The 100,947-nt window shown below is 41.9% G+C and overlaps 1 protein-coding gene across 3 annotated transcripts; it reads left to right on the forward strand.

Annotated features, from left to right (window-relative positions):
• The first annotated feature begins 964 nt into the window (after positions 1-964).
• On the forward strand, positions 965-94,303 carry NMNAT3 (nicotinamide nucleotide adenylyltransferase 3). 3 transcript variants are annotated; one of them, XM_016141909.2, is made up of 5 exons: positions 965-1,186; positions 44,599-44,744; positions 81,210-81,393; positions 86,905-86,987; positions 93,113-94,303. In XM_016141909.2, the coding sequence occupies exons 2-5, from the start codon at positions 44,636-44,638 to the stop codon at positions 93,493-93,495; spliced, it is 759 nt and encodes a 252-aa protein (XP_015997395.1). In that variant the 5' UTR covers positions 965-1,186; positions 44,599-44,635; the 3' UTR covers positions 93,496-94,303. The 3 variants fall into 3 exon arrangements, with proteins under 3 accessions (XP_015997395.1, XP_015997394.1, XP_015997397.1); XM_016141908.2 differs by having other exon boundaries at positions 1,053-1,186; positions 44,595-44,744; XM_016141911.2 differs by lacking the exons at positions 81,210-81,393; positions 86,905-86,987 and having other exon boundaries at positions 1,053-1,186; positions 44,595-44,744.
• Positions 94,304-100,947: the final 6,644 nt, after the last annotated feature.

The following is a 100,947-nucleotide window of genomic DNA, read 5'->3' on the forward strand; positions in this document are numbered from 1 at the left end:
CGGCCCAGAGTCAGCTTTATAAAAAACATTCTACATACTTAGCATTTATTAATAGGAAAAGCTGCGAATTAAGTGTGCAGCAATCACAAAACCTTTACATCACCTTTGACGTCTCTCTTATTTGCACACTCCAATACACTCCATTAGAAAATCCTATTTGCAGAAACTGATGAATCTTGACCTTCACCCTACTGTCCCTGGCAGGTCTGAGATTTATGGAGGGCTCTGGGTGAACAGAGGAAGCCAGGCCACATCGGGGAAGCAAATTTGGGAAGTAAATTACCTAAGAAGATCTCAGGGGATAGGGACCTGAATTTCTAAGACCCCAGAATTTTGTCATGATTGTTTTTCTCGTTCTAAATAAATGCTTATTTATAAGCCTTAATTCTAAAGGGCTTTCTTTCCCGCCTCCCTACAATTTTTTAAGCTTCAGATCCCTAAGAACCTTCATCCACTCCAGGTTTGAGGTTTCAGAGCTCACCAGGGCAGGACTTGAGATGCGTAAATTTGTCACGAGAAGGATGGCAGGGGCACAGGAAGAGAGTAAATCCTCATCTAACATGGCAGAAAGTCAATAGATAAATCCAGAAATTGCTATATAAGCTTATTTTTTTAGCGACAAGAGGTGACCACCAGAAGACCTAAATGGAGAAACTGATATAAAGGGCTGTGTGTGGACAAGAGAGCCCTGTTGCTTTCTTTATAGGAACATCTAGATAATTGTACTTCGTAAAAAGTATTCGCGTGTTATATTTTTAGTTTGATAATTAAAAAAAGAAATTAAAAAAAGATAAATAAAACGGAATACAAAACACAGGAAAATAAAAACCAAACATGCATGCTACACAAAAGGGCCAGTGGGTGGTAGCAGGGGTGGGGGTGGAGCAAAGGGGCAGGGCACAGGGCTAAGTTTCCCTGGGACTCCGCCCACAGCCGGGAGCCAGGGGAGCGTGGGGGTCAAATTCGCTTTAGACCCGCCCCCCAGCGCGTGGTTGGAGAGGGTTTGTCCCGGGGCTGCCCCTCTGCAGAGGTCCCTGTGTCCCCAGACCAGGCGCTGTCCCCGTCCGGCCCTCGTGTGCAGGACTGCGCGCGGGCTGAGAGCCCCGGTTCCGCGCGGCCGATGTCCCAGCCCCCGGAAGTTCCCCGAGGCTCGCCGAGCGCCTCTGAGGAGCCCAGTGTCGCGCAGGTAAGCGCAGCCGGGGCAGGCCCGGATCAGCCCGCCTCTGCCCCCGCCGGCACTCGCTGAAACCTAGGCGCCGGGGCGACAGGTGGCGGCGGGGTGCGGAGCCAGACTTTGAGTCCCGAGTCAGATGGACTCAGAGCGCCGCCGTCCTTTTACCGCAGCGCGCCGCCCATTCTCCCTTCAGCGTTATAACCTAACCCCATTACTGCTGTGCGGGCGTGAGTTCAGATGCCACCTTCAGCAGTTGTGCACTTCACAGATATGAATAAATATCCTACAAATTTTTATCGCGTGCCACTGACGTAAGTGCCGGGCGTATAGTGGTGGTTAAACGAACGTTGCGCGCGTCCCCGTGGAGCACACAGTCTAGTGGGAAAGGCCCACACTTAAATGTAAACGTTAAAACTATAGAGCTCTGAGGATAGAAAGTGTAAACGTTAAAACTATTAGAGCTCTGAAGATAGAAAGTGCAAGCTTCTAGGAAAGCATTTAACCGGTGGTCCCGATCTGTAAAGAATGCCGGACCTCGAACTTGAATGTGAGTCGAAGAATTTCAGGGTGGAGAAAACAGCAAACACATTTTATTGGGAGAGAATGTGACTTGTTTGAGTAAAGGAAAGTCAGTGGGGCTGGCCTGCAGAGAGCTGGGGGCAGCAAGTTCCTTAACTTCCTCCTCTGTAAAATGGGACCATTCCTACCCATTGACCATTGAGACTTTGACTGTAAATGACTTCATAGTGTTCAGATGGGTAGTAAGTGAAGTAAAGGTGAAGACCTTTTTGGATGGAGCAGGATGTTGACCTGGACTAAACAATGTCCTGCCTCTGGGCAAACTCACTTCCCCTCTCCTCAGAGTCCTGTTTCCTTATCTGAATAGAGTGTCAAACAACCTGGTCTCTAAAATGATGACTGGTTTAGTCATTCATTCTGGAAACATTAACTGGCTCCCACCTTACATGGGCTCTGAGGATTCAAAGAGAAATCAGACAGGCCCTGCCCTCCTGGAGCTTATCTGGGGCAGGCTGGGTGAAGTATACTGAGTTCCAGCCTGCTGGGCTTGGTGCTATTGAAGCCCAGAGGAGGGAGTCTTTATCCTCTGGCCTTGCCCCAGAAAGCCCCTCTGCTTCTGGCTAGTTAATCATTTTCCAGGAAGCCTCACTTGTTACTGACAGCTCAATGAGACCCCCAGAACATAAGGCTCACATTCTTCCTCTGAGCATCAGTTGCTTCCTTTCATTGGTGGCATTACCCCCTAAAATTGACCAGAAATCTCCCCAGAGGCAGCAGCCCTGATGGTCCCTCGCTGAGGACCCCTCAGATCTCAAAACTCCAGGGATTTAGGAGAGGGTCATGGACTTCAGGAAATACCTGTCAACTGCTTGGTGTATTTGATTGTCTCAAACAACCCCAATTCCTTCTTTGGCTCTGTTTACATTGTTGGCGTAAACAGATTTTCTCCATGAAAAGTGGCTGGGAGGTCTAGAGAGTGGGAGAGCACAGTCGAGAGAAGTCTGGCACCATTTGTAAGTGGTGGTAAAGGAAAAAAAAAAAAAAAGACAGAGGACAGATGCTAACAGAAGGGTGCTAGAGAGGAGGGTAGAGAGGGCAGTCTTTCTGCTCACTCACAGACCACCAGGGCAGTCCCAGACTTGGAGAGAAGGAGAGCACTAGGCTAGGCATTTGCAGATTCTTATTCATTACTTCCCAGCTCTGTGACTGACCCTGAATAGCTCACTTGTGATCTCTTTGTATAAGCTGAACACAGTGCTTGGCATATAGTTCACCCTGAAGAAATATTAACTTCCTCTTCCCCTAAATGAACTAAAATACGAATAATAATAGTGCCTACCTCAAAAGGTTATTATGAGGATTTAATAAGTTAATAATGTACCACAAATACACAGAGCAGTGCCTCATGTAGGAAATTACTACTACTGCTGCTGCTATTATTATTCCATTTTCTGGGCAAAAACTGGTGAATTAAGGTAGGCGGAGGGCCAAAGGTGGGGGCCTGAGGATGGCTCTGAGGGACTGTACTGGGTGATTAGCAGGGTAGCTGGGTTATCTGTTGCCAGGGTTTTACCAGAAAACATCAACCCTGACAGGAGAAAAGGGGTGTTCTGCATGATAAAGGGCCGCCTGAACAGCCACACTCACTGTCTGAAAGCCCAAAGACTCAGGCCAAAAACACAGCAAAAGTCATGGGGGAAAACAAAGGTTGAAAAGATTTTAAAATGTCTTGTTTTTATTAGTCTCCAACCCACAGCTGGGTGTGGTGGTCCGGTGAGGGGCTGCTCTTGCCCACCCCATGCTGACCCTGCCTTCATATGGTAATTGCCTGAGACTTGTCTAGGAGATGTGGAATCCAATTCTTAAGTCCTGTGTGTACAGCAGAGTACTGAGCCCATAATGAATGAATAAATGAACGAACGAATGAACATAAACCTATTAGGCAAACATCCCTGTGTTGAAGTGTGATGTTGAAAGAAAGGAGTATGAAAATGCTAAGGACCAAGGATTTTTATGTTGCAGCTTCATGGTGAACAGATAAAATTTCCTACATGACCTCGCATGTGCTCAGTTTTTGCATCTGTAAAATGGAGATCATTGTTCCTAACTGATAGGGCTGTTATGAGTATTAAGTAATGCTCATATATGTGAATTGCTATCCATAGTGTACAGCACATGATATTAGTGCTCAGTCAATACTAGCTGCTGCTGTTATATTTATTCATCTTCCCCATGATCTCTACTGTGGTGAGGAACGGAAGGCCACAGACACAGATAGGTGATGTTTCTGAACTCTCTCCCATCTGGAAGCAAAGACTATCTGCAGATGCTAAACAGACAGGTTGTGTGAAATGAAGTCAACTTTATGTGCATTTCATTCATTACTTAACATACTTGAGTATGTGAAATCGTGAAAGGAAAAAAACCTGCAAAATTATAATTTATGTGCCTTTCAAGTTCAGGTATTTTATCATCTAGATAAATCTTCCATGCATCTGTGTTAAACCACTTTAGGCTGTCGAAGCTCTTAAATAAAGTGGCTTGTCCTGACCAGTGTCTGTCTTTGCTCGTTTATCATGGTTCCCTGGTGAAGACAGACAGATCGCATTTTGCAGGGCAGCTCTCAGGATGGCAGTTCCTGCCCCCCTGTTTTAACCATGCAGTTCTGCATGGTGGTGTTTAACAAACCACAGTGGACTCATGATTCCCTCATTATTGTCTCTCACATGCACATAGACCCACAGCACCGATCTAGGAACTAGGAACAGAAAGGCATTCTGTCACTACTATGAATCTGGGGAAATTAGCTCCAGGGAAATCTAAGGTTCTCAGAGATGGGTTATTGGGTGAAAGTGCCTTGGATGAGGTTGGCAGTGTCTTCTGGAAATGAGAACCGCCTGCTCTTTCTACCCAGTAGTACCTTCTCTAGGCCAGGCCTCCTGCCCAGTAATAATCTGATCTGCCTCCCTATTGTCCCTGCCTCTGGACCTAGAGCCAGAATCCCTGGACCACCTGCCTTCCCATAGTCCCAGTGGCCACCTCGCCAGGCATGCCCTTCTCCAGCTTCCCTGGAATGACATCCTCTGCTGGGCTGTGAGCACGTCTGCAGCTATTGGATTACGTGTTCCTGGTACCCAGCACCATGCCTGGCTCGCTGTCTTCCCTCCCTACCCCCTTTCTTCCTTCTATAAATCGTTCAGACAGTGTCCTGGGGATTAGACTGCTGAGCCCAAACAACAGTTTTAACCCTCCCCTGGCACACAGACATGTAAGACAGATTAATAACAAAGACAGAATTAACCACATATATACAAACGCGATGTCAAATGATAAACTGGATTAACTGCCATGAGACATAAGCCTGGTGTGCCAAGAGAATCTGTAAAGGTGGGAAAGATATAGAAATATAGTCAGTTTTAATATCGAGTATATCCATAAATGGGTTTTTTTTGTTTTTATTGAGGTAATATTGGTTAATAACATAAATTTCAGCTATACATTATAATTCCATGTTTGTGTATACTACATAGCGTGCTGACCACCAACATAAATACTGATTGAAGACTTTTACTCATATATTTATATACCTTTGAAGACTGTTGAATGGTCTTTTTCTATAAATTCTGGTAAACAATGTTTTATGCTACTAAGTTGTTTTACAAGGATGTCTATATATTTCCAAAAGTAATTGTGCTTTGCCTTCAAAATAGGAAAATAATGCCGATGCTCCAATTTACTTACCCCTTTAGGGTTTACAAAGCCTCTCCTTGGATGTCGTCTCGCTGGGCTCTAGTGCTCAGCAGTATGCAGCTCAGGGTAGATCTAGTGCAGTGGGCGCTGGAGCCCTCTCCCATCTAAGGGACAGGGTCCACTTGAGAGCTTGTTTTCTCCTTCTTCAATAATCCTGGGCACACCAGGCTGAGGTTCCAGTGTAGATTTTATCATGCTATAGTTTGTGACCTGCCATCTGAGAGGGAAAAAAAGGTCAAAGCTGACTGCTGTTGTCCAGAGGGCAGGACTACCTGTCTGCATGCAGATCCGTACCATCCCAGCACAGTACCTCTTGAGGAACCGATGGTCTTTGAAAGGGACACCACACCTGCCTTTAAGCCCATTCAGTTCCACTGAGACCAAGTAGAAAACACTAAAAGGCCAATTTTTAATAAGATATGCTCCAGATAGCCTCAGGAAATATTCTTTTTCCATAACTGAATATTATTGTATAGTTATTTTATTTGTTTGGCCAGTGCTATTGACAAAATACATCTTTGATCTTCACCAGTCTCAGATGTAGACCTTATTATTACAAGAGATGAGTTGCCACTTTCCCCGAAGCAAAGGAAGAGGACTGACATCGCTGTGCAAAAATTAACAAGGCCTTGTGCCACTCTCGGTGGGCTGGATTTGACTGCCGCATTCTCAGGGTACAGCTGTAATAGGATTGTAATCGTGCAGTCTGAGCCATGGGGAAAAGAAGTGGCGGTAGAAATCACCCTTCCATCAGGCTGACACACAGTGACGGTATTTATGCCTCTTGAAAGTGCATGTTAAGTGGTGGGTATTTATAAAAAGGGTTCTGAGGAGTAAATGTGTCCATCACTCAACCTAGAACATTTTAGAGCTCCTAAGATGGTTTTAAATTAGAGCCAATCTTCCTTCCTGCCTTCCCTCTTCCATCAGCACCACCTCTCCTTGCTTCCTCTTATAAAATGAACTGTCAAGGCAGGACACAACCAAGGTAGGAGTGTTGGAACTGACTTGCAGAAGTGGAGTTAACATATTAAAGGCACACACGTGAGGTTTAGTGCCTTGATTCCAGTCCCTCCCACCCAGTCACAGTGTTCAGAACACAGGAGAATGTGGAGCAAAGCTGACCAGCGTTCAGCCTAATCACATGCTAGCCACAGACAGCAGCAGCTCTGCTGTTAGCCAGTCTGCTCAATGAAAAGTGTTTGCAGCAGGGAGTGAAAGAATGATGAAAACAAGTGATACAAACAAAACCAAATTTGGGCCTGATTAGTTGCATATTGGAAAGAATGTATGTCAGTGTCAACAAGGGAATCAACACCAGGCCAGTCAAGAGCAGGCTTTAAAAGGCTCGATGTTTTCTGTGAGCAGGTGATCATTAGGACAGAATGTCTATTACATGAATTAGTGTGTATGAGTCTAAACTGAAATTGTTATTGACTTTTAAATGTTCATTTTAAAGATCAGAATTGATGTTTATGGCATGAACCTATACTTAGTATCAAAGACGGCTTTGCTTTTTAATTCTCCCATTTGGCCTTTTATGTAACTTTTATGATGCTTTGGTCATTCTTGCCTTAATCTGTTTTTGTGAGAAAAGGAGACCAGTGTCTCTTACCTACTTTATATTTTGTGAGTAATCAAAGGTCTGCAAATGATAAAGGAAAAAGCTGCCTGTTTCAGGTGTCACTGAAATGCCACTACCCTTTGGCTTCTTCAGGGATTCTGTCTTAATAATTTGAAAAGTGAAAAGAGCTACTGTATAAAGATGCATTGTTATTTATAATGGGGAAAATTTAGCAGTGACCTGAATATACAGTATAGGAAGATAGTCAAATTACGGAATACTAGGTTGATGCAATATTATGCAATATTTAAAAATATGAAGGTTAGCAATGTGAGAAGCTGTTACATGCTCGATGAGCAGAATGCCACTACATTAAGATGTATGCAGGAAAACAGTCTTCGAGGGAAGCCTCAAAGGGGACAAGAATTGCATATGAACAGTGGAACTATGAATAACATTTTTGCGTATTTCAAACTTTCTGTATTGTTTTATTACTCCTGTAACTTTTAAAAAATCCTCAAATAAGCCAAGTTAAATTGCGATCTTTTTGCCGTTTGCAGTTTTAAGGGCATGACATTTGTGGCCTTATCCTGATTAAATCTTTGAATCAACGATTTCGAAAGATTAGCTATCTGCCTCCATGTCTCTGATGAAGAGACATATTCCGGGCCACTGGCTGAATGTCCTGCAGATATGCTTTCTCTGGCCTTGTAGACTCAGATTCTCACGGTTTTTAAGGCAAAGAAGGCAACTCAACTGCTCCTTCCTGCCCTGTAGTTTCATATCCCTCTGCCAGCCTCTCTTCTCCTTGTTCCTCACCTGGTCCTCAAGGGTGAGGTTGGGGTGGGAGGGTTGGGTTTGCAACCCTTGGGAGCCTCTTTAGTGAAATTTCAGCATCCTTTGCCCCCCAACACACACACACTCTAAGTGAGCAATTGAGCGATTGCCTGTGGCAGCCCTATGTTGCTTGGTACTTCGGTACCTCAGGGATTGCACTGCCCTGAGGTACTATGGTACCTCTTAATGCCAATTTTCTCTGTGTTGGCCCAATACCTGTGTATCCTCTTCTGCCTAGTGCTGGCAATGGCCTAGTGTTTAGTCAAGGGCATCCTAAAACAGCAGCTCTCAAATGCACTCATTTGGCCAAACATTAAGAAATCATGACATGTGTCTTCATTTGAAACAAGGATTTAAGTCTGCACAGTTTATTTGGGAGGACATCCCAGAAGCACTAGTAAGTGGGGAAATGAGCCAGAGGAACACACCATCAGGCAGGTCACCAGTGTGGACCACTGGAGTTCCAACCTGCTGGGAGTTCAGCAGCCAGTGTAGAACACCCATCCCAAAGTCAGCCTCTTGTGGGGCTGGGTATGTATACATCACTACTGTCCCTCACTGGTTGAGCATTTGAGCATTGCTCCTAGGGGGAGTGAATTCTCCCCGGCAGCTTTCCAGCTTTCGGTCACCAGGTGAAGCACCAGGGCAAAGAGATGCAGATGCTGGAATGCGAAAGTCAAGCTGGGTTCTCTAAAATAGTGAGGTCCGTATCACTGACAGCATCACTGACAGCGTTGACTGGGACACTCCCTAAACACTGTGATGAATGTTATAAGTATACTAAACTGAAAATAACCAGTTCCATAATTCTGTGCTGAACCAGAGATCTGCTTATACTAATTGAAGACTGCATTAAGTAGTAACCAACTGCAAAAGGTTATGAAAAATCGTGGGAAGAAACTTTAAATAAGAAAAAATATTACCATATTATTTTGCCTGTGAATTGGGATGGACGACCAATAATTGATTTAAGTGGCAGAATACTTGTGTTCTGCAGCTATGTAGTGAGACCCAACACTTTAAAGAGGGCCTGAGTGTTTTTATAAGATATATCTTTATCATGGCAATGTTTTCCTCTTTCTTGTAGCTCAATTTTTTTCTGTTAATTTCTCAAGTACATCGAGATGATCTTAAAAGAAAAATTCATTGGAAGAACACATTTAACCTCATTTCTATCAATCCATGATTATATCTCTAGTGCCATGTTTTAATATTAATGCTGGATTTACCATACTGACACTAATATCAAAGGATGAGAGAGAATTTCTTTAGTTATGGCTTTAGGCACTGTGATAAATGTTTTGTAGTCATTGCCTTTATATAGAAACACTCCATCTCCAATTAAAGATTTAGTAAGCTCTTTATCAAAATATCTTTTCACAATTGAGGCGTACAAGATGGTTGTACTGACATTTCAACTTAATTCACTCTATAGTTTTGTGGTTCCCAATCCTTTTTATATCCTTGTTTTTTTCTATGCATGGAAGAGGAATAATGACAGAAGTTTTGGGGCATAATGTAGAGAAACATTCTCCATATGTTTATTATTATCACGTCAATTATAGTATTTGTCACTACAAACGAAGGCCTTACTCCAAGAAATGATTTAAAATTATTCATGTAGCGCTCTCAATAGGGTTTAATGGCTAAAGCACATGTGCATTTTCGAATTTGTATAGAAAAGATTCATGATCCTGATGTGTTAGAGAAATGAGGCCATTTCCCTTTAACCTGTTATTCGGCATCTATTCCATAAAGAACGAGATAGCGTAAACCTGGTGTTCAGGCCCGGTTTCCGTGTCCTCTGTGCATGGCAAACGTCACTCACCGACTCCGAGCCTGCTTCCTCTGCAGGGTGCTCTCTGCAGCCACTGCTGTTCATCAGCAGTGGCTCACCAGATGAAGCCTGTGGGCACCCTGTGCTCTCGCACACCTTCTTACCCTACTTGTCAGTGCTGTGAATGGTCCACAAAAGAATCTTTCCTAGTCTCTCTACAAAAAAAAGGATGAATTCAGGAGGTAGTTGAATTGATTACCTGGTGCCTTTTTAGTCACCTCTCTGTCATGCAGACAGTATTTAATTTGTCCTTTCTTTTTTTCCTTCTATGTTGTGATTTTATCTTTTCCTTTCTTCCTTTTTCCCTCTAATGTTGCTTAGAATATGAAGCAGAGAGCCCCAAATTATTTGCTATTTGGTCTCATAAACTTTGGTTGAAGCAGTTTGTATTAATGGGAACGCATTGAGATTTTTAAATTTTTTTCCTGCATGTCCTGCCACTCTACTATAGATCACCAGTGACTTCTACATCGCCAAATCTTCTGGGCTTTCTCCATCCATATTTTCTGTGCAACATGTGATACTTCCGGCCATGCCGGCCCTTCTTTCTTGGATTTTCCTTCTTCCTGTTTCTTTGATTTCTCCACCTGCTGCCCTTTTCTCTGCTGGCTTTTTCAGTGGGGCATCCCCAGGGTCCTAACCTTGGCCTCCCCTTGTTTGTACGCCCACCTGGACGACTTCATCCACGTTCCCCATTTTTAACTATCACCTTTATATAGACACCTCCTGCATCCTCATCTTCATCACACACCCTCTCTGGAGTCCAGACCTTTGTATCCAGCAGCCTACTGAATAGCCCCTCTCGTTATTCACATATAGGTATCTAGAGTCAGCATGTTTCACTTGTTCTAGACTATACCTCTTCTCATACAGTCAGCTAAATACTTGTCCCTCTTAGGTTGTATCTCCTACCTCCTTGTAGTCATAGGTAAACTATTCTAAGCTTGTCAGAAAGCTTCCATCTTGGAAAACCAAGTGTAAGACAAGGGCACAAACCAAGAACTACCCCTCAAAGCTTAAGGGCTTTAAAAGACAACAATCATTTAATTATTTTCTCTCACAGTTCTGGGAGATGACTGGGCTCGTCAAGGCAGGGCTCCCTCTGGGTCTCTCATTCAGGGGCAGTCAGGTGGTGCTGGGGCTAGAACTGTCTCGGAGGCTTCCTCACTCCAGCCATTGGCTGGAATGCCTTGTTCTGTGGCCTGGGTTCCTCATAGCATGGCAGCTGGGTTCTAAGAACAAGTATCTCAAAAGTACCAGGTAGAAACTGCATCACCCCTCAAAACCCACCCCCAGAAGTCTCAAGAGCATCACTTTTGTCATATTTACCAGCCTGCCCAGCTTTTAAGGTGACAGAACATAGACCCATCTCTCAATGGAAGGCACATCACACTTCAGCTATATTGGAAAATACATTCTGCCATAGTCCCCAAACATGCCTAAGTATTTCTTTGAGAACCACCTGAAATGCCACAGAAGCTTTGTTTTATTTAATTTTTTGAATAGGTAACATATTTACATGATTGGAAATTTCAGAAAAAATATAAATGTAAACATGTACAGTGAAAAACTAAGGTTGCTAATCAGCTGACCTTAAAATAATCTTGGATCATTCAGATGTGATTGATGTAATCACAAAAGTTCTTATAAGTGAAAGAGGAAAGATGGAGAGTAAGTCAGAGTGACACAATGTAAGAAAGACTGGGCTGGCTGTGACTGGTTTAGGAGACTGAAGAGGGCATAAGCCAAGGATTGTGGCAGCCTCTGGAAGCTGGTAAAGGCAAGGAATGGATTCTCCCCTAGAGCCTCCGGAAAGGAACACAGCCTTGCTAACATCTTGATTTTAGCCCAATGAGACTCACTTCGGACTTCTGACTTGCAGAATTATGATTTAAAATGTATGTATTTTTTTAAGCCACTAAGTTTGGGATCATTTGTTATAGCAGCAACAGGAAACTAATACATCTGTAAAGGGGGATAATCATTCCTTTCTCAAAATATTGGAGTGTGGAATCAGGGAGATAATGTCTGAAAATTACCCTGCAAATCTCCTAGAATGCAGCAGATGCGCAATAAATACTAATGTTGCTGGTGGACGGTCATGGCGGTGGTGATGGTGGTGATGGTGGTAGGCAGTAGTGATTATTAACACAGAGTAAAGGGAGAGCAACTGATGGCAGGTGTCTGAAGAATCAAGGTTGGTACCTCTGAGGTGCGGTTCAGGGCTAGTAGGAAGCCAGTAAGAGATACCAGATGGCGTAGGAGGGTGGCCAAAGGGAACCCTTCTGCTGTGATAGTCTACAAGGCCTTCCTTCTCCAGTTCTTCAGCACTTCATCTGGCAGCACCATCCTACATCAAGGAAGCAGGAGTTAGGGAAGGGCTGACCCCGTGATCTCTTCCATTAGGCTGAACCATGCCTGAGAGATCTGGTAGGATGCAGGCCTCTGTCTGCTTGGCCCTCACTCATCTAATACCTTTGGCTGCCTTTAGGGCCTTAAAGATTATTTCCATCACCCCCAGTGTCAGCAGCTGAACTTTAGTGAGCTCGTTACAGCCCAGGCAGTATGCTGGGTGCTCTGTGACACAGCCTGTATCACTGTCTCATTCAGTCTTCATGACAGCCCTCTGAGGCTGGCCTTATTACACAAATTAGAAGCAAGAGGTTAGGCAGCTTGCTCAAGGTCAAACAGCTTGTCAGTGGCAGAACTGGTCTTCTGACTCCGGATCCAGCCTCCTGGACAAGACTGATCACCGAGTAGGAGAAGAGAGATGACCCACCCACAGGCTGACCAGAAGGGGCTGAATTAGACACATCTCTGTACTGTGGAGACCCACAGATGAATGACCACATGGTGGAGCCAAGTTTGGGAGGAGAGGTGGAGGGGTGTGATGGGGCCAGGTGGGACAGTCCTTGGAGGGGCAGGCTCCGAGGGGAAGGCATGTTGTCAGACCTGAGTCTGGCTCCCCCAAGTGTACACTTGCTTTTGTTGAGCTGTTTATAGACAGTCCTGAGGCAAGTCACTAAGAGACAACTGGCTGGGTCTTTTTGGATGCCTGATCACTGGTTCCCTGCAGTGTGCCACTGTCCTTCCACAGGCGGGCTGACTCTTCTGTCGTGGCGGCATCCTTCCTCTGTTGTGTTATGATACAAGAAAAGGCCCGTGGTGTTTTGTGACATGTAGTCTCATGGTACTTAATAGGAATTCCGTCTATTGTGCAGATTCCCCCAGCAGATTTTCTTTGGCAAATTCTGTAATCTTTGGGGTTTTACATGAAAATTCAGTTTTCCAGCTTAACATTGGAATAGATAAACAGATTCTTTGATCTCCCACTCCCATTAGCCTCCTCTTTCTTTGCATTTTTCCTTATCAAAATAGCCAACCAGTGAAAAGGGGCAGCCTTCAGAGTGTTTGTTCTTCCCTTGTTTTCTTAATATTTCCAAGGACTTTGCCAAATCTGTACACCGTGTTGAGCATCTTTTAAAACAGACATCACTGCTAACCAAAAAGCCAGACTTCGCCAAGTACTGGTTTAGCTCTCTAAATACAATGTTATTCTTCAACTAAAACTCTATTTCTTTCCTATTAGCCTTTAGACATATGAATGCATAATAGGTGACCTCTGAGTGGTAATTTCATATATTCTTGGTGAAATGAATTGTATCAGATCAATATATCCGTAGGCTCATCACAGTTTTTGAGCTACAAGGGACTTTAAGATGAATCTGGTACAGCTCTGTTAGCGGAGGAAACATTCATTTTAACTGCATAGTCAATTCTCAATTAACAAGGGTAATGGAGTGGAAGGAGGTCAGTGATAATCAAAAATCGTGGTGAAAATGAAATTACAGTCAACACTGGAGTTTCTGGGAGCTGATTAACTGGTTTGTGGATTAATCGAGGTTAAGACACAGTGGACCTAGGATGTCATTGCCTTGGTAATTGGTCGGCAGCTGCTTACTACCTGGCTTCCACTTACCCTCTCTGTTCCAGGAAGGAGAAGGGCCTCTTGGGGGCTGGATCAGGCAAAGCTGGATGAAGGCTGCTTTTAGGGCTGTTACAGCTGCCCCCCGAGTACTGGTTCTCAAACTTGAGCTGCACCAGACCCACCTGGAGATCTTGTGAAGACCCGGATTGCTGGGCCCCAGCCCCAATTTCTGAATCAGTAGGTTGGGAGTGGGGCCTAAGAATTTGCATTTCTAACAAGTGCCCAGGTGATGTTAATATTGCCAGCTCAGGGACCACAGAGAATTGACTTTCTAAACCATTCCTTTCATCCCAGCTGCACATTATAATCACCTGGGGAGCTTTTTAAATCTTTTGATGCCTAGATAACACCTTGGCCAATTATATGAGAGGCTCTGGAGGTGGGAGCCAGGCACAGGTGTTTTTAAAGCTCCCAGGTGATTTTAATGTGCATCTGGGATTCATGACCACTACTCTATGTACCACACCTTAGTAATCTGCATACAAGTCTCCTGATTTTCTCCATATCTTTACCACCCCCGGTATTTGTTGAATATTTTTTAAATAAAGATTTTTCATGTAAACAAATTTATTTAAAAAGCAAACAATATTATCCCTTTCATGTAAGAAAACTAGTTTCATGGGCCAGATGTGGGACATACCTATAATACGAACATATTAAAGTTCTTGCCTAGAATCATCTTGCATCCCATCACACTTTGGGAATCTCTGCTCTAGGACTGCGCTTCTCTCCCACCTCTCCCCCCGCCCCAAAAGTGATGGACTATACTATTTCTGTTCTTCATTTCCCCTGTGGGTTGGGCAGGTTTGCGCTAAGTGAGCATGCCTGATCTTCTCCCCACAAAAGAAGTAGGTTGGAATGCAAACGAGAGCGACTTCATTACACATACTTCAATTAGGAGATAATCTTCACTTTTAGAAAAAGAATTCATCAGTGAGAGAGTAGATAAACTGTAGTATAGCCAAAGAATGGAATATTACTCAGCAATGAAAAAGAACAAACTACTGATATACTTGGATGAATCTCACAGACATTATGCTGAGTGAAAGCCAGATGGAGAAGATTATCACTGTATCATTCCATTTCTATTTAGAGTTCTAAACCAGGCAAAACTAGTCTATGGTGGAAACATTTAGAACAGTGGTTGCCTGAGAGAAGGGGAACAGAGAGATGGAGTGGAAAGGACACGAGGGGACTTTCTAGGGTGATGGGATTTTCCCTATCTAACAGAGGTTACAGTCGCATGGGTGCATGCATTTGTCAAAATTTAATAAACGGTGTCCTTAAGATTTCTGCATTTGATTATATGTTGAAAAAGGAAGGGAAATAAATACTAAACAAATACTGAAATCCAGTTAGTGATATGCATACTGAAGTGTTTAGGGAGAGTGTACTGCTGTCTGCAACTTACTTTGAAAGACATCAAAAAATAAGCTGGATTAATGGATGAATAGACGGATAGATATATGCCAAAATAAGCATAATAAAATATTAATGGTTGAATCTAATTAGGAGGTATCCAAGTGTTCATTTTAAAATTCTTCCAAATTTGCTGTGTGTTTGAAAATCTTTCATTGTAAATATTGGGGTGGAAATGACATATACATTCAAAGCAACAAACAAGTGCTTCGCCCGCATGCCTGAGCTCCCCAGCATTTGCCACGCCAGTGGGTCTTGCCAGGGACAGCTCCTGCAGAAGACGGATAGACTGGAGGATCAGAGGGGTGAGCAGGGGTGGAAAGGCGGGGTTCTTAAGAGAGGCTGCTGTGCTGGGCCCAGTTGCTAGAGGAGAAAGCCAAGGGCGCTTCCTTTCTTTACTTGTGTCCTGGAGGTTCCCCAGGAGGGTCACCTTGGCAGCAAGCCCTGGAAGGAGCTATGCAGAGGCTATGTTAGACATGACCTTCAAATACCACCTGGACCCCACCACAGAAAGACGGGTATGACTGTGTGAGGAAGAAAGGGGGTTTCCCAGACTCTTCCATCCAGCAGAACTCCAGAACATGCTGCCCCAATGTCTCACCGGATACCCTAAGCTTAGGGATGTGGCTGGAGGAAAAGTAGGGGTGCTAGGGCATGAATTACCATCATAGGGATCAGGCAGGTACAGTGGGCAAGAGCGGCCTTCTCAGGCCTGGTGGTGGGCTCTAGGGTGCCCTGTAGCACTGACCAGAGACCTGAGATACCTCTCTGGGCAGTAGGGTCCTCCCTCACTGCACACCCATGACACATCTCCACAGTGCCACCATACAACTGCTCCCACCACATATGCCTGCAGCACCCCCATGATATATCCCACAGCACAACCCCACACCATATACCCTCATGGCCTACCCCATGGTATACCCCCATAGCATCCCCCCGTGAAACATCCCGGGCATGATTTCCACCACAGTGTAGCATAGCCCTTCTGTCACTTACCCTTAACCCCCTACATCCACAGTACACTTCCCCATGAGGCATCCCATAGACTGTCCTCCATCAAACCCCTTCATGGCTGACTACCCCCCACAGAAGCCCCCACAACACATCCTATAAAATGTACTCTTGTATGACACCCCCTGCAATACACTCCTCCAACACAGCCCCAGCACAGTCTCCACTGGGCATGCACGTGCACACACACACACACACACACACACCTCGGACACTTCTGCTAAACTCTTAAATGGAGGACCCCTTCCCTGTACCACTGAGGGAAGAAGACTTCCACATTAGCCTGCTCTCGGCTTTCCTTGCTTGGGCAAGGATCTTGAGATACTCAGGGGGAAGAACAATTCACTCTTGAGGAAAGACTTTGTGATTGATGTCTAAAGGATGGTTAATATGCTGATTACATCTGTGTTTCCTGCAAAAGTGAATGAGCCCATCTGGAATACCAAAGAGCCTGGGGCTGGGGTGGAGGGGCCCTCTTGGTTTCTGCATCTTCATAACAGTGGAAAAGGAAATGCCTGCCCTTCGTGATCAGACAGGAGCATGTCCTTGCTCTGTGTTTCCCAGTACCGCATCCCTGCATGGGCCCTAAGCTTCAGACCCCCAATATCATCCAGTATTCTTGTCAGAAAAAGGATGATAATGCTTTTCTGCACAGTGTTTGCAAAGATTAAAGATAAAAAAGACAGTATAGTAACGGGCACAGTATAGATGCTGCCAAAATATGAGTTAGTAGACCTACAAAGTGCTTAGTCCGTACTATACTAAATAACTCTTAGCTATTGTCATTGTTACTATTTATTGATTTATTATGATTGTGATTTATTACTGTCATCCTGAGGGTTTGAAATGTGAGAAGAGATCAATATTTAGAACTTCCAAAGCTACAGTGATAAGAGTTTTGGCTTTGACCACAAATGGCATTTTGAACTATTAAGTAGCTACTTGGTTTTTTTTATATTCTTTTTTTTTAATTTAATTTTATTAATTTCAAGTATTCAGTACATTGGCTAGACATTTATATAGTTTATAAAACGATCCCCCTAATTGCTCTTTCTCTCCTCTGGCCCTCCACTTAGCCATTACATTAATGCTAACTGCATTCCCTATGCCGTGCTCCCCATCACCACGACCATCTATCAACTACTAGTTTGTACTTCTTTAACCCTTCACCCCACTTGTTTTTTCCATGTCTGTCCACTCCCACCCCCCACCCCTGGTAGAGGGAGAGCCTTGAGAGCAGGGACTGTGTCCTCCTTACCTGGTCCTCAGGACTGAACACACTCACACACGGAAAATGTTAAGAATTTGCATGGTTGGTATGGTACCTTGATGAGCAAATCATCCCCAAAATAAAACTCTTTAGTTCGTCCAAACTGCACTTTCAAAACAAAGCAGCCAACAGCACTGTCAGAGCCACAAAGCCGTGGTCCTGTTCTCATTTACATGCTACTCTGTCAATTAAAGTTACATGCAAATTAAATGGGACATTAAGCTGCCAGTAGGCATGCATCTCTGCCTGCTAGCATCCTCTTCACTTCAGTTAGTGACCTGGATTCATTGTCTCCCATCCATTCCCAAGGCTCTTCCTCACCTCCATCCCAGCCAGGACAGCAAGACAGCCAGATGTGACCCTGTGTCTGGTCTCATTTAGGAGAGGGGTCCGTGATGGCAGTTAGCGTGGCCGGATCCTCGTGGAGTTCCAATCATAATATGACCAAACATTTCAGATGCTTGGATGCATCTGAGTTAGTGAACATACCATCTTTAAATATTCTGCCTAGAAACAGGAAAAGCAAGAGTTAGTTCTCAAGAGCACAAGCATGTCACCTAAAGCAGCCCAGTTTTCAAGGAGTCATTCTTGAGAACCTTCGGAGCAGCAGTTCTGCTCTGGCTTGCTGCAGCCTGGGCTGTGGTTTAGCTAAACCGATGGCAGTGAGAAAGTGCACCTATCCAGGAGGCCTGGTCCAACACAGCCCATGAGGCTTGCATTTCATTTTGCAAACTCTTGCTATTATAGTGGCATCGGCGGAAGATGCGACAGTGCTTAATTCTTCCCTGCCTCTGTGGCTCAGGCTCTTTAGTAATTTTAAAGTGCTTCTTTTCCTTCTTCATCTAGAGAAGTAAAAATAATTATAATAGAAAATGGGTAATTTGCAGCTACAATGCCAAGCTGATAATCAAAAACTTGTAAATGGAAACATGAGCATATGTTTATCACTTCTTAAAATTAGAATGCAATTGAAAGTAGCTGTGGCCTCAAAGAGAGGGCATTGTGGAAGGGAAGGCAGGCTTAGTTTATTGGAGACCTGCCTGCTAATGAAGCTTTTAAGTTCTTGCCTCAGGAGTAGCTAATAAAGGAAGGTGTCCCTGGGTACTGCTCAGCTGTTCAAGGGACCCTCAGGTGATCACTTTCTGATTGATCACTTCCCTGCATTAAACCATGCACGGGCTCACCAACCACCACCATCAGGATCAAGTTCGACCTTACCATAGGACACAAGGCCCTTGGCAACCTGGCCCTGGAGAACCTTGCCATCCTCCTCATAACCTCAGTATTTTGTTTACCCTCTTGCAGCCCTGATGCCACATGGCCTCTTACATTCCCAGGCTTTGCAAGCACTGTTTCATCTTCCCACCTCGTTTATCTGCCTAACTCCTATTGTGCTTCAAAACCCAAAACTTGTGTTACTTCCTCCTGGAACCCTTCTGCACTCCTTTTGCACTTCTCTGTCAGCCTGGCTGGGCTGGGCGCCCTCCTTTGTGCACTCAGGCTCCCTGTTTCCATTTACGCCAGTTCTTACCACCCTGGGCTGTGAATATCATTAGCTTGTCTGTTCCCCACCAGCACAAACAGGTGGACCCTCTAGGCAGGAATGTGGCTGACACTTCTCTCTCCCTGGTTCCTGGCCTATTCCCTGACACTTAGTAGGTGTTGATTGATGTTTGCAGAATGAAGGGATTATTAAATGGCAGTGAAGGAGTTTGAAACACTTTTAAAGTTTGTCTTAAAAAAAACAACAACAACAGTTATCACAGTCATCATAATGCATTCCCAGCCACCTGGGCTATTTGGTTCCTCTGTGTCCTTGTTGATTTTTGTGATGAACAAAAGGGGGTGGATCGTGAGGGCTACCCTCCCAGTTTTCAATTCAAAAGCGAAATGTGCCTGAGATATGGTTTTGCTTATGTCTTAAATTCTGTGTGCCTCCGGACCATGATCAGGACAACAACGTGTTTACTGCTTTGCATCTTATTTTTGTGACATTATCACAAGTGTTAAAAGGCACATGGATGCTTTCCATATGAAAAGTAGGTTGGTCTTATTAATAAAGCCTTCGTGAGGCCCGGAAGTGAGCTTATCTGTTTGTTTCCTTGCTCTCTAACCCAGAGCCCCGCTCTCTCAGCCTGCCAGCGAGTGAGCGCAGCTGCCAGCCACTGTGTTTCTCCTCGCCGCCCTTATTTTGAGGCAGTTCCAGGCTCATGGGTCAGTAGGAGTGCAGTGTTTACATTAAATCAGCCTCGTTGTTTGAAGTTGACTTTAGTTTTATCTGTAGGTGAACTCACTAAATGCTCACTTTTCAGCTAATTGTGTAGTTCTCATGCCCCAAGCTATGGGAAGAAGGGAGTAAGGTTCCTGCCTAAAGAGTCTCACCTGTGAGACACTCATGTGGAGTGAGGATGTTCCAGAGCCATCTTCGGCCTGGGGATGTGCCGTGACGGGACTCTGTGTGCTCTGTCAGCTCCTGGGACCCAGGGACAAGAGAGGAAAGGAATCTGAGCTGGGAGGTAGAGAAGGACTGGTCACAAGGCACTACGTGCCCCTGACTGGCTCTCTGAGCTTGTCTCCATCCTCCTGACCTGTGAACCACAAGGCTGGACTAGAGAGGGTCTCTGGTCCCTTGTGTGTGGTTCTGAAATGCACTCACGCTCTGGGTCTGAGTTAGAATGTGTTGCCGACTGTGTAACTGGGCCATGAGTGTGGGGTAGGAGTGGTGTGTGGGGAGGCTCGTTTCTCTATCCCATCAGCATTTCCTGAGCCCAGATTATGTTCTAGTCTTGTGCTGGATGCAGAGATCCTGAGGACAAGTAGCTACACCAGACTCTTCTGGTCCAGAGCTCCTAATCTAGTGGGAGAGACAGGCCACACTGAGTACAGTCCTATGAGACCCACTGGCCGGCCACTCCTCACCCCCACCCCTGGATCCCCTACCCTCAGGCCTTCGCTGATCCCTCTGCCAGAATTCTCCTGCCCCTACTGTATGCATTTAACACCTACCAGTCAGTTATATTTATTTCCAAATTGTTAGATGCCAGTTGTACTTGTTAATAAGCCACATAACTTTATTAATATTCCATAAAGCGATGGATTTTGAGTATAAAAGAGTAGGGTGTTTTGTTTGTTTTTGTTTTTTGAGAAATGAATTAGATGCTTTGAAAAGACTCAAAAAAATGAGAGTGGCTGCCCTCCCTTTTCCCCCCACGAGGCACTGGTAAAGGAACTGAACTATAAAAAATTGGTGGTGGTAGAGGCAGAGGGATCAGAAAATCAAGACAGATGCTGCCCTCATGTTGCTTCTTGTGCATCTGTAGATACCCTTTCTACCTAGAAGAAACTGAAGTGGGGAATGTTGCTGATGAATGTGGTTTGTGAAAGCTCTAATCGCAGCTCCAAAAACAAAGCTTGGCCCTGCATCAAATCACCTACTTGTGTAGGTTTAATTTAAAGCTAGAATTCACTGAGATGTTTTTTGAGTGATTCCCTGCTTTAATCATTTATTTCTGCTTTACCAGCCAGCCAAGGTTGGGTAAGAGGATTTCTGAGGCACTGGGTATCAAGTGACTGCTGGGGTGGGACCAGGGACTGACTGCTAGGAGCTGAGACTTATGGAGCTAGCAAAAACCTCATTACAGACCACCTGCCTGCCTTGTCAACAAGCTTGGGCTCCATCCTGAGACAGGGGAGCAGGGGAGGGATGAGCTCAGGGAGAGGATGGACAGGGGAGTGGGGAGCTGAACAGCCCATGTGGTACCCCCATAAATGCGAGGAAGATTACGTAGGTGGCCCAGTATTACAGAGGGAGTGGAGAGGAAGGGAAGTCAGAGAGATGTAGGAAGAGGAGTGTATGGGATTCAGTGGTGGATAAATTGAGATGGGGGTGGTGGTGAGAGGCAAATATAGGGGGCCTGAATCACTCCCACACAACCGACTGGATGATGGTGCTGTTCTGTTCATTTATGGAAGATTGGAGAGCAGGTGGTGTGGATAAACCGAGTGGGTGGGGGCATTCCAGATGGAGAGAAAAGCTCTGAGGAAAAGATGGAAGCAAGTGGCTCCTGGCCAGGTGCCTGTGTCGTTTATTCATCAAGCATTTATTAAGCCCCTTCTGTGTGCCAGGTTGAAGGCCAGGACTAATGCTGGTCTCATGCACAGAGGAGGAAGGACGGACGTGTGAGGCGGCTGGGTGCTGGGAGGCCAGTGAGGCGCGGGTTTCCGCCCCCCAGAACCATCAACAGGGTTGATAACGTGGGGTGAGGAGCCACTCTCACAGAGAAACTACGTCATGGCAGGCTGAGTTCCAGGAGGTGCCAGTGAAACTCACCTTAGGAAGTGGAAGCGAGGAAAGGAATGGAGGGAGAGGTCAGGTGAAAGGAGGACTCTCACAGGGGTATGTATGGATAAGGAAGGAAAAAGTGTTTGGGGTCTCAGGTGCAGCCTTTTACTGCACACAGGATTCCGATTTGGGAAGATGGTAACTGAGAACCTGCTGATCAGTGATATATTTGATTGTTCAGAAAATAATAGCTTCAACATGAATAAACATTTTATAGTTTCTCAGCATTTTATAATTTTTAATTAATTTTTAATTAAAGATTTTTTAAATTATGAAGATTTTAATAATATCGCTTACCTTTGGCATTATTCAGTGACACTTGAGAGATAGGAGGTCTTTTGCATTGGAATTTTTTTTAAACCATCTGTGAGTCTCATTTTATTTGCAGAATGACCTTTGGAACCTTTTAATTCAACCGTAAAGATTTTTATAAAATAGAGTAGACACCGAAAATGACACAATAACACCAATAAGGTGACATTTATGAAGCATCGATTCCTTAAACTGAAATATCTGGCATTTTTTCCTCTCTGTATCCATCCACTCCTTTAATATTTTAACTCCATTGTTTCAGTAAAATGGGGGTGAGATGCTTATCATGAAACTCATTTTGTATTTTGAATTTGTTTTTAATCCTCTCCAGTGAATATGCATCTCCCTGGTTAAGTGCCTCAAGCTCAAGTTTCTCTTCTCTTACGTTTCCTTTTAGACTTCTAGAGTTTCAGCCAGGGCTCTTTGCTCTCTGAGAACAGCTGCATTTGGTTCTACAAGACACCACCCCCCTCTCCACCCCCCGCCTCTCTTGAGGGAGGGAAGGGAAGGCAGTTTATTGCATCTCCATCCCCTCTCCTAGGGAAAGAGGCTGCGGGGCATCTGTTTACTTTTGCTTTCAAAATTAAAGTGAATTTAATTGAGTTTTGAGAATTTTGCAGTGCTACTTAAACAGTGTACTGTTGGAGACCTGGGAAGCCAGGCTGTGAATCTCCTCCAAGTAAACTTGCAGAACTGAGAAATGCTGTTGTTCCCTTATTTGTGGCCAGACCTTGAGTGAGAGTCAGCCTCAGAGAAAGCCAGGGTTCTGAGTCCAGTGCCAGCTCACTCTTTGCTATGTAACCTTGAATAAATTAGTTCACTTCTCTGAGCCCCAATTTTCTCATCTGCAAAGAGGGAATAATAGCATCTAATTGAAATATGTGTAAATTAACTAGCAATGGTGTCCCATAAATAGTAATGATATTATCCCATTTAAATGCTACTTCTACAGCTTTTTTCAGCTTGTCCACTCAGAGCCATTCTGCCTCATTTCTGAGCCCCCTTGCATTTCGTGGATACCCACACCTAATTGGATTGTGGGCTCTTGATTCATGTGGCTCCATACCAGCCCTGGGTGGCTTCTAGGCTGAGATGCTGCTGAGTCTCCTCAGGAACCCCACACCTGGGCTGGGCACCGGCTGGCTCAGGGCAGAACCCAGGGTGCAAGAGTCTTCCCCAGACAGTGTATCCTCCCAGCATCACCTCCAGCCTGGGCTTTCAGGGTTGCAGATGAGGACGTAGGTAGACCGCACCCTCTCAAGCCTGAAGATGAGGGCTGGGCACAGATCGAGAAGTGGGCCCCAGGCATACCATCAGCCAGTGGATGGGGGATTTCTGAACACCTGGATGGCGGGTATTCGGAGGACCACTTGTTTGGTACAGCAGAGGAGAAACGGCTAGAACAGGAACACTGAGTCATGGCTGCAGAAGCTTTGACAGGCCATTAGGGGAATGTTTAGGCGAAGGACAAAAGAAGGTCATTTTGCACCTTTCCCCAAGACCCTGAGCCAAGATGGTAGTGTTCACTCTGTCCTCAGACCTGCTAGCTCTCCACTCTCCACACGGGCAGCCTGCACTGTGCCACCCTAACTCCAGCAGCTGCCTTTGAGATATACCACTTGATTCTCAGGCACCTGGAATCTCATCATCACTGATGGAAAAGCAGTTCACAGCTGTTGGGTCAGCAGTATTATCTTCAGATAAAGTGCCACACGTTATTAGCTTTCCTTCTCTTAATATCATGGATGTTAGGCAGACTTCCTCCTCTCAGAGTAATCTCTAGCTTTTGAATCATTTGGCATGAATATATGTGGAATCATTGATAGAGTTTTTAATCTATTTTGGGTTTTCCCCCCCTTCAGATTACTTAGAAATGTACTTCTTAAGCTTAGGCCTACTACAGAAACTGCTTTGCAAAAAAACAGAGCCTTTTACAAAATTTAGAGATGAAAATCGTACAGCGGGAGCCATTATATAGTTTCTAACTCAGGAGTTATATGTTATAATGTTTTATGCTTTGCAGGTCTCTAAATATTATTGTTTCTGTCAAAGCTCTTCATATAGCCAGGCCTGAGTGAGTCTACATTCTTAACAAATTCTTACAAAAATCATAGTTAAGATTTCATGACAATTTCATATTTTTATTTTCCAAAATGTTTTTCTTTTACAGTAAAAATGTCCATGTTGGACTAAGTTAGGAAATGGTTTTAATTAATCACATCAGAGGTATTAGGATGAGGGAAATTTAATATTTTCATGTAAAAGACTGTGGCGTTTTTTTTTTTTTAATGGTTATTTCCTGGATCTTACTGTTGAGAAATAATCAGATATTCTTTTTTGTAAGTGAAATTATGAAATCTTCCCTGAAGGGTTATAGAAATAAGATAAAACTTCTCCCCTGGAATGATGTCAGTGACTTCTGCCTCAAGGAAAGGAAATGGAGTAGAGAATCGCTCCAGGTCCTTTGCAACCTTATGTTTCTCTGAATTTATTACCTGCAGGAAAGGTATCTTCTCCATCCCCTGTGTTTGCCCCAGGGTGTCATTCTCATTAGGCCTGGGGATGAAGGTTATGTGTCACGATGCATTCCTTGGATAAAACTTAAAAATCTCCATAACCAAAGAGCTTGGTTTATAAGGCAGTGTCACAGTGTGATAGAAGTCTCAGCCTAAGTTCCGATTCTAGCTCTGTTGTTACTTTCCTTCGTAACTTTGGATAAGCAACTTCACCTCTCTGGTCCTCAGTTTCCTCAACTGAGGGGTTTGGACTGGATGTTAACATTCTACAAATGGGAGTACAAAACCAAAAGGGTTCAATACTTTGCTTAAGCATAAGCTGTCTAGATACAGCAGTCTCTCTGCTTAAGGAAAAGTCCAGCTCCCCCAATCTTTGCTTCTGTGACAATTTCTTTTAAACACAGGAGATGAAAGCCTTTCCTGGAATTTGTAATAAGGAATCACAAAATGTCATAACTTTTAAAGATTTTCAGCAGATCTTGGAGAAACATGCTTTGAAAAAGAAACACTTCACATTGTATAAGGGAGAGAGAGGATTGGTCCCTTTCATTTTGCAAAAAGCAGTAATTTCACTAAGAGCCATCACTTAAAAAGTGTTTGTAGAGACCTGTCGCCTTCAAAGTAATGCATTTATGTAGCACGTGTTTTGAGATGGAAGTGACGCACAGCCCTGCTTTTATCCAAAAGGAAATTGTGTTTATGGTTTCTCGTCCAGAAATCTCATCTTTGCTTTGGGGTCCCGAGATACACTCCCATTCATCTCTTCAGTGCCTCTGAATTGAACAGTGTGAGGTCAATGGATCTTTCCCCTAGATGTAATAATGCTTTACTGGTGCACAATTGATCAGCCTGGCTATACGCTAATCCAAAACAACATTTCCAGTGGACAAATAACTGGGAGACTTTTTTCATCCAAGAAGCACTGCCTTCCTCTGTGCTGGAGCATAGTTGGGGTATGCTTTAGGGTGTACTCCAAGGAGGAAGGCCAGGAGGGGCCTTTTCCAAGGCATAGGGCCTCTCGTTCTGCCGGGCGGCTCACCAACACAAGGAGGGCTGTGCCCAGTAGCCAGCACAGGAACTGTCTGCTCACCCGGTGAGAAAACCACCCTTCCAGGGGGCAAAACAACCATTAGAAACATCCTCATGTAGAATTTCTTGGAGAAAGTGTTCAAAACACGGATTCCTCTTGGCTTTGGTGTAAATCACTGAGCTGGTGGCAGAGACCAGACACACTTGCCTGGGACTTTAGTCTACTGATTGTGCTTTTTCTCTTTTTTTGAAATAAAAACATGGCAGCACCACTGTGGAGCTTGGTGTAAAAGCCAAGAGATTTTGGCCTCTAGCCCTGTGACCTCAGCTGCCTTACAAGTAACATCAGGAGGCCACAGCCAGTCTCAAAAGAAACACCTGCTACACAGTCCTTCATCAGGCACATAGTTGTTGAGGGTCTCCAGGCACCTTACCAGACAGGGTTTTCATGGTGCACCTTTATTGCATGTTCTTCCCTTCTTTTTTAAAGCTACAAAAAGAGAATACACTTAGAGAAAAAGTACATTTGTATAAAGGAGTCCGAGTCTGCCCATTCCTCCTGCTTTCCCCCCAGCAGCCCTCGCCTTTCATTAGAGGTAATGACTTACTCTTTGACATATACCCATCCAATAGATCTACACATATGTAAGTGCATACATTATATATTGTTTCTGTATATTACAACACAGCTTTTTTTTAACCAAAATGAGATAATACTATACTACTGTCTGCAACTTGCCTTTTTTTAAACGCAGTACTTATTCATTAATAACCTCACATGTCAGTATATGTAGCAATAAGTTACTTTTCAATAGCTGCATAGTATTATATAGAATTTAACCATTGGTACTAGGCATTTGGGTCTCTAAATTTTTTGCTATTATAAACCTTCAGAGAACAGCCTGGTATGATATGCTTGCAGGCATCTGGCCATGTGTATTAATAATTACACTGCATTTGTTTAAAGATGTGCTCTCGCAACACACACACACAAACCTACACAGCCCTGTCTGAACTAGGAGGTTAATTTATAGGAAGTTTCTTATCTATTCAGATGTTTGCTTTAAGAACTAGCCATGTTTTCTTCATGCACTCAGCCCCTTGCTTCAGTAGGGGACATTGCTCGGAGCTGTCCTCAAGGACCTGGGAGTGTAGCAGCCTGCTTTCCTTAACCTGTGCTTCATGGACTGACTGTGCTATGTTCAACTCTCTCATGTCCCACTGGCTGAAGCCAGAAAGTTGAATTCTGCCAAATACCACCAAAAGAACTGTAGAGTGTTTGGGATGGGTTCTGTACAAATAGAAACTCTCCCCTCCATCCCCTCTATCCCCTCTAGGCATGTGTTAGTTTCCTAGGGCTGTTGTAATGATATATCACAAACTCGTGGTCATCTAAAGCAACAGAAATTTATTGTCTCAGGGTTCTGGAGGCCAAAGGTCTGAGATGAGTATCACTGGGCCAAAATCAAGTTAGCAGCAGGGCTGCCTTTCTTTTGGAGGCTCTGCAGAAGATCTGTTCCTTGCCTCTTCCAGTTTCTGGGAGCTGCTGGCATTCCTTGGTTTGTGGCCCTATCATGCCAGTCTTCAAGGACAGCATTTCCAAATTTCTCTTTGTTCCATCTTCAAGTAGCCTCTGTGCGTGTGTGTGTGTGTGTGTGTGTGTGTGTGTGTGATCTCCCTTTCCCTCCCTCCTCTGGGGACACATGTGATTGCATTTAGCGCCCTCTAGGTTATCCAGGATAATCTCCTCATCTCAGGATCCTTAACTGAATCACATCTGTAAAGACCCTTTTCCCAAATAAGTTAACATCTATGGGTTCCAAGAATTAGGACCTAATATCTTTGGGGAACATTATTCAGCTTACTCCAATGGGATTTCCAACCTCTTTTCCAATATACTTTAACTTATTGATGGGGCACCCTTAATACTTCCTTTGAATTCTTTGGAAGAATTATTTTTATTCATAAGGAAGGCAAAATAGATGTTATTTTACTCTGTACATTTAAAAGTGGACTATAAAGACAAGATCAGACAGAAAATCTCTGGCTGACGAGCTCCTTAAACTGGAGATTACATGGCATGAACCACACGTGCAACTGCTACCAGTTAAATTACAAATGTGCCTGCCTTCCCTTTTAATTTGGAAATATTTAACTGTATAATAGTTTGTATGCCCTAACTAGAAGGAAGTTGACAAAACCATCTGTTTTGTCTTCCCTCCTGCGGATCAAACCACATCCAAACCATGAAATTAATTTTAGATGTGGATACAAATGTTCTACTTCTAAAAACAATGGAGGGTGTTGGGCAACGTAAAGTCATAACGCCAAAGGAAACACCTCTCAGGTGGTTGGCAGCATCAGAATACAAGGATGAGGTTCGTGAGCACCTCATCCATATAACTGATAGAGTATGTCTGCTCCTTCCGACTTTCCAGTCCTCCCTGTGAAAGGCCTATTACAGTGTTGGATGTGGCCCTGCCCTTGCCATGTGAATGCTAATGTCTTATACTTCCATTTCCCAATTTTACAGCAGACCTGCATGCTCATAAATTAAACTGCATCGCTCAGCATTATTGTGTGCATTCTAGGATTTAGTCCAAAATGGCCCAAACTACTGCCTATTTCAGCAGAACTCCCTTTGACCACCACCTGTTAATATATTGTAGACATCAGGGCAATGATTTGAGAGTGCACACCAGGCAGGTAGAGAACATATTTTCCTGCACAGAGGTCTGAGGACAGATGGGAGTGGCCCAGGGGAATGTGCACAGGGACCTGTCAGCCCCTTATTTCAGACAGGGGGCGGGGCATAGTTGAACCTGCCCCACCAGAAACAGAAGAAGCATGTGTGTCTGCCAGTCTGTCTTATAAAGAAGCTTGAATGTGAATGGCTAGAGTTAAAAAAAAATAACAAGTCAGTTGAAAGAAGTAAAATAAAGAAAGCCCTGACTACGGCTGGTTTTTGTCTCTTTCTAAGTCAGAGGGGAGTTAAAAATTATACAAAAACCTCACCACTTACACAGGTTGCCAATGGTAAAGGAAGTAGAGGGATGCTTTGCTTCCCAATGTAGTAAACACTGTTTCTTTTGTAATCAAAATAACGTGTGCACATGATTTTTTAAAATTCTAACTCAGAACGTTAGAGTTCCATCCCTACCCCCTTCCCTACCTCCTAAAGGGAACCTCTGTAGTCTTTTTAAGTTATTTTGGGGGATTAAATGCACAACTCGAAATTGTATCCTGATAAGATAGCCATTGAGTCTGTTATAAAAGATTGGTTTAACTCACTTATACTCTACACCCTGCTCTTCCTCTTTCCTCTTATTTTTGATGGTTCTTTTTATTATTATTATTATTATTATTATTATTATTATTATTTTATTGGTTACCCTTTTACTTCAAATAATATGCTTCCATGTCTTGAGTCACAGATGATGAATTGCTTATTCAATATCCATGCCACCCTTCTTCCTCACAAACAAACCCGGTTTTGTTAGAGCAGCATTGTGCCATTTAAAAAAAAACTATGCTTCTCAGTTTTCCTTATGATAGGGTTGGTCATGTCACTATGTTCTGGCCTTTCTAAGCAGAGGTAGTTGTGTGGGACTTCAGACAAGCTCTTTAAAGGGGGCTAACTCAGCAGGTAGTCCTCTTTTGCCCTTTCCCCCTCTTCCTCCTTCTTCCTGGAACACAAATACAATGGCTAGAGCTACAGCAGCCACCATGTGACCATGAGATGATCTTGAGGGTAGATGAAAGGCGTGTTCTAAGAATGAGAGATAAATCTAGAGGGATACTGGTATATCAGAGCTGCTGGATTATCTCTGAATGACATTTCCAGCTTTATTTTATGAGAGAGAAGTTAATGCCCTGCTTTGTTTAAAGCACTATTTCCTCATATCTATTACAAGCAAATCTCTGTTTTTTGTTCATAAACTGTAATCGGTATCCAGTCTCTTCATGGAAAATATTGATGTCTCTTCCCTCCTTCCCATCATTTTTTCCCCAATCACTTTCCTTCTGGTAGCTCTATTCTTACATTATCTTTTTATTCTATATTTACAATTAAGCCTTCTGTGCCTTTCACTGGGTTGACTATAAAAGTTGAGCATCAGTTAAATAGAATGTAAATCATTTTAATCATATAAATATTCACTCCAGGGTCAAGTAGCCCTGGACAACTCAAAGGGAAATTCCTAATATCAGGAACAAATAAATTTTCCTCTCTCGTATTCCATCAAGGTCATAAAATTAGGTCATATTTTAATTTACACTATTTTTTTTAACCATGTTTCATACCTCATTTTTGGTTATAGTTGAAAGAGAAATGTTTTCACTGCAGCCCCAGCTTACCCAACCTCTCAGCATTCCCTTTTTTTCTTGAAGGCCCGTCTTTCCTCGTCTGCACTGGGCTATTGTTCTGCAGCCTGTACAACCATCATCCTAAGTTGGATCCCTTGTCTTCTACTTTGCCAGGTTTTCTTCCTGAAACACACCCTCTAAGAACTTATTAAGGAAGATAGACTGAGAGGCAAACTTTGAGTCCATTCATGTATAAAAATATATTTATTCTGTCCCCATACTTAAATGCGCACATATTGCTCATTGTCTTTTGTATCTAATGTTATAAATAAGAGATCAGTTGCCAGTCTTATTTTCATTCTTTTGTCTTTGAACTTTCTTTTTCTTATTTCCTAGAAGACTTTAGCATCTTTTCTTTATTCTTAGTGTTCTGATATTTCAGATCAAGTGTATTATCAGGTAGGTTGATTTTGGTTGCAAGTAATAGTACACCAACTCACACTGGCTTAATGTCAAAAAGGGGATTTGGTTCATGGTCACTGATATGCCCTAGGTAGAATTGACTTTAAGACGATTCAGTCAGGGCTCTGGCTTTGTTTCTCTGTGATTCTTTTGGTTTAGGCAACTAGGTATGTCTCAGAACAATCCTGAAAGAACAGAAACCAAGGAATCAAGGCAGAGGTTGATGAGCAGTAAAGTGCAGTTGGAGCCTGCCATTGGAGAAGGTTTACCAAAGAAAACTTTTATTTTAAAATTTTAATTGTGGTAAAGTACACATAACATGAAGTTTACCATCATAACCATTTTTAAGTATACAATTCAGTAGTGTTAAGTACATTCATAATGTTATACAACCATGTCCAAAACTATTTCATCTTGCAAAACTGAAACCATATCCACCGCACTGCAACTCCCCATTCCCGCCTCCATCTGGCCCCTGGCAACCACTGGTCTTTCTGTCTCTATGAATTTGATTGTTCTAGGTCCCTCATTTAAGTGGGATTATCTAGTATTTACATTTTTATGACTGGCTTATTTTACTTAGCATAATATCCTCAAGTTTCATCCATGTTGTAGCATATATCAGAATATTTTCTTTTGATGACTGAGTAATAGTGCATTGTATGTACATACCACATTTTGCTTTTCTCTTCATCAGTGGACCGTTGGGTTGCTTCCACATTTTAGCTATCATGAATAATGCTGCTGTGAACACGGGTATACAAATATCTCTTTGAGACTTTGTCTTCAATACTTTTAGGTATATATCTGGAAGTGGAATTTCTGGGTCATATGATAATTCTATTTTTAAATTTTTGAGGAACTATACCATACTGTTTTCCATACCAGTGTAGCATTTTACATCTCCACCAGTAGTGCACACAGACTCCAGTTTCTCCACATGCTTTCCAACATTTGTTTTCTGTATTTTTGATAGTAGCCATCATAACAGGTGTGAGGTGACATCTCTTTATCATTTTGATTTACCTTTCCCTAATGATTAGTGATGTTGAGCAACTTTTCATGTGTTTATTGGCCATTTATATATCTTCTTTGGAGAAATGTCTCTTCAAGTCCTTTGCCTGCTTTTTAATCCAGTTATTTATTTTTGTTATTAAATTAAGGATCACTTTGGCCTAATATGTACTGAGTATCAGAGGAACAAAGTTTAATAGGTAGAAATGGGTACAAAGGGCAATGTAAGCAGAGGAACCAGCAGGAGCAAAGGCATGGAGATGCCCATGCTGATGTGTTAAGGCTTCCTTGAGTCACCAGGCACAGATAGGCAAGCAGCCATTACTGAAGCAGGAAAAGCACAGCAGTCCCCTCCTGTGGTGAGCTGGAGCAAGGAGGATGTCCTCCTGGGGAGCCATCAGGGTGTGAAGAGAGCCCCACCAGATACAGAGCTGCCTTCAGAAAGGTCCCTGTGGTGCCCAAGGGGACAGCGATGCAGTTGAAAGGGGTCTGTTAAGAGGCTCAGAAGGCAGCTTTACCCAAGATTAGGTTTTGAGGTCACAGTGTCAGCTAGGAATCATGTTTGTTCAAAATAGTCCCTGAAAAACTCCTAGTAAAATGCCATGTTGGAGTTCAACATACCAACTCACCCTAGATCCCACACAGCAAGATTTCCTCAAGCACGGGCACAGTTGCTCTTCAGCGGCAACCCAGAGGAAGTAGCTGCCTTGACTTTAGGGATCACGTTATGCAGAAAGTACCTGACTTTACACACTGGAATCACATGTGGGCCACGAAAGGGCACACACTGTCAGGGGAAGGCAAAAACAAAAGCCTCCTGAGGTATATCTGTTTGGATATTTCAGGCCACAAGTAACCAGATACCTGATCAGGAGTAGTTGTAGCAATAAAGATATTTTAGCAGCTTACATAAGAAAGTACAGAGAGAGGTAGTATTAAGTTAATGCAGTGACTTAATGAGACTAAGTCTTTGGGTTGCCCTTCATCTCTGTAGTTCTTTAGGCCTTCCCTTTATGGAAACAGGAGGGCTATGGCAGCCCCATGTGTCACACCTATATACCAGTGTATAAGGCAGGAAGGAGTAGAAAGAAGGCCTTCGTATCACTGCTGCTTCGTCAGGTGGGAAAATCTTTCCCAGAAGCCACCAGGGACTTTCTCTTACACCTTATTGGCTAAGTCTCGGTCACATGCCCACCCCTGACCAATCATAACAAAGGGGATGGACTGCCATATTGGACATCATGATACTATAGTTCCTACATGGATCTGTGCTTCTTGTCCCTGAAGCTGAACGAAATCCGCTTTCGTTAGCAAGGAGAAAGGAGAATCCCTATGTTACAGGAAGGACCAGCAGATTCTCTGCCACATCACACTCCCTCTGGACCATCTGCTTGAAGAAGACAGTGAGCTTAAATAATTTCATTGTGGTTCATTTTCTTTTTACACTTAAATTATTAGTTTGTAGATTTAGTGAGCATAGAATATGCAGGAGAGATAATTCACATGTGCTAGAGGCCTGTGGGATGAAGCTTCACTGTCTCCATTTTGGAGCTGATACCTCCAGCTGTCTGCATCTGGCTTTACCCCAAACTTGGGCACAAGGTGCTCTTTAGTTCTTCTGACCTAACAGGATTCTAGCTCTGCTCATTAGCTTTGAGGCCCCAGGATCTGCCTGTTCCCCTGGAGCCAGGACCGTTCTTGACTAGACCTCTGGGCAGCCTCTCTGCTCCAGCTCCTGGGAACAATGGCTTGTAAAAAGAGCCATCAGAAATTACAGATGCAAATTAACCTCTCTGCTGGTTTTTAAATTCATACATGGTAAAGAAAATCCACAACTCCTAACTCTGTGGGAGGGAGTCTGGTACAGGATGGCTGGAGTGTTGTATATGACCTACTCATAGATATGTTGGGCTTCTTATACTGCCCCAGACCAGGCCCAAGTCAGCTGGAACACTGCCTCCATTATATCCCTAATTCTATACTGTGCAGGGCCCGAGCGAACACCTATTTTTGAGCAGCAAGACTCTTGCCTGCCTCTCCGCTGCTGTGGTTCACTGGGATTCCACAGGTCAGTTCTGCCTCATGGAGAGCCTGGCCAGATTCCCACCTTTCCAGTTATTTTGGGTTCTCCCTGTCATCTTCCTGTTCCCTCAGGGAACTTGACAGCAGCAGCAACTTTGTTTTCTTTTTTAGCGAAGAATGAATAGGCAGGTTTCCTTCTTTGTTAGAATTTTTGTATTTGTTTTTAGAGCTGGTCCTAACATTCAGTCAAAGGAAGATTAGGATAGAATGGAAAGCAGTTTAATGGAGTAGACACAGGAAAGGAGTTGGAAAGTAAGTGACAAGGCTTGTGAAACAGGTCACGACCAGATTAAACGGGGCCATGGATGTCATGCTGAGTTTCAGTATTATCCAGAATGTGATTGGGTGGTGGAAGATTAAGCAGGGAATCCAGTGTATATGTTAAAGATACCTTGAGCAGCTGAGCAGAGGATGAATCAGAGTATGTGAGACTGGAAACAGGAGACTGGTTAAGAGTGCACTCGGATCCAATTGAGAAATAATGAGCCCCAATACAAGGCAGTGACTGGAGTTAGAGAGTTGGATAATAAAGATATTGCAGAGGTGGGACTGACAGGCTGTCAAGGCAAGGAAGAAGGAGAGCTCAGATGGCTGTAAATTTTGTGATTTGGGTACCTGAAGAGCCATCATGCCATCCCATCCCCTGCCATCATTATGAACAGGTCTACATTTTGCTGCCATATAGGGAAGCCCTCAGGGCTTTCAAGGGTATAGAACTACTTTCCCAACACTAAATGTGGCTCGTTGCCCACTGCTGAACTGTAGCATGGCCCTGGGCACAGACCCTGGATTAGGCTTGGGAAGAGGCAGGGAGAGGGCAGAGGATGGTGCCTCTGATATGGGAGTCAAGAATAAGGATCCTGAGCCAGCCAAGGTGGCAGACACAATTTATGGTGTGAAAGTGAATTCAAGTCCAGAAGGAAGCTGATATGCCAGATAGGGAGACAGAAACTCATATGGGGTAAAGCAAACTGGACAGATTAGGAAGTGTCAGTTTGGAAGCAAGAAGGGGTTGGGAAGGCAGAGAAACCTGGAGCTCTGTTGTTTTGATTTGTGGAATAATTCCTCCTCAGCTGCTAATACCTGCTTCAGCCTAGACCATGCTGGAAAGTGGCTGGTGCTCTCTGGTTCTCATTTTGATCCATTTTTCACTTTTTCTTTGTCCCCTAATGAATAACATGAATATTCCTTATGTACCTTACACTCTTCATTAGATCCCTTGGGATCCCTGCCCTCGGGTTTACAGTCCGATAGGCAAGAAGTGCAGGAGCTTAACAATATAGACAGAGGTCAGAAGGGGGAGCACTGACATCCAGATGGGCCACCAGAGGAAGCTGCATGGGAGGGCTGCCCTGAAAGAGACTGTTCTAGCTCCAGGAAATGGCATAAATGGAGACCCAAGGCAAGAAGACTCAGAAGACACATCAGAGAATGGCAGGTGGTGAGAATATGGATCACATGAGGGAAGAAAGGGTGGTCAGGAGACAATTAGGAGAGGTAGAGTGAGGCTAAAATCTCCCTGATGCCAGATGAAGGACGTGACCTAGCAATTAGATGCCAGTGGAGAACAAAATACTGAAGACTTTATCATTGGGTTGGTATACAGGCCTGGATTTTATAGCGCTCAGTACAAGATAAGCACTCAATAGTTTGAGTGATTGAACCCAAACTTTCGAACTGGTTAATCTGTTTAGCATATTGAGAAAGGATTGGATTGGGGCGAGATTGGTAGTGGAAAGGTGAATCCAGAGTTTCTCGCACCTTATCAAATGTAGAAGCCATCACTGGGGGTGGGATGGGTGCTTATCCTACCTACATCCATTTCCCCTATCTGGGAACAGCAGTGTGCACTGGTGTGAGCTCCAGTGACCATGTCTATACCACAGGACTGTGTCCAGGCTGAGACCATGGTACTGCCTTACCCATGTCCACCCTGAAATCTCATGTGAAATTCTATAGTAGAGTGGGTCTCAATAGTGGCGAAAGGTAAAGACCTTATGTAGAGAATATGGGCCATACTTGGAGGCTAACTACGTTGGGTGGACATGATGAAGGATAAAGAGAGGTTACAGCTAACTGGTAGGTTTTGATCATGGGTGACTAGAAAAACAATGGAATCTTTTTCAGACAGGTATGGGCAGCTAGAAGCAACTGTGGGAGATGGTGAATTTTTTTGAACACAAGGAAGGGAAAGGAGCTTATATTTCTGGAGACCCTTCTATCTGCCAGGCGCTGTTCTAAGTGCTCTATGTGGGCCAAATCTGATAACCTTCATGACAATCCGAGAAGATATGTGTGTAATTAGAGCAGATCCTTGAGTAATGTTATTTCATTGTAACCGTGATGGAATGCCGTAGGAGCTTAACTCTTGCTTACATCAGTCAGCCTATGGTAAAATTGGTTTCATTATAGTTTCACTTAAAGTTGTAGAACCTGTCAACGTTAAGTGAAGACTTACTATATTTCTGTTTTCCATATGGATCGTCACTGATGCTCCAAGTAGTTGATTAACTCATTGCAATGGCCACATGGCTATTCACCAAATATTTCTCACTTTCCAGCTTTTGAATGGAGTCAGATTGTATTTTCTGACTCAACTGAAGTTCAGTGGGGTTGTTGGAAGTGACATGTGTCAATTTAAGGCCAATCATATAGTCCTAAGGAGGGACTCTCCAGAGCCCTCTTTTTCTCTGCTATAGTCACTCTATATTCCAGGTAGTAACCGCTCCAGCAGCTTGAGTACTGGATTGAAGGACAAAGATGACACAGAGCCCCCAACCAGCATGGAATAGGCTGTGTAACAGGAACATGTAATAAACCTTTATCGTTTCAAGCTACTAAGATTTGGGGGTTGTTTGTTAATGCATCTCATTTGGCCTCTCCTGACTGATACACTTACTCAAGGTCACTCTGTTAGGAAATATTAATTGGATTTGAATCCATATTTGTCTGGCTATTATCAAGCTAATGCCAAGTAGCCATCCATAGAGCTGTAGAGGCCCATAAGCAAGTTCAGGACCAGAGCTGTAGATTTGGATGTTGGCCACATAAATGTGGAAGGGAGTGAAGAGAAAGGCATAGGGATTTAGTCTGTGGACTTCAGGGTGTGCCTTATTTCTCTCCTGAGGATTTACGGTCGCCTCTACATGGCCTGCCACTAAGTAGGACATCATTGTTGCATGCTGGGTCTGGTGGTTTAGAGACAATGGCTTGAGCTTGTTGACAGCTGCACAGTTATAACATTACTAAAAACTTCATACACTCTGAAGGCTGGAAATAGCCCCAGTGATTTGAGGTTTTGCTCACTTGTAAATGTTTTAGTATTGTGTCTACAAATTGCAAATTGAATAACTCAATTTTGAGACACAGCTGTTATTTGGAAAAGACCCATCTAGGAACTCAAACTCCTTGCAAAATGATTGTGCTTTATTTTTGTCAAGTATCAGAAAACCATTAAACTGCCAAGCCATATGGCAAATGCCCACTCAAAGCAGAGTGCGACAGCACACCATAATGAATCTGTTTTTTAGGGAAGGAGATAGGGCAGAGTCTGGTTTTTGTGATCTACAGAAAAGCAGATTTGCTGCTGCACATTTCAGCCTTCTAGAGTCCTGAGTAAGGATTTTTCCTCCCATGAAAAATTCATATAAAAAATTAAGTTATGGTAGTTTTTTCCCTTAGGTGTATTTTCCCTTTCAAACAATATCCATTTGAGTTTCTACATATAAAATAGGTTTAACTGGGGCAAGAGAAAAGTTTACACACTTTTTCATTCTTTATGTACTAATTCAATAAACATTCATTAGATCTTGGTATGCCAGTTAGAATTAGGTTTAGCTGCACATAACATAAAAATTAAAAATAATGGTGCTTTAGAAGATTATTTCTCTCTCAGGTAAAGGAAACCCAGAGGTAGGCAGCCTGGGGCTGGTATGGCAGCTTCAGGGTTGTCAGGGTCCTGGCTTTCTTTTAGCTTATTATCTCTGAAATCTGGAGTTGGTCCTCCTCCTCAGTATCTGAGATGCCATACAACAGTCACACTCTAGAAAAGCAGGAGTGGAGAAGAGGAGAAAGGCATGCCTTCCCCTTTTAAAGAGAGTTTCTGGGACCATCACCCAACACTTCTATTTGTAGATTACTGGCCAAACCTTAATCAAATGGTCTCACCCTACTGCAGAGACTGGGGGATGTAGCAATATGCACAGCTAAAGACAGATTCTGTTACCAAAGAGGAAGGGAAAATGGATATTGGTAAGTTACCAGCAAACTCTGCCCTACCAGAGGTCCCAGACCTTTGTTCTTCCTGCTAGATTGTAATCATCTTGAAGACAGGGGCCAGATTTTATTTATCCCGGTCCCTCTAAGGCTAATTAGCACAGTGGCTAGTTTGTGATTTTAATTGTCTGCCACTTTGCACTCCTCACAGCAGACCCCAGGCACTTCTCACCTTCTACCCGCTCTTCTATCTTCTTTGTTTTAAGTTGGCAAGTTGGCTGTGATTTGGGGCATAGTTATTCTTCATTATCAGAAGATGTTATTTCTACCAGAATGACATTCCTCTGTTTCTGAATATTGACTCTTCACTCAGTTCCAGGGACAAGTGATGGTTAGAGCTGAGTTGTTAGGGTTGGAGCTGGATGGAAGGCTACAGCAGCGGGATGTGGGAGGGGCCTTTCTCTGGACCACTCTTGCATAACATCTCCCAGACCTAGCTGGTCAGAGGGAGCTGCCGAACAGGCAAGTGGGTGCAGACAGATTCCCAAAGGCTGCTAGGTTTTGATAATGGGTAAATATAAAAATGGTGGGGCCTTTTTCAGACAAGGTGAACAAGCATATGGAAGCAGATGTGGGGACAGCAAATTCTGTTGTAAGCATAATGAAAGGAAAGAGAAAGGAGCTAAAATTTCTGGGGAACCCCACCTATGGGCCAGGTACGGTGCTAGGTGGGTCAATTTCAATAACTCCATGGCAACCCTAGGAGGCATGTGATTTATCTCCATTTTTCATGTGGCTCACTGAAACTGAGGAGGTATCAGTTAGGGCAAGCACAAACCATTCCTTCCAGGCATGTTGAAAGAATCAGCATCAATGTGTACTGCTTTTAGCACAGTGCCCATCCTGTCACTCAATAAACCAGGTAGCTGTTACTCAGTTTCACCTTCTTGCAGCTCTCAAAATTAGTCCCAGCTCCTGCGGGTAGGGTTGCAAGAGTCCTCGTTCCATTTTTTGCGCTCCTTGAAATCTTTTGAAAGTTCTCAAAACTGAAGAGCCAGGCTCCCTGCTTTCTTGGGAGTTTCATAATTAGGACAAGGGCTTAATTGGCAGGTTTGTTTCCTCCAAGGGGTGGTTGACAGAGGATCCTCACACCAACAAAGAAGGCTTGCTTTGCTTTTGTTCTTAGCAGCACTGTGTGCCCATAGCAACAGCGGGTGAATCCAACAGTTTAAAAGAAAAAACACCTGGAGTTCACGTGAAGGTTGATTGCCCTAGAGAAGTTGACACACTCGCACAGATGGAAATGATTTTGCCGGGTCCTGAAAAATGTTCTCGTCACCCCCACAAAATACATACCGCATCTCTTGTTTTCTTTAAGATGAGGAGAGCGGTCAAGAGGTCTGTGTAATGAAAGATGTTTGTAGAATCCATTTCCATTCTGCCTGAAGCCATCTGCTTTATGTCTATAATAAACAGGGATGTTTTCAACCAGTTTCCTGGGCTGGGTCCTGTTAGAAGCGCTCACTGCAGGGAAAGGTAAATTGACCACCTCCCAAGCGGTGAGTGTTAGCACATTACATCTGCAGTGATGGGCACTTAACCTTCTCGGCTTGCCTTTTCTCTGTGTGTCTCTACAACAGCCTGTGACAAATGGGCTGAGGGGCACATACTTAGTTAGAATTTAGTACATGCAAGGCATTGGCCAGCATCGCATTACCTGGTGATTGAGGTGGAATGTAGGCAGCAAGGAAGGCGCTTCCCCTGGGAAGCTGGAGACCCACTGACCTTCTCTTGGAGGTAGCCATCCTGGGGCTTCCTGATACGCCATCATGGGGGCACTTAGGAGCGCTTTCCAAAACAGAAATATGAGTAAGTCACACCCCTGTTTAAAATCCTTCAGAGGCTCCTCATTGTCCGTAGGATAAAATCTGTACTCCACAGACCCTTGGCGGCCTGTGTGACCCTTGCGCCCTCTGCAGCCCCATCTTGGGCCACCTACACACCAGCTCACGTGGCCACATAGACATGCTTTTAGTTGAAGACACACCTTAAGTGGTAGTTTCTAGACTTTCGCAGTGTTGGTCCCTGTGTCTGACACACCCTTCTATATCCTCCTCATCAGCTTAATCTCTGTGACTTTCCTGCCCTAGCTTGAAGGCTACTTCAGAGAACCAGCCCCTAAATAGGTGAGCATGTTAGTTTCCTATGGCTACTGTAACAAATCACCACAAATTATTGGCTTAAACCAACACAATTTTATTTTATAGTTGTAGAGGTCAGAGGTATGAAATCTAGGAGTCAGCAGGGCTGTGTTCCAATTGAAGGTTCTAGGGGAGGATCTGTTTCCTTGCCAACTCCAGCATCTAGAGGCCACTTGCATTGCTTGGTTCATGGCCCTTTCCTCCATCTTCAAAGCCAGGCACATAGCATCTTCTGTCTTTTCTGATATCTGCTTGGTTCTTACATCTGTATATACCTGACCCTTCTGCCTCCTTCTTCTTAGCATCCTTATGGTAAAATTGGGCTACCTGGATAAGATAGGATAACCTCCCCATTTCAAGATCCTCAATTTAATCACATCTACAAAGTCCCTTTGCCCGGCAGAGTGGCAGTTTTCCGGGGCAGAGGGATGACCTTGGTGTCAGTATGCAGGTGGATGGTATGTCCCCTGTAACAGTTATAGTAGCATGATGGAGGAGGGGAGCACTGGGTAAAGCTCCAAAAAGAAAACCTTAACAATAGGAGTGAGGAGGGCATTTCAAATTATCAGAATAACACTCGCAGAAACGTGGAAAAAGGAAGCAGCATGTTGTATTTGAGGAGCGGGGTGAAATGCTATCTGGATGGCTGTAAAGCGGGAGGCGGTACACTGGAGTGGGAACAGGGCCAGAAGTAGAATCTGTTTGCCTCGTCTCCAATTTAATGATAAATTCCAAGAAGTCCGTATGCTGCCTTCTCAACTCGTTAAATCCTTCAGCAGCAATTATTGCTCACTCTGTGGACCTCCGTTAAATACTTATTGATGAGAAGCCTTTCCCAATAGCAAAAGTCTCTTACACTTGCTTCATCTCACTAGATATTATTAGATGATAGGGCAGATGAGTCACTTTTATGGCATGCATCTGGCCTTGTGTCTGATGAGACTTGCTTTCACACTGGAGCCCAGTTTATTCTCCCGGTTGACCCCTGGAGTGAGTTCTTTTCAACCCTTTTTCTCTGGGTTTGAGCTTAGGAGGGTGTTCACTCAGAGCAAGTTATTGTATACAAGTGATGCGGGTGCACTGATTGCGTTCCTGAGCCTGGGACTGTGCTCACTGGCTGCTCCCGCCTGACATGCTGCTCAGACAGGGTAAGTTACCGTTAGAGCACTATGGCTCAGTGTGGCCCACGACAAGACCAGAAAAGAAAGACACTATTAAATGTAATTTATTCTTCTTCCCCACACCAAACTCCATTGTCATTGATGCCACCATTCAAACAAATGTTCTAATTTACAGTTTCTGAGAACTTTTGGAAAAATGGATCAAAACCCCAGGTTACCTGAAATACTGCAGTTACATGTTTTAATGGCCTTAAAAATTATATTTTGTCAAAATGGAATAGAATTTTGAAAGGCTTCATAATAGTTGTGAAAAACAGCTAGCTTCTTCATATACACTCATCACAGGGCTGCTCTTTTGAATAGCTCAGCACACTCTGCAAATAATATCTCATTAAATCTTCCTACCTTCCTGGAAAGAAGCGAACAGCAATAGCTTTCAGACTGCTTTCTTCTCATACAATGGGGGATGTTCCTGCTGCCTCAAAAGAAGCTCGAAGTAACCACAGCCTTCCTAGGTTGAGAGTTTTTTATCTTCACGCTATAACTCAGAATACATCCCAACAACTCCTCTGCTTTATGAGGTACATTGGGCCTTCCCACCACCAGGATGCAGGTGCCCTGAGTCTTGGCTCTGTGCTTGAAGCTGAGATCCAGAGGTGAAGAAAACACCATACCTACTTTTAAGGGGCTTACTGTCTGGTAAGCAGGAAAGCACAATAGCAGGTTTTTACAACAGAATGGTGTGTGATTTGCTAAAGTAGGTCAGAGATCAGCTAACCCAAGCTAGGTGAGAGAAAAACCAATCTGGCATCCTTCTACACTGTCAACTCCCTGACAGCTGTGTCCCCAGTTCTGTGGCAGACACCGTGGATTAGCTAATCCTATTCCCAACTCCTTTTTCTTGCTGGTTCCCACAGGAACGGCTGCAAAACTAAATGCTTGCTTTTCCAGACTCCCTTGTAGCTAGAGTAGCCACATGACCTACTTCTGGCCAGTGAGACAGAAGCAAAATCCACACGAAGGTTCTGAAAAAGCCTTGTGTTCTTGGCTAAGAGGGACAACCAATCTAGTATAGCACCTTGCTCCTTCTTCTTGCCTTGATTGTATTCATGATGACTGTAGCTACAGCAGCAATCTTGTGTTCAGGAGGGGAAAGCTGAGAGAATTGAAGGTCATTAGTGAGCTCATGATCCAATGCCATCGGTTGTCAACTTCTAGACTTTTTGTTATATGAGAAACAACCTCGAGTTATTCAAGCCACTGAGGTTAAGCTTCTAGGACTTGCAGCTAAATGCATCCCTAACTAATAACAGTCACCTACAGATGAATACTAGGAGGTGAGCATCATTAGGAGCCATTTTGGAAGCTGCCAACTACAAGCACATTGCTACCTCCTTTCTCCTCCTCTCTTGTCATGGTCAGCAGCAACAGCAGTCAAGAAATAGTGATCAAAGTCATAAATAATGTGCACCTGAGTTGGGTCTTGACCGATTAGGGTTTGCTAGGGGTATTTCAGTTGTAGGAAACCGAAATAGCATATACAAAAACTTGAAGCAGGAAGCCATGAGGAGCACAAAGAAACTACTGACAAGTAGTTCATCATTGCTAGAGTATAAATTATAAGGCAGGCAGCGGTTGGATACAAGCCTGGAGAAGGAGACAACAAGAGCCAAATTAAAACTGTTTCCTTAGATGCAAAGAAGGTCCCAGGTCCAAGTGACCGAGAACTCTCCATGTTACCCCTGGAACTGCAGAATTACAGCCAAGGCCCCCATAGCAAGAGGAGTAAGAAAGGAAGTGAATGCATTCCTCTAGTTAGTCACTGTATTAGTTACCTGTTGCTACATAACACATTACCCCCAAAAGTAACAGGTTAAAACAATACACATTTATGATTTTGCCATTTCTGTGGGTCAGGAATATGGGTGTGGCTTAACTGGGTCTTCTGACTCAGAGTCTCTTACAAAACTACAGTCAAGGCGTTCACGGGGCTGCAGTTTCATCTGAAAGCTTGGCTAGGGAAGGATCCACTCCACTTTTACTCACATGGTTATTGGCAGGATTTAGTTCCTCATGGGCTGCTGGCACCAAAGGTATCCTTTAGTTCCTTGCACCATGGTTCTCTCCATGAGGAAACTTACAACAGAGCAGCTGACTTCATCAGAATGAGCAAGTGAAAGAGCAGAAGAGGGAAGCCTGAGTCTTTTTGTAACTTTTTTCTGAAGTTACTCCCTTGCTCTATTTTATTCATTAGAAGGAAGTGCTAGGGCCAGCCTATACTCAATGTGAGGGTACTACAGATGAATACTAGGAGGTGAGCATCATTAGGAGCCATTTTGGAAGCTGCCAACTACAAGCACATTGCTACCTCCTTTCTCCTCCTCTCTTGTCATGGTCAGCAGCAACAGCATCTTCATCATTATCATCATTGTCACCAGATCCACAGTGACTATTTACTAAACACTCCTCGTGTACCATACTTCCATATATAGCTTATTGATCCTCATGACAGCTGTATAAGAGTAAGTAATATTAGCCCCATCTCAAATATTAGGAAACAAGCTCAGAGAGGGACTTTGATTTGCTTTATATCACAAAGCTACCAAGAGGTAGAACTAGGAGTCATACCAAGCCCTAACTCCAGTGGAGCTCTTTACCACCCCTCCAGGAGGCAGCATCTCAGAGACAGGAGAGCCAGCCTTCCCTGGAACCCAGGCTGTCCTCTGCTTTACTTTAATCTCACCCATACTAAAAGGCAGAATGTAGAGACAAGAGGGTGAACTAGGCCCTCTCAAAATGCGTGGGCCCCAGATAAAGGACAATGGGTGGGATCAGAAAATATCTGTAGATTAGAGAATAGTCCTATAACAATATTAATTTTCTGATTTTAATCATTGCTCTGCAGTTATATAAGAAAATGTCTTTGTTCTTAGAAAACACATACTGAAGTACTTAGAGATAAAGAGATATTATATCTATAAATCTCAAATGTTTCAGAAAAAAATTATTTGTAGGAGTGTGTGTGTATGTAGAGAGAGAGAATGAATGATAAAGCAAGTGATAAAGCAAGATGTTAACATTTGGGAAATCTAAGTAAAGGGTATATAGGGGTCCTTTGCATAAATTCTGCAACTTTTCTTGTGTTAGAAAATTTTTTTTAAATAAGTTTTTATTTTTTTAAGTAATGGTCTACTCTGTGACCTGAGTTCCACCTGAACTATAAAAGATGACATTGTGGGGGTCTTACATGCCTCCTTTTGACCCCAAGGAGGTGGAGACCCATCAGAACACAGGGAGGGTATAGAGTTTACAAGCAGAATATGGTCTCTGAGGTCAGGCTGCCTGGGTTTCACTCCTGGCCCTGCAGCATCTAAGGTTCCTGAGCCATATAAGTAACTATTCAGGGTCATCGAAAGGATTTGGTGAGACAAGGGAAATACTTAGACATAGTGCTTAGCATATTTCTGGCCCATGGTAAGCCCTCCATAAATGTTGTTATTGTTGTTAATGCCTCCTCAGTCATCTTACAAGTGAGAAATAATGTCTTGGGTGTGGTTTAGAAACACTGATCTGGACAGTGTCTTGGTGCCAACTCCCTGATATGAGTTTTTGTCTCCTTGAAGGCAGGGTGGCCACTGCAGTGGGTGTAGATGTGCCTGACGAGATGAAGAGCCGAATCCCTGTGGTGCTTTTGGCCTGTGGCTCCTTCAACCCCATCACTAACATGCACCTGCGCTTGTTCGAGGTGGCCAGAGACCACCTACACCAAACAGGTAAGTCAGGGGCCTGGTCCAATGGAAGAACTGACCGGTTGTGCCACATGGGGCTCTGATGGCTACTGTCATCATTACCATTATTAAAACTGCTTGGTTTATTCATTCGCAGCATAACTGGTGGCATACATTTCTTCTATCATCTTCCAAGGGGTAACACCCCTTAGCCATGTGATAAGAACATCCGTGGCCATAAAGTTGAACCCTTCTCAGGGTGTCCTCACCGCTTGCCTACCTCATGTTGCCCATGAGTGCTAATGACACTGGGCACTTTATAGAACCTGTGGCTCTCTCAGAGCATCCTTCCTGGAGTAGGTAAATGAAAGCATTTACCTATACAGCCAGAACAGGTAGCATGTGCCTTTGAGAACTGCTACTCTTCAGTGGGTAAGCAACTGTTCTAGAATTGACTCTTGAACAATGTAGAGAATAGGGGTATTAAATCCCACACAGTTGAAAATCCACATATACCCCTGACCCCTCAAAAAGTTAGTTGTCCCTCAGTATTCATGAGGGATTGGTTTCAGGACCCCACGTGGATACCAAAATCTGTATATGCTCAAATTCCTTATATAAAATGGTATAGAAAAAGGCAGAAAATTCTGTCTTCAATCCATGATTGGTTGTATCCATGGATGTGAAATCCACAGATACGGTGAAGTGGGCTCTATATTTACTCATATATAAACGGACCTGCATAGTTCAAACCCATATTGTCTAAGAGTCAGATGTATAATAGGAATTTGACATTTTCACTTTTGAAAGAGTAGATCTTAGGTGATTACAAATGAACACTTGTATATAGGGTATTTCCAACACAGATGGCATGGCTTAGCCAGAAATATTTAATCTGGGAATGTTTCATTTCCTTGACTTTTCATTTCATTATTAAGAGAGTAACATGGCATTTAGAATCTACATAATTATTTCTAAAGAATGTAAGTCATTTATATATTGGTGTCAGATATATGTGAAAGTATTTATTATGTACTTATGAATTTTATATATTCATATATGTATTTTGTTTTTATATTGTTCAGAGGCGTTTGCCTTTAAGGCATTGTTTTTACACCAGAATCAATTCTTATTTACTTTTAATATAAAAAATTATTTGAGTAACATGTAAATCATTTCTTCAAAGAAATTATATACAACTATAATTTGTTTAAAGGATATATGTCTTTGTTTATAAACATTTTTTTTGTTATTCAAAAAATAAGAGTTTGTCTATCCTTAGTAAATAAATAGCTCTTATAAAGGAATAAAAAAAAAAAATCCAAATAATTCCTCTAAAACTGGTCAGTGAACATTAGTAGGCAATATACCAAAGAAGAAATATAAATGGCCAGTAAACTTGGGAGAAGATGCTTAGCATCACTAATAATCAATGAAAATGCAAATAAAAACATGATAAACACCATAAGGATATAAGCACCATGAGGGCAGCTCCTGTGACTGCTTGAGCACCACAGAATTGCCACCACTGAGCTTATAGTTTGTGCTCAGTAAATATGTTGTTGGCATAAATAGTTTTAGCCAATGAGATTTGCAAAGACTAAAAATTGACAAAATTCAGTGTTGGCAGGATGAGGAAGGAAATAAATACTCTCATATATTGATAGTGATAGGATAAGTGCTAAAACATTTTTGGAGGGTAATTTGCTATTCTGTGACAAAAAGAAAAATTTTTTTGAACTCTATACCGATACCCGTAATGAGGAGAAAATCAATCAATTAAAACTGAACAAGAGCTGACACAGATGTTAGAACTAGCAGATAGGGAGATTGAAACAGTTACTATAATTAGGCACCATATGTTTAAAAAATTAAGACATCGAAAATATAAAAAGGACTCAAATATCTCGAAATGAAAACTACAATACATAAGATGAACAATACACTGGGTAAGATTAACAATAGATTAGACATTACAAGAAAAAAAGCTTAGTGAACTTGAAGATATAACAATAGAAACTATCTAAAATGAAACAGACGGAAAAAAAGAATTTTAAAAAAGAAAGAAAAGAATATCAGTGAGTTGTGGGATAACCTAAAATATATTTATTATACTTGGAATCCCAGAAGGAAAAAAAAAGGAAGAACAGAAAAAGATGTTTGAAGAAATAATCACTATAATTTTTTTCAAATTGAATGAAAATAGATTTCATCAAGTAGCTCAACAAACATATCTAAGTAGCTCAACAAACCGCGAGCATGAGAATGATGAAGAAAACAACACTAAGATATATGATAACCAAATTTCTCAAAACCAATAATAAAGAGAACATTTTAAAGGCAGCTACAGAATAACAAAGATAAGGAGGGCAGCAGATTTCTCGTCACTGAATTCAGCAGAAGGAATTCAGTGGAACAAATCTTTAAGGTACTGAAAGAAAAAAAACTATCAACCTAGGATTCTATATTCAGCAAAAATAGCTTTCAAAAAACCAAAGGCAAAATAAGGACATTTTCCGATATGCAAAAGGTGAGTTTACCATCAGCAAACCTGCCCTACAAGAAATGCCGAAGTCCTTCAGACAGAGGGAAAATGATACCAAATGGAAATATGAATCTATACAAAGGAATACAGAGCACTAATAACCACATGGGCAATTATTTAAGTTTTTTCTCATTATTTAAATTTCTTTAAAAGATAATTGACTGTTTAAATAAAAAAGATGATAATATATTGTGGGGCCTAAAACATACTTAGAAGCAAAATATATGACAAAAGTATCATAAAGACTCGAGGGGCGAATGGAAGAATACTATTGTAAGGTTCTTACACTATAAATGAAGTGGTATACTATCACTTAAAAGTAGACTGTGATACATTAAAGATATAGTGTAAACCAGAATGCAACCATTAAAATAAAAAGAGTAAACAGTCATAGCTAATAAGCATACAAAGTAGATAAAATAGAATCACAATATGCTCAGTTAATACAAAAGAAGAAAGAAAAAACAGAAAGGGGGACCAGAGAATAGACACAACACATAGAAAGCAAATAACAGAATGACAGAAGTAAACCTAACCGAATCAATAATCACATTAAATATAAATAGTCTAACAACTTCCACTAAAAGGCAGGCATTATCAGATTGGATAAAATAATCGAGACCCATCTACAACTCTGTGATGCCTATACGTTGTCTGCCGTGACGTTTATCAGGACTGGACCTGTACTCTGCTTTCTAGAATGTGCTGCTTCACAGACAGCTACATCTACACACTGTATTGGGGACTTCAGTGGTATACTTGCAGACTCTCTTTATCCACATGGTAAGGTTCTGGCATGGCCCGGTGAGGTGTCAGAGTGTATTCCTGGTCCCCAAAGGTCATGGTGACCACAGAATGCATGGGTAAAAATTAACCACATGGATACATTATATATCATTTCTACCATTCGGTGTATTAATAAGTAAAAGGCTTCGGTCACAAATGATCTGTAGCACCTTCTTGCCTTTATTCTTAGTCATTTCTTTATGGAAAGTACTTGGTCATTTTGAAAGTCCAGAATGGATTCTGCTGTGTCTTTGAATGTTATACATTAGGTTGACACATTTCAACATCTCACAGATATTTACTGTATCTTCCCCAGGCCAGGCACTATGCAGGGAAATAGAGTTGATTAAATTGCATTCCCTGCCCAAAAGGAATGCACAGTGTAGGTGACTAAAGACACATAAGAACAGGTGATTGTGTCGCTAGGTGCAAAGGAGCGATGACTCCCAATTAGAGCTGGGGGAAGGTTCTTGAAGGAGGTGACACCCAAGTCTTGAAGAATGTGAAAGACAGGTAGGCACAGTTTAGTTCACAAGTAACATGAAGGTAGAAGAGAATCATTCTAGCACTTAGGAGAGAAACAAAGCTGATAAGGCAGGGGGGACCAGGTCATGGAGAAGGGGACTTTCTTGCCACCATGAGGGGTATGTGGTGTGAACTGGCCTTCTCTGCACAGTCAGACATCATCTCCCCCCACTCTGCCCAGTCATTGATTGCAGCCTCCCATAGCTAGCAGATCTGAGCACCAAGCAGTAACTCAACCCGTCGTCTCTCCAGGGACAAATATTTAAACAGGGCCTTTTCTCTAAATCAGAATCAGCTCACGAGTAAGACTGGATGAAAATCTGACCCCACAGGTGACTTTCTTTTTTCATGAAGAAAACTTAATCTTCCTTCTGTTGGTGTGTTTTCACTCGAACAACCCGCAATTTAAATTTGATCTTGTAAGCATATAAATTGAATCAAACAAGCTACAGCAATTCATTTCATACCTTTAAATAGAAATTAATAGGGTTTCCTAGTTTGCTTCAATAGCTCTAATTTTGAACTCTTTCCCCTTTCACAAGCATCCCTTCTTCAAACTAGTCTTTCCTTCCCTTGTTTGCTTCTTCCTTTTTCTCCTGAAATAAACCAAAACATTAAAAAATGACAGAGGCACTATGATATATCGGAACTTTTAACTATCTTTATTCCTGTGATGACATACCCCTTTGTAATGAAAAAATTATATAGTAGATGAAAACTTAGATTCATAAGATTTTCATTGATACACTGACAAAGTCATACATGCTCAAAGAATAAAATGTTGAACCAGCTATTTTTTTTTTTTTTACCCTCCTTTACTTGAAAGAATGTTTGGGAATAAGATACGGGCTTGTAGGAATGTGTGGTATCTGTGGATTTCCTGTATTTTATAGTGTTTCCTTTAATCAGAGGTACTTGCTTGCCTTGCGCTGCATGCTGTGTGGGTCATTCATAGGGAGGATTTGCCAAGGCTTGATGGATGAATATGTGTAATGGGCATGGGTGGTTCTGAAAAGTTCATTTAGGATTTTTATTCTTGGTTTGCTGAATTTTGACAGAAATGATTTGGCCCAACATATGACTAATCAATAGCATCAGACATACCTAAAGTATTCATGGACTATACTAAGAATTTGAGCCCACACTTCTCTTAAGATATTGGATATATTCCCAGTTGTAGGTACTTGTTTTCCAAATTTGTAGTCACTAACTTACTAATGGAGGTCGAATTCAATTTGAATCATGTTTTCTGTTATTTCAGCGGCTTATTGTTTCTAGTCAGTATAATTTAGCCATTGCCCTATATTTCAACAACAGTCTACTTGTATTTTATTTTTAGAATCAAACTTTGTTACTTTAATTAATACTTATTTGTTAACGAATATATAGCACTTGTTCATTTTATGTATCTAACAAACTCATATCATTTTTACTATTTGCCAGGTAGTGTTCTATGTGCATTTAATCTTCATAACAACCCTCTGATAGGTACCTGTCACTCTCCCATTTTTCAGATGGGTAAGCTGAGGCTCAGAAAGATTGAATAACTTTTCTGAGGTCACACAGCCAGTAAGCAGTAGACACAGTTTGCCCTAGAGTCTGTGCTCATAACCGCCACACCATGCTGCTTCCATTCATTCACCAAGTTTCTTTTTGAGCACCTGTCTGTGCTGGGAGCTGTGCTAGCTGCAGACATTATATGGGAGCAAAGTGGTCCCTGTGCTCCTGGGGGAATGCCTTAGTCACTTCAGACTGCTGTAACAAAAATATCATAGACTGGGTGGCTTACACACAACAGAAGTTTATTTCTATAGTTCTGAAGACTGGCAGTCCAAAGTCAGGGTACCAGCATGATCAGGTTCTGGTGAGAGCTCTCTTCTGGGTTGTAGACTGCCGGCTTCTCATTGTATCTTCACATGTGGAATGCAGAGGTGGGAAGCAGGCTCTCTCATGACTCTTATAAGGGCACTGATCCCATTCATGAGAACTCCATCCTGGTGACGTCATCTAATCCTAATTATCTCCTAAAGGCCCTGTCTCCTAAGACTATCCCATTAGGAGCGGACTATACTCAACATATGAATTTTGGGAAAACAAAAACATTCAGTCTATAACAGGGAGATAGGCATTAATCAAATCCCACAGAGAGAAGATTACTCAGGTGACATATGCTACTATCAGTGTGAACAGTAGGCAGTTTGGCATAGGCAGAAAGTCCAAAGAAAGTGTTTCTGAAAATGTAAAGATTGAGATGGAGAACAATAGTCAGATACTTTTTAGGTTAAAATGAGTTTAGCTAAGGTCAGGGGATGCAGAGGAAGAGCATTCTCGGCATAGGAAAATGATGCGCAAAGACCCTCTAGGGGAAAAGAGCATGGCCACCGAGGAATGAACAGCTTGCCATGACTATGAAGCTGGGAGCAAAGGGGAATGTTGCAGGAGGTGAGGCAAAATAGAGAAAAGAGGAAAACTGGGAAGGCCTTGCAGGCTATTATTAAGGATTCTGCTTTTAATCTTAACCAGGTGAGATCTCAGGTGAAATCTGTATATCCCTCCCTCCCTCCTTTACCCCTTGCCCCACCTCCACACACACACGCACACGCGCACGCACGCACACTAAAAAGTGGATAGAGGGAAGCCTAAGGAGGCAGTTGAAGCAATACTTTTGATAAGAAGGCTGATTATGGCAATAAAGAGAAGTTTACAGCTGTGGAAGGTAATTAGAAAGTAAAGTTGACCTGATAATGAATTAGATCTGAGGGGGAGAGAGAATACCATCCACTGGGAAAGAGAGAGTCCTTGAGGTAGACCAGAATTGAGCAAGGGACACGTTCAGCTTCAGACATGTTAAGTTTGAGAGACCTGTGAAACATCTAAGAAAATATAGTGATTAGAGGTCAGAGAAGACAAGGGATTTCTCAAAAGAAGCTACAAATATGAATTTTCATGTTTAAAAGATTATTGATTTCTGCATTGTTTGCAAATGCAGAATATGGGAAACAAAATCTTTAGTTGAAATACTCAACTTTAATAAATAAGTTTCTTTTGCCCAGAGTCATGGGCTTACAATTCTGAAACTACTTTTTATATATCCTAGGATTAAGCAATAAATAACTATCTTGTGGATACTGGAAGTTGGATTTCTCACTGTTGGACAGTAGAATTACAAACATGGACAGAGGGAACATAGAAATATCCTAGAAATGTGAGATCGGAATTGAAGGTATTAGAGTGCACTCATGGACAGATAACATACAAAGATTAGGTAGGTAGGTAGTAAGTAGGAAGGTAGATAGATAGGCCAGCAGACAGACATATAGATATGTCTGTGTCAGTATGTATACAGACACACATACGTCTATATCATATTCCTATCTACGGAGGGGGTCTACAAGTAACTATACCCCAGTAGCAGTAGTACAACCTAGCATTCTAATCTTGGTTTCTAAATACCATTCTGTACAAAAAGAGATCCTTGGAAAAATGGTGGATTCTGGGGCTGGGGCAGGGAAAGTATACCATGAACTTGGAACATCTTGTGGTGTTCCAAGAAAGTACTCAAATAATGGGAACATATTGAAAGCACATAGGAGCCAGCTTGAAAGGATTCCCACCGGTAAAATCTGGGACAATTTGAGCATAAAAATAAATAATGAAATAAAGGATTATAACTCATTAAAGTAACAGCCCAGTAGTCTAAACTGATATAAATTAATTTTTTAGTCAATTATGTGAACAAACTGATAAATGGGAGAGAAGGGGAAACTGTTTCTTGTGCTAGAATGCCAATTAATGAATGTAGAAGGAATAGTGGAGTTAGAAAATCACCACTGGGCAACCATATAATTGATTTATGCAATAATCATTAATAGATTCTAAAAGTGGAAGATTGAAATAAGATATTTACATAGTTGCAAAATAACTCCTGACAATAGACTTAGAAGAAAGGAAAAAAATAATAACAGCAGAGAAATCTGGCAGACACTGCCTTAACCAAATGACCAAAGCTAACACCACCAGAATGGGACACATGACATCATGTGTTTCCGGACCTGATACACCCGGAAGGGCACACCGTAACTTCTGTGCCATTCCTGCTGGAAGTACAAACCCCAAGTCTCCTCCTGAGGAAACATCAGGCAAACCTCAAGCAGGGACAGTCAACAAAATAACTGGCGTGAACAAAATGGCTATGTCGTGAAAGGCAGACTGAAGAGCTATTCCATATGAAAAAAGCTAAAGAGAGATGACAGCTGGATGCAATCCATGATCGTGGATTTATTTATTTATTATTGCTATAATAAACATTTTTGGAAAAATTGGTGGAATATTAATTAGGTCTATAAGTTAGATAATAGTATTATATCAATATTAATTTCCTGATTTGGAACATTTCCTTATTGTCATTAAAAGAATCTTTTGTTTTTACCACCTGGACCAAGAAAGACAGGCCTGCCGTAGGGAGTTCACGCTGCAGTCGACTGGTTTTCAGCCTTCAGGGTGTCATGCCTGTGGGGGCAGGAGGGACTGGCTTCAGGCTGCCTCCCTGTTGTAACTGGAGGTCAGACAGGCAGGACAGAGGTGGATGTTGGTAAGTAGTATTTGGTAGCATGGTGTTGGGGACACTACTTCATAAGGCTTTTCTTGTCCACCGAGGTAGGCGGCATAGTCCCCAGCTGAGAGTAAGGGTTGCTGGAAGCTCAGAAACTTAAGGAGAGAAGATGCCGGATGTGCTATGGGAGACCACATGGTCTAGAACCTCAGGAAGAACTACAGGGCAGTATGGCTAGTCCATCTGAGGTCAGTGCTGCAAGAGGCCCCATGGGGTGGCTCTTCGCAGCAGCTTTTGGCTGTTCAGGGGCAACCACAGAGAAAAAAAGGTAGCTTGGTTCAACCAGGGAAATTTTCTAGCTGGATGGGATGGAAGTACGGAGGGGCATGGTGCTCTGGGTATTGCCATGAACATCCTTGAAAGGACTGACCTGGTATCTCAGGTGGATCAAAAGTAAAGTGAAGAAGGCGAGGGTAGATGGGCTGGGTAGAAGAATGAGCTGGAGACCCTAGCGAGGTAAAAGCATAGTCTTATCAGAAGTGGTGGAATAAGTGACTGAAGAGCTGGAGGGACAAGGATCAGGGAACTGCAGCAGTGTTGGGGCTAACGCATAAAGGCACCCTCGGGTGGCTTTAGGGCACCCAGGAGAAACCTTTGGTGATGAGGAGGCAAAGAACTAATGTGTTAGGTTGTCCTTGTGCCCTTGGAAACTGTGGCCAGATTGGGGGTGGAAAGAATCACGCTGTACCAAGTGCTAAGGCCTAAGTGTGACCATGGTTTTATAGATTAGGAGACAGAGGCTGAGGGGGTGAGCAGGAACTCTCAGTAAAGGACACACAGGGAATGAGCCAGTATGCAGAGCCGAGTGGAAGAGTTGGGAGTGGTGAGCAAGTAAGTCAGGACAGGGAAGTACAGAACCCTGTGAAAGTGACCATGAAAATAAGAGCCTCATAATGCATACATCTCCACGTACGGAACAATTTTACAAAGACGAAGGTACTTCTAGTCCTACTCTTAATAACTTGTGAATCAGATGGGACAAGGGAGAAGGTTTAGATGAGAAGGAATACTTGGTTGCTCCTGGGTCCCGGTATTCTCTATTTCTGTTCTCCCTTGGATGCCACAACCACAAGAGAAAGGATTGCAGAATAGCGACCTTAGAGGAGACACATTCCCCTCCCAGTGACCATGTGGTCACAAAAATCTGTGCCTTTGAAATCAACCTTTTGTCAAACCTACTCACTAGTTCTTGACCTTGAGCAATTTACTTCGTCCCTCCAACCTGTGTTTCCTCAATTGCAACGTGGGAATAATGTCTCCTAACCTTACGAGGTTATTTATTATAAGACTTAAATGAGATGATGTACATAAAGTGTATATCCCATGACACATCCACTTCGTGTTTGGTCAGTCCATTTGTATCCTGATCAGGCCTAACCCAGTGCTGGCTTAAAGCAGCAGCTCCTGTGGCCATGACCAGACAGGTTTACATGATAATAATCTATCAATGCATGAAGTAAGAAAACCACAAAACAGTTTCTCCTGTTTTCTTTAGCCCTTTCTTGATACTTTATGATGTTATTTCCTAACAATCTTGCCCCACCTATTTGTGGCATCCCAGATTAAATTGCATCGTAAAGATAACAACCCAGTCAAAAGCTTTGCCCTTTTTTCCCTTTGGACAACCTTGAGGAGGGAGAGGTATTTTATGGCTCCCAGGTTTTCCTCTCAACGACTTGCATTTTTAAATTGAAGCATATTTATTACAACATCATTTATATCAGCAGTTTTCCGCATTAAATAAAAATGTCTGATTAGTGACCAGTGTGTTGCACATGACTTTTGCTACCCTTGTGGTTTTAATTTTGATTTTTCTATTATACAGTAAATACAGAGAAAATTCAGTGCATCACAATCAGGTGGTGCTGTATAATCTGAGATAAGGAGGAAAATTAAGCTGTAATAATTTTATTTAAGGTAGTGACAGCCCCAGTTCTGGGTCTTCTGGGCTTTAGGAGATACCGTGAGAGCATGAGTAAATATTATATAAGCCCAGCATGCTACTTAGTCTTGGGCTCACATGGACGTTTATTAATCAAATAGAGTTATTTTATTATATATTCATGAGCAATTCTCTATTCTGGTCTGGAAAACTGTCCATTTTCACATTTCTAATTTAAAACTTTTTTTCTGGAGGAGATAGATTTAAGGATGTTAGATTACTCTAGTAATTGTTTGGAACCAAGATAATTTTTCCTTATCATGTGAGTCTTCAAGGGTCTGTATCTACACAAGTATTAACATTCCATATTCTTTCAAAAGGCAGCACTGTTCCAATTTAATAACAAATCAGCATTTTTCTTATCCTTATATGTCTACCGTAGGATATGGCTTAAATTAAATAGATCCTGGACAAGTATCTGAGGAGGCCAGTTTCCATGTCATTACTCTTGCACCAGACGCAGCTATACCAGGTTAGGAGTGAACAGCACTTCCCGATGAGTGACCTTATCAAGACCCTCAGACACTTCAAGAGCCCCCTGCATTCTGGTTTCCATTCCACCTCACTATGGCTCATATATACAATGCTATGAAAAATGGAAACCATTACTCATGTCCCCGTAAACTGTAAGATGCCTCCTACCTCTTCTCTATTTTCCTATCCTTTTCTTCTTTCCCCCAGCCAAGTATAAAAATAAAACAATCAAGGGTTGTTGTTTAATTTGTGTTTATTTAGTTTTACTTTGTCTTATTCCTCAGAAAGAGTTGAATTTGCAAGCCACATATCTAACAAAGGACTAGCATCCAAAATGTATAAAGAATTCTCAAAACTTAATTAAAAAACACAAACAGTCCAATTAGGAAATGGACAAAAGATGCCAAGAGACATTTCACTGAAGAGGATGTACAGATGGCAAAGAAGTACGTGAAAAGACATTTACCAACATCTGCCATTAGGGAAATGGAACTTTAAAACCATAAGAAGGTATTACTACATACCTACTTAAATGGCTAAAATAAAAAATAATAACACTAAACGCTAGAAAGGGTGCAGAGAAACTAGACCATAATTGCTTGTGGGAACATAAAATGTCCCAACCATTCTGGAAATCAGTTTGGCAGTTTCTTATAAAACTAAATATGCAACTACCACATGACCCAGATTTACGTTCATACGAAAACCTGTACACAGTGTTCATTACCTCTTTATTTATAATGAATAAAAACTGAAAACAATCCAGGTGTCCTCCAAGGGGTGAGTAAACTGATATTTCCATACTATAGAACCTGACTTTGTTATAAAGAGAAACAAATTATACTCATGACAATTTTGATGAATCTCCAGGGAATAATGCTGAGTGGAAAAAAGTCAATCCTAAAAGGTTCCATATTATATGATTCCATTTATATAACATTCTTGAAATGATAAAATCATTCTTGAAATGATAAAATTATATGAATGAGAATAGATTAGTGGTTGTCAGTGGTTAGAGATGGGGCTTGGGAACGATGGGAGAGAAGTAAGCTATGGTTATGTAAGGACAGCATGAGGGATCTTTGGGGTGAGGGAACTGTTATGTAACTGCTGTGGTGGCGGATACATGAGACTTATAGATGTGACAGAATTTCACAGAACTACATATACACATGCACACACGCGACACACTCAGATGAGTGTATGTAAAACTGGTGAAATCTGAATAAGATTGGTGGTTTATATCAATCTCGCAGTCCTGGTTGTACTATCGTAGTATAATACTGCAAGATGTCACCGTTGCGGGAAACTAGGTAAAGGGCACAAGGGATCACTCTGTATTATTTTTTACTACTGCATGTAAATCTATAATTATCTCAAAATAAAAAGTTTAATTAAAAATAAAAAAAAAATTGTAACAACACAGTTGATCAATGTAAAGATGAAAGGGCGACGTGAGGAAGTGACATTGTCCTTCACTGGACCACTTCCATGCCAGGGATTTTCAAACAGAGTCATGCCAAGTATCAATATCCTCATTTCACAGATATAAGGAACTTGAGGACTAGAGAGGTGCTATGTTTTGCATGAGACTTTCCCAGCAAGTAAAAGACAAAGCCCCAGTTTCTTAGAATGTAAAGCCAGTGCTCTTATCATCACGCCATGGGGAGCCCCATCTTCTGAGCAAACTGTTGTCTCTGCCTGATGCTGCTGCTGCAACACCAGCCAGTCAAGTTGAACTACCTGAGGAGACAGCTTCAGAGTTCATGAGCCAGGACCTGCAACCATCTCTGTCTTCAAAATGGGAAGCAAAGATCATTCAGAGTCAGGCACCCGCATTTGGTGTCTTTGCTAAGCAGATCATAAAGAGAACTCATGCAAGGAGCATTCAGAAAACCCAGGCCAACATCAGATAAAACAGTCAGTGAAGTAACATTCCCAGCAGCACAAGGGCATTGATTTAATGAATTGAAAAGATGCACTGGCATAAATATTTCTGAAGATGAGGTTGTCGAGAAAGAGACCCTGGGGAGATTTATAAGTTACTGATAATTATAGGGAAAATAAATCTTTAGAGGAAAAAATCATTTAAGAATAGATTTTATAAACTAATGAGATTGCTTACTTCCAGGGGGTGGATGGGAATGTGGCTAAAAGAATAGAGGAATGAGGACAGGGTGGAAGCTAGGGTGAGGGAGGAGAGACCCTGCTCTGAATGTACCTCTTTTTTATAGCCTGACTCTTAGAACCATGGAATCACATGTCCAAAAAAACTAAATATGTAAAGTCAACCAGGATGTGAGGAGAACCAAAGAGAAATACAAAAGAACCTAACTGTATTACAAATGAATACATAATACACTGAAGGCAAATGAGAAAGAAAAGAACTAACCTCACTAGCTTGGAAAACAGCATTATGACTGAATGCTGCAAGGCTAAAAACAAAAAGTTTAAGTCCTGTTCTCTAGTTAGAAAATTTGTTTTCCACAGGAGTATGGGTAAGCAATTTGAAAGTACTTTATAAAAATCCAAGGAGCAAGCAAATGAGTAAATTTTTGTGGGTGAGAGGGCCAGGTTTCTCACTGTTGAAGAAAGGAGTTACAAATAAGGAGAGAAGAGGAGGCTGGAGTGAACTCTGTGGTATTGGATTGGAATTGAAGGTTTCAGTAGGAACTCATGGTTTTTAATACATATATTTTAATACTACATGGATAGTTATAGAAATAAATACAGAGCGGTGTATTTATACCTCTGTGAGTATATACATGTAATTATGTATATAATTCCCTAGGTCTGCTAAGAGGTGCCTGGAAACCACAAAACCCCAGTAGAAACAAGCACAACTAGCCCTCTTGGTTTCTAAATGCCACTCTCCAGTAAAAGAAACCAGGGCTCCTTAGAGAAATGGTTGATTCCAGAGGGAGTTAATAGAGAACAAGGGCAGTACAAGATGAGCCTGAATATCTTGTAGTGCCCAAAAGCAAGGAAGAGCTTAATACATGATAGGAGCATGTCAAAAAGACATAGGAGCCAATTTTTTAAAATTTATGTATTTAAATTAGTTTCAAGTATATAATACATTGGTTAGTTAGACACCTATATAGTTTATAAAGTGATCCCTCTAATTGCTCCCTCCCTCCCCTGGCCCTCCACCTAGCCATCATATTAATGCTAACTGCATTCCCTATGCCGTGCTCCCCATCCCCATGCCAACTATCAACTACTAATTTGTACTTTTTAACCCTTCACCTCATTCTCCCGGCCCCCTAACTCCCCTTCCCTCTGTCCATCACCAAATTATCCACTATATTTGTGAGTCTGTTTTTGATTAGTTTGTTCTTTTTGTTCCTTAGATTCCTCATATAAGTGAAATTATATGGTATTTATCTTTCTCTCACTGACTTATTTCACTCAGCATAATAACCTCTAGGTCCATCCATGTCATTGCAAATGGTAGGATTTCACTTTTTTTAATAGCTGAGTAATATTTCATTGTATGTGTGAACCATAGGAGCCAATTTAAAGAAGAATCCATTGGGCAAATCAGGGATAATTTGAGGAACCAAATAAATAATAATAATGGATTATACTCCATAAAATAAAATAAATATCCATGTTGATATAAATAAATGATTGAATGAATAAATAAATACATACATAAATGCAGGAGGAAGGACAGATCTTCCTTACAGCAAAATTATATCACCGTAGAAGGAATGTTGGAAATAGAAAATCACCATTTTTGGTGAACATCAAAATAATGACTTTTGCACACCGGACTCATCAATGAATGCTAAATTAATGGGCAAAAGTATGATGAGAAACAGGATATATGCATAGTTTCAAAGTATTTTCCCATAAGAAACTTATTACTTACAAATATACAGGGGAAACTGGTAACTTCATAGTAGAGAAATCTGGCAGACACCACTTTAACCAAGTATCAAAGTTAATATCACCAAAATCAAGATAAATCAACATCATGCACATCATTTCTGAGGTATTCTTACCTGAGGTGCATAGTTCAATTAATCATGAGAAAACATTAGACAAACCAAATTCATGGACGTGCCCAGGTCATGGAAGACTGAGAAGCCATCCCTGATTGGAGGACACAGGACAGTGACATGCAACGTGGGATCCTGGACTGGACCCTAAACCAGAAGAAGGTCATTGGGGGACTGTAGGAGAGATATGAATGAATAATGTTAATGCTCATTTCCTGGTTTAGATCATTGTACCACAATTATGTAAGGTATTAACATTAGCAGAAATGGAGTGAAGGATATATAGGAGTTCTTTGTACTATGTTAAGTACTTTGCAACTTTTAAGTCTAAAATTATTCCAAAATAAAAAATAAGATATGTAAAATGACAGAAGCCAAAAATTCTGTTGAAATCATTATCTAAATAGCTAAGCAAATTTGTTATATATTTTTAAAATAGTGTTTATCACATGAAACCAAAATAATAATAATATTATTATTATTATTACATTTGAATGGCTCCTTACTTTTACAAAATGTTTTTACATGTTATTTATCCCCAAAAGGGCCCCATGAGGTGGCATTATTTTCCTCCCATTTCAGAGCTGAAGACTCCTAATCTAAGAGGTAGTTCAAACAAGCACAAAACACAGAAACAAGTGAAAACTTCAGAGCCAAACAAATGGACCTGCTTTCAAATCCCAGCCATTTCCAGCCTCTACATCTTTGTCCGTGCCAATTAAGAAACTTAGGGAAATGATGGCAATTGTCTTTTGAGATTGTCATAAGAATCTAAACTCTATAAACACTCCAAGGCACAAAGCTTGGCATGTCCTGGGTGCTTAATAAGAAGGATAGAGTGAGGAGGGTGATGATTGTGATGGGATCTTAGAGCTGAGGGCACCTTCAAGTTTAGCCCAGCAACCCCCTCAGTACAGGAGTCAGACATCCCTCACAATGGTCTGGCCCCACTGTGGACACTCAGTGAAGGCAGTCTATCTCTTTTCTTTAAAAAATCTTTCTATTTCTGCATATCTACATATGTGTAGGATATACTTATGTTTACATACATTTGTATATTTTTGAGTTAACAATAGGTAGGTGCATTTTCAAAGTGATCATTTCTAATGTCTAGGGAATGAACTGGAAGGACAGATGACACCTGGCAGGCACCGTCTGCACCACCCTCAGAATTATCCCTGATCTGTCTGTAGTGCTCTTGCTGTCTACAGAAGTGCTTGGAAAACTTTATAGCTATTTGAACCTACGATATCTTTTCCTGAGGCCCACTCAGGACTTCAACACTCATGATAAGCTAGGGAATAAGAAGCAGAAAGGCTGAAAGCACCTTGCCCAGTGCCCCACACACCGAAGCTCCTCATCGCAATACTTTATATGAGTTTATAAGAACTTGGCCTAGAGAATAGTCATCACTCCACCAATGTATTTTGCACCAAATTGCTTTGTACTTAGTGGTCGTTCATGTCTCCTTTTTCTGCTTAGATTCCAGTGGCGTTTCATCTCTTCTGGGGCTTGGATCAAAAAGTAGCACATGAGACAAATCACATATAACCGACAATAACCGTGAACATTTCTTAAACCACCCCAAGCAGGATGGTGTATATACAGCTGATATTTATACACCACATATATGTGTAGACAATGTGCAGACAGTGTATTAACCGTGTGGAGTTTGGTTAAGATCTGGGCACTGGAACCAGACTACCTAGATTCACACCCTAGAAGTACAATCATTTACCTTTGTGACCTTGCCAGTTACTTAACCTCACTGCTCTTTCACAGTTTGTTCATCAGGAAGATGGGAATAACACTTGCATTTATTTCATAGAGGAGTTGTGAGGGTTAAAAAGAGAGTACATGTAAAGCCTTTAGCACAGTTCCCAACACTTTGTCAGCACTCAATACATGCCACTTATGATTTATTATTATTTTTACATACAATATATACAGCAGTGCACACAAAATATAGCTGTAAAGTAGTTTATTTATATAAACTGGAGCATAAGTAGAGTAAGTTCTTTTCTGCTGTACTCCCCTAGACTGGCTCCTCAAGAAGTAATGAGCTTCATTTTATGCTGGTGTTAAAACCCCTCCATGGCTAGCACCAGGGACTGTTCCCCAACAACTAGCTCAAGTCCAGCTGCCATGTTTCTGAAAGCAGACTGGGGCTGAATCCTCCCATCAAATAAGCTGACAACAACAGCCCTGTGTGACATTTCTGACTCTTGTTCCAGAAGTAATGGGACCTGCCTTGGATCAGAGATACTATTTAGACCCTAAATTTTAAATCCCAGGATTCTGCTATGACACCACCATGTCCGGTCCCATTTAGTGGTTATGCCATAGTAACTATGAATAAACATGTGTGACTGTATCTAGCCTTCCAACCTTTGAGTGCAACCTGGAATGATAACACTACGTTTTTATCTTCTCTCCAGTCTGGACATAGAAAGGATTGTGGCAACAGTGGGAGCAGTGGTGATGGCTGCTCTGACGGCAATTCTAGTGGCTGCCGTGGTGGTGACGGTTGCACTCGTGGTTGGTGGTTGCATAGATCATGGTGTAATAATGGCAGTGGTGTTGGCTGCTCAGAGCGTAGTGATGGTGGTGATGGTGGCATAAGTCACGGTGATGGTCTTGCTGGTCTTTGTATGATGGTACAGTATGGCACTTTCAGTGTGATCATGGTGTTGGTCGGCAAGGCTGATCGTGATTTGATGAGGTTGCTGTGTTAGTGATGATCAAGTAGATCATGGTTCCCATAATTTAGAAGAGTATTTAAACCTGGATGTTGAGGGTGAGAGGTTTGTACTTGAGGACACTCCTCCTCAAGATATCTAACATACACCCGCAGTTATAAAACACTTTCCTAGGCCTGGGTCTTATGGGCAGTGCGTCTAAATGAAAACAGCATGATTCCTTCTGATATAATTTGCCAGCAGAGTTAACTGAGTATTTCACAATGTGTGGTCCTCTGAACACTCATTCAGCAGAATGTTCCATGAAAGTTAAATGAGCTTGATAAACCCAGAGATTTCTTTCTTCTTGGAGAGTTACTATGCGCATCCACATGCTTACTAGGGCCTCTCTGGATCTGCCATCTGCAGTAAAAACCTTTCACCTTGTCTGCCCTCGTGTTTCCCAAGCTTATTGGATCACTGAACCTTTTTTCTTTGGGGGAACTGGTAGGTGCTTATTTACCATAACACAGAACAGCTACAGAAACACTAATCTAACAATACTTGACAAGAAAAATAAAACTTTTAAGAAAAAATGTTCCCCCAGGGGGAGTAATTTTTAGTGCTTGGTGAGAATGTTTAGCTTTAGGTTAGTTTTGCAGCTCTAAAGTATGTTTTATATTGCAAATGGAGAAGATCATCTACCATGTACTTAATCAGAATTGACTGATAAATGCATTAGACATGTAAATTAAGGGTATTGTTAGAAATAAACCTCAAAAAAGAAATTGCATTAAACTCCATAAAATGTTTACAACCTAAGAAACCCATTTCCTTTTTTTTTTTTTTTTTTACTAAACTTATTTTTTATTGAGATATAAAATTGATAATTTGGTCATTATGGAAAAGTGGTCTTTGTTTATAACCCGGTGCTGGGTTAATAAAAGAACCTTGGATAACTGAAAGGAAGTGGTCCCTCTTCTGTCTGCGGAAACCCATGATTCTCCACTGACGCATAAGAATCCCATTTCCCTGGGATGCTTGGGGAAAATTACAGTTTCTAAGCCTCACTGCCAGGAATTTTTAACAGTGACATCAATGCAGACCTCACTTTGAGAAATACCAGGAAAGTACTGACATTAAAACATTGCCTTCCTTCTTCTCATTCCTCCCAATGTCAATCATAGGAAAAGTCCAGTTTCAGGCCCCTTGTTCCTGCAGCAGTATCAGGAGCAGCCCTGGTGGTAGAGGTGGGCTAGTGGGCTGCTCAGGTCTTCTTCCTAATACAATGTCTGTTAACCTCAAGGGCAAAGTGTACAACCCCACTGGATATGCTTACAGAATTAAGAAAATGGCTTTCTGTTTCCTACAGTGATCCCTTCACTGAGTCATCATTAGTCTTAGCACGAATAATGTAAAAAGGCAGCTAAGCAGTTTAAGTTTTATCCATAAAATTAAGCCCCGTGTTTCACTACAGCATTTAACTCCGTGACCTATTTTATTGAATCTCTTAGCAGATCTTGGACAGTTTCCTTGAGTGTAAATTACAATGAAGGTAAATTGAAACATATCAAGAAATGTAAAAGGATATTAGTATAGAATCAAGGAGTTATCAAGCTTCAGTTGTTCTGAAGATTTAAAAAGAAAGAAAGAAAGTCTCTTTTCAATACAGTTAAAGTGGAAAGAATTGATTTGATTAATAAGACCACCTTTCTTAGGTTACCATCTGCCTTCTGCATTAGAATGTGTCTTAGTTTAGATGTCCCCTCCTCCAGAAAATAATGATCCACCTGTTCAGAGCCTCTTCCAGGATCCATGTGTACCTCTGCCTGCATTGACCACCTCATGGTGCCTGTCTGTTTTTCCCAAGACCGAAATCCCCATGAGGGCAGAGCTGCCACTATATTTCAGAATTCACAGTGCTGGTGCATTGCCTGGCTTAAAGTCCATGCCAAGCTGCCAGCTAAATAAATGGATGTGGCCCCAAGAAGAGAAATGGTGTTTGTAGTGAAAATAAGAGAAAGTTAGAGGAATATTTACTGATATTTCTTCTGTGCTTGCCAACCACGTGTTTGCCTGAACTGGTCTCTATTTCCTGTATTAGCTTTTTTGAGACTAGGAAACAGAGAAGTTAAGTAAGTTGCCCCAAGTCACACAGCACATAAGCAACAAAGTTGAGTCTCATGTTCAGGTGTGCCTCTGTCTGCTCACTCTCAAGTTAACTGCCACTACAAAACCTGTCTTCAGGGGACAGTTGAAGTGGTGCGTTGCCCAGGACTAGTCATTCATTAATGGGAAGCGAGGCTGCTTTGCCTAGATTCCACACACACAGAGGCTACCCAAGGCAGTGTTCAGAGCTGCTTTCCCATGATTTCTTCAGCAAACTACACAACAATCCGGAACTATCTGATTACAACCTGCCCCCCACTGCCTTTCTTCCTGTGTGAAGTTCCTGCTGGATGTAAGGCCCCCCAAAGAAAAGGTAACAAGTTTCTGAGGAGCCAGGAGACTAGCATTTAGGAGTTCTGTTGAGTTCTTTTTAAAACCTACCTACTCTGAAAGGATACTCATTCTGTTCAGGAGATAGAGAGACAGCCCAGGAGTTAAATGACAGAAAACAGAGGCATGCAAAAGAAAGAGATTCTAATACCCTAAAAGCATGTAGGACACCAAGGAGCTAGCCACCCCCCTGGAGGCTTTGTCAGTAAAAATAAACAGAAGGCACTCCCACCTGACCAGCACCAAATGCCTGAGACTCTGAGAAATGATTATAGTAAAAGAGGCAAGAGAACGGGGAAACAAAACAGTCCTTTCTACCCAGAACCAAAAGGGAAGTTTAAACCCTATGAAATATTGCTGCTTTGTTGTTTACCTTGCCAAGTTTTTAAGAAGTTGCACACAAAGAAAGCGGGACATTTGGAAATGAAAGAAACCTCACACTGACAAGCTCAGGCATTGAAAGATTCTACAGACCAGAGGGGGCTTTGAACATGCAGAAAGAATTTGCTGGTTAAAAGTCTTTGCAAAGAAAGAAGTAAAATGGAGGGCAAACAGAGCCGAATATTCCGAGGGCACTGAAGAGGGAGGGAGAATGATTACGCTTCCAGTAATGGCCACTACGATCCCAGATGGCCGGCCCACTGTGGCTCCAGAGAGCAGCCACTCTACTTTGGGATGATGGGAATACCTGGTTCTGTTCTTCTCCCTCCTCCAGGCTTCTGTGACCCAAGCATGCAATGGCTTATGAAATCAATAGGTGCTTCTGGGCAGCAGCGCAGAGCAAAGCAATAAATGGGCAGTCTCGAGTTCATCTGGACCATAGAGTGAAGAGCAATCTGGCCGAAGAAACAAACAAAAAGAAAAAGCAAAACTTACATAAACTTGAAGTCTGATGAAGAAAGTAAAGAAAAGGGTGTTAAAATGGCTGCAAAGCCTTAATAGCCTCAGCTGGATCACGTTTTCCAGGCTTATCTTGGAGGCCAAGTTTAATCACAATAACTGGTTTTTGTTGTCGTTGTTGTTGTTGTTGTTGTTGTTGTTGTTGTTTTTAAGCATGCAGATCCATTTAGTAATTGAGATCCTGGTCTTTTTTTTTTTTTTTTCCTTCAATCTGCTTATCATCTCTCTGGCCCTTTTCCTTGTTTACACAGCACTTGCAACAGTTGCTGCTGATATTTCTTAAAAGATGTTGCCTTTCAAGGCCTTGTTTCCCAGTGTGCCAGCATAAGGAAGGAAAAAGAAAATTGACAGAAGGGTCCATGAGTTGGGTAGGGGTTGGACTGTGCCTGTGCCCATGGGGACCTTGAGCTTTCTGGACAAAGGCCCCAGAACTAGAGTCTGCCAATAGGAGAATTAGGAATCAGCTAAGGCCGAGCATTACCTAACACTTTTCTCAGTTGTTTCGACAAGTGTAGTTTTGTTTTAAATATGTATGCTAGTTCTTAATAAAATGCTGATAAATGTGCCAAAGCATTCTCTGTAGAAATAATGAAGTCTTTACACTTTGGAATGCTATTAAGTCTTGCTTCATGGTTTGTGAGGCTGCTAGCATTTTAAGCAGCAGTAACATTTTATTGAAGCCCAGTGCTGCAGGGCGAAAAGGTCTCATTTGTTCAGATCAGCTCTAGAGGGGCAGAATCTCTGTCAAAGCCCAGAATGACCTGATTTGAGGCTATACATAGAAAGAGGTGGGGCTACCTAGTGGTAACTTTCTGAACCTTGGCTGGCTTAGGGCTCTTCAGACCTCACCATTGCTTGCCAATACAGTGAAACAGAAAAAGTACAGGCAGACCTGGGTTCAAATCCCAACTCTACCATTTTCTGGTAGTGTACCATGGGAAAATCACATAACCTTTCTGAATCTCCATTCCTGTTCCAGTTATTATTGCTACATAACAAACCACCCCAAACTCAGTGGTGTAAATTGACCGTTTTGTTATGCTCATGTTTCAGTGGGTCAGGAATTTGGACAGAGCACAGTGGGAACAGCTTATCTGTGCTCTGCATTGTTTGGGGACTCAGCTGGGAAGACTGAGAGACGGGGAGTGACTGGACAGCTCGGGGCAGGAATCATCTGGAGACTTCTTCACTCTAGCAATTGATGCTGCCTGTCTGCGGGTATGTGAGATGGGATGTTGACACTGACCATAACTCATACATGTGACTGTGCTGTGGGATATCCCCACGCAGGCTAGTTTGGCCTTTCATAGCCTGATATCCGGGCTCTAAAACCAAGTGTCCCCAGATCACAAGGTGGAAGTACGTGACATTTTTATGGCCTAGCCTTGGAAGTGACACGCCGTCACTTCTGCCACTGGATAAAGCAGTCACAAGTGCCCACCCAGATCCAAGGGGAGGGACACAGGCTTCACTTCTTGATGGAGGAGTGGTCAGGTTCCAGAAGAACATACAGGCTTGGGAGATAAATGTTCTGACTATCTTGGGAAAATACAATCTGCCACAATATCCTCCTTGTTGACCAACCATGGCAGGGAGTGGAGGGCCTGTTCATTGCTGAGTACCAGCTAAGTGCCCCAAACTGTTCATATATTATCTAATTCTCACTAGTTTAAAGTACTTAAATAAACCTGGAGTCTAGGAGAATAGATAGAGTAGGAGGTGCCTCATATATCCTCTCAGAGGGATGGCACAGGCACAGGATACCCGCCAAGTAAGCAAGTTTTAAGTTTCTATTCATGCAGCGTCTGCTAATATCCCATCGGCCAAAAAAAGTCTCATAGCCAAGCCTGAAGTCAAGGGGTGACCTTTGCGAGGCTGTGGCAGAGGTGTGGGTATGTAATATTATTATGACAGAGTGAGGAATTAGAACCAATAATTCAATCTACCATAGCCATTTTCTAGACCAAAGAAATTGGATGAGGATATTGTGGCATTATGGCTAGTGTTTAACAGTATAATCTTGGATGCAAATACTCATGTAGAATAGTAGGCTATGAAATTGCTAATAAAAGAATAATTCAACATGACCAAGTAGTATTTATCCTAGGTATTCAAGGACAGTATACCATAAAGATATCTATTAATATATCACATTACTAAGACAGTATATTTTTATGAAACCTAAATCATCATTTCAATACACACTTAAAAGTCGTTCAGTAAAGTCCAACATCTACTCAGGTTTTTTTTTTTTTTTTTTTTTTTTTTTTTTTTTTTTTTTTAAGCTCTTAGTAAATTAGAACTATAAGGATATTTATCTGGCATGAAACATAATGGCCTAACACTTCGGAAGCATTTCTACAGAAGCAAGGAAATAGACAAGTATGCCTACTCACCACTATTATTTTCCAATGGCATCAATCGAAAGTAAGAAATATAGAAAGAAAACTCAGTTTTCATTATTTGCAGGTGATATTACTATATCCCTAAAAATCCGAGAGAGGCATTTAAAAAACTATTAGAACTAATCGGTTTAGTAAGGTATCCCAGATTCAAACTAAATAAACCAAAGCACAGAGTAATGACATCGTAAGGAATATAAATATTGAGTCACTATGTCGTATACCTGAAACTAATATAATATTGCATATCAACTATACTTTAAAAAACCAAAGTGCAGACCTTTCTATTTATCTGTTGTAATACAAAGTCATAAAAAAATAAAATAAAATATGAGGGGGAAAAAAAGGATTCATTCATAAGAGAAACAGCCAAGGACACAAGTCCCCAGGCTAACCTGAACCAGAAACATGAAGGGCACTGAGGGCAGCAGCTCTGTCCCTCTGCTGAGAGACCTGACTCAATGGAAAGATGACGAGCTCCTCCTCACTGGCATGGTCCTTTATTGATTGACTTTCTAGTGAAAATACCCCTGGCTATTTTTCTTTATATAATTCGAAAGAAGTATCCTAAGTTTCTCCTGGAAGACGAAGGAGGTGCTCAGAAAGCAGTCTCAGACATTAAAATGTAATTTTTTTAAAAAGTGATAAAATGAGTGTGATATTTTAGATAGCATAATGGAGCATAAAGTCTATATAAAAAGAAAATATATGGTAAGGGAAAAACAAAAAGTGGGAGTGGGGCAAATTATTGAATAAAAGGAAATGGGACGGGCGATTAAGTATCTAGAAAAAATCAATTTGCTTTCCTACCTTATGTATTTTCGTCAGTAAATTACTAAAGATAAACCTTACAAGTGGAGAATTCTGTGTCATTGGCTTTGACCTGTAGATCCTTCCTTGAACTACACAATCAAGTATATTTCTAAGATGCAAAGAAACTTACAATAAAACTAAATGTTGCCTTAATCCTTTCGCTGTGAACAAAATAATTAAATAGGGACCTACCCAGGCTCTGACAGGGCCACACATACCGAACAGATAGACCTTTCTGGAGGTAGCTGACTGGTCAGAGAAAAGTCACAGGTCTTATGAGAAGGAATTGTGCTTCCAAAGAAGATCCCAGCCTGCAGATTCAGGCCAAGTGGGCTTCCACTTAAAAGGTAGAATTTTTAAATCTCTGGTTCTCTGTGAGATTCAAGAGGAGAAATTGAAACAGCAGAGCAGCAGCCTGTTGTGAAAAAGGAGCAGTCTGAGGACGGTAAAGGGCTTTTGGAATGAAAAACGTTATCACCAAATTAGTGCTCAGTGGAAACCAGACAGCAGGGAGGCAATATCTGACAACTACACAGAATTAGACCACCAGTCCAAGGACTTCTTCCAGGACTCAAGAAAAGTATAAGGTTACGAAAATTATGAGACGAGACAAAGAATTGATGCAAGAGAATAGAGCAGAGGAGCAATAACAATCAGAGAAATGAAAGAACATGTCCCCGAGATGAGGACTTGGGGCTTTACTTCGCATGGATGTGGCAAGTCTTAGGTGGTTGAGACTGACCTGACTCGTGGCAGCCAGACAGGAGTTGAGACAAAGATCTATGATTTGGAGTCAGTCCTCTCTATATAGTTGCCAACAGACCCAACTGGCAAACAGGTAACATACTTGTTGAAAAGAATTCATACACATCAATAGACAAATGAGCAGTGAATGGGAACAGGTGGTTCACGAAAGGAGAAATATAAACATCTAATAAGTAATAATATCGCACAAGTAATTCTTAATGCAAATTATTTTAAAGCACAAACTCCTACAAATTGGTGATGTGGTGAGATGGGTACTTTGTACCCTGCTGGGGGCTATCTCCTGTTGTTCAGGATTTCTGAAAAGCAGTTTAGCAAGATGTAGCCAACTCCCCCAAAATGTGCAAACCAGTAATTTTCCTTTCTAATCATTTATCTTAGAAAATTATCTAAAACTTGCAACCAAGACCTACAAAGATGGTCACAATATATTGATTCTAGCACCCAAAAATTACTTTTACTTTTTTAATCTCCATTATCATGCAGCCATTATAAATGGTGTTTTCAAGAGTACTAATGGCCAAGAAAAATGCTTATGATATGATCTAAATAAAGAAGACATAAAATTGAATTTATATAATATGAAGAAAAATATATAGAAGAGGAAGACAAAGAAAATTAACCAAAATATAAAATAGTATTAATCTCTTAGATATGTTTTCTTACTTTTTGATTCATTACACTTTTCAGTATACTACAAAGTGCATTAATTTTTAAGCTTATTTTATATATAAACATATGTATAATAAAAGTTATTAAAAGGCTTACAGTAACTTTGTTCCATCCCTCCCTGCTCCTAATTCCTGGTCCCCAGAGCAATTTCAATTGGCTTTTTTAGCTATTTTCTCTAGTATTTGACTCCCTATTTATAAATAATAAACTTATACTGTTATTTCTTGATTTTTCAAATTTAGATATTATCTTATTGGCTTCCAATTATGACAAAGGAAGATTTAGCTCCCTCACACCTTCACCCTCACACTCACAGTTCACCCCCACCACACGCCCCCAAATTCATTAGCCCACAACTTTGGGTTAAATTAATATTTATTGTTTACATTTATGTCTGTTTAAATGGCATTAACTAAACCACATAGTACACTATGAGTGCATTGCCTGTAATATAAACTTTGTTTTTTTCTAAAGTTAATAATTGCTTCATTTAAATCCTTAGATTCCTTATACTTACCACTAATTCAGCCCCAAAATTTCCAAAAGATCTCTAAAACTCTTCTTAGTACAACCAGTTTCATTGGGTAATCTGTCAATTCCGTTTTGTTTCTGCTCACATCCTTCCTGGAGCCCTCCAGCTTCCGTCTGGGCAGCTAGCTTTCTATGACTACTATACCACTGTCATCTGGGATTTCCCTTCACTACTTTCCTGGGGATTCTCTTTGTCTATCTCCTGTTTTGGAACCCTTATTTGTTGGATCTCAGGCCTTCTGCTTTTTTGGTTTACTCTCTCGTTCTGGTGGAGTGCATCCTCCAGCATCTTTCTGAGAAAGGATCTATGGAAGATAAATTTCTGAGACCTTGCAAATATGAACAAAACTTCATACCGCACGCCAATTCCAAGATTATTAAACTATAGCCCACAAGCCAGATCTGGCCCACAGTCTGTTTCCATTCTTTCCGTGAGCTAAGAATGGTGTGGGTTTTTTTGTTTATTTGTTTACATTTTAAAACAGTTGTTAAAAAAGGAAAAAGAAAAATGCAACAAAGACCATATGTTGTGGCCCACAAAGCCTAAACTATTTACTATCTGTTTTTTAATAGAAAAATTTTGCCAATCCTTCTTTTAACTGATTGGTTGTTTGGCCAAATATAGACTTCTAGGTCGGAAATAACGTTTTGAACTTTGCTTCACTGTCTTCTGGATCCCAGAATTGATATTAAGAAGTTCACTGATATTCTGCTTACCAGTCCTGTGTATTCAACCTCTAGTTTTCTCTCTGGAAACTTTTAGAATCTTCCTCTCATTAAAAATGGTGATCTAAAGTTTTACAATGATTTGCCAGTGTGTGGACCTTCTTTTATTCAAAGTCAAAGGGCCTTTGACTCTGAAAATTTATGTCCTTCTAGTCTGGGGAAATATTTATATTGTTTCTTAGATATTTTCCTTCCTCTATTCTTGTTCAGGAATTCCTATTAGTTACATTTTAGACCTCCTGGATCCTCTAATTTTATCTTCTTTTTGGCATATAATTTCTTCAAATTTATTTCCCAGTTCTTCTACTAATTGATTTATTGCTGCTGTCATCTATCAGAATGTAAGTTCCATGAGGACAAGAATTGGTTTGCTTTATCACCCCACTGTATTTCCCTTGCACTTAGCAATTTACTTGGCATGTAATAGGCAGTTGGTGAATATTGTTGAATGAGTGGATTTTTTTTTTTTAATTTCTAAAAGCTTTATCCTGTTTTCTAATTATTTCTTTATAAAGCATCCCATTCTTGTTTTATGGGTATGAATATCATCTCTTATCTTTCTGACAACATTATTTGGAGACTTTTGAAATTTCCTTTTGTTCTCTGCATTGCCTTTGTATCCTCCAAGTTCCTCTTCTCCTGGTGGTTGTTTTGGTCTCTGACTTTCATGGTCAGCATCTTTCTAAAATGTGCCTCTTCTTAGGCTGTCCACTCATATTTGCAGATAAGGCCATAAGTGCTGGCTGGAAACTCTGAGTATATGGTTGAAGCTGGTGGGCCTCATGGCCATATGATCAGATCCTAGGTCCAAGATCCCTGAATGTATCTGCAGATGTCTTCTCTTGGGTGGATCAGTTTCCCAGAGAGACATCTCCACTCTGGTATACTGGGAGCCATATTTATCCTCCTTTCTTAAGGATGGCACATCCCCCTCCTCTCAGCTGTGCCTGTATCTGGGAGTCAGGAGTCTCTCTGGTCCAACCTCAGCAGAAGGCAGATATCTGGCCTTCTGCCAGAATGGGAGAATATAGTAGGTAGGCAGTTGGATCTAAGGGCTCCTTAGGCAAACTCTCAAATAGTCCTCCTGTGCAAGGCCTTCTGGCATCCCCACCTGGAGAGGTTACTGGCCCCTCCAGTTTCTGAGCCACTCTGGGCTTCTGCCATGCAGGGCACCTTGACTATTACCCCCTGCAGACTGCTTGCTCTGTTACTTGCCACTGTTCATCAGCTCTCTAGCTTCCAAAATTTTGTTCACCTTTCCCATCTATTTCTGTCTCCTTTCTCACTCTCTTTACCCTTGTGATCTCATACTTCTTTTATTCTTTTATTGCCATTTTATTAGATTTTCCACAGGGGGTAGAGATAAACAAGGAATTTTATCCACCATATTAAACTCACAGCCATGTACTGCTGTGGTAACTTCAAGATAAGGACAGGATAACTTCATACTAAGCAATGTGCTGGGCATGTTACCAGAATGAAGACACGTTCATGTCCTTTGGGAGCCATCAGTCTCATGGTAAAAACGAAGGCAAAGAGAACATTATCATGCAAGTGCTGTAATGGAGGTGTGTCTGGGTGGCTGTGGGGTCACCGGGGAAGTACCTGCATCTAAAGAAAGGGAGAGGAGGTCAAAGAGAGGCAACTAGGATTGTAAGGAGGGCAAGAAGGGGTTTTAATCCAAATTGTTATTCGTATTGACTCTCCTCTCCTGGGTGCTAACCAAGCATGATTTCTCAGTGTACAACCTGCCCTGTCAAGATGACCTAAACCCTCAGAGGTGACACCCGAGGATCCAGGATGCCTAGCAGAGCTGCCTGTTGGGGTTCCTGGTGCACCACCCTCAGCTTCCTCCAGTAAAACAAAGACAAATATGAAGGATTAATGTGTGTAAATTGCCCAAGAGAGTCAGCAAACAGCAGAATTTAGTTCTCCCACTTTTTTTAAAGAGGAAAAGAAAAAGAACTAACATGTTCCATGTATAACATGAGCCTCAGATGTGTAGAAACATAACTTACTTTGCTTTCTATAATACTCAACTTGTTCTTAAGCTATCATTTCCATGAATGGTAAAAACTGTGCCACTTCAAGCTAACTATCTTCTGATTTTAAGCGTGTTTAACTCTTACAGGTCAGTTTTTAATAGTTAATCTTTTACTACCTACTTTCCCGAGAGTGAATTACTAAGCATCCTAGGTGTGTATCATCCTGGTATCTGTGAAGGGGCATCTAGCCCTGAATGTCCTCTAGCTGAGGGGTCTGCCCTCAACCTTGGCACTGGCCTCTATCCTCTCTGTCTCCACTGTTGAAGCCTCCTCAGCTTCTCTTGGCTCAGGCACTGGGCCCATACCTGGGCTCTCCCTGCTACTGCCAGCACCATAGTTCCTGGCTTTGGGCTGCAACCCTATACCCTGTAACTCCTTTTCCTTAAAGGAGCCCTGCTGAGTATTCTCATCCTCCTTCACTACTCTCAAGGAGATTTAGGAATTTTTATGGATCACTGCCATGCCCCGCTAACGCCGAGGGGGACTAGGAAGGCAAGGGAGGGGACGTTTTCTGAAGCCCTCTCTGCCCCCACATACCACACCACCATTTCTGCTGTGTTGATGCTGTTCTGTGTTGGCACACAGCAATACAAGATGGTCTCTTAGAATTCCTGGTGGGAAGCAAAATACAAGCCCACCAACACCACAGATTCCAAACCTAACTGGGCCTTTTAACTATGCCCCTCCTCCCCCGCTGCCAACACACAGAAGGAAGGTTTTGTTTCTGAAGGGTAAGCAGGTGTAGGGAACAGGCCTCAACTTGTGTCTAAACTCTCTGTCACCACAAACCCTGTCCACCAGGCTCTTCTTTACACTTGCTGCTCATTCCTCTACTCACCCTCTCCACCACCTCAGCCCAGAAAGAGCTTTTCCTTTCCATTTTCATAGTCTTTCCTTATATTTTAGTAAAACTGTGTGCTCTGACTCCCTGGGCTCTGATTCTTTTTCTTTTTTTTTTTTTTTAAGGGTCACTTTTGGAACTTAAATAAATCTTTCTCTCTCAAGAAAGCCTGACTTACGAATGAGAGCTTTAACCTTCACAAGGTTCCTCCTCTGAAATGAGTTTTAGCAGCCAGTGCTAGAAGTCAAAAGCTAAACATCCTTGTTTTATTCTCAGCTGGTTCTGCCATCCCTCTGGAGCAGTGGGTGTGGTAGCCTCCATGAAGGAGGGCTCCAGGGTAGCCAGGTTTTAGGGAATGGAAAAATGCCTCAGAGAACTTCCAGCTTCCAGGGATCAGCCTGCACTCTTCAGATCAGCTCTCCCACTAAAACAACAATAAATAGTGGATAGAACATTTTCAAACCTTACTCATAAAGCTGAAAAGTAGAGATGTCTCATAGCAGCTGAGAGATAAACACCTGTAACCAGGGAGGTAAGTATGCTGCTAGAACATCAGAACCACAGATGCCCTGCAGGCACTCGCCAGTTAACTACTCACTTAAGCTTTGAATCAGTGACCATAGAAGCCAAGAGGGAGAGTTCAAAGGCTGGAGCCCTCCCAAGCTGGGGAGCCTTATGGGTGACTCCCCACATTAAGCTGGACCCCCCAAGGAGCTATACCCTGAGGCCAAGGTGAACTAGACCTTAACCTGCCTTCTTTCTCCAAGCTTGATGCCTTGATACTAAAGCATGCAGAAGAAAAGGGGAAAAAATAAAATATTACTCAGGAAAAAAAAGAAAGCCACACATCAGGTTTTGCAACTCTTTGCCAGGATTGGTCAAAGAATCTCAAGTCAAGAACTCAATTTAAGGACATCCTTGACTTTTAATAACCCCATGTGCCTGGCAAAAGCAAACATAAAGCCTTTCTAAAGAAGGGCATCTCTATCTTAGGTTTGGGGGAGCTTCCACAAATAATTAATCAGGAGAATTGACTAGCAAGCAGTCAAAAATAACTAAGTACAAAAGAAACAAAACAGTATAATTAGAACTAGCAGAAACAATAGACAGCAAAAATAACCTGTATGAACTTTGAAATTGGCATTGTAAGATACAGATTTTTAAAGTTAGGCTTTTACATAAAGAAAAAATAAGTTATAAAGAGTGACCAGATTTTATGAACCAATCGGAACTTCTAGAAATGATGACTAAAATAAACAAAATTAAAAGTTCAATAAAAGCCCACTAAGAAGATGTAACAATTCTTAAGGAAATTCTACAGAATATATTCCGTCAGAAGGAGAAGGTTCCCAGATAAAAGGTCTAATATGCAAAAAGAAATGGAGTACAAAGAAAATGGCAAATACATGTGTAAATTTAAATGAGATTAGTTGTATAAAACAGAATAATACGGTCTAATAGTGTTAGAAGAAAAAAATAGATTTAAAATATCTACAACAATAAGTAAGTCAGGAGGTGCTAAATTGAGTTATAGAGTTCTAAAGTCCTTGCATTGTTGAGGAAGATGGTTAATTTACTTTGGATATAAAACCGTATGTAAATTCTAATCTGAGAGAAAAAAACGAAAATCCTAAGAGAGCCAGAAAAAGAGAGGAAAAAAAGTGTATAATAAAAAAGAAACAAAATAAGATGGTAGCCTGAAACTTAAATATATCAACATTCACCTTAACTGTAAGTGAACTTAATGTTCCAGTTAAAAGTCAATAATTGTCAAACTTAACTAAACATTTTTTTTTATTCAGCTACAGGCTGTTTACAAAAGACTTCCCTAATACAGAAATATAGAAAAGTTTAAAAAAATATGTCATGCATATACTAACCAAATAAAGCTGTTGAGGCTATATTAATATCAGACGTATTGACTTAAAGTCTAGAAATATTACTAGAGATAAATAGCTCAGTTCACAGAAAGATGTAAGAATAATAAATAATGTAGGCAATTACATCCTTAAAATATATGGATAAAGTTGAAAGAACTAAAAGGAAAAACAGAAAACTCTATAATCATAGTGGGATATTTTAACATACTTCTCTCAGTAACTAATGTAACAGGCAGACAAAAAATCAGTAAGAACATGAATTTAAACGACCAATTAGCAATATTGACTGAGTAGACAGGACATTTGCACCCAGGAATCATAGAATACACATTCTTTTTAAGAACATTTACCAAATCTGGCCCTATCCTGGGATATAACATCAATACATTTCAAGTGATTAAATTCAGTAGAGAGTATGTTCTCTGACTACAGTGCAACTAAGCTAGAAGTCAATAACAAAAAGATAATCAAACATCTAAATGTGTTTGATAATGAAGAAAAATACTTCTAGTAACTCATGGATTTTTTTAAAAAGACATAATAGAAATCAGAAAATATTTGAACTGAATGATTATGAAAGCAACATATCAAAACATGTGAAATGCAAGTAAAAACATGCTTAGAGGGAAATTTTATGGCCTGAACTGTGTATTTTAGAAAATAAGACAAACCATAAATTACCTAGCTGAGCATTCATCACAAGAAGTTAAAAAAGAAGAGCAAAATAACACCAAGTAAGTGGGAGGATAGAATTCATAGAAATAAGAACAAAAATTGATAAAAAAGAAAACATTCAGTAGAGAAGATTCTTTAAAAAGGTTAATGATAAACCTCTCACAAGACTGAGCAAGGGAAAAAAACGGAGACATAACCAACATTAGGAATGAAAAGGCCATCACTACAGATGGTGTTGACACTAAACAGATAAGAGAATATTGTGAACAATTTTAATGCTAATAAATTTCAAATTTTAGATATAATGGACAAAACCCTAGAAAAATGTAAGTTGCCAAAAATTATAATGAAATAAAAATCCGAATCATTTTATAAGCATTAAATAAATTAAATCAGTAGTCAAAAATTTCACACAAATCAAACGGCAGCCTCATCAGACTTTACTGGTAAGTTCTGCCAAACACTTAAGAAAAAAATTGTTATTCCACTCCTCACAAGCTCTCTTAGAACACAGAAAAAGAGGGAACGCCTCAATATTTTTTATGAGACTAGCATATCCTTGATACCAATACCTGATTAGGACAGTAAGAGAACAGAAAATTATAGGCCTCCTTTACTTCCAAAAAAACAAATTAGCAAAGTGAATCAATACATTAAAAAGATGTCTTGACCAAATCAAGTTTATCTTAGGAATACAATATAAAAGATTAGAAAGTTAATCAATGCAAGCCACTATATTAACTGACTAAATGAGAAAAATCACACAATCATTTCAAGAGTTGCAGAAAAAACATTTGATAAAATTCTCTTATGACAAAAGCTTCTAGGAATAGCGAGGAATATCTCTTAAAGTAACATATTTGCTAGTATAGACCAGGCTAGGCTGCAATAACAAATCTCCCAATTTCAGGAGCTTACCTCATTAAATAAAGGTTATCTCCCATCAGATATATCCCATGTAGGTTCAAAAGAAAAGGCAGTTCCCTTCCAAGCTGTGTCTGAGGCATCCTAATAGGCCCTATTCATGGCTTTGCTATCTTATGGTTTTCAGATTCACTATAAGAGAATCAGAGGGCCCTGCAAGAGTTTTTATGGCCAAGTCTAGATGGGGCATATGTCACTTTCACCCACATGCAATTGAATACAACTCAATCAATTCACGGAAACCCAACCTAATTTCAAGAGGAAGAGAAACAATAGCTTCCTATGTGCCCAGAAAAAGTAGAAATAAAAATGGATCTTAATGAGCACCTGGCATTATCTCAGCCACAACTGAAAAAGAATAGCTGCAGATAACTTGCTGCAGGCACCATACATACCAATGAAACTTGAAAGCTTTTCCTGGTAGTGGTAATAAGGTGAGGATGCCTGCTGATACCATCTCTAGTCAGTATTATACTAGTGGTCCTAAACAATACAACAAGAAAAATAAATAAAGGGTATAAGGATTGGAAATGAATCAGCAAAATGGTAGGTGTTTTCAGATGATATTATTTTAGACATAGAAAATTCAAATAGATAAACAATTAGAATTAACAGAAGAGTTTAGCAAGGTTACTAGATACACATTCAAGATACCTAAGTCAATTATATTTACATATATCAACAACAAACGGGGGGGGGAACATATTTTTAAAAAATGCCATTTATAGTAGCATCGAAAAAGTCAAGTATCTAGGAATAAATCTTATAAAAGATGTGTAAGTGCACTACAAGAAAAATTGTAAAACCTTAGAGATATTTAAGAAGACCTAAATAAATAGATAAACAGTGCTCATGGACTGGAAGGCTCAATATTGTAAAGATGTCAATTCTCCCGAAACTGAATTATAGATTCGATTCAATTCCTATCAAGATTTCAGCAGGGTTTTTTTGGTTGTAGGTAGGGCATTCATTTTTGTGGAACTTGACAAGTTTTTTCTAAAATTTATGTGGAAAATGCAAAAAGTCAAGAATTGCTGAGATACTCTTGAAGAACAAGGTGGGAGGATTCGCTTAACCAGATATCAAGATGTATATCAAAGGTACATTAAGTAAAACGGTGTGATGTTGTACAAGGACAGGCAAATAGAGCAACAAATCAGAACACAGAGTAGAGAAACAGGCCCATGCACAGATGGACACTTGACATTTGACATAGGTGGCAGTGCACAGCAGTGGGGTTGAGGGGGAATAATTGACTATCCAAATGGAAAATAACAGGACTCACATCACGCACAAAGACCCAGATGTGAAAAACAAAACTATAATCCTTTTATGAGATAGCGTAAGAAAATGTCTTTATAACACAAAATGCACTAGCCATAAAGGAAAAAACTAATAATCCAACTACATTAAAATTTTGAACTTTTATTTTCAAAATGGTTCTATAAAAAGAACAATGAGACAAGCCATAAAGTGAGAGAAGATATTTATGACATATGTAACCAACCAATAAAAGGCTCCTATTTAGAATATATGAAGTGTTCCACAAATCAATGATTAAAAGGCAGACAACCCAAAATACGAGCAAAAGATATGAACGGGCACTTCACAAAAACTTAACCTTGAATGTTTAATAATATATATGAATAAATGCTCACCATCACTAGTAAGCAGGAAAATGAACATTAAAACCACAACGAGTTATAACTACACATATATCGGAATGGGAAATCCTGACAATAACCCCATATGGCATGGTGTGGCGCAAATGAAACTCTCATACACTGATGGTTGGAGGGTAAATAGCTACAACCACTTTAGAAAACTGTTCAGCATCATCTAGTAAAGCAGCAAACACACCTACTGTATGACTCAACAGTCCCACTCTTAGGTTGTATCCTAAGAAATCCGTGCCCATGTGTGCAGAGGGACTTGTGCAGGGATTTTCATAGCAACCATGTTTGTATTTGTCTAAAACCAGAATTCAACCAAGTCCATCAGGAGTAAAATAGATCAATTATTTGGTATACAATAATGCAATGGAATGTTATGCAGCAATAAAATTGGTCATACTACATGAATTTTATTTACATAAGGTGAAAAAGGCTTCAGGATACATTCAACGTGATTCCACTTATAAAATTTTCAGAAGCAGGCAAAGTGACTTTTTTAAGGCTGCATAAATACATGAAATATATTTATATTTAATACATTAATAATAAAGGTGAAGCTATAAAGGAAAGCAAGAGAATTAATATTATAAAAGTAAGAATAGTGATTAACTTCCATCAGAGTGGGGGTCATGTCGGGAACTATATGATGATTATAGCAGAATATACTTTGTAACTATCAAACCATATGTTTTATGCTTTTTTATGTGCATTTTATATTTTAGAATACAATTTTTTAAAACATATACTAAATCAAAATATAATCTCATTTCACAAACATTATCTAATTTCATCCATATTGCAAAGTCCTCCCAAGCATGGGTATTATCCCATTTTACAGACAGGAAAACTGAAGTTCAAATGGCTAAGTATTTTCTTTTTCAAATAACTTGGAATTTGCCTAAGGCATCCTATAAGTGATGGAGGTGGAGCTCACCCCCAAAGCTCTTTGAGTCCCTTTCATACTCTTTGCATGACAGTTCTCTAAAACATCTACAATGTCACTGCAGTTCAAACTTAAGTTGTCCCATTCCCTACACCCTGAGCCATACAACATCGCTAATCAGTACAGCCCATGTCCTTTGTCAAGTAGGTATTCCCATTCCCTTAACAGCACAGTCCTCCAAAGCCAGTGGTGGCCCTGTGCAACCCACTTCCTCTCACCCACCCATGCTGGTTCACACTAAATCCCATCCCTTCATCTTTGATCCACAAAACCCCCTATTAGGCTAAGAAACCATATGTATCTATTGTTCTGCTGATGAATAGAGTATGACAGTGCCTCTGCGAAGTCCCACACAGAGGAAAGTCATGGTGTTCCTCCAACATACTCTGACCTGAACTGTCCACATTGCTCTCTGGGAGTCTTGTCTGGCTCCACCCTCACGGCCTTCCTTTCAGAAGTGTTACTCTGGGTTGTAGAAGACTGGAGGAGAAGCATATGGTCACCGAGGTGGCTTTTACCTTGCCCACAGGAGCTGGTTGCCCAGGAGAGAATGCCAGGGTCTGCTCCCAATCAGGATAAGGCATGGAGATTTTTAGCGCCTGAATTCAGTCTAGTGTTTGCACGTGCGAAACCATTGCTCTCCCTTGCCTAGGAATGTACCAGGTGATTGGAGGTATCATCTCTCCTGTCAATGACAACTACAAGAAGAAAGACCTCGTGGCTGCCCGGCACCGAGTAGCCATGGTCCAGCTGGCCCTGCAGACATCGGACTGGATCCGGGTGGACCCCTGGGAGAGTGAGCAGCCACAGTGGATAGAGACAGTGAAGGTGCTGAGGTAACGATGGGCATGCACTTATATGATTACCAGGGACCACGGGACAGTCTGCAGGGCCCACAGAATGAAAGGTAGAGATGGAGTACTGAGAGGGGCTTCAGCCAGGCCTACGACTCAGCCAAAATCCAAGAAGTACTTCCCCTTAGAGGGAGAAAGACCAATAGACTCACATTCTCACAGAGGTCCTGAGTAAAAAAAAAAAAAAAAAAAAAAACACAAGCCACTGCCTTCAGGATACACTTTGTGGAAACGCCCAATCTTATTTCAGAGGGCTGTAGCATCTGGCTGCAATGCCACCACTTAGTAGCTGTGTGACTTCAGGCACTTGACCTAACTTCTCTGAGACACATTCTCACTTGCAAAATGGGGACAATAAAACCTAATGAGCATTTTAAAAATATAAATAACTTTTCTGACCCAAAACTACATAAGAATATTCAGTTAGTGAGATCTTTTATTATTGGTATCATTGAGTAGGTTGAAAACTGCATCTACATAATAAGCCATCTTTTCTAATTATACAAATCTTAGGTTCTATACATTTAGACTTTAAAACAGGAAGAAAAAAAACTATGAACCTAGAAATAGTCACACAGGAGTTTTTTTTTTTTTTCTTCTTTTGGGATCGCTGTTAGCATTCAGCATAAGTAACTTGCTATTTAAAAGCCCCAGCAAATCCTGCATGTCAGGATAATGGGTCACTGACTTGTGTCTGGGAAACATTAATGGGAGTTTGCTGGAGAAGCAGGAAGTCCCACCAGTCCTGGCTTTCAGAGGGGATCACAAGGGGCCTGTCTCATCCCTAATGACAGCCAGCTCTGCTGGAAGGGACTGCAAATTGTGGGCTGTGTCTTTTATCTATTTGGAAGCACAAGGATTGTCAGAGAATAAGAAACACAAGGGACAAGGTCAAGAATTGGCAGGCCTGTTCATAATCTGTTTTGGCTTTCATTTTTGACTTATCTTCGAAGTAACTTGGGAGAAAAATGTTTACCTTTTTAGTAAAGGTAAACATTTAGTTACATATCCTGGTTCTTATAATTTACCTTTTACTAGGGAAAGGACCGGCTAGAAGCATTCAGCAGTTACGGTGGCATTTCAGAACCTGTTGCCAAATTAAAAGGAGAGCAAACATGAAATAATTGTTAGAACACATGCTCTCTTTTAACAAAAGGAAAAATTTACACCTATATTATTTTTTCGGAATAAGCCATATAGTCAGTTCTCATTTATCCAGACTAAATGGGGAATAAAAGCAAAGCAATAGGTAACCCAACAAATCACGTAGCTTTAATTTGTAATTAGAGACAGACAGACACTGTCCCCCTGCAGTCTGTGGAGCATGGCCCAGGGCCCAGATTTTGGAGTCCAATTTACTAGCTAAGTGATGTGATCTAGAATGTTAGCCTCTCTGGGCCTCAGTTGCTCACCTAATAAAATGGGGATGACACCACCTACTTCACTGGGGACCTGTGTGAATTAAGTGAGATGGTGTAGGCAAAACACCTGGTTTGTGGTAGGTGCTTACTAATGTTAGCTACCTTCATTTCTAACACTAGCCTGTAATTTATCCTCAAAACAGATAAACGATTCCCAGATAAACAGGAACTGACGACAGTAGTAGATATTACTAGTGCTTGCTTCTGCTGCAAAATGCAGGTGTGAGCAAAGATTTTACTAAGCACATTTTTTCTTTTTATTTCTACACCGCCCCCCACTCCCACCCCCGTCCCGTTATATCCTTTAGTCCAGTGCTTTTTAGCCCTGGCTTCATGTTGCATCACCTAGGGAGTTTTCAGAAGTATTGATGCCCGAGTATTACCCTAGAGACTGGGGTGTCATTGGTCTGGGGTGGGGCACCAGGATTCTTAAAAGCCAGGACTGAGGCCACAGCTTCAGTTGCTGAGTAAGCGAATCAGACTTCTGATTAGTACTGAGGTCCATCCAAACCAGTAGTTTCAACTCTGGCTGTGGAAATCACCTGGGAAACTTTTTTAAGAATGCTAATCCCCTCCTTCCAAGATTATGATTTGTCTGAGGTGAGGTTTAGTCATGGATAATTTTTAAAAGGTCCCCAAATAATTTATTTTGTGCAGCCAAGGTTGAGAATCCACTGATAGTTGAGACCGTTTTATCAGATAGCCAACTAAGACTTTTTTTTCAGTATTTAGAGTGAGCTTCATCTCCATAGTATATCCATTGCATTAAAAAAAAACTGCTGGTGGGAATGTAAATTGGTACAGCCACTATGGAAAACAGTGTGGAGGTTCCTTGAAAATTTAAGAATAGAGCTACCTCGAGATTATCATGCTGAGCAAAATAAGTCAGACAGAAAAGTTGAGAACCATATGATTTCGCTCACGTGGGATATAAAACTGAAAGTGACAAATGAACAGCACAAACACAGACTCATGGACACAGACAATAGTTTAGTGGTTACCAGAGGGGAGGGAGGGAGGAGGTAGATAGGGGGAAAGGAGTTAAATATATGGTGACAGAAGGAGAGTTGATTTTGGGTGATGAACACACAATACAATATATTTATGATGTATTATTGAATTGTACATTGGTTAATAAAATTATACAATTTTATTGTAAAATTATACAATTTTATTGTAAAATTATACAATTTTATTAACCAATGCACCCCAATAAATTTAATTTAAAAAAAAAAGAATAGAGCTACCAAAAAAATTTGTTTGATTATCAATGTTTTTCTGAAACTACCAGAAGCACTTTTTTTTAAGGTTGAAAATCTGGTTAAAATTATAAAGTTAGATGATTTTAGAAGCATGGTAGAAATCACTCTTTGCTCTATTAGTATCTTCTTGACAGAGTCAGCAGTGAATTTACTTCATAATGACAATGACAAATGTTAGTACGAGGTAAACTCACTATAGGGCTTATTGAAGATTCTTTTTATCAGGTTTCTTATTTTTACTTTAAATTTTTTTAATCTAGGCCAGCTTTCACGCTTTTAGGGCGTTTGATAACTTATTTCACTCACCTTTTCCCCATGCGTGGTGGGGAGGGCCTTGGTCACAGTGCCACTTGATGTGGGCCGTCATCATCATCTCATGTACCCCTTTGCAAACATGACCTTATGCTGTCCTCATTTTACAGATGAAGAAACAAAGGTTCAGAGAGGCTAAGTTACCTAAGTCATACAGCAGAGAAGCAAGTTGAACAGTCTGTTCGACTCTGAAGCTGTGCTCATGGCCATCTTCAAAATTAGGGATCTGAAGGTGGGAACATGTTATGGCTGACTTTGCTCTCGCCACAGTGACTTTCAGATGGAGCATCCCTGGAGACCAGGGAGGCTGCTGAGGACACAGAGAATGTGCTTTCAGAGTCAGTCCTCAGGCACAGGGCTGGGCACACCAGGGTACCACTCAGGCAGGCAATAAGAGGAAGTCATGGGCACCGGCCCACAGAGGCAGAGTGGAAATCTGTGAGGAAGAGGATCTGGCATTGAAAGTAATCATTTGCACACCAGAGTTCAGAGATCCAACTAATACTCAAAGTAGGGTCAACTTGAACTAGGAGTTTTAAGGTAAAATAAAATTACAACCACCACCTTTTATTGATCACCTACTATATATGTTCCAGGTGCTTTCACATATGTAATGTCTAGTCAGCTCAGCAACTCCGAGAGGTAGGTGGGTTTAGCTCTGTTTTACAGATGAGGAAATGGAGGCTCTGAAAGAGTCAGTAACATACTCGAAGTCCTACAACTAGTTAAAAAGTGGAGTTGAGACGCAAACCTACTTCAGTCTGATATCAAATTCCATACTAACCCAGGAGTGTCTCAGAGATAAAATTTACCAAAGCCAAAGCAGTAAGACAATATGGAAACACAATTAGGCCCTAATAAGACTTGGCTAAGTCTCTGAGATCATCAGGAAGGACCAGAATTAAATGTATTTATTCATTTACTCCTTCCACGGACCAGAATTAAATGTATTTATTCATTCACTCCTTCCATGGACCAGAATTAAATGTATTTATTCATTCACTCTTTCCACCATTCCTGAATTCAGCCAACTAGAGGTAAGCAGCTTCTGGACACTAAGACTAAAAAGATGAATTAAATAAGCTCCCTGTTCACAATCTGGTGGGGAAGATAAACAACTAATGTCATTGGCCAGTGCTAAGCTCTTCAATTAATCTTTACAACAGCTCACTCGGGTTGGTAGTATCATTATCCCCTATCCTACAGATGAGGAAACTGGAGGCAGATTGCTCAGGTAACCTATCAAGCTATAAGGTAGAAACAGAATTCCAGCCTAGGCAGTCTAACTCTAAAACTTCGCTTTACAACGAGCCTTCCCTAGTAATAATCAGTATTGAGCCACTTCTCTGGCATTTGGCAGGTTAGAGCATTTCCTCCTGCATGGTGTTGTGATATTGGAGATAAGACCAGCATTAACTTTCATGACCAATTAACAGACAAGATCAGTGAGACTCTTGAGAGTGTTAGTGACCCATCCAGGATTATACAAACAAGAGAACCTAAACTTGAAGCTACCAACTCTGGCCGCAAATTGCATGCTTTCACCACCAGGCACTGTTCCCTCCCAGATACAGCTCTAGAAAATGCACAATACAGTAGATAAAAGATGAAAGCTCAAATTGATAGGACATAGTGATTACCTATGTTCGATTAAAAAAAAGATACAGGTATCTCTCGATTTGCAGAGGATAAAATGCTAAAAGAGTCGCACATACTGAATTGGTGTAAGTCTAATCATATCTGAAATGCTAACATGTAATGAGATTTGCTCTGTGCTGCACACTGTTCAGTGCACTTTGCGTGTGCAGATCCTTTAATCTTCATAACAACATTGGAGGCAGGCACTGTCATTATTCCTCGTTTTGCAGATGCCGAACTATCCACGCAGAGAGCTGAAACTGCTCGCCCAGGGTCACACAGCCTGCCTGTGCGGAAGCTGGGATTCAACCCAGGCAGTCTGGCTCTAAGCCATCACCCTCTAGAGCTCTAAGATACTAACTCGTTACTAAGAGTGAGCATCACTTTTGAGAGCCAGCTGTGGGCCATGCACTGCTCATTTGCCTTCAGGAACATCTAAAACAGAGGTGTTATAATCCTGGCTTTACAAATGAAAGTTTATATTCTGAACTCAGGTCTGCCTGATTCTAATAGCTTATGTCCTTAATCCCTACTCGACTTTTTTTAAAAAGTGAGATATTGAAAAAATGTGAAAAAAAAAAGAGTAGAAATATGCTAAAGTCCCCCCTTTCACCCAGGGCTCACAGAAGGCAGTAGACTGTCTTGGATAGAGCACTTCATAAGAATCCCATGACACCTGCTTTCTGTCTCAGCATGGGGCACAGGGCCTGGCACATAGGAGGCCCTCGGCAAATATTTGTGGAATGAATTACCTAAAACAGACAAAAACAGGCTGTGACTTAATATCTGAGCGCCCCGAGTGGCTCTGAGGGGACCCTAGGTGGAACAGACACACCCTGAGCCATATGTTTACAACACAGGCATCATCACCGCGAACTGCTCAGATCTCTGCCCCAGACGGAAGGCCGGAACCAAGGCAAGGCTGTGTCCAGGGTGCCTGCAGGTGGGTGCTGACCCCTTTGTCTGTGGGAGGGAGGACTGATGGGAATCACAGCCCTCTGGGCACAGATGAGGATTTTGAGGGAGGCCTGGTTAGGGTGACACGGCCTAGTTTGAAAGGTCAAATTAAACAATGGACTCCACCTTTTGTAAATCATTATGCTAATTTGGGATTTTCTGCCACAAAGGGGTTTACCTACCCTTGTGACTAGGGCTTGTGACATGGATTACAGTCAGGGCTACACAGGGATAACCTGATAAATGATGCTGGGGTTCTTTTAAAAGCCTTAGCAGGGGTGCGTGTGCATGCGTGCGTGTGTGCGTGTGTGTGTGTGTGTGTGTGTGTGTGTGTGTTAGGGTAGGTTTTCTTCCCTTTTTGAATACAAAGTGTGCCATTATAACCCTTAAACTGAGATAATATCTATAGCAGTGTAACTCAGTGGTTTACTCAGAAGAGGAAACCTGTTTCATGGGGAATTTAAAGTTGATTTGGATTTTCCTTTCAGTTTGTAACCTTGGGTTTCTACCCTGTTGTCAGCTCTGGTGTGTGATGGAAGCCTGTCAGCTGTGATTTCAAAGTACCTCTTTCTCTGATGGCAGCCCTGATACAGGGGTCAGATGCATAGCCAGCTGCCTCATGCAAATAAACAGGAGCTCCAAGTGACAAGAGGACAGATGTGACACCAGCAGTGATTCGCTGGTCCCACAGAGCCCAGATTCCAAAATCTGCGACTCTCCCAGCTTTGGCTGATGGGACACTATTTCCACATCAGCAGGCCTTGGGAATGCCGTGGCTAAACAGGCCTAAAATGGCTTCTTTACTGCAGGACTTTTCAGAACCTGTACTTTGATCACGTGCATTAAGACTATGAGAAAGGGAAATTACAGCCATTATCACATTTTAATCATGGAACAGTATGTTAGTGTTTCTCAGAATGAGTGCTCCCCAGAACACAGGCTAGGAAATGCTGGTCGAAGGATCACTCACACCAGAATCACCAGTGAGGCTTGTTAAAAATACTAATTCCCAGACCACACCCAGACCTCCTGAGTGGGATGGGGCCTGAGAATCTAGATGCTTAATTGGCACTCTGGGGATGTGCTTTACAGCCAGTTGGGGAACTGCGTACTAGAGTAGGAAGCTAAGAAAGACAGTGTTACAGAGTCTCCTGTATAAGCAGGTTTCACAGTGCTTGTATTTCTCTGGTCTCTGTCTGTCTCTCCTCCATTGACTTGCGTGGGCTCATCCCCACTGTGCCCCAGTCATGAGCGCAGCGCAATGCTGATTCTCAGCCTTCAGCCTCCCTTCTGAATCATCTCTGGCTCTGCAGTCACTCCTAATGGGGTGCTAGAGATGCTGAGCACTTCACTGGACCAGGCTTCGTAGAGAGACAGCCTGCTCTAACCCCATTCACAGGTCGTGAATGGCCCCGAGTCCAGGTATAGGTTAGGAAGGCTGCCTGGAGGAGACACCTGCACTAAGACTCATAGGATCAGTAGGTTATCTGGGGTTGGGGGCGTTTCTGGGCAGAAGGGCAGCTGAGCAAGGCACAAAGGCAGGAAACAACATAGGCGCTGGAGTTTCCAGTGAAAGGCAGGGAGTCCCTGCAATACGAACCAACGGACGCCACCCTGAGGCTCCCAGCTTCTCAGCCTTCACTTCTCTGCAGTTGCTTCCAGAACTCCTGTCTTGGCTCTCCGCCTGGCCTGTCCCCCCTCCTCCTTCCCGTCTTGGCTCCCCTGTTAAACACCATGTCCTGTGAGGCCCAGTTTGGAACCCACCTTCCCCGTGAAGCCCGTTTTGGATGCTTTCATCGAGATGGCCCCTCTCCCACCTTCTGCCTCAGTTCACCACACATTCTGTTCAGACTTATTTTTCTAGGGGCTACTAGCTAACTCTGGTTGACCCTATGGTATTGAGGGTTTGTCCCTTATCTCCTTCACTCTGTTTAAACCCTAAATCCTACTCATCTTTTTCTCTTGTAAAGTAACTGTTAAAAAAAGGAAGTTTACATTGAATGAAAAATGGGATTTTTCAGTTTACCAAAATATAGCAGGGGCTTTTAAAATGTTCATGCCCCTTGCTTGATATAGTCCTTTTCTAGGAATCTGGCTGAGGAAATAATTAGAAATTTAGACAAAGATTTATGCAGAAAGATGTTTATCACAGCAAATTTTATAATGGCAGGAAATAAAAGCAACTTCAGTGTTTAAATATCAGGGAATATGTAAGTAAATTATACTATGTACATATGATGAAGACTCTACACAAAAAGTTTTCACGGTATGGAGAAATGCTTATGATGTAAGTGGGGAAAAAATTAGGATACGATACTATATATAATCTCGAGTATAGGAAAAAATATGTAAAGATTAGAAATACACCAAAAGACTGATGGTTTAAAAAAAGGCAGTTATTATTGTTGTTTTCTACTTTAAACACTTAGGTATTTTTCATGCATTACATAATTGACAGAGATCTCATGTTTGTAATCAAAATAATAATAATAATAATAATAATAGAGCAATTAAAGAAGGTGGAGTTTTTCTCAGCATGAGTTTGGCTTTTGATGAAGTGGCTTATATGTTACTAGTGACATGTTTCTAAAGGACCATTTTGTGTGCTGTGTATTTTATTGCATGCTGTTCTACTCGGGGATTGCAAATTACAGGCTGAGCTCAGCATTTTCTAGCTGCCAGAGCCTTGCTTCGCCATCACTCCCGTGATTTACAGTCCTCCTTGGTCTCACCAGACTCATGTGGATGGCTTGCTGCATTCTGGGCTACTGGAGTGTGACACTGGGATGGATGGTGCCTGGGTCCTTTAACAGCCCGACTTTTGTGAAGGTGGTCCCTGCTCTTGGCTGATGGGGCTGAGCACAGCTCAGGGACCTGCAGAGGACTCCCTTTCCATACAACCAGAGTGGGCAGTTCATCTGATTCCATTTCACACTGACTGTTCCAAAGTGGCCGTCTCTGGTTAATTTGGGTGCTACCCTGCGGTTGCCAATACGAGGCTTCATCTCTGGTGTCCTCCTGTCTAGATCCAGACGTCCCACACTCCTGCATGTCTAAGTGGCCCACGTGGCCATGTTTATCCCCTGCACAAGGCAGGAAATTAGCATAGCGTTCGCTCCCTCACTCAGTTATTTCCTCTGGAGGTTTTATCATCCCTGTGTTACAGCTGGAGAAGCAGACCCGCCTATCATAACTATCCCTGAGTCCCAGAAGATCTGAAATTCGCACCCAGAGCTGACAGACCTCAGGGTTGGTGGTCTTTGATGTCAAAGAGTTAGGGCAACTGGACATTCAAAGAAAAAGGTCCTGGTGGCACCTCCCTCAAGTTCTATGTAAATCTCCACTTCATCTGCTTTTCAAAGGGAGCACACTGCCTGAAAATGCCAATGTACACGTGTCGCTGCTAAGACAAATCAAATTGGTGCCTTTACTCAACACCTCAGATTTACATACTTTAGACTTAGTCAAAACCACTCAATCTGAAGATTTTGTAGCAGAGATGCGAATGGATGTGAAAGGGATGTGTGAATGCCTTTGTGAGGCCTGGCGACAGCACTGCCCAGAGGTGGGGTCTGAGGCACATGTTGCCAGAAGACGTGATTCATCACTCCAGCCCCAAAAACATTCCTTTGACTTGGGGGTTGGGGGGTAGAGGGCCTTGTTTCCTGTAGGCAAGGGAACAAGTGAATCATATTCTCCACTGTCATTATTAATGAGTCTAACAGTATCTAATATTGAAGCTGCTGTGTGGAAATCATCCCTACAAAAATCTACTGGGAGAAGAAGGTGGTGTCTTCTCTGTGTGCCCCAGGCCCTGGGATTAAATGTATATCATTAAACTTCTCCCCACCCCCACCCCCGAGAAAACCACATAAAAACCACCCAACTGTTTGAAAGGTCAAACATCATCCACATATCAGATGTAAGCAATGATGTAAGCAATGGGACTGGCCCAAATTAGTGAAAAGTATGAGTTATTGAATAATTTCTAATCGCAGCTTTATTGATTTTAAAAGGTGATGCACTTAGGAGATACCCCATAAGTTGTGAACGGATGTATCAGTGAATAGATTGGTGGATAGTAGGTACATGGATAAATGGGTGGGTGGGTGGGTGGATGGATGGATGGATGGATGGATGGATAATATTCTCATTTTAAAGGTGAGGTCACGGGGGTGGCTCCGTAGTGTAGTGGTTAGCATGTCTGCTTTACACGCAGAAGGTCCTGGGTTTGCGCCCCAGGTGAAGCCATGAACCATGCCCCGGGTGCGCCAGAGCCCCCTCCCCAGTGTGCAAGACCCCCCAAGTGCACCGGGCATGCCAGGCCCCTGGTGCATGCTGCAAGCGTGTGGAAGGACACGCCCCACCTTCAGATATCCAGTGCTTAAGGGAAAATGGCAACATCCATAGGTCAGGGGTAGAAATGGTGGGAGGGAATTAAAGAGCGGAAAATAAAAAAATAAAATAAAAGTGAAGTCACACAGCTGTTGAATGGCAAAGCCAGGATCTGAATCTAAGGTGTTTGGCTGGCTCTAGATTTCTAGTTTATCACCGCAGAGAACTCATGAATACATACATTAATAAATGTTTGAATATCCTTTCATTATACCAATATTATGCTGCTAGAGTGTCTGAAAGGTGTCTTTCCGGAATTAATTCTAAGTAAACAAGTCCAGTGCCCACCATTTCCTAGATGGGAAACTGAAGCCCAGAGAAGGAAAGATTTTGGCTCCAGCCCCACAGCAGCCTGTGCCCCACTGAGGCTGGAACTCAGACCTCCCAGTGACACCTCCGATTTCTCCCTTTCCGTCCCACAGCTGGTCAAGTACCCCTTTTTAATAAGCTCATCTCTCTGGCCCATGTCCAGATTCCTTCGAAGGTTCCAGAATAGAGGAGCCTAAACTGACCATTTACATCAGGTTTCTCCCCAGCAGGTAGTATCCCCGAAGCCTCACCCAACTGAGGTTTCATGGTGACTGATGTCAGAGCTCTAGGAGCCTAGTTTTTGCTGTTTATTGAAACTCGAACCCACCTCCAGAAGGCCCAGAGATGCTGCTGGTTGCTTCTACTGTGGACTTGATATTTCCTTTCCTGATTAACCCATTCTAAAGGGAATTGAATGTGTACCGGTGCCAGGAAAATCGGGCCGAGGAGTGGGGTGGGGGAGCGTGGGGGGCAGTGCGGCTTCTTAGTTCTGATACGTGTATAATTACTGCCAGCAGGGGGCAGCAGAACCTCGCATTTACAAATACCCCACCTGGAGGCTGGCTGTCAGGTTTGAATCCTGACCACTCAGCCTAGATGAGTGACCTCAGGCAAGTCACTTGCCTCTCTGTGCCTCAGTTTCCCCCTCCACAAAATGACGCAACAATAGCGCCTACCTCATGAAGTTGTTCTGTGGATCAAATGAGATTATACACATTAAGCACTGCATAAGTGCTTAGCAATAGCACTCATAGTAAGCACCGATAAATGTTAATATGCTTTTATCATCACAAATACCATTCTGTTAGAACAAATGCCAGAAGATTATACACATTGATCAGTTGTTCTAGAGCTTTGTTTTATTGAAAATAGATGAAAAGGTCGCTGAGTCTTAGAGACCTTCTGATTATCCAGTAATCCTTTATAACTAATATTTATGGTGAGATCTTACTTATAAAAGTACCAGGAGTTATGGCCGATACTTTTGAGAAGAGCAGTGACTTACCTGAGGCCCACAGCTTGTTAGTCCTAGGGCTTTAGAAACCTTATCTTCTATCGGAAGATAGGGTTCTGTGTACGGCACAGCCACTTTTGGATAACTCTACTGTGGGATCCAGCAGTCTCACACTTGTGGTATAACACTGAAAATAAAAGCTATTTTGTATTACTCAGCACTTTGCCAATATAAAACTAAATATTGATTGAGTTTTTACTCAAAACTATATGTCCTTGAAGTAGCTTCAGATTCATTTACATGCTTTCTCTTTTTTAAGTCATGAACATGGAGTCATTGAGTTCCTAATACATTCCCAAAAAAAGCTTTCTATGAGAATTTCAAACAGAATATTATCTTTATTGGCCTCACCTCTTCTGTAACTTTGCTGGGATCTGCCCCTGTATTTCCAGCTGTGCCGGAACTGAAGCTCCTCTGCGGGGCAGATATCCTGAAGACCTTCCAGACCCCTGGCCTCTGGAAAGATGAGCACATCCAGGAAATAGTGGAGAAGTTCGGCTTAGTGTGTGTGGGCCGGGCAGGTTACGACTCAAAGGGGTACATCTCGGGCTCGGCCATTCTTCAGAGGTACCAGCACAACATTCACCTGGCCAGGGAGCCTGTGCAGAATGAGATCAGTGCCACGTACATCAGGCGGGCCTTGAGCCAAGGGCACAGCGTGAAGTACCTGCTCCCAGACGCTGTCATCACCTACATCAAGGACCACAACCTTTATACCAGGGTCAGTTCCTGCAAAGGCAATAACATCCAGAACAACTTAGGAAAGACAAGCTAGGGAGGGCCAAACACTCCTCCACCAAGCTCCTCCTGAGGAGAGGGCCGTTAAGGTCTTTCCTTTTTTTCAGCTTTTTCCATTTTCATTTGTTCTAGTTCAACAATGATTTTACTTCTGAAGAGTCTTCTATCCCAGAAAGAGAGAACTTCTTTTGGGAGGAGCTATTATCTACAGCACAAGAATAGACATTTATCAAAAAAGTTAAAATGGCGTATGTAGCAGGTCATTGGGATTGGGCAAAAGCTCTCAGAATCTCTGGGTGAAGAGGCCTGCTTATTTTGTAAATGGTCATAATATGCACACTGAAGGTGGTTCCACGCATGGCAGGGGCCCCTGACGATCAGATCAGAATTGCCCACAATGCATTTTTTAACTAGGACCAGATGCAGCATATTGGTCTTGATTAGAGAAATTGGACAAAATGCTAATTACCAAACAGTGGGCTATGTCAACACCATGTCGAAAACAAAATAACTAACCGAAGAGTCAAAAACTTGGAAGCAGCACTTTGCTGATTTACATTGAATCTTCTGTTAAGAACCATGATCTGCCTGTCTTTTGGGTGCTGATAAAATTCAAACTCAAATTTTTCTAAGTAGTGATCCTCAAACAATATTTTTGATACAGCAGATATTTTTAGTGCAGCTATTCTATAAATGTCAGGGCTCCTGGTTTCCAGGTTTCTGAAAAGGAACTGGGATAAGACAGATGCCCGGACTGTCTTAGAGGATCTTTTTGAATGTTTTATGATTGCCTGCCTGTTTGAGTATTGACAAAGGGTTAAATAATAAATAGACATCAAAAAGTACTAATGAAAAGTTTCTTTTTCTTTCTTTGTTTTATTATTAAAGCCTGAGGTACCAGCTGTTGCTCCTCTCTTTAGCTACTCCATGAAATTTGCTACTGTTCCAATCGAACTGGCATGAATTTAAGTTTATGTTCCCAAGTACTAGCAGTGTCGAAAGCGATTGCTTTTCAATACCATGCAAACGATTCTCTAATCTGAAGCTGAGTAGATGGCCCTGGTTCTGTGGGCCCTGACAGATGAGAATAGGAGCCTGGCATGGGTTCAGGATTTATCATTCCACCCCTGATTAGGAAGAGGTTTTGATTGGCCTAACTGTGTTTGAGTGTATTTTTTACACTTGCAGACCAAATGCCTGAATGCATTCAGAGTTTCCTTCTCCATACTTTTTACCGTGGTTCATCCTTGCTACAGATTTAGTCTTGCGGAAAAACAAAGGATCAGTCAGAAAGAACCTAATATCTCCCCCAAATATATCCCAGTGTTTGCATGTCCATCATAACAGCAATGGGTAAAATAGGAAATTGGTTTCTTAGGTCCGGAGTAGTGGGACCCTCCCATGGTAGTTCCCCAGGCCTCCACTCCTACAGCCTCTAAAGCTGCTGGCCATTCCCCACCCTGACTGAGCTCTGTCCCTCAAGTGGTCCCTAAGGGCTCTGATGATGCAACAGAATAGGAATCCAACAAATTTATCCAAAAGTTGCCACAGCAAGCTATGCGACTTTGACTGGCTCCCTTGCCCTCTGTGAACCTCAGTTTTCCGGCCTTTAAAATAGGGAGGTTTGATTTGACATCCTCTTAAGTTCTCCTTCAGCTCTGATTGTCTATAGTATTTACATCCTCTGGTAGCTGGTTACAACTGCAGGCTCTCAGGCTTTACCCCAGACCTACTGACTCAGAATCTGCATTTTAATAAGATTCCTCAGCCATTCAATGCACTAGCCTATAACAGTGCCTGTTAGGGTAAGTATACAGTGATTTTTAATAAGCTGAATGTATTCTGACGAGTATCTTTCTCCTTACCCTCTGAGCAATGCCGCCCAACTGGTCTGTGTGGAGTATAGAAGACAAAGGAAGAAAAAGAGAAAACTCTGCAAACAGCTGTAGTGTCCAGAAAAAGTGATGGAGAGGAAGCACATGGGTTTGAGGAAGGGTCTCTCTACTTGGGCAATATTAACATCCTGGGCCAGATCATTCTTTGTTGTAGGAGTCAGCCCTGTGCATTGTAGGATGCTTAGCAGCATCCCTGGCCTTTGTCCCCCACTCTCACCACCCCCACTCCACCCCACCCTGCTGTAACAACAAAAATGCCCCCCCCCCCCAGACTGCCACATGTCCCTGGGTCACAAAATAATCACCTTGTCTGAGATCCACTGGTTTAAGGACAGGGCTGTGGGGCCTATGCATGTGAGGAGGGGTTTTCTGTTTCCCAAAAGGGAAAATCAGGAAGCAGCAGCTTTAGAATAGCCTTCTCTTACAAAGGACGAATTTGGAGGGCTATCCCTATCACTCATGAAGTCGTGTTTATTCTAGGGGGCACAGTACTGTTGACGGTAGGAATCAGAGCCACCTCCTTGACTCAGAAACACCTCTAACTTCAGTCTCCCTTTACTTCCAAGTGCCCATGGTGGCTTTCTCTCCCATGTTTTCATAGGCTGAGGCTTCCAACATACCTGTACCCTCAGAACTGTCATCCAGGTCCTGGCAAGTGGAGACTGTCAAGGAGTCGTTCACCTCTGATTCCTGGCTGTATCACAAGGGTATTCACCAGGCAAAACACAACAAAACCATATGTATTACTGTACTCTCACTTTGTCTCACTGATTCACTAGCCTCCCTTTGTCGGAAGAGAAAGTATGTATCACCATCGTGTTTCTGATTTACTGCACTGCCTAACCCGCATGCCTTGTTTCACATTCCTTCCCATTCCCTCAGGCCTTCTTTGCATCTCGTTTGCCAGGGTGTTTTGTTTATCTTGCAAGAATAGAAAAACAGTGGTTTGGGCTCCTGAGTAAATAAAATTTTCGGCCTTAAATAAAGGTCCTCCTGTGATAGCATACACTGCCCAAATGAAAGGAGCTCTGTATCCCAGCCTGAGGAAAGAATTTTTTATTTATAACACCGTCTGTGTCACCTGGGACAGAATGATGTGAAATCCCACTTTAAACCGACAGTGCTCCGGATTTGCAAGGTACATTTGGTAATTGGGTTAATGCATGAATATGAATTTCCTTATCCCCATCCTTACGCTTTCTATGCTAACAGAGTTTCTGCCTTCACTTTTGGCAGTGGCCTCCATGTGTAGACTGTGTTCAGTTTCAGTCATGCAGTTATTTTCTTGGGCCGAAACTCAGCATTATAGATACGTATATGTGGGACTAATAAACAACCTGTAATAACGTACCTAGGCACACACCACAGAATAATTAGAATTATTAGAATAACCCCAAAAGGACTTGTTCATGGTACCATTGGCTATGAAAACTAGAAAGGACCCTAAAATTCATCTGGTCCCACCTTTCCCAAATTACCAAAACACTAAAATCCCACAAATTCATGGGAGTTTCACTATGAAAAACAATAATACTATGTTTCGTGGACAAGTTTGGGGGGTCCTACCTTTCTTCTGTTGGAAACCCATGAGTGCTGGCATGCCTTGTCGGTCTTACTTTCTGTACATCCCTCGTGTGCAGCCTCTTTTCTCCCTTCCTCCTGTCACCTCCCAATCCAGGCCACCACCGTCTCCTACCGGGACCACTGTAATGGCCTCCCCAGCTACTCCTGGTCCCTGCAATCCATCCTCCACATAGGAGCCAGAGCAGTTTCGTATGTGTGCAAATCTGTCCAAACGCCTGCCAAGGGGCACCACTAAGAAAACGGGAGACAAGCTGGAGAACACATCTGCAAAATGGATATCTAATAAACGACTTGGGTCTGGAATATGTATAAAACCCTAACAATTCAAAAAAGAAGAAAACTAAAACTCAATAGAAAACGATCCAAAGATTTGACTGGACACGTGCAGCAGGACTGTCGTTGCTCTTTCGAAAGGCCTGCTCGCAGCGGTGGCCCTTGCCTGCCATCTGAGAACTGGCTTTTGGAGTTATGCCTATGCTTCTAACTGATAAGGCTGTTTTATCTGCCTGGGGCACCAAATCCTGCTGCACCAGCTTGTGTAGACTCTTTGTACAAACAGCATGATTTATAATGAACACCTGCTTTCCTTCTAGGAGTCTGGAATTTCGGTAGTCATGGCTGGTCATGCAGGCAGAGTGCCTCCATCACCAACCCACAATAAAAAACCCTGGGTTCTGAGTCTCAAGCAGGCTTCGGTGGGCAGTATCAATGCATCAGGTTGCTGCATTTCACTGATGGAGGAAGATGCATGTGTGCTCTGTACAGGCCCCCACCCCCGGGGGGAGAACCTGGGAAGCCCTCAGCTGGACTCCTCCAGACTCCACCTGGCACGTCATTTCCCCTGGCTAGTCCTGCTCTGGGTCCTGCTGCTGTGATAACTCATTGCCATAAGTAGAAATAACTGCCTCTGAGTCCTGTGAGTCCTTCAGATGAGTCACCAAATGTGCAATACCAGAAACAAGACACTTCAGCAGAGAAGATAGATGAAGCACAAAGAAACACATGAAGCGATGCTCAATACCATTAGTCTTTAGAGAACCACAACGAGATACCACTTCGTACCCACAAGAATGGTTAAAAGCAGTCCAGCAGCAGAAAGTAGACCACTGGTTGCCTGAGGCTCGGGGTGGGCACAGGGAACTTTGGGGCAATAGCAATGTTCTAAAAGTATATTGTGTTGGTGGTTGCACAATTATATAAATTTACTAAAAGCTCATCAAACTATGCTCAAAATAGGTAAATTCTGTGGTATATAAATTATACCTCAACGAAAGTGTTTTTAAAACACCGTCCTTGACTCGCCTTTGGAGTGAAGACCTGTTTACCGATCCCCCCCGCCCCCGCCTGGTCTACTCTACCCCTTCATCCCCTGCCCCCCAAGTCCCTAGTTTCCCAGCTTTCTCTCTCTCTGCTTCAGCCTCGGGGCCTTTTTTCAGTTTCTCACACCCACCTTTCTCTTCCTCATCAGTGCTTTTGCATATGCCGTTCCCTCTTCCTGGCATGCTGTATCTCCTCCCCTTTTTTAGGCTGATTTCCATTTTTTCAGTTTTCCCTCCTCAAGTCACTTTTCCAGGAAGGCCTGTCTGAGTTCCAATTAAGTTCAACTTGTCCACTGTACTCCTAGCTCCCTGCCCTTCTCTTGTAAGAGACTGTCATCACTCTTGAAATTACTGATTCAGTGGTGACTCAAAGTTCCCTGAAAGAAAAAACTGTCTGTTTTTCGATTACAGTTGGCATACAATATTATCCTAGTGTCAGGTGTACAGTATGGTGGTCAGACATTTCTATAACTTCCAATGCCCCCATCAGTCTAGTACCTACCTGACTCCATACATAGCTATTACAATATTATTGTATATTCTCTGCGCCATATTTTACATCCTCATGACTATTTTGTAACTTCCAATTTGTACTTCTTAATCCCTTTACCTTTTTCACCCAACCCCTACTGTTCCCATCTGGCAACCATCGGTTTGTTCTCTGAATCTATGAGTTTGTTTCTGTTCTGTTTGTTTATTTATTTTATTTACTTATTTTTTTAGAGTCCACATGTAAGTGAGATCATCGTATTTGTCTTTCTTTGTCTGACTTATTTTACTTAGCATAACACCTACTAGGTCCATCCATGTTGTCGCAAATGGTTAAGATTTCATTCTTTTTATGGCTGAGTTATATTCCTTTGTACCACCTCGTCTGTATCCGTTGTCTTTAGATGGACACTTAAGTTGCTTCCATACTTTGCCTTTTACTACTAAATGCTGCAGTGAACATAGGGATGTTCAGTGAACGTAGGTTTTGAACTAGTGCTTTCCATAGTGGTTGCACCAATCTACAATCCCACCAACAATGGATGAGAGTTCCCTTTTCTTCACATCCTTCCTTGCCAGCACTTGTTCTTTGATTTACTGATGATATCCATTCTGACAGGTGTGAGATGATATCTCATTGTGGTTTTAATTTGCATCGTAAGAATGTGTCTTCATCATTGCTTTTTCCCCAATGCAACTCTTGGCTCAATAAATACTTCCTAAAATAATATATGAATAAACATCTTAATAGCTCTGAGAAGCCCATGATAAACATACCTGTTTAACCATGTATAAAACAATGTTTTTGAAGCATGTTTACACATAGAATCTTTTTTATACAGAAACATTAATAATATGTAGAATACAGTATATAGGAGCAGTTTAGGAAGTTCTTATCTGACGTTTTCTGCTTAATTTTTTGATGCTACAAACAATGCTGCAATAAACACCCTTATGTATCAACCCTTACAAACTGGTGCTCTTGTGGGATAGACTCCCAGGAGTCATGGTGCTGGGCCAAATGGTATGTGCCAAAAGGTGCGTGTGCCTTTTATCCTAATCAATGTTACACTCCAGGCTGTAGACACTAGATTTTTAAGTAAATTGAATTTTTTGTTAAAAAAATTTTTTTTAAAGAAGAATCTCGTAGAGCTGCTGAAATTCTCATTTCCTTATTCCCTTTCAGCGAGTCGCCTTCATTATCTTTTCTACAAGCCAAAGCAATATCTGTCTCATTATTTTAATAGATAATTTGTGATGAATTTCAGGAACTCACTCGCCACAGGGAGACACAGCAATTTGTAGGCAAACGTTGTTTCTGGTGGGCACAATAGTAAAGGATTCCTTTTTCATTTTGGTAAACAGGAACTCTTTGAACTAACCTAATAAGAGAGATGGGAGCACCAGGTGTCATAAGATGTTAGTGATGGGAAGGACCCAAGGATAGGACATAAATACAGGGTTCACAAGACACTGGAAAGAAGAAATTGAAGTGCCCCCCCATCCCCTCTCTCCCCTCTTTGTCCTCCCTGTCTTCCTCTTCCTCTCTCTCTCTTTCCTTCTCCCTCCCTGCCCCCACTCCCCAGCCTGGGTTCTGCACTCCTCAGCCACTGCTCATCATCTAGAAGCCATCACACCTGGACTCACACAACCCATCGCAATGTCACAATTACAGATTCCCAAAGAGAGAGTCACTGCCCCTGGATGGACTTGTCCACCTGGTCCATGTGACAGTGACATGTCTGTAAAGATGGGGTGGACGGGAAGGAAGGACGTGATGGGCACTTTCAATGCTCAGATACGTGCCCACAAAATCACAATGGGACCCCGCAGTGTGTATATATCCCCTCTTGCTCCTGCTTTGTGCAGGAGGCAGTGCAATGGTAGAAGCAGTGTGCCCCGGGAGGGAGAAAGGGAAGGATGGGCGGAAGGGCACCTGGGTGTCAGTCACTCCGGTTCTATGCCTCCCTCCATGGTGGGCAGATGGACCTGGGCCAAGGGTGGGCTGGGCAGGAACTAGAGGGAGTTCCTCCTGGGCCCACAGGTAGTATGTGCTTGGAGTGAACATGGGTCTGGGGGAGCCTGGCTTCCATAGGAAAGGGCAGGGTAAATGGACTGCAACTGGACTAGTGGGCCAGTCACCTTCACCCTGATCCTGCGGAGGGGCCGGGGTCTTCCTGAGAAGCTGCATCGAGCACAAGG

The sequence above is a fragment of the Rousettus aegyptiacus genome, unplaced genomic scaffold (assembly GCF_014176215.1).
Source record: "Rousettus aegyptiacus isolate mRouAeg1 unplaced genomic scaffold, mRouAeg1.p scaffold_m13_p_4, whole genome shotgun sequence".
Lineage (NCBI taxonomy): Eukaryota > Metazoa > Chordata > Mammalia > Chiroptera > Pteropodidae > Rousettus > Rousettus aegyptiacus.

Excerpts from the sequence above, each read along its gene's own strand:
- NMNAT3 (XM_016141909.2), top strand. The coding sequence starts at position 44,636 with ATGAAGAGCCGAATCCCTGTGGTGCTTTTGGCCTGTGGCTCCTTCAAC. Across the intron at positions 44,745-81,209 it reads AGACCACCTACACCAAACAG|GAATGTACCAGGTGATTGGA; the intron begins GTAAGTCAGGGG and ends TCCCTTGCCTAG. Across the intron at positions 81,394-86,904 it reads GAGACAGTGAAGGTGCTGAG|GCATCATCACCGCGAACTGC; the intron begins GTAACGATGGGC and ends TTTACAACACAG.